Below are 124667 nucleotides of genomic sequence, written 5' to 3'. Positions count from 1 at the left end.
TTGCAGATGATGCAGAGGTCATGAATTGAAAAGCAAGCAGGATTGCATTAACTTACAAGGGGACCTAAACAGACTTCAAGGTTGGTCAGATGGTTGTTGATATTCAGCTGAGGCAAATTTAATGAAGATGGGACAGAGTTAAAGAAGGAATCACAATGATAATCATCCAGCACGAAATAAGCTCCTAGTTTCTGTGTGTAACAGGGACTTGGGTGTTGACATCGTCCCAAACCTGTCGCCAGAGTCCCACATTAAGACGATAAGAAAGGAAACAAATTGTCTATTGGGAAATATTAAAATAGCTTTTAAGTGCATAGATAGGGAAATATAGTATATAAGGCCAAAACTAGAGTATGCTTCTCAGGTTTGGTCGCTGCACCGAAAGAAGCACAAAGAGCTAATGGAGAAGGTCCACAGGAGGGCAACAAGTATGGTACCAGAATCAAGAAGGCTGAATTTTAGGGAAATGTTAGAAGCTTTAAGCTTGCCCACTATGGAAGAGAGATGAGTGTGGGCTGACCAGACCACTTTTTTTTTTTCCTTATACCCAGACTTGAAATGTAAACAGAGCAGTTCTTCGAAAGATGTAGGGATAAAGCAACCACAGCACATCACATGAAATAAAGCAAAACAAGTTAAAAAAGATGTAAAGAAATATTTTGATGAGTGACGGATGAGTGGAGTAAAACTAAAGGAGGATATGGTAAAATAAAGAAGAGCATATAAAAGTTTACGAGATTATACGATAGTAGAAAACGTTCAAGAGATGGGTCTACACGAGTGTAAAACCTCCCTCCCTCCCCGTACAGTACAAATAGGTAATTGCATAGACACGGGCCTGAGTTCACGTTGGCAGAAACCTTTCACAGACCAGATCCGTCACTGTCTCATCAACACATCGGCTGACGTGACCCTGAGTTGACGGGCCATGTCAAGTTGGACGAAACGTCACTCGATGTACTACGTGTCACCTTAGTGTGACTTTTGTGTCAATATTTTGATATATATATATATATATATATATATATATATATATATATATATATATATATATATATATATATGTGTGTGTGTGTGTGTGTGTGTGTGTGTGTGAAAGAAGTAAAATACAACTAAGATAATGATGAAAATTACTAAATTGGAAATTTTGATTTGTGGTTATGTAAACGAACACATAATGATAATGATAATAATGATAAAAGTATTTTTGAAGAGGGGGGAATAATGGACCCATAAAGGGCCACGTAAGATGCTGTCAGGAATATTTCAATGCAACTTAAAGTGTAAAGATATCAGTTGAATATTCAGATTCAAAATTGTCCCGTACGCACATCAGCTTGCTCAGCTGTATATCATTATTTCCGTGGGCTAAGCTTGGTGCCTTATGATGTAACAACCTCTTATGGGAACAAGGAACAGAGGGTACCGGTCCAAGGAAATTTTTCAAATCGAGCGAAGGTACCTGGCGTCCCGCAGGGCTCATTTAGGGTATATTGCCATTTCTTGTGTTTGTGAATGTCATGTCAGAATGATTCGTATAGCACCTAAATGTATTTGCAGATGACATTTAAACTTATGAGAGAAATGCGGAGTATCAATAATTGTGACAAACTACAAAAGACTTAAATGGACTCAAGCTTTAGTAAATGAAATGTAGCTTTGTCAAAAATGTTGCTGATGGGGTATGGCGAACAAGGCTAAGTTATAGGTATCATCTCTCATGGGATAAATATGGGAATACAGGTATGAGAAGACCACTGTGGTTGATTTCGGAGAGACACCAAAGCAAGAACGAATGAATGATTGGAGTAGGTTGAGAGAATTATTGAATGCATAGACTATTAGGCAAATAAGAAAAATGAATGATGGAAATGAGTAACAAAATTCAGATATGCCACTCATCGAATGTACAATTCCCACTGTGCACATATAAATAATCACATATACACACAGACAAACTTTGGGTAGGACTAAAGAGGAGATTAAATCATGACTCCAGTTTTCGAGCCAGTTTAAGAATGTGTGTGAACAGGTCTTGGAATGACGCAGAGAAGAACCGGAGATGAAGCAAAAGAAATTTGTTTTAAACTTTAAAGACGTCTTTTGATAGTGTTTAGTGGCCCAGCCTGCAGTATTAATCCATGATATCCACACTCGACGTCGGCGGTAGCAGATTAGAAACTGCCTCTGTAATCATTATAGATGACTTGACCCTTTCCATAAGAAGCGCCACTCTCACCGACTTAATTACCTCTAGTCTACCAGCATGGAGAAGGTCAGAAGCTTGCGACATTCGGCCCCGGCCTCTTTAATTCCCTTTGGGAACAGCTATCCCTCACAGGCCTGACCTCACTGTCTCTTACGTACCTGTTTATCACCGCAGCAAACCAGTCTGGCACTGGCGATGTGACTCCAGACTCAAGCCGCCTTTAGAACGTCTCCGTCAGTAGATGCCCCATCGTGACTCCTGACATTCTATCTTCCTGGTAGGTTTCGTTGTGGTGCCTCGTCCACCTTCGGCTGGAATCGCATGGGATATCGCCTCCGCCCGTCACAATAACGAAACTGTAACACCAAGGGACCTACGACCACGCCCACGGTACTCCTGCATCCCCAGCGCCTCTTCAGGAGCCTTCTGCAACCCAAGCACCATTCGGCAGTCGCTGCACACTCCAGGAGCCGCGTTACGGATCACATCCACCTCCTTCAGGAGCCACACGTTAATCAGCCAAGCATTTCCCCCAGGTGTTCCGCCCCCATCTGGCGCCTACGATCACCAGCATCATAGGACCCCTGCCAAGTCTGCCACGTATTACTCGACCTACGTTACTTTACCTCTTCTTCACCGTAATCCTGCACCTCCAGTAGTCCATTGCCCTTTGTTACTTTACACTGTATAGCCTATCCAGTAAAGTACTGTTGTTGTTTAACGTGTTTATGTGTCCTCTCTCTGCTTTACCACTCCAATAAACCCAAACCAGTACACTCGCTAAAAGCTTAATAATGAAACTGTGAATACAGAGAATATGCAAGAACATAAAAGATTATATGTCGAGAACCCAGGCGGTGGAAATAGGTTCTTTGAGAGGAGCGTAGGGTATGACGAGATGGAATGGAGAAAGAAATGAAGGGGTGTACGGCGAGGGATGGAATGGGAATGAAATGTGCATTGCTACAGCGGATGAAAGGTTGTACTATTAGGTGGTTTGGACATGTGGAAGGAATGCAGGACGGGTTTACAAGGATATATTAAAGGGGTAGGTGTGCGATGGAGACCACCTGTGACGTGGGGAAACGGAGCGGAAGAGCGCTGGAGGGAGAGGAATGGCGGAAGAATGCGTGGAATGGTGTATGCGAGGGAGGAATGTAAGGACAGGGATAAGTGGAGAATCTTTTGCCGTGGCCGTCCCCTTGATGAGAGTTCCCATAGGGAACGGAAAGTCAGAGATATAGATGGATGGAAGAACTCCTCTCGCATTCTGTGGAAAGATAAAACAAAAATAGATGTATGTTCATTATATGGAATGCGCTTCCTTCTACAGTTCGTCTGTTCCAAGTAAATCCAATAATCTAGATGAATGAACTAACTAGAATGGGGAGGAAGGGAGAGTTAAAAATAAAATGAAAGGGAACAATGAGCTTTCTAAAAACATTGCATGTTTGTGAAGAAGTCTGTACTTTCCTAATTCATAAATGATTATCCATGCCATGAAAGCTACATCCACGTTTATTCAGTAATTGCCATAACCTTAGTAACTAATTTTTTCCGTTAAACTTTTGAATCAAGCTGATAATAAGATATACTTGAATCCCCAAGTCATCATAGGTCATGTGTGTGTGTGTGTGCATGTGTTAAGGAAGCTCACTCATAATTAGATATAGTATGAATATACGAATTACATTTACGCATATTTCATATAATAATCTGGAATTTCTATTGAATGGAAGAATTAAATACGTCTACGTCGTAATATGGTAGGTGGAAAGAACCATTGCTCCAGTTCATTCTTGCCGAAATATTATCGCGAACTTTTGAAACTTTGAAGTATAAGTAGCAATTTCAGAGCTCTATGAATAAAAGTAAATGTTTGTAAATTTAAGAGAATTTAGGATATTTTTTTAGAGTTCCTATGATATAGCTATTCAGCTATGTTAGGTTTTATTTACTGTTTTCGCGAATTTTTTCCGAGACATGAATTTTCTCAGCTGAGCTGAATAAACATGGCGACTATGTTGTATCCTGATTTCGGATAGTAAGGTTTCAGAGTAGCTGCACGATTATTAACGAAGTATTTCTGAACCAGACTGTCTCTTTAAGGAAATCATAAAACAGCGGACGTTAATGAGTTCACCAGAAGAGACCACAGACACTAGTGGGGCCGAGGAAGGCACCAGGTAACTATTCAGATAGCAATGACAATCCTAGTTTGGTTCAGTAGACTTCACAAGTACGCTTGTATTTCTTCACGTGGTAGTGTGAGTATCCATAGTTCACTGGAAATCTGTTGAAGGTTACCTTTAAGTAGAACTAATTAATACGACAGTAGAACTGTTTGCCGGTAACATGACGGACGTTTTATCAGTGAAACGGTCAAGGTTAAGACATGAGCTTACCTTCTAACCCACTTACACATACATTTAAGGTTTAATGGGTTTGTGTAGATTTAACCCAAGCTACACCTGTGTATAGCAGGTGCTCATTAAGACTGGTGTAGATACTTCATGGACCGGATACCTGTGGGTGTATAGTGTATAGAAATTCTCGATGTTTTTAAGTGCTTACAAGTATTATATTCATGTTGTGTGGCACTTCCATGAATCTAATTAGAGTAGAGTTTGTTTTGCTGTGGAAATATGATTTTTATAACTGTAATTAATTGAACCTTGAAAAGCCATACCTTGCATCCTTTGGCAACTAAGATATCCCAAAATCATCATTGTTATTAAAGAAATGTACAAAAGGTAATATCATCTGGTTCCTGTTACATGGTGAAATAGTTCATTTGAATGGATTCTTTTATTCAAATGCATATTTAGTAATATATAATGCTCTGAGTCTTGCTTTACAATTTGTGTTCTTTTAGCACCAAATTCATCTCTCAGAACAGAATCATTTGAACTTCAAATTGATTGGCTGCTAACCTAGATCTAACCCTTCTTCCATGGTATATAGTTTATAGCACATGTTAAATGTCTTGTATTGGTGGGTTAGAATGATTTTTTTTTTATTCCATGGGAACACATGATGGTAGAGAGGGGTCTGATTGTTAGAGAAAATATGAGGCTAATTAATGTGAAATTAGTAAAGTACTTAAAGAAATTGTCAGAACCCGTAAAAACCTTGAACTTCACCAGAAGATTGGGAGTTACGGTGTTTTCAATATTAGATTCTTTATATACAAACTTTTTTGTTTACTGTTGTGTCCTGTCTCATGGTATATATATGCAGTGCAATACATTTGTGAGTGTGAGATCACAGAAGTGTAAGGTTGTTCAGCACCAGGATACAAATGTCACCATAATCAGCACATATTTTTCAAATGATATTGAAAATATGTTAAGTCTTGGTTGCTTTGGGACATAAGATTAGGTTTTCACTGGTTCTTTTGATTGCTATACGTGTTTATCAACTTTCATGGTATTTAGCTTGAAATTTTCCCAGAGCTTCAGAGGCCTTCCTACTTTTGATCTATGTAGTTTTATACTGTTTCTGTAAATTTCTCTTCTAGCATAGAGTAAGTTTTCCTTTTATGATATTCCTCTAAAAAGTGAATCAGTTGATGCAAGGAAAGTAAATATTTCCCTTTGCTGTAGACAAGAGACAGCAGGAATCTTTTTTAAATATTATTACAGTTAAGATTAAAGGAAGTTAAGCAAAGCTTTAATGGATTTTTGTTAGTATATATATGAGTGCTTCACGTACTGTTAAGTTAACCCAACATTTTTCCATATCTTCGTAACCCTCCCTCCCCACTTGACATATTTGAAGTTGTTATATGAAAAACAATGGTAATTATGTAGATTAAAGGCACCATCGGTCTATTTTTATGTTAGCCGAGACAGCATGGGCAGCTGAGGTCCTAATCAAGGCCATTTCATTAACTCTATATATTTGTTTATTGATTTATTATACTCTGTCGCTGTCTCCTGCGTTAGCGAGGTAGCGCAAGGAAACAGACAAAAGAATAGCTCAACCCACCCACATACACACGAATATACATACACGTCCACACACGCACATATACATACCTATACATCTCAACGTTTACATATCTATACACACTGACATATATACATACACGTACATATTTTATACTGTCTGCCCTTATTCATTATCGTCGCCACCCCACCACACATGAAATGAAAACCGCCTTTCCCTGCATGTGCGTGAGGTAGTGCTAGGAAAAGACAACAAAGGCCACATTCGTTCACTCTATATATACTTCCCACGTATTCCCTGCGTGTCGTAGAAGGCGACTAAAAGGGGAGGGAGCGGGAGGCTGGAAATCCTCCCCTCTCGTTTTTTTTTTAATTTTCCAAAAGACGGAACAGAGAATGAGGCCAGGTGAGGATATTCCCTCAGAGGCCCAGTCCTCTGTTCTTAACGCTACCTTGCTAACGCGGGAAATGGCGAATAGTATGAAAGAAAAAAGAAAGAATATATATATATATATATATATATATATATATATATATATATATATATATATATATATATATATATATATATATGAATAAATACCCTGGCCTGAGCCAGGTACCCATTTTATCGACCAACACCTAGGCGTGGATGAATAGCTAGGTTGACTGTGGACTGACTGCTGCAATCAGGATTCAAACCTATGTGCTCGACCCTGGGTGGCCCGTGAATTTGTCATGGTCAGGAACACTAACCGCTACATCACGAGAGTCTATCTTGGGATTGTCATTTATGAGGGAGGCAATACTGGGCATCACATGGCTTACATTTCAAGGGTCACTTTGTCATTTTTATCTCTTGTCATTTGTTGACCTACCCCAACTGGTCAGTTCAAAGCAAAGCTTATGCTTTTACTTGGTACAGTTATTTCCCTGTAGCATTAGAATTATATGAAATAAGACCCATAATCCTCGTTTGGATTTTGCCTGAGTTACAGACTTTATGAATAGGCACTTGTACCTGTAACTAAGTAACTCAGTGCAGGTGTTTTGAGGAATTTACGTATGAGATTTCCATCCTTTCTAATTTAACTCTTGATAGATATGTAATGCAGATGTTGAGGCGTTCCATAGAACACCTTTCTAGTTTTATGTTGATAGTGGGATGTTCTTTGAAGATCAGGGAAAGTGTGGGGTTAATTGACAAATTGTTAAGGTAGGCAGTAGTTGGCAGCAAGCCATTGACTAGGGAGGTATATTACCTGGGTATTAGGAGGGTTGTTAAAGGCTTCATAGTCTCCAGCACTTCTTTGGATGTTAAGTTGCACTCCTCTGACCCAGGTACCTGTATTTCCTTTTTGCCTCACCCACATGTGGTCTGTGGATTTCTGTTCACAGTCATACAGTCTCTTTGTGACACTCGAAACATTTAACAGTTGACTCATACAACTTATTTTCTGTAACTCTAGATTTTCATGCGGTGAATGCTGTGCACTATCTTTCTCTTTTGGCATAATGGTTGGTAGGTAGGAGCATTAGGTAGAAGTAGTATGTAGGAACATTAGATGGGAGCATTAGGTAGAAGTAGCAGGTGGGAATATTTGATGGATACAATAGGTAGAAGTAGATGGGGGGAAATTTATGTAGGAATCTCTGGAAATGCTGCTTTGGAGTTGCCCTCTGATGGTGGCATGTTAAAGGTGAGAACCTTAAGGCTGAGAAGGGGCATTGGGGTTCAACAGTTATGGAGACTCTTTGGAGGGAACAGACATCAGAGATATAGACAGATATAGTGATAGATAAGTAGATAGAAATAGATGAAATCAAATTGGAGGTGGAAGGATGGAGTGAAAAAGATTTTGAGTGATTAGGGTCTGAACATAGAGGAGGGTGAGAAGCGTGCAAGGAATAAAGTGAATCTGAATGATGTGGTATACCAGGGTCGACATGCTGTCAGTGGACTGAACCAGCGCGTGTGAAACATCTGGGGTAAACCATGGAAGGTTTTGTGGGGCCTGGATGTGGGAAGGAGCTGTGGTTTCGGTGCATTACGCATGACAGCTAGACTGAGTGTGCACAAATGTGGCCTTTGTTGTCTTTTCCTAGCGCTACCTTGCGCGCACGCAGGGGGAGGGGGTGCCATTTCCTGTGTGGCAGGGTGGCGGCGGGAATGGATGAAGGCAGCATGCATGAATATGTACACGTGTGTATATTTATATGTTTGTGTATGTATACGTTGAGATGCACAGGTATGTATATGTTTGTGTGTGGACGTTTATGTATATACATGTGTATGTGGGTGGGTTGGGCCATTCTTTCGTCTGTTTCCTTGCGCTACCTTGTTAACACAGGAGACAGCGACAAAGTATAATAAATAGATAAAATGAGTGGATGGGTCATTCTTTGTCTGTTTCCTGGTGCCACCTTGCTGATGCGGGAAAAGGCACTCAAGTTTGAAAAATAATAAATAGATGAAACACTCATTAGAATCAACAGATTCTTTGAAAAACTTATCAAAAATTTCAGCATTTATTGTCTACTATCCCAGCACTCAAAGTACATGTATCAGAACATGATGTGTTTGTGCACTCGAGTTTTTTTTAGGTAGATGAACACAAACTTTTCAGCAACTAGATGTACGCACATTACCTTAACAATCCCATTTATTTTTTAGATGACACCGAGAGTTCTGTTGATCTCTTGGTGTTTCATCTAGTGTTACTTAAATTAACCCCACAATTTCATAAATTTTCATAACCCTCCCTGCTATCACTTTTTTTTTTTTATGATAGGATTTATGAAATGCTCCAAGTGCACTCCACCAGCCTTACAATTTTCTCCATCTTGTATACTACCATTTCAAGAAGTCAAGTGATCTTCCTGTGTTAAATTTTTTGTACCCTTAATTTATATACGTACCAGATTAATGGATTTGTATGTAGCATTTATGGATCTGGAGAAGGCATATGATAAGAGTTGATAGAGATGCTCTGTGGAAGGTATTAAGAATATATGGTGTGGGAGGCAAGTTGTTAGAAGCAGTGAAAAGTTTTTATCGAGGATGTAAGGCATGTGTACGTGTAGGAAGAGAGGAAAGTGATTGGTTCTCAGTGAATGTAGGTTTGTGGCAGGGGTGTGTGATGTCTCCATGGTTGTTTAATTTGTTTATGGATGGGGTTGTTAGGGAGGTGAATGCAAGAGTTTTGGAAAGAGGGGCAAGTATGAAGTCTGTTGGGGATGAGAGAGCTTGGGAAGTGAGTCAGTTGTTGTTCGCTGATGATACAGCGCTGGTGGTTGATTCATGTTGGAAACTGCAGAAGCTGGTGACTGAGTTTGGTAAAGTGTGTGAAAGAAGAAAGTTAAGAGTAAATGTGAATAAGAGCAAGGTTATTAGGTACAGTAGGGTTGAGGGTCAAGTCAATTGGGAGGTGAGTTTGAATGGAGAAAAACTGGAGGAAGTGAAGTGTTTTAGATATCTGGGAGTGGATCTGGCAGCGGATGGAACCATGGAAGCGGAAGTGGATCATAGGGTGGGGGAGGGGGCGAAAATTCTGGGAGCCTTGAAGAATGTGTGGAAGTCGAGAACATTATCTCGGAAAGCAAAAATGGGTATGTTTGAAGGAATAGTGGTTCCAACGATGTTGTATGGTTGCGAGACGTGGGCTATGGATAGAGTTGTGCGCAGGAGGATGGATGTGCTGGAAATGAGATGTTTGAGGACAATATGTGGTGTGAGGTGGTTTGATCGAGTAAGTAACGTAAGGGTAAGAGAGATGTGTGGAAATAAAAAGAGCGTGGTTGAGAGAGCAGAAGAGGGTGTTTTGAAATGGTTCGGGCACATGGAGAGAATGAGTGAGGAAAGATTGACCAAGAGAATATATGTGTCGGAGGTGGAGGGAACGAGGAGAAGAGGGAGACCAAATTGGAGGTGGAAAGATGGAGTGAAAAAGATTTTGTGTGATCGGGGCCTGAACATGCAGGAGGGTGAAAGGAGGGCAAGGAATAGAGTGAATTGGAGCGATGTGGTATACCGGGGTTGACGTGCTGTCAGTGGATTGAATCAAGGCATGTGAAGCGTCTGGGGTAAACCATGGAAAGCTGTGTAGGTATGTATATTTGCGTGTGTGGACGTATGTATATACATGTGTATGGGGGTGGGTTGGGCCATTTCTTTCGTCTGTTTCCTTGCGCTACCTCGCAAACGCGGGAGACAGCGACAAAGCAAAAAAAAAAAAAAAAAAAAAAAAACCTGATTAATGATTACATTCATGTTCGCTTAGCATTTTCCAGTTTCCAAGCAAAATACTACCATTGCACAAGAAAGTATTTCAATTTAGAGTAAGATTTAAGGTAGTGCTAAATTATAACTTTACCTTTTCTTTTAAGAAAAGCTTCTGAAAGAAGTTTTTATGAAACAGATGGGTGAGGGAGCAAAGGTTCTGAGAGCATTGAAAAATGTGTGGAAAGAGAGGTGAAAATGGGTATGTTTGAAGGTATAGTAATCCCAAAAATGTTGCAGTTGACCATACCTATTTGTACTGTATGGGGAGGGAGTTTTATGCTCATGGGGCCCCTTCTCTTGAACATACTTTACTGTCATACAACCTCCTGAATTAATGTTTGCTGTCAACACTAACCATGACAGTGAATTTATTCCTGTCATCCATTACTCATATGATATAAAAATATTTCTTTACATCCTTATTTACAAGTTTCTTTCTTGGTTCATGTTGCATCCTCTGGTTCCTCAATTCCAACATCTCTCAAAATATTGTTTACTTCATTGATCTCTTCAAAATTTAAAGGTTGTATCAGGTCACCCCTCACTCTTCTAACTTCTGATATGGGTAACTTTAAAGCCCTCAGCCTTTTCTTGTAGTTTAGCTCTCTTAATTCTGGTTCCATCCTTGATATCCTCTTCTGTACCTTCTATGTGAATTTGTGCTTCTTAAGGAGTGGTGACCAAACCTGAGAAGCATATTCTAGTTTTGGCCTTATATAGGATATGAGTAGCTTGCTAAATATTTCTTTATATACTTGAAAGCTATTCTGATATTTGTCAGCAGACAGCTTGTCTCGTTAGCTGTTCTACTAATACGGGACACTGATGACAGGTTAGGGATGATGTCTACTTCCAAGTCCCTCTCCCACACACACAATCTTGAAGCTTACTTCCCATTGTAAGCTGAAGCAATCCTCTTCGCATTTCACTTGTGACTTTTGCATCATCTGTAAACATATTCAGGTGGGATTCTGTACCTTCAGGCAAGTCATGAATGTAGATCAAGAAAAGTAATGGTCCCAGAATTGAACCCTGGGCTGTATATGAGGATGTGCATGGGAAATTAAATATTGAGGACAATATGAGGTGTGAGGTGGTTTGATTAAGTAACAAAAGGGTAGGAGAGAGGTTTGGTAATAAAATGAATGTGGTTGAGAGAGCTGAAGAATGGTGTGCTGAAATGGTTTGGAAATATGCAGAGAATGAGTGAGCATAGGTTGACAAAGACAGTATATATATCAGAATTGGAGAGGACAATGAGTAGGGTTGGACCAAATTAGAGATGGAGGGTTGGAGTGAAAAAGGTTTTGAGTGATTGGGGATTAAACATGAAGGAGAATGAAAGGAATGTAAGGGTTAGAGCAAATTAGAACACAGATAGACAGGGGTAGACATGCTGGCATTGGACAGAACCATGATGTTTGAAGTGGCTAGGGGAGACCCTGAAAAGGCTATGGATAGGAGGCTGTAGTTTCAGTGCATTGCACATGGCAGCTAGAGAATGGATTTAGTAAGTGAAGCCTTTTTCATCTGTTTCTGGGGATTCCTTGATAATGCAGGAAATGTTGGTCAAGTACGAAAAAAGTGGAAGATATTAGTTGAGATTGGGTTATTGGTATGGCTATATTGATGTACATTGTTGTGTTCCATAATCAGAACACTTCAGATCATGACTACTTATTGTAATTTACTGTGATATTTGCTTTGTGCAAAGATATCCCTTTCCCTATCAGTGGATTTTTTATGGTAATGGTGATGTTAGCAGTTGTGCATTTTAATTAGATACCCAAATGAAGGTGTAAAGTATTTATCAAAATAAAGCAAGAGGTAACATTAATGAGTAAATATATGCTTTCCTACTCATGCTGTTAGGTCAATTTGTAGAAAAAGATTTGTAGCAATTATTTAGATTCCTAGAAATACCTCCTCTGATGTTTGAAAAGAATTTTTAATGTTAATTGGACAATTTAGCCAAGTCTTGGGAAAGGTTATTAGAAAACAAATGATACCTTTAAGTTTATCCTTGTTTTGTAATGGGAATGTCTGTGATGATAATTCAAATTAAGAGTTCACTTCCTTTGAAATGTGTCAGTGTCTCACTGTTAACATGGTTTTTTTTTATTATTTTCTTACGTATGTCTTTACACTTAATTAGCTCTTTTAATGATCATTATCACTGAAAATTCTATAGATGGATTTGTTATGGTTGTTATACCTGTATTCTACCTGCAGTAATCAATAAAGAATAAGTTAGTTTGGATTCCTTGGATTTTTGGAGTCTTTTTCATATGTATCTTTTTTTCAAAAAAGAATCTCAACCAAATCTGATTACAACATGACTTTCTTTAAATTGATCTCTGTAGATAACAAAGGTTGTTACTAATCATGATGAATCCATTGATATCATTCATGTCGTTAGTGATAAGTTAAAGTTACTGTACCCATAGATTATCTTTATTTTAATCTGTAAGGTTGTATTCTTTTCTTTCCATTACTTTTAGTAACAACCATTCTTATCTCATCTTCCATTTAAAGGTCTTTCTGGCCAGAAGTGTAATAACCTATTTTGTAATTTGCTGTGTAATTAACTATTTGTACTTTACAGGAGGGAGTTTTACGCTGTTGGGGTCCAATTTCTTGAACTTGTCTATTATCATGCAGCCCTTTAAAATCATGTATGCTGTCTGTTTAACCATGTCCTCAGTCATTCTGTTCCATTCATCCTTCTCATGTAATATAGAAATATTTCTTTAAATCCTTTTTAACAAGTTTCTTGCTTCATTTCAAGTCTTTAACAACTTATGTTGTATTATATTTCCTTTGTTTTTCTGTTCCACTGACACTATAGCTGTCACTTCAAATGACAAAGGAACCTTTCCAGCTTTATTTCCTCCTCTAATCTCACCTTGGATGATTCAATAACATTCCCACACCCCCAGTCACATTAGTCTTCTGTCCTCATTTTCCCCCATAATCTCTCTGCGCAGGCGAAAGAAGCATTTCCCTCATTGGTATAAGCAAGTCATGTGAACCAGATGGTACACCTTCTCATATTTTGAAGGAATGTAATTCTGAACCTGCTCCCACATTTACTTGTCTTTTCTACATGTGCCTAAAAGCCAAAACTTTTCCCTCATCCTGGAAGCATGCATTGGTACAATTCATTCCAAAGAAGTGTGACCATTGTAACCAAGAACTGTGCTTCAATAAGTAAACGCTCCCTTGCGGTGTGTATACTTTCCCAAAAGAGTTGAGAAATTGTTCTTTTAGTATGAAAATAAATAACATAGCCAAAACAATATTTAAATGAATTGTCAGACTACTTACCTTATATAATGGTATTTGAAAGTTAGGCTCTATGGGATAGGCAGGGAAACTTCCTCTTGTGTGCTGACTTGTATCCCTTTACCAAAGTCTTCATCTGATTCAGGCTTTCAAATAAGTCACGTCCTCTTTATGGAGCTTGCCAGACTTATTACAAGCTGTTGTGAATTTTTCACTGCATTCAGGCCATTTATCACGATGGGCATGTCCAGTTTTCTCCATGTCCGATGAGAGACCAGTATGGAGGGACATTTCAGCTACAGGCTTATCATCGGTGAGTTATGGTAACTAATAAAGGGGAAAAAGGATTAACCAGGGTCATGATGAACAGGATCTCTATTCCAGACATTTTGAAATGTCATATCATTATCAGTAGCAAAACGGAGACTGCAAAAATCATTAAGACATATTAATAATGAAAAGTTATTCACCAAAAGCCATCTCTTAAAAGAGTTTACTATTTTCTAAGGCAATGAAAATATGGTATGTTTAAGAAGGGTTTGAGTGTTTTCGTATAGAGTGATATGCTGTACAATGCATTCTCATATTATCACTTGAAACTGTCAGTTATTTCAAAATTATCCCATTTTGAGAGGTTATTGCACCACTCAGAAAGTTACATAGCTGACATGGTGTATTGGTCTACTATCTCACGTGCTTGTGTTATATTGTTCACCCTAGTTGCCGTTTGGGGTATTAGGGTGCACCATGTAAGCCTTCAGAATATGGAGGAACAGGTTAGTCACGCAAAACTGGTTGGTCGTATGCTGTGTACCTCATCTCATTCAGCGGTAAGAGAGCATTCCAAGTTGCACTTTATTATTACCAAGTTGGGGTAATTTTGAAGTAATTGAAAATTGCACCAGTGATAATTTGAGAATGTAAGAGCATGTAAGAGGACTGTAACCCCAGTTAAACAAAACCACGTTTTTGTTGCTTTAAATGTAGTGCAAGTGCGATTTTTCATAAATTTTTAGTGTCTAGTGTCTTACTGAATAACTTTTCATTATATTGTTTTTTAATGATTTTACTGTTTCCCTGCTTAGCCACTGATGATGAAATGATATGTTGAAAAATCTGAAATAAAGATGCTATTGATCACAACCTTGTTTATTCTCCTTCTTCCAGAGATATGGTTTTGTAGGAACATATTGGACCAGAAACTACATGGACCAAATTTGAGACAAGTCACACCAAGGTAAGACAGCTAGAGCCATGATGTTATGTAGACTTGAATATAAAAGCTTGAGTGATAGAAAGGTAATTAATTTTTTGTTAAGTCATTCTAGTTAAAGATTCTTAAGGATATGGGAGGATATTTCCAGTGTTATTTTATTTGCATTTTATCATGACATTTACGTTCAGTTTTAAAGTTTACTTGTGTCTACTGGTGGCATAGTGAAGAACTCTAATAAGATCATATTCAAAGGAGGGGCTTGCACTCATTAGATTTTGGAAATTTACTTCTTACTGTAGTTTCACACAATTTATTGTGTGGAACCTTCAAGTGTTAGTTAAACCTACTTTGTGCTGCAGAATGGCTTGGGATAACTGTTGTGTGAAGATCAGTGATCCATGTAAGACAAGATGTGTTATCTTGTAATATTTGTGTGGTACGGCAATGATGTAATTACAAAAGTGGTATTTCTCCATGATCAAGATGGACATCGTCAGATAATGACTTTTCAAGCTATGTAAAGAAATAACTTTCAGTATCCCAACAAGAGAAAAAAGGTAAAAAGTTCAAGCAAACACTTCATCATTCTCCTGATATAAAATCATGTTTGAGCAATCTTATATCTGGGTGGACTTGACTGAACTTATGGTTCCAGCTGTCTCTATCTGGTCTGAGTTTTCTCAGATTTTATTTGGGATGTCAGTCTGATTTGTCTTTGGTCTAAATTGCTATGTTCCACAGAAGAAGGATCATTTGTGTTTGCACTGGTATGGGAACATAAGAGAGGTAGATTTATGTCGCTCCCACTAAGGTGCTTCTTGCACTGGATATGGACCACTACCAGTTACAGTCAAGGGGGAAAGCCAGCAATCCAGCTGATTTTTTTATTTTATTTCTATTTCTTTTTTTTTTCTTTTTTTGCCTAAGAACTCTGGCATTGCAGATATATTCAAATGGTATTTTGTGTGTGATTTTGCTCTTCCTGCAAAATTATTCACCATTCACTACCATATGTCCTTGGGCTGGGTATCATGCTTTTCAACAATTGATGCTGCATTGGAAGTAAAAAGGTGACTTTGGTCTGTTATGCCATCTCTAAATCCCTATAGAATTTCTGCATTTCAGTATTCTTGAAATATATAATTGTAGAGTGCCAAGCAATCTTAGATCTGGTCCAACTTGACAGAACATTACAGTACCAACCATCTCAATTTAGTCCCAGTTGTCTCAAGTTATGTTCAGGGTGTATTTGTCTGATTTGTCTTTTGTGGAAGTTGTTCTGATCCTTGCTCAGAACAAAAAGAAAAAAAAAATCCCCTGCGTTGACGTAGAAACTTCAAGGAGGTTGTGTAAAATCACTCCCACATAGGTGCTTCCTGGATGTGGGTCATTGCCAATCACAATCAAGGGGTGAAAGCTTGCAATCCAGCTATGATTTTTTGCCTAGAACACTGGCATCCTGTCTGTTCTGTATATATCTCCAGTGAATTCAAACATGTATGAATTTTCCATTTTATGTGAGATTTTGCACTTTCTGCAGCATTTTTGCCTCAGTAGAGGATATTCTTTGGTGAGGCATCATACTTTTCATCATTTGAGAGATGAAAATAGACTCTGATTCCATCTTAATATTCCACTAAAACTAATCATGAAATGTCTTAATTTAGACTAATTAAGGATAGTGACAGGTGGAATTCTTTTGATTTCACATATTTACATTATTGTTTGATTTTATTTGGGAGAAAGCTTATCATTTCATGTAGTGAATATCTGTGAGTGTAAATATACATCTGGTCCATATTCAATATGTAAACTTGATTTTCTCATATATCAGCCATGTAAATATTGGTATTTTTGTTCGATAAACCAATATTATCATTTATTGCATTGATTTTTTCTTTGTATGTTATGTTTTAGATGTATGTATGTATTATTTATTGTATCTTCCTTTTACATGTATGCAACACCAAGAAGATGACATTCTCATGATTTTTTTTTTTTTATAACTGCTGTGCAAATATGTATGGGGAACAATCCAGTAACTCATGATACTCAGTAATGGAGGAGAATTGTCACCAGTTATGAGTGACTAGACTTGCACAGTAGCTTTGTTTTATAAGCTTTTCAAACTAAAAAAAGCTTGGTTTCCAGATTGATTTTGAGAAATTGCAAATAATGTAGCTGTTGTGAGATTATAGATTATTGTCAAACAAGTTTCTAAATTCAGTAGAATGGCAGTGAAGTAAAAATTTTGTGCAAGCTAGAGGAAATCTAGGAAGAAATGGTTACTGGAGTCTTTAACGTTGAGATAGATGTGAATGACTCAGATGATAATGTTGCAGTGAATGATAGTGATGAGAATGTAATGGAGAAGACTTCTGGAATTATGCTGTGAACTTGGTTGCAGGCATATGATAACAAAAACCAAGTATTATTCCAATGATTATGTTTATAAGGAGAGTAGATTTAGAGGGAGCCTAGATTTGTCTTCATTTCCTGGATGTTACACTGAAATTAATGGCCATCTAGTGCATAAGCTAAACTGAATTGAGTTCCTTAGGAGAGAGAAATTTATTGACATGTTTAGATGCATGATTTTATGGAGTTGGTGAATAAGAAAAAAACTGATGGAAATCTGTAAAGCATTAAAACATGATCAGAGTAAATCAGAAGTATGATTAAAAATTATTATTTATATTTATTTTGCTTTGTCGCTGTCTCCCGCGTTTGCGAGGTAGTGCAAGGAAACAGACGAAAGAAATGGCCCAACCCACCCCCATACACAATGTATATACATACACGTCCACACACGCAAATATACATACCTATACATCTCAATGTACATATATATATATACACACACAGACACATACATATATACCCATGCACACAGTTCACATTGTCTGCCTTTATTCATTCCCACCACCACCTCGCCACACATGGAATACCATCCCCCTCCCCCCTCATGTGTGCGAGGTAGCACTAGGAAAAGACAACAAAGGCCCCATTCGTTCACACTCAGTCTCTAGCTGTCATGTAATAATGCCCGAAACCACAGCTCCCTTTCCACATCCAGGCCCCACACAACTTTCCATGGTTTACCCCAGACGCTTCACATGCCCTGATTCAATCCACTGACAGCACGTCAACCCCGGTATACCACATCGATCCAATTCACTCTACTCCTTGCCCTCCTTTCACCCTCCTGCATGTTCAGGCCCCCTTCACACAAAATCTTTTTCACTCCATCTTTCCACCTCCAATTTGGTCTCCCACTTCTCCTCGTTCCCTCCACCTCCGACACATATATCCTCTTGGTCAATCTTTCCTCACTCATTCTCTCCATGTGCCCAAACCATTTCAAAACACCCTCTTCTGCTCTCTCAACCACGCTCTTTTTATTTCCACACATCTCTCTTACCCTTACATTACTTACTCGATCAAACCACCTCACACCACACATTGTCCTCAAACATCTCATTTCCAGCACATCCACCCTCCTGTGCACAACTCTATCCATAGCCCACGCCTCGCAACCATACAACATTGTTGGAACCACTATTCCTTCAAACATAGCCATTTTCGCTATCCGAGATAATGTTCTCAACTTCCACACATTCTTCAAGGCTCCCAGGATTTTCGCCCCCTCCCCCACCCTATGATTCACTTCCGCTTCCATGGTTCCATCCGCTGCCAGATCCACTCCCAGATATCTAAAACACTGCATACTGCATTTATTAAAAAAAAAGAGAGATAGTTATGCAGCATTATTTAGTAAGGTCACAGTTTAACTGCAGCACTGAAAGATTCTTGTGATTCATTGGATTATTATCTGGTTGGGAGTGTTAATTTTGTGCACACTTTGGAAAATGGTTTTATCCATAGGTATCATGACAGAAATGGGTAGGGATTTGAAATTGATTGCTTTACTAGGTTGCAAAGATGAACATGATTAGAATTTTAGGATTATTTATTTCGTAACATTAAACTAATTTAGGATCATATAAGGTAAAGGGTTTGAATAGGTTTGAATTTCTTTTTGAATACTAACCTAGTGAAGCCTTTGTACAATAGTAAGTAGAATTACCCTCATTCCTTATGATCAGAACTCAAACATTTTGATTCTTTTCGTAGTCTCGTTTTTCACCAATGCTGATAAGCTTGCAAAGATGAACCTTCACAGAATCTGAAAAATCGGATTAAGTGAAAAGCTGTGTCTCATGTAGGCTCTAGAATTAATGGTTAATGAAAGTTTTGAGAAGCCAAATACACAGTACCTTTCATTTCATTTAGTGTGTTAAATCTGATGCCTTGGAACAACTTAAAAAAAGAAATGAAAGTAGCAGATGTTAGAAATAGAATTAGATATGTTGTTGATTGGCGGAATGCGTGCATAGTGCCATTGTACAAAGGCAAAGGGGATAAGAGTGAGTGCTCAAATTACAGAGGTATAAGTTTGTTGAGTATTCCTGGTAAATTATATGGGAGGGTATTGATTGAGAGGGTGAAGGCATATACAGAGCATCAGATTGGGGAAGAGCAGTGCGGTTTCAGAAGTGGTAGAGGATGTGTGGATCAGGTGTTTGCTTTGAAGAATGTATGTGAGAAATACTTAGAAAAGCAAATGGATTTGTATGTAGCATTTATGGATCTGGAGAAGGCATATGATAGAGTTGATAGAGATGCTCTGTGGAAGGTATTAAGAATATATGGTGTTGGAGGCAAGTTGTTAGAAGCAGTGAAAAGTTTTTATCGAGGATGTAAGGCATGTGTACGTGTAGGAAGAGAGGAAAGTGATTGGTTCTCAGTGAATGTAGGTTTGCGGCAGGGGTGTGTGATGTCTCCATGGTTGTTTAATTTGTTTATGGATGGGGTTGTAAGGGAGGTAAATGCAAGAGTCCTGGAAAGAGGGGCAAGTATGAAGTCTGTTGGGGATGAGAGAGCTTGGGAAGTGAGTCAGTTGTTGTTCGCTGATGATACAGCGCTGGTGGCTGATTCATGTGAGAAACTGCAGAAGCTGGTGACTGAGTTTGGTAAAGTGTGTGGAAGAAGAAAGTTGAGAGTAAATGTGAATAAGAGCAAGGTTATTAGGTACAGTAGGGGTGAGGGTCAAGTCAATTGGGAGGTGAGTTTGAATGGAGAAAAACTGGAGGAAGTGAAGTGTTTTAGATATCTGGGAGTGGATCTGTCAGCGGATGGAACCATGGAAGCGGAAGTGGATCATAGGGTGGGGGAGGGGGCGAAAATTTTGGGAGCCTTGAAAAATGTGTGGAAGTCGAGAACATTATCTCGGAAAGCAAAAATGGGTATGTTTGAGGGAATAGTGGTTCCAACAATGTTGTATGGTTGCGAGGCGTGGGCTATGGATAGAGATGTGCGCAGGAGGATGGATGTGCTGGAAATGAGATGTTTGAGGACAATGTGTGGTGTGAGGTGGTTTGATCGAGTAAGTAACGTAAGGGTAAGAGAGATGTGTGGAAATAAAAAGAGCGTGGTTGAGAGAGCAGAAGAGGGTGTTTTGAAATGGTCTGGGCACATGGAGAGAATGAGTGAGGAGAGATTGACCAAGAGGATATATGTGTCGGAGGTGGAGGGAACGAGGAGAAGAGGGAGACCAAATTGGAGGTGGAAAGATGGAGTGAAAAAGATTTTGTGTGATCGGGGCCTGAACATGCAGGAGGGTGAAAGGAGGGCAAGGAATAGAGTGAATTGGAGTCATGTGGTATACAGGGGTTGACGTGCTGTCAGTGGATTGAATCAAGGCATGTGAAGCGTCTGGGGTAAACCATGGAAAGCTGTGTAGGTATGTATATTTGCGTGTGTGTACGTGTGTATGTACATGTGTATGGGGGGGGGGGTTGGGCCATTTCTTTCGTCTGTTTCCTTGCGCTACCTCGCAAACGCGGGAGACAGCGACAAAGTATAAAAAAAAAAAAAAAAAAAAAAATGTTGTTGATACATTAGGAGCTCCATAGTATAAAAAGTTAATAGAATTCTAGTCTTATAGCACATTTATCTTGCACTGTGTGTTTACTACTCTACCATAAACTTACTAATAGTGTTCACACTCCCACAGATCAAATATAAAGAAAGAAATATTCTTCACTGGAAGGTAAGTGATGTTTTATGTGAAAGTCTTTGAAAATTTTCAACAGGAGCCTGAAATATTAGAAAAATGATTGAATTATTTGCTATAAAAAAATTTAGGAAGTGATATACTGACATGGCAGCATCCTGCCATACTCTACTGTTTAGATGACAAGATACCTTGTGTGAGCTTATGTGATTCTGAGGACATTAGCATATAACTTGGGCAATGATAACTAGATAGACTGACTTGTCATAGGCAGTGATAACTAAATAGACTGACTTGTTATGGAGGAATAGTTTCTACTTATATTTCTGATGATATATCTGATGGTTTGAGAATCTTTAGATTATGTATTCTTTGTTTTATGGAGCTTAATGTCCTTAATGTTTTAAGGACTCCAGCTATACATGTTTGAATTACGGTAGCAGGACCCTAGACAAGCTTGTATGGATGTCTTCCTTCCGCCTTCATTTGATTTTGAAGGCATGCCTTGTTGGTATTTAGAGATGTCTTAGGTCACAAGCAGCAGTGATTACTCCTAGGAAAAAATCTTGGTGTGTCAGTTTTCCTACTTCATTGATGTTTGTACAGCTTAGGGTGTTAGGATTCCAGCTATGTCTGCATTGAGTTTTTCTGCTCTCAGTTAGATTAAAAGGCATACTTTATCAGTATTTTAGAGATGCCTTTGGTCTCAAGCTACTACAAGTAGCACTGGCAAAGAATCTTATTGTACCAGTTATTTGTATGACATGATTGGGGAAGGTACAGTTCTGGCGTGTTCACTCAGTATACCTCAAGCTAATTAACTGCTGAATAGTAATTGTTTTTGGTGCACTAATTATGGAGTTAATGATCAGGTGGATGATGTATTGTCAGCATTAGGAAATTTCTTTGCACATTAGTAATCCACTGGTGGTGGAAGAGGAGAGATGAAGATGGATGCGTTAGCAAAGTTCAGCACCAGTTTAAAAGTCTGAAAAGCAACAAATATGGTTAAGTTACCAGATTGTTTTTTTTATTTTGATATCCCCTTTAGACTAATAGGGCTTTTTTTTTATATAAGCCTATGATCTTGTGAAGTAACCAAATATTTGTGGCTTCATTCTCTAAGGGTAAAAATGTACTTTAGTCCTCTCTACTACCATTCCTCCAGCATTGCATTCAAATTTGTGGGGAAAAGGACAGACCTTGTGTCCCACAATAGGTTTTACAGAGGCATTTATGTCTAAATGACTGCTAACAGTACATGCATGATGTTTCCCATAAGGACGGCATTCATTTCATATGATGTTTGATTTATTTTTTGCGGTTCATGTGGGTTGTCTGCAGAATTAACCCTCTAAATCTTAAATGACTGCTGACATCATGTAACATCCCACAAGGATGGCAGCCATTTCATTTGTGCACATGAAGGTAATCTCCAGAATTAACCCTCTAAGTAAGGGTTAGACTAGTTGGGTAAACCTTTAACCCTCTAAGTAAGGGTTAGTCTAGTTGGTTAAACCTTTTGGTGCTTAATTGAATTTTAGACTAGTTCCCAAAAAGTATCAGTAATCCGCCAAGAAATCAGATTATTGATTTAACCTCCATTAATTTTTCAGTATGAGATAATATTTCATGATCATATGCTAAAATTCCTTGAAATCCAAACTGGATCTCGAAAAACAATGATTTGCATGAAGAATACAGAAAATATGGGCAGAGTTGTTCTATAATTGGCACAGAAACTGACTCGGATAAATCGGTAAACAGCTAAAATAATTTAATGTTTTTTATTTTTTTTTTTATTTTGCTTTGTCGCTGTCTCCCGCGTTTGTGAGGTAGCGCAAGGAAACAGATGAAAGAAATGGCCCAACCCACCCCCCTACACATGTATATACATACATGTCCACACACGCAAATATACATACCCATACATCTCAAATGTACACATATGTATACACACACAGACACATACATATATACACATGCACACAATTCACACTCTGCCTTTATTCATTCCCATCGCCATCTCGCCACACATGGAATAACATCCCCCTCCCCCTTCATGTGTGCGAGGTAGCGCTAGGAAAAGACAACAAAGGCCCCATTTGTTCACACTCAGTCTCTAGCTGTTATGCAATAGTGCCCGAAACCACAGCTCCCTTTCCACATCCAGGCCCCACAGAACTTTCCATGGTTTACCCCAGACGCTTCACATGCCCTGATTCAATCCATTGACAGCACGTCGACCCCGGTATACCACATTGATCCAATTCACTCTACTCCTTGCCCGCCTTTCACCCTCCTGCATGTTCAGGCCCCGATCACTCAAAATCTTTTTCACTCCATCTTTCCACCTCCAATTTGGTCTCCCACTTCTCGTACCCTCCACCTCTGACACATATATCCTCTTGGTCATTCTTTCCTCACTCATTCTCTCCATGTGCCCAAACCATTTCAAAACACCCTTTTCTGCTCTTTTTATTTCCACACATCTCTCTTACCCTTACATTACTTACTCGATCAAACCACCTCACACCACACATTGTCCTCAAAAATTTAATGTTTTAAAAGAAATAAAACTGTGTACCATTATGTGTTATAGAACTTTGTTTTCTATCTAACAAGTGGAGGACATTCTTGGAAAATGAAAATTTTCTGGAGAAAAGTAAAAGCTGCTGTTATACCATGGTTTTATATTGTAACTATTATTTCAGTGTAAACTATGTTAATGACATTACAAAATACTATATTATATACATTATGAATTATGTACATCTATAACTAATGAAAAGTTTGGCTATTGTCCTAAATCTAGGATGTGATACTCACAGTTATGTATCGTCCCATGCTTTTTATTTACAGAAACTGATGTAGCTGAACTGGTGAATGAAAATGGGTTAGGTATTTTCACCTCCTCCTCATCCAGTTGTACTTTTGCGGTATTAGAATCATATATCCATATATATCTCTAACTCCCATCCCCTCTGGGAACTCCCTTGAGGGGGATGGCCATGGCAAAAGAGGCTCCACTGATCCCTGTCCTTACATGCCTCCCTCACATACACCATTCTCAAAATTCTTCCCCCATTTTTCTCTGTAAGTTACTCTTTCACTTTATTTCTCCATATCAGAGGAGGTCTTCCTCTTACAACCCCCTAATCTTATTATCACACACTTTCCCTGTAAACTCCCTGTCTTGCATTTTTTCTACATGCCCAAACCACCTCAAATTATTACCTTTCTTCCACTCTACAGTTCATTCTCTTTGCATTTCCTGCCATACCAAATCTTACGTACTCTCCCTAATTACTTCATTCCATGTAGTCATGCCACATGCTCCCCTCAAATAACTTTTTTCCACAGCTGGATTATTATAATAAATGGTGTCCTCAAACTCACTTCCACTCTCAGATAGTGCCAAAATGGCTTCAATATCTGCATTTCATTGCAGCCCTCTTTTTCCCATCAACCCTTGTGGCTTGCTTATTCCTACCAGAGGATGTAAAACATAAATGTCATTGGATACGTATCTAGAGCATCTATAACTTGCCTATAAAGAATAGAAAATAAAGTTCAAACTACACATATATGAATGCTAAACAGAAAAAAAATGAATGAAAAATAATGGACACTGCCTTAATTCTCATTTTACTATGTCATCGCCAAACCTTTGTCTTATGTTAATGCATGAGATGATAGGTACTATAATATTAAATGCAAAATGTAAGGTAGAACAATAAAACAGTAATATATCAGTAAAATTAATCCCAAAACATAGAGCTGGGTAATGCATGATGAGACAGCTGAGCACATGTAAACACATCCATTATTGTGATGTTCACTGATGGTAGCAAGCACAGAGATGTGGTGCTTTCAAGAATGTGAGGGTATGTGTGTGTGTGTATTTGTTTAGGGGTAGATGTGTTATCAAATGGCTATGAATGCCAAAGTGGATATATCTCATTTTAGTACTAAGAAGTTTAAAGACTAGTTATTTAAATGAATATGTATTTTTTTTATACCTAGTTGTTTCTAGTCCCAAAGTAAGGTTGTATCAGAATAACATGAACATAAGCCTTATCCACTATCCAGCTGTTTTATATAATGTACAGAAACCTTGCCTAGCATCAGCAGCCAAGCCTTACTGACTATTCCATTGTTTACAACAGACTATCCATGTTTATTTTTTCATTCAGTTCTATGCATGCCTCTTGCCAACAAGTCATTCCACCAGCAACATTATCAAAGCATCTATATTTTTGTAGATGTGCAGTGGTGAGTCAGTAAAGTGCAAAGTCAGTAAAGTGTACTGGTCAGCATGGATTGCTTTTTAATGTGGGTCACAGTATGTGAACCATTAAGAGTCTATTGTGAATGGCAAATTTCTTTTGCAAAAAGTTGACCGTGAAGCATTAAAACTGCAAATAGCAAAGTTGTGAATGTTATGGGAGAGTTGTACTCATTCCTTGCTGTTTTAATGCTATCAGATGCTGGCTGGTTGCTGTGCCACTTACACTTTCTCCAAAGTACATCCTTGTGCTCTTTTGCTTTTTGATATCTTTATTGAACAATACCTTGCTCTTTTCTGAGGTTGTGGAGGAGAGCAACGATGGAAAGGAGAGAGAGGCGTAGGAGGAGAGAGAGGCTTGGGAGGAGAGAGGGGCTGGGGAAGAGAGCAAGGTAACCTAGTCCTAACCTCTTCTTTATAGATTACATTAATCCCTCCATTACAGATTTCACAGAAACATTCTTAACACTGTTCCAGATTCAGGTTATGGAACTTAATTTTCCAATGTATGATTTAAATTTTTTTTTTTAGCTCTCTGTAATTTCCTTGACTTTATATCTAGTTTGATTTTTATTTCCTATGTAATCTCCATTTTATGTCTTCACTAACAATTTGCTAAACCTCATGTACTGCATGATCACTATTTCTGGATGATATATCATATTAAGTATTTTCAGTTTCCATTTTACTGTATGTAAAGGTAAGAATAGTAATAATGATGAACCAGCCCCCTGCAATTCCAATGTGCATTGTCACATGCAAATACAAGACCTTTTCCTGTGCATTCTGTGAGAACTATGTCTCTGTGACTCTGGCTCCATTAGAAAACAAATTCTCCCCTTCTATTTATTTATAAATGAAATCTCTCAAAATCAGAATTATCATCCTTTAAAAGTGTTTGGCTCACTGCCTCCTCAACTATCCTGACTGTACCTTCATTGTTCTTGTTAAAGAGTATTCCTAGTTAGAGTCGGGTTGACAGTAACCTAGGCCTTCAGACCATATAGGAGTCTGATTTTAGTAGATTTGGTTGCAGGCCTGGTCCCTTGTCCCATGCCTGACTGCCCAACTGCTCCACCTGCCACTGTTTATGGTTCTTGATGATACTCTGGAAGATTGTAAATGATCAGCTGTATCATGCAAGTCGTTTCTGCAGTTCCCATTATTGTGTTGTTTAAGTGGACCATCTGCCAATATTTCTTGAGGCTTTAGGCTCCATTATTAACAGGGACAGTTCCCTCCTCCTTAGTCTTCTCTTTCCTTCTCTTTAATAGGTATTGTCTTCACAATTCTAGCAAAATATGGTTTAATTCTCGTAATTCAGTCCTTGATTTCCATTTATTTTTATTTACTGCCAGTTTACCCATGTTGATATACATTACTTCCATTCTAACTCAATTACTGGTCTCCCTTGTGTGCACCAGGGGTTCCATTTCTAGAAAAAGCCAATAAAAGCAAATTTGGTGAGTGAACATGGGTTTCCATAGTGAAAGGAGTTTGAGTAGAAGAGTACTTCCCATATATCTCCTGCATGGCATAAAGGGCAACTATTTGGGGTGGGAGTGGGATCTAGAAATCCTCCCTTCCTTTATCATTACTTGTCAGAGGAAGAAGCCATGTGAGGATTTTTTCTCCAAGGCTTAATCATCAACTCTTGGTGCTTTCTCAGAGGTGGGAAATGCAGAACAGTTATGAAAGAAAGAAACAAAGGGGTTTCTGTTCTCACCAAACAAACAAAGGGGTTTCTGTTCTCACCCTCCACAAGAGTCCCTTTTTCATGAAAACTCTACATCGTAGAATTATTATGTGTGTGATAATAACAGATTGATAACAAGTACAGTATTGAATGTAAGGTATAGATATCACCAACGTTTTTTTTAAAGGGAGGCTGAAGTGAGGTGAGTGTAGAAGAGGGTGATATAGGTTCTAGAGTAGATGTTTATATTTATGGTTAAGCACTGAGGTTACCTTATGTCTTTAGATTTTATTTTATATTTTTTCAAGGTTAAGGTCTGACGTGAAATCTTTATTCATAGAAGCGCTTGTGGGACACTAGAGGAATGGAACAACTTTTGAAATAATGTGCAGAAAGGAGTGGAAAATCCAGAACTTTTCCACAAATTGATTTGCGAGGAAATTGTCTCATTTTATTTCATGTTCATATAGACATCATACATGACCACAGAAGACATGAAGGACTTTACTGTACCTTTCTCTCCCAGGGGCTCAAATCGTGCATGATATTATTGGTCAAGAAATGTAGTAATGTTGTTGAGGTTATTGTATTGGAAGCATTTTTGTTTTGTTGTCTGAAGTTTGGATGTTTGTTTTTGCAAGGCAATGTGTGTTTCATCAGAATGCTCTTATTTGTATGGGTTTTAAGTTTTGTTAATGCTTACTTTTGAGAGGGTGGACAAGCAGGTATGTGAGATGTAGGTTCTGGTGTATCATAGTTGTTGTATATAGAGAATGCTTTGTATTTGTATATTTTATGTGTGTGTATGTCAGAGGCATTTAAGGTCATTGTGGCTGTTAGATAATGTAAAACCTTTCATGTTCTAAAAGTTTGTTTCCAGTACTTTCAGTTGAAACTCCACAGTTATGAAGGTCTTAAAAGTTCACTGGCGTATATAGTGTTGGGGATGTTGCTTCAAAAAACTGCTTTAATTGTGAGGTCACTTTTTTTTTTTTTTTTTTTTTTTTTTTGAGTCCATGCTTTTCTCATCTACCTCTTGTATTAACACTGGGAACCTCTGAATTTGGAAATAGATGCAGTATTGTGTGCTGATCATGATGTCAGTGAAAGGCTGTGCTATGGGTAATATGGACTGTGAATGACATTATATGATAAATGTAAACCCATTCTCGTTTATGCTAAAAATTCTTTCAGGATGAGTATATCCTTATCTTTGTCCTCCATAACTGATGCTAGCTGTTGAATACAGGTATACATAAAATCTTAACAGAAGTCTGGAAAGTGAAGAAATAGAAAAAAATTTTCAGGTGAAAATTTTTGATGGTATACATCCTTCTTAATATTTCCATTCAGTGTCCAATTATTGTAATGTTGTACATATACTGGGTATGATAAAAAATAACGAGAAAAGCTTACTTTCTATTTTTGTTATAGCCTAGACAAGAATTTATTGATGCCCAGCAAGTTTGATTTTTAGATTGGACAAAGAATGTGATTTTCCCAGTGTGTAAAGCAAAGGGAGCAAAATTGAGTCTAAGAATTGTAGAGGAACAAGTTTCCAAGCATAGATGGAAATGTATACAAGATAGTTGGTGAATGTGTGAATAGGGTTAGTAAACACCTTGTTGGAGAGAAACAGTATGGGTTTTGGAAGGCAAAAGGATGTATGGATCAGATTTTTGGACTTAAACAAATAATGCAGAACATTTTAGAGAAAAGAGGGTGTATGTAGCAATTATAGATTTAGCAGAGGCATATGCTAAGGAAGAAGAAGACATTTTGGTAAGGTTTGATCTTTTATGATGTACATGGAAAACTATTGAATGTTGTTGAGAGCTTTTATAATTAAAGTAGGGCATATGTGAATGTAAGTGGGGATAGAAGTGAGAGGATTGAATTGACTGTGGAAGTGCTTCGTTGTTATGGGATATCAGTGTAGTTGCTTATTGTTTCTCTGGAAGTGACATCAAGTGAGATATGAGTGAGGTGGGGTGATTGTGGTTAGTTCTCAGCCATGTAGAAACATTGAAAGTTGCTGCAAATGTATGTAGGTGATTAAACATTAACTACATCAGAGGAAGAGTTGTGTAGAATGGTGAGTTGGTTTGATGATTATGAGGAGGATGCTGAGAATGGATGTGAAGAAAAGTAAGGTTTGTGAATTTAGTAAGGAAGGGATGTCATAATGCAAAATCAGTTTGCATTGTAAAAAACTGTGGGTAATGAAAAAGTTATTGTATTACGTTTAATAAACATTGTAACAGGAAAGCTGAAGTTGAGAATGCAGGGGCTTCTTGATATACATCAAAATTGTGTCACCAAAACCACATCCAATAGTGAAATAACATGTGAAGAGGAATAATTTCCCTGCAGGATATTTTTTATTCTATGTTGGAGGCTCTAGTCACCGACAGAAGTCCACATCATGGCTGGGCCTTAATTGAAATATATAGAGATTAATGAAAGGGAAAAAGAAGAGACAAGGAAAAGTATTTACAAATTCTGAAGGTAGTGAAAAACCTATCTTTTAAAAAGTGCCAGGTCATAATTATTGGGAAAAACAAGAGACATTAGAGAGTTACAAAGCTTCAGCATATAGGAAATGAAATAGTTATCACAATGGCCCATCTTTGAGATGCCAACAGCCACATGGTAATCATGTGATGCTGCAGCTTGCCGAGTATTGCATGTAACTAGTGGTGAGGGCATACAAGTAGCCAGCTCTCGGTAACAAGAACCAAACTGTAATTACATTTGGATACATTTTTGACATGTGTCCAAAACTGTCCAATTTACTTTAATATATTTAAAACACATAAGAGATGTATACATATAACACACAAACATTATCTCCATAGCATGGCTTCTCTGCTAGATGATCTTTACCAAAGAATGCTTTGCTTATGTTTTGCTTTTGCTATAATCTCTGGTGTTCTCGATGATGTTACGCATGGTAGTTGGAGGTAAGTCTAGATGGTGTGCAATACTGACAGCCTGTTCTTCAGTTCTTGGAGTGCTTTATCACTTCACCTTTCATGTCAAGAATAACACTACTTTGTTGCCTCTTGTGAACACAAGATAGCCATTCAGCTTTCCACTGGCACTGGAATTTTTGCTCATGATTGTGAAGTTATGGGGGATAAGATACAATGCATTATATCAGAACACATAGCACTCATGATATACATCCACTTCACTGCTTACAGACTTAGAGGGGAAACGAAGCATCCAACAAGCTTAGAGATTTAGGTTATGTTGAGTCCCTTTCCTTCCATTGGAAAAAGACATTTGTACATAACTGTCTGAAGTGTAGTGAGTTAATTTCCCTAATTACTGTTGACATGTACGCAAAACAACATTTGACATTGTATCTTATAATTGGGACCATCTCTTGAGTTATGCAAAGAAGAAAAGTTTTAGGGGAAGGCATTGGAGCATCAGTGAACAGGAGAAAAGTTTTGGGGAAGGCATTGGAGTGTCACTGAACAGTAAAGATTAAATGGTGTGTTAAAAACTTGCTTACAGGAGTACTCTCCTATCAGTGATGCATGGGTGTGAAACACAGGTGCATTTTTTTTCATGTCGAAGTGTCCAGTCACAGACAAAAGTCGTTATTGTGGTTGGGCCTTAATTAAAGTACAGAGAGAATTATTAAAGGGAAAAAGAAGAGACAAGAGAAAGTGTATATACTTCAGGTTGTATAAAAGATAAGGGCAGTAGAGATGGATAATTTGGGAATTATAAGGTGGATGGATAGAATGAAGGTGTGAGAAGGTTATGTGAAGTAATTAGAAAGGTGCATGGATGCAAGTTTAGAAGGGTGGTATATTCATGTAAGACACATGACTGATGACAGGCATGCATGCATGCACAAATGCAACCCTGTAGTAGTACTATTATAAACTCTTCCTTTAAAATCCCCATCATTCACTATTTCCACATGCCCAAACCATGTAAAAGTATTAAGTTTCATCCACTATGCCACACCATAATTCATTCCCTTTACATTCCCAGCCATGCCAGGTCTCTAATATACCCCATCAGTTCTTTCCTCATTTCATATAGCTCATTTCCACAGCCTGGATTCTTGACCTGTGTGATTTATTTCATATTCATGTTTCAGCTGCTTAGATCATGTTAAGGAGGACTTTGTTGCTCCTTATTCCTTTCCTTACTTCCATACTTTCACCTCTAACCTTCATTTTTCTGTGAGGGACCCAATCAATATCTCTTCTGCCCTGTGCTTCTCTCTCCCTTATCTCTCCTTTCATAACACCATACTTACCTAAGATAGCTCCTAGATACTTAGATTCTCTTACCTCTTCTAGTCATTTTCAATCCTTATCTGTAACACTGTTTAGTACATAGTAAACTTTCTTCTTTCACTCTTAGAGTTTTGCAAAATCTGTACTTTCAATGTATTTCCTGTCAGACACGATTAACTACTTTTACTTGCATTTACCTTCAATAGCCTATGCTTACACACATCTTAAACACATTTACAACCCCCTGCAACTCCTCTTCACTCTCACCAAACAAGACAATATCATCTGTAAACAGGCTTGTCAGTATGGGGTTTAGGTACAAAAGGATCTGTAATAGTAGGGTCTTCTGAAATTTGGTTATGCATGATATCTTTATTGTTCTTTATACATATTTCAGGGGTGAGAATCTTAGGAATGAAGAAAAGCAAGGTAACAGACCTCAGCAGGAAGGGGGCCCTTGGCCTTCACAGCACCAGGACGGAAATATGAAACGTGCTGCTGCCCAGCTCATAGAAAAATATTATTTCCAGCTCACTGATGGCTGTGGCAACTCCCAGTGTGACAATCCCAACTGTGCTTCTTCAGGCAAGGTATGTTAGTAGAGAAAATTTGATATAGGAACATATACAGTTCTGTAGTTCCACCTCTTTGACAAATTGCACATACTTGCTATAAGAGTAACATCCACTCTTATCTTGGAAACTCCACATTATGGAAATAACTATGTCTGCCTGTAAGAAACTAGGAGTCCTGTTTTGATTTTGAAATTTCTTTTCTACTAAACAGTTGCTCCATTTATACAAAGGATTGATCCATCCTTGTATGGAGTACTGCTCTTGCATCTTGGATAGCTTTAGCTCTGCATCCTGGCTAACTTCAAAACTTAACCAGCTTGCACTATGCTGCATTTTTGGCTTATTTTCCCTCTTCTGTAGGTATTACTTTGGTTTCTGTTAGAGGGAGCTGACGCTCATGTTCCCTTACCACTAACAAGCCATGCAGTACTCAGCAAGCTGCTGTCTGATTACGGTGTGGTCATCGGCAGTGTGGCCATTGGCAACTCAAGGGTGTGCCATTTTCTTTCCTGCTCCTCAAAGCTTTGGAACTCAACCCTCTCGTTTCTTTTCCAATAAAATCTCGTGTCTTTTCCAATAACTATGACTTGGCACATTCTAAAAGACAGGTTTTTTTTTATTTACTCCAGTATTCATAATTGTCTAAATTCTTCCCTTTCATTAACCTCAAAATTGCAGCTAAGGCCTGACCTTGATGTGGACTTTTGTCTGTGACTGGAGCCTCCAACATAAAAAGAAATATGTATATTAAGAAAACTTTGTAGTTACAGAATATGATGTCATTGTTATTATAAAGTAAGAAAAGTGTTTTGGATAAGATTACACTGACAGCAAGTTTAAGATTTTAGGAAGAAATAGAAATGTTATGCATATTATCATATTGCTGGTAATGGATAATTGGTAGTATTTGCAAAGGAAGGTGGGATCAGTAATAGAACATATTAAGCTGCTTGTTTTAGATGATATGGAATGTAATGTTGATGAACTATAGGATGTAATGATATACAAGCTGACAAAGAATATAAGGGGAAGAACTGTATCCTCTCTAACCAGTTTCCACAATGCACACTGACATGTTTCAAGATTTGGATTTAGAAAAAATCAAAATACAGCATTTTTTGTGAACCTTGATATATTTTTTGAAACAGAAAGATGTTAAATCTCATCTCAGGACTTGCAGAATAAATATCTTTTTCCAGGGAAATGTTCCTTGGGATTTGTTTAGAACTGTGTCACATTCATAACATTTTTCTATAAAAGTTGACCACCCCCATCTGTAACTTTCTGTAAAGAACACTAGAGGTTTAGAAACAATTTAGCTCAGAGAACGCTAGAGGTTTAGAAACAATTTAGCTCATATCTTTCTTATGGTAAAGATGGTTTAAGTTATAATCAAAATGATTATGTGGAGAGGAGCATTGGAAAAATATTACGTTTGTGTCGCAGTGGCGCAAGGGTGACATGGAAAAGATTTTGAAAATTTATTGTATATTTGATTTTTATATTGAAAATTTTTTGGCACAATGCCTCAGTTTAGTTATATAGTATTTGATTGTAGGAACACTTAATTTATTAGTGGAATGAAAGGAGAAAACACTTACAGGATCATGGTTATGTACTGAAGGAGAGTAAAGAAACCTGTGCCTGACATTTGATGGAACATAGTGAGAATTGGTGGAAGTGTAGTAATGTGTCATAAGTATGTAGATCAAATATACTGGAGTAATGTTTTGTTTGGGATGGAACTAAATGTGAAGAGATTCTTATAAAGAATATATTACAACAATGTTTCACATGATAAACGTATTTTAAATGTTTTCATGTATATCCTTTTCTGTGTACCTGTGGAAGTCCTCCACAACCCTAAACCCTGATAGACCTGAAGCTAGTCTGCATTCTCCTATAACACTGAACAGGGAATGAACCACCCCAACTCAAGCAACATTAGGTATCATATACAATATGTGTCATCCATTCCTCATAGTTCAAATATTTGTGCAAAGGCCATGAAGAATCTAAATATCCTTAGAACACTTACCAGCGCTCAGCCTGCTCGATCATCCCCTTTTTCATGTCAACTATAATCTCCACTAACGATACTAATGCAAAGGTGGTGTCTGAGGTTATTCTAACAACAACACAACTGTTGCATGGCTAAAGGACCATGAATCCTCAAACTTTGAGGTTAAAGCTGACTGGAATGATGAATGAAAATTCATTTCTTACTTTGATAAAATACTGCCTCTTATGTGGTGATGATACTTTCTGCTCCAGATGCATAACAATGGTTATTGTTGTGGGAATTGAAGCATTTATCCCCTCTTTCCACTTGAGCCTTTTCCAGTCTGTGGTTCAGTTGTCCCTGTTCTGAGACCATTCCAGCAAGGGATCGGGCATATTGGCCTTGGTAAAAATGATCTCCTTCCTTTGACTCCCATTCAGCATTTATCACAGCCCGTAATCATTACAAGTATGCTATCTGTGAAGCAAAGCATCTCTTTCTTCAAAGGAAGTATGAAAACCTCTCCTTGTCTTCCACTGACAGGTCTCTGTTGTCTTTAGCTAAGGGCATCTCTAAAAACTTCCATTGCTACACCTTTCCTTTGCTTTTCTGTTCTGATGGCACTATAGCTGGCTCTCCCAGAGACAAAGCAACTCTCATTGGTTCCTGTCTTTCTTCTAATTCTAACTTGGATGACTCTAATATTCCTTCTCCCCTGATATTTCTTTTACTAATCCTATGCCCTTTCCTGTAATCTCTTTTTGCAATGTCCAAAAAGAGCCTCCTTCTCTGGACATAAGCAGGGCTTATGGTTGTGATGGCTTCCATCCCCATGCACTGAAGGATTATGCCTTGGAACTTGCACCTGTGCTTGCTTGTCAGTTCCTTTTCTGTATAAGAAACAGAACTTTTTCTACTTCTTGAAAGCCTGTGTTGGTACTTTTCATCCCAAGGAAGGGTTATTGTTCCATCCCTTCAAACTTTTATGCTATTACTGTACAGCTACCATTTCTAAGATGTTTCAAGCCCTTTTCAACTCCCATATCCTTAGACATCATGAATCTCACAGTCTTCTCTCTGAGCACCAGCATGGCTTCAGTGAGGCGAGATCCACTGGTGATATTCTTTCCTATTTCACTAATGTCATACCATCATCCTTGAAAGATTTTGGAGAATCCCTTGTAGTTGCCCTTGACATATCCAAAGCTTTTGACAGGGTGTGGCATTGGTGTCTCATTTCTAAGCTGCCCTCTTTTGGCTCCCCTCCTTCAATTTGCTCCCTTGTATCTAGCTTCCTCTGTGGCTGATCTATCTCTGTGGTGTATGATGGATTAGCTTCTTCCTCTTTCTCCATCAACAGCAGTGTGCCTCAAGATTCTGTCGTGGTACATACTTTTTTTTCATTTTTTATAAACAATTTTCTTTCTTTCACAAATAACCAAATGGGCTTGTGTGCTGATGACTCAATGCTGCATTTCTCCATATCCTTCAGTTCTGCTTCTTTTTCCTCTCACTCAATCAGAATTTTCTCTCTACACAGCTTCCTCAATAAATTCAGACCTGGGTGAGAAATCTCAGTGTGATGGATGAAATCTGGTTAAGTTTAATGCCTGCAGGACCCAACTTCTACTGATCTCTCTATTGAGAACTCCTCACAACATTTGTCTCTCCTTTGACATTTCTGGAATTCCACTTCTTGATTTAATGAACATTATCACTGTAACACCCACTCTGTCTTGGAGACCCCATATTATGGAAATTACTGAGTCTGCCTTTAAGGAACTGGGAGTCCTGTGTAAATTTTGAAATTTCTTTTCTTCCGAACAGTTGCTCTGTTTATATTATACAAAGGATTGATTTGTCCTTGTATGGAGTACTGCTCTCATATATGGGATGGTTCTAACGCTGCATCCCGACTTGATGCACATGCCCTACTCGGCAATTTTGGTTCACTTTCCTTCTTCAGTAGGTATTGCTTTGGTTTTTGCTCTTAGGAGCTGGCTGCTTGTGTGGCCACACCATTAGCTAGACCAGGCAATACTTGGCAAGCTGCTGTATAACATAATTGCTATGGCCGTTGGTAACTTAAGGGTAGGCCATTTTGAGAACCGTTTCTTTTCCTACACCTTGAAGCTTTAGAACCCTCTACACAAAATTACCATAAAAGATTGAGCTCTGTTTTAATAAGAGAGATTGACAGGTGGATTGTGTTACCCTGGACTATCAGAAGGTGTTTGACATCATACTAAATTAAAAGATGGTAAAGAAGCAGAATTTTCTGGCAGGAAAGTAGGAAGTAGGAAGACTTATTCAATGGATAGAGAACTCAATAGTGGAGGAGCCTTCTTGAAATAGGTTTGGGGTTACCAGTGGGATGCTCAAAGGATCAGTCTTGGGACTAATGCGCTTCATGATCTTTGTTAATGACTTTCCACAAAGGACTGGATTCATACCTAGATGTGTTTGCTTGCATGTGATGCATCGAGAGAAGCATAGAATGATGAAGATTGCATGAACTTACTAAATGACTAAGGTGAATTCTAAGATTGGTCTGATACATGGCTAATGAAACTCAACTGCAGTAAATGCAAAGTGCTGAAAAAGGTACTAAGTGAGAAAAGGTTTAAATGTGAATACAGCAAAAGCTAGCAGGAAATGAACTATGGAACTCTTGAGTGTGAGAGGGACATCAGGATTGACAGTGTGCCTAACCTGTTATCAGAGCGTCACGTCAGGAGAATTGTAAAGGAGACAAATTGTTTGCTGGTATTTATTAAGTGCATGGATGAGATGTTAATTAAGGTATTCATAGTATATATTAGGCAAAAAATAAATATGTATTTCTCTAGTTTGGCAGCAGTGCTTAATGAAGCACAAAGAAGTAAAAGAAAAGGTCTAGAGGCAGGCAACAAATATGGTTCTAGAAATAAAAAAGTGCCCATCATGGGAGAGAGAAGAGTAAGGGGTGACTTGGTCACAATCTCCAAGATGCTTTAGTAGTTTGATTATGTCGACAGTGAATAGTTCCTTGACATATGCAAAGATAGAACAGTCAGAAGCCATTGTAGGAAACTGAACAAGAAATTTGATAGAAAAATGTAAAGAAGTAGTTTTATAGTATCAGATCCTGTAGTAAATGAATGAAGCAGACTAAGTGATGAAACTGTGAATGCTGACAGTATACAGAATTTCAAAGAATTGTGTTATGAGAAAGATTAAGAGATGGGGTTCCATGAGTGTAGATCTCTCATCTCATACTGTGCAGATAGGTAAATTCAAACACACACCCCATAGTGGAGCCTATGATGAAATGTTTCTTAAAAGAATATCCTGTTGTGGCATAATGAAATGTTAAAGGGTTAAACTTAAAGAGGGTTTCTGAAGAGAGGTTTTTGTTTATACTGCCATAAGAGGCAGCTGCTGGTCAGGAAATACAAAGTTAGATTACTTCCGATCATCAGCAAGAAGATACAGGTAGAAAAAAACAGAACTATGTGCCATAAACTGGCAGCAAGGGAAAGTTTGTTTGGCTAGGAGATTATTTCTTAGTGGAGCCAAATGGAAGCAGAAGTATTAGGTAGAAACTTTAGTTAGGAGCATGAGGTAGAGGTAGTCAGCAGGAACATTAGATTGGAGCCTCTGCAAACACTGCACTTGAGTTGCCCTCAGCCAATTGCCTGTTAATTGTGAGGCACTAAACGCTAATAAGTGGAACTGAAGTTCACTAGTTATGGAGACTCTATAACCCTGGCCATCCCCCTGAGGGACTTCCAGGTGGGAACAGGGATCAGAAATATAGATAGATAGATAGATAGATAGTGGAGCCCAGTGATACATGCACCATTGTGCTTTGATGTTTGGGGTGCAATATAAAGTTAGTACACCTGCCTGAACAAGGCAAGTTGGGTTTTAAAAGTCAGAGCAGAGAAAATGGACTGTCCACTGAGCCCAGGGGAGGCAAATCCTTTTAACAAATCTTTAGGCAGCTACTCCTCTCCAAAAGTAGGATAGATAACCGACTTGGTAGTTAACAGAAGGATGAAAATGGAAGTAGGTCATGGAATGATGGTGTCTGAAGGATTTTTAGAGAGCAAAGGTTGTACTGGTGAGTTGGGGTGAAATGAACAGTATGCCAAATATAGGTAAGTTTATCTGGATAATATACCATCTGGAGCTAAAGGGAAAGATATTAGAAGATATATCAGAGGAGCACGAAAAATTCCAGGAAATGCTGGAAGTAGATTTACTATATATAACTGTCAGGGGACTTGACCAAGGAAAGTCTCTCTCTCTCTCTCTCTCTCTCTCTCTCTCTCTCTCTCTCTCTCTCTCTCTCTCTCTCTCTCTCTCTCTCTCTCTCTCTCTCTCTCTCTCTCTCTCTCTCTCTCTCTCTCTCTCTCTCTCTCTCTCTCTCTCTCTCTCTCTCTCTCTCTCTCTCTCTCTCTCTCTCTCTCTCTCTCTCTCTCTCTCTCTCTCTCTCTCTCTCTCTCTCTCTCTCTCTCTCTCTCTCTCTCTCTCTCTCTCTCTCTCTCTCTCTCTCTCTCTCTCTCTCTCTCTCTCTCTCTCTCTCTCTCTCTCTCTCTCTCTCTCTCTCTCTCTCTCTCTCTCTCTCTCTCTCTCTCTCTCTCTCTCTCTCTCTCTCTCTCTCTCTCTCTCTCTCTCTCTCTCTCTCTCTCTCTCTCTCTCTCTCTCTCTCTCTCTCTCTCTCTCTCTCTCTCTCTCTCTCTCTCTCTCTCTCTCTCTCTCTCTCTCTCTCTCTCTCTCTCTCTCTCTCTCTCTCTCTCTCTCTCTCTCTCTCTCTCTCTCTCTCTCTCTCTCTCTCTCTCTCTCTCTCTCTCTCAAAAATAGTTATTCCTACCATAATAATGTTTGTTTCTTTGTTGCAGGTTGGTCCACTGTCAAGTAATGAAGCAGCGGGTAAGGCACTTCAACTATTTGCAGCACGTGCCAGACTGTGTGAGGTGGTCGGTGCCAAAGTTCCCAGGCCCAGTCAGTCTCTGACATTAAGTAGTGGTGTTAGTACTGCCTCTGTTCAGGGGCATAGTTCTTGTACAGGAAGCACAGCCACCTGTTCTGTAGTGCGGGATGTTAATATGGCATGTGCATCTACTCCAACAACACCTCTACCCCCTTTATCACCCCAAGGGGATGGGGTGAGTACCCCAGGACTCACTGAGGAGACTCTTTCTCTCACTATTACTGAGTGTCGTAGTTCAAATAATTATGCTAAACTTAGGCGACTACTGTGGGCAGTATTTTCTAATGAGGTTGCTCTCAGACACAGCTTTTTGCAGAGCCCAGAATCAGGAGATAGATCAAGTGAGACTTTAGTAGGTTGCAGAAGTTTAGATAGTCCTGGTGTTCAAAGTAAGGAAGAGTTACGTGCTCTGGAAAGAGATTTAGACAAAGATCTTGATTGTGCTGAGGTTTCATGTGTTGGTGAAGATGCAGCTAAGAGTTTTGACAATGCTGAGAAAGAGCAAGATAAAAATCAGTGTGCAGAGGATACCGGTGTTCCACCAACGCTTGATATTGATGCTGTACGGAGGGCTTATGCATCTTTGTTTGAATGTCCTGAAGCAGAATTTGGCAGTACCTTAATGAATGCCATTGAACAACTGTTATCAGATTCTCTTAGCATACAACTCCGAGCTCATCGAGATGCATTCACTGCCATACCAAATAATATCAACATCTTCATTATCCTTTTAGAAAGTCCAGCATTAAACACAACTGAATTCATTGAAGTTGTCATGCCAAAGATGTGCCGAACAGTGAGTCAGTTACCTGAAAAGGACCAGGCCCTCCTGACTCGACATCTGGCAGCATGGGAGGGACCACGGTTACATCGGTTGTTGGAAAGTCTTCATCAGCTCATTACTATTAAACTCCTTACCACTGAATTTACACGAGACTTTACTATTAATGATGAAGACAGCATAACTTCTGCAACACAAGTAATGAAGCTTGTGTTTTATGCCAGTATATTAGGAGGGGAATTAGATACTCCTTTATTGAAAGATTTACCCTCCGAAGAATCTTCCATAGAAACTATGCCTCTGCATGATGACCCGTTCCTTGGTGTCAGTGGTGCAGGCAAAGACTGGTCTTCAAGGGCACCACCTAAGGATTCATTAGGCACAGAGCTTGGAGTACATGTCTTAGATGCTCGAACACCACTTGTACCCTTTATTGAGTTCTATGATGATTTTCTTAGTGATCAACTAGAAATGGACAGAGATTTTGCTTATTACAAAGCGGGAAGTGGTGACAAGTTTAGTTTTCTTAATTACCCTTTCATCCTTACTGCAGCAACCAAGGCTTTGGGTCTATACTATGATAATCGCATTAGGATGTACTCTGAACGAAGGATAAGCATCTATCAGCAAGTAATGGAGGGTATGCCTGCAAACCCATACTTGAAACTTCGAGTACGAAGAGACCACATAATAGAAGATGCACTTGTTGAGGTATGTGATAGCACATTTTTGTTTGAAATTGATGTTTAGATATTGTCTGACCAGTACAAAACTTTCTCCAACCATTTTGATTTATGCCTGTCGAAAGGAGTACAAAATTTGTAAATACTTTCCCTTGTCTTCTTGTTCAACTTTAGAGAAAATTAAAAATATTTATACTTACATGGCTGTGTTTGAAGGAATAGTGGTTCCAACAATGTTATATGGTTGCGAGGGGTGGGCTATAGATAGAGTTGTGCGGAGGAGGGTGGATGTGCTGAAAATGAGATGTTTGGGGACAATATGTGGTGTGAGGTGTTTTGATCAAGTAAGTAATAATAGGGTAAGAGAGATGGGTGGTAATAAAAAGAGTGTGGTTGAGAGAGCAGAAGAGGGTGTTTTGAAATGGAGAGAATGAGTGAGGAAAGATTGACCAAGAGGATATATGTGTCAGAGGTGGAGGGAACAAGGAGAAGTGGGAGATGGAAGGACGGAGTGAAAAAGATTTTGAGTGATCGGGGCCTGAACATGCAGGAGGGTGAAAGGCATGCAAGGAATAGAGTGAATTTGAACGATATGGTATACCGGGGTGGATGTGCTGTCAATGGATTGAACCAGGGCATGTGAAGCGTCTGGGGTAAACCATTGAAAGTTCTGTTAGGCCTGGATGTGGGAAGGGAGCTGTGGTTTCGGTGCATTATTACATGACAGCTAGAGAGTGGGTGTGAATGAATGTGGCCTTTGTTGTCTTTTCCTAGCGCTACCTTGCACACATGAGGGGGAGGGTGTTGTCATTTCATGTGTGGCGGTGTGGCGATGGGAGTGAATAAAGGCAGACAGTATGAATTATGTACATGTGTATATATGTATATGTCTGTGTATATATGTATGTATATGTTGAGATGTATAGGTATGTATATTTGCGTGTGTGGACGTGTATGTATATACATGTGTATGGGGGTGGGTTGGGCCATTTCTTTCGTCTGTTTTCTTGCGCTACCTCGCAAACGCGGGAGACAAAAAGAAAAAAAAAATTGTATGAGGGTGTACGTATGTATGGGTGGATGGGTCTTTGTCTGTTTTCTGGCACTACCTTGTTGGTGCTGGATGCAGCAGTCAAGTGTAATAAATAAGTGAATTTATAAATAGATGAATAGATATATATTATTTATTCATTTATCATACTTAATCACTGTTTCCCGCATCAGTGAGGGAGATGTGTGGAAATAAAAAGAGTGTGGTTGAGAGAGCAGAAGAGGGTGTGTTGAGATGGTTTGGACAGATGGAGAGAATGAGTGAGGAAAGATTGACAAAGAGGATATATATGTTAGAGGTGGAGGTAAGAAGGAGAAGCGGAGACCAGATCGGAGGTGGAAGGGTGGGGTGAAAAAGATTTTGAGTGATCAGGGCCTGAACATACAGGAGGGTGAAAGGCATGCAAGGAATAGAGTGAATTGGAATGATTTGGTATACCGAGGTTGACGTGCTGTCAGTGGACTGAACCAGGGAATGTGAAATGTCTTGGGTAAGCCATGGAAAGGTCTGTGGGGCCTGGATGTGGATAGGGAGCTGTGGTTTTGGTGCATCACACATGACAGCTAGAGATTGAGTGTGAATGAATTTGGCCTTTTTTGTCTGTTTTCCTGGTGCTACCTTGCTGAAGCTGGGGTAGCATTTCTGCATTTCCTGTGTGGCAGGGTAATGCCAGGAATGGATGAAGGCAGGCAAGTTTGAATATGTACATGTGTATGTATATGTTATCCCTGGGGATAGGGGAGAAAGAATACTTCCCACGTATTCCCTGCGTGTCGTAGAAGGCGACTAAAAGGGAAGGGAGCGGGGGGCTGGAAATCCTCCCCTCTCATATTTTTTTTTATTTTTTTTTTCCAAAAGAAGGAACAGAGAAGGGGGCCAGGTGAGGATATTCCCTCAAAGGCCCAGTCCTCTGTTCTTAGCGCTACCTCGCTAATGCGGGAAATGGCGAATAGTATGAAAAAAAAAAAAGTATATATATGTATGTGTATGTATTTATATGTATATGCTGATTTGTATATGTATATATTATATGTTGATTTGTATATGTATATGTTGATTTGTATATCATATACATGTATATGTGCGTGTATGGGCATTTATGCATATGTATACATATGGATGGGCCATTCTTCGTGGAAGGGGCCAGAAATCCTCCCCTCCAGTTTTACCTTTTCAAAAGAAGGAACAGAGAAGGGAGCCAATTGAGGAGTTTTCCCTCAATGGATCTGTTAAATTTTTTTTGCTAATGTGGGACATGGCAAATATGTATATGTATGTATATATATCACATTAAATGTTCCATTGCTTACTTTGAATTTAGGATAATTAACATATACAGTTCTTCGCATGCATATGTTGAAACAGAAAGTGCATTGTAAGTTTTTTCTTATGAGCAGCTAGAAATGGTGGCATTAGATAACCCTGGTGACCTGAAAAAGCAAATGGTGGTAGAATTTGAGGGCGAGCAAGGAATTGATGAAGGAGGTGTGAGTAAGGAGTTCTTTCAGCTTATAGTGGAGCAGATCTTCAATCCAGATTATGGTTAGTGTGGAGGCCTTTCTCATAGTATATATGGATATGTTTAAGATGAATAAATTATTTTACAAATATATTTTAGCTAGAGGTAATTTGATTCATCAATATTTTAACCTTTTAGTAATGAAAAGAGATGTTTACATATTTTTTTTTTTTGTATTATTGCAGCTATGTTTTGTCACAATGCTGAAACTGAGACATTTTGGTTCAATCCAAACTGCTTTGAGAGTGATGCTCAGTTCACTCTGGTAGGCATAGTGCTGGGACTGGCAATCTACAATAATGTGATTCTTGATGTACACTTCCCACCAGTTATGTACAAGAAACTGTGCAGTAAACCTGGTACATTTCATGATCTTCATGATTGGAATCCGGTAAGTTTTATTTTTGTTTTCTTCATGAAATATTCTTTTTGTATGTGTACATGATCATGCCTGAACTGGAGGTTGTGCATGCATGAACATTGGGTGCATGGTATCTATGTAAGAGTGCATGTATGTGTGTGTATTTACCAATTTGTATTGCATGGGGAGGGAGTTTTATACATATGTGGCCCATCTCTTGAACAGTCTTTGATATCAAGCAACTTTTTCAAATTTCTGTATGCCTTCTGCATTTACCAAATCCATCATTCATTGTCATACGTTCATACACCACTCTTATGCCATAAAAGTACCTCTTGACATGTGTTTTGATAGGTTTCTTGCTTAATTTCTTGCTATATCCTCTGGTTATGCTCTTCCTATATCTCTTGAAGAACTGCTTAGTTTGCATCATTAGAGTGTTTTAAAATCTTTATGGTTGTAATAAGGTCACTGCTCGCACTCATCTCTTCCAAGATTGACAAATTAATGCCTTCAGCTTTCCTTGTAACTTTGCTGTCCTATTTTTGGTACCATACCTTTACCGTAGGCTCTTTGTTCTTTAGGATTGGTGACCAAACTTAAAAAGCATATTCTACTTTTGGCCTTATATAAGTAAGATATGAACAGCCTACAGAATATTTATTTATCCATGAATTTGAGTGCAGTTTTAATAAGCTGGTCTCCTTAACTGTTTTCATCTATCTATATATCTGTCTGTCTATATATCTATCTATATCTCTTGACACCCATCCCCTATGGGAACTCCCTCACTGGGGTGGCCACAGTAAAAGTCTCCTTAACTGTTGAAACTCCTGTGTTGCTTCTTAGCTTTCTTTGCCTCACCTTTACAGGCCAAAGGCTGATGGCAACTCTCGCGCAGTATTTTCAGAATCTCCTACGTATTTGTTCATACCAACTATTGCCACCTAGTGTGTCTTTGTAATGTTCTTGCTTAATGTTCCAACCTACTACTTTTACCTAATGCTCTTATATATGGTGGGACATTGGTGATAGGTTAGGTTAGGGACAGTTTCGACTCCTGAGTCTCTCTTTCACACAGAGTTCTAAAACTTTTTTCAGTTCATATTCATTTCAAGGCCTTTCTCTGTGGTGCATCCTTATCACTTTACATTTACTGAGGTTGAACTATATCACCCATGTATCAGACCAATTCTGTAGTCTCTCAAGTTTCCCTTGTAAGTCAGTGCACATCTCCATGCTTTTCACTTCCTTCCTGACCTTTGCATTATTTGCAGACATATTTAGGTGGAGGCCATACCTTCCAGCAAGTTATTCATGTAGATTGATTAGATTAATGATCTTGAACAGAACCCTGCAGCATTCTGCTGGTGACCTCAGTCCATTTAAGAAATCTACTCTGACTCTTGTCCTGTGTTCCCTTCTGCTAAGATTGTTTTCTGTTCGTCAAAAGGGTTTTCCATTTATGCCTTTTTGATTAGATATTTGTACAGTATGGTTTAATAGTTCTCCACTCATGGGGCTGTCCCTTGAACCTTCTTTACCATCAAGTAGCTTTTTAGACATTTTGTATAATCCTGGCATTTCCAGTATTAACAGTTATGAAAGATTGAGAAAGACCATGCTAGATGCTAGAGTTGTGAAGGGATTATTTGGAGACTGACTGTTTCGCAGTTCTTGTGGGTATGGGGATCAGGGAGAAGTTGAGGTATGGTGTAGGAAGAATGGAGAGGTAAAAGTTTTGGCAAGCAAGAAGATGAATCACAAAAAATGCATGGAGGAGTATCAAAGGAAGGTAACTGAAAGCTTTGATGGAAGTGCATTGAATGTAGGAATGCAGTTATGTGTGAATGAGGTGTTTTAAATGTTTAGAGAAATACTAATAAAGTTTGTAGAATCACTAGTTGGATACAAGGTAGTGAGATGTAGGAATAAAAAGGGCAATGCTTGGTGGAAAGAAGAGATTAGAAATGCTGTGGAAGAAGAAAAAGGCATATGGTTGATTGCTTGATAGGAATGTACCAGTAGAAGTTCAGCAAAGGAGGGGGAAGAATACAAAACGTATAAGTGGAATGTTAAGAAGCTGATTGAGGAAAGGAAAGGAAGAGTAGATGAAAAGTTTGGAAGAGTTTTGGGATAATAAGAAACTATATTGGAAGGAGGTAAAAAGAAAAGAGGTGGATGTAAGAGTGTAAATGTTGACATGAGAAGTAAGGAAGGAGTTGCTGAATCAAAATGAGGAAGTGAGAAGAAGATGGAAAGAGTATTTTGAAGAACTTATGAATGTAGGAGAAGGGGAGGCAGCAGTTGTTACATGCATGGGTATGGAGGATGGAAGGAAGAGGATGCAATTGCAATGGCCTATAGCAAAAAGGTAGGTAAGAAGTGCAATAATGAAGCTGAAAGTAGGAAAGGCACCTGGGGTGGATGGGATTATGGATGAAATGCTGAAGTGTGGAGGAGAAAGTGTGATAGAGAGGATGCATTTTGTATGTTATTTAGCATGGAAACAGAAGTTTGTGCCTAAGGATTGGGTGAAAGCAATTAACATTCCTTTGTTCAAAGGAAAAGATGCTAAGGATGTATGTAGCAGTTATAGTGGAATAAGTCTAAGTATACCAGGAAAAGTGTATGCAAGAATATTAATTGATAGAGTGATGGAAATAACTGAGTGCAGAATAAGTGAATCAGATTTTTGTTGTAAAGATGACTGTGGAAAAGTATTTAGCGAAAGGTAAGCAGTTGTATGCAGCTTTTATGAATCTGGAGGAAGCATATGACAGAGTCAAGTGGAATGCTTTATGGGATTTGTTAAGGATATATGTTTTAGGGGGTTAACTGTTGGATGGTGTGAAAGCCTTATAGAGGAGCAAATGTGTGTGTAAGAGTGGATAGAAAGCTGAGCAAAAGTTTTGGGATTCTTGTAGGTGTGAGGCAGGGCTGTGTGATGTCACCATGGCTTTTTGAAATGTAATACTGTGAGGTGGTTTGGGCATGTGGAAAGAATGCAAGACTGGGGGTTTACAAGGAGAGTGTATGTTAGTACAATTAAAGGAGTTGGTGTGAGTGGAAGACCACCTATGACATGGGCAGATAGGATGGAGAATTACTGGAGGGAGAAAAATAGAAGCATGCGTGGAATGGTGTATGTGAGGGAGGCATATAAGGACAGGGATATATGGAGTCTCTTTTGCCATGGTCACCCCTTGATGGGAGTTCTTGGAGGGAATGGACGTGAGAGACATGGATAGAAGCTTATTCCAACTGATCATCATGCTTATACTAAAACATTATATCTTCAGATCCTGTCCGTCAAGTTTCTTGTGTACCTACTTATTATGACCTCTGGTTACTTTGTTATTACATCATATGAAGAATTGATCATTGCTCTTGGTTGATGTCCAACTGATTTAGAAAGTTCAAAGTTGTAATCAGGGTGCAACTAACTCTACTTTCCCCGGCTGTGTACAATTTTGTAGCCCTCAGTGTACCTCAGGGCTCATGATTTAGACTCAAGTCTTAGTTATCCTTCCCTGAACTCTTTAATTAAATCTTTGTTCCTTTTTAGGTACATTGACCAGAACTAAGAAGCTTATACCATTTTTGATTTAATTCATGTTGTGGTTTACTGAACATTTCCTTTCCCATTTGCTTAAAGGAAATTCCGTAACAAATCTGATGTGGAACTCCCATGACACATCTGGCAAATATCTACCCCAAGGTCTCTTGGTGTTTCCTGAAATGGCCTAACGAAAGTTAAGATGTATCCTCAAATTTAGTTCTGATGTTTATTGTAAATATTAACTGAATATTATGTTCTCCACAAGGTTTTCATCTTAATCCATTCACAGTGGCTGCTGTATAGTTCATATTCTTTGTTCACTGTGGCAGGGGAATATCCACTCATAATTTGTGAATCTCCTTCCTCTGGCCATCAAGTATTGTGTAGTTATCCAACATATTGTTCCCAGGCACTAGAGCGTAAATTTTTACCTTGAACTGGTCAGTCTTTGTGAAAATGCTAAGGATCTCTGTACAAGAAATATGCTCTTTCATCATGTAGTAATTTTTGAAGCTCCAAAGTCCTCACAAAATAATAGAGTTAGTAATGAAAACTATCCGTGATTATCTAATAAAAACTTCAAAAAATAGAAATGAGTCTGTACTTTTAACTTGATGCACTAATGGTAAATGGGTTAAGTTTTGAAATCCAATGACTTTTCACACATAATTTAATGTTGCTTGTTGCTTGAAAGATTATTTTCATACGGAGGCCTTCTTTCACTGTAACCATGTTCATTGCTTTGCATCATGTTTGTTAGATTTGATTTTATCAACTTTGTATCTGACAAGTGATACATTTCTTTTTGTAGGCTGATAAGTCTTTGGCATCTCCTAACGTTTTACATGATTAACTTTACTGTATCTGTAGACTTGTTCATATATTATTCACGCTCTTATGGTAAATAACAGATCATGTATAACAGGTGCCTCAGGGCTGAGCCCTGTGCTTTGTTGATGATTACTCAGCACATTGAGAAGGTACACTTGTGACATTCCCTGTGGTAAATTTTGCTCTGCTGATGGATGTTGTCCTATTTTAAGATTGTTGGATCTGTACTTGGTCCAACACAGGCCTTTGCCTGTCGGCAGCCCGTGTTATGATGGAGTCTCCCCATTATATCTGTCTGAAAATCCAGCTTCTTTATCAATGTCATGTGTGGGGCAGTGTCAAGTGCCTTCTGGTTCTCCAGGAACACACAGTCTACCCACCTTTCTCTTTATCTTGATCAGGGTTCAGTTAATCTTAGAAATCTAGAAGATTTGTTGTACAAGATCTCCTCCATAAAATCTCATGTTTCCTTTGATCAGGTAGTTTTCTGCTTTGGGCTAGTGTATTTTCTCTAAGTTATTCACAACATTGCTCTCTTCCATTCCCAAAATAATAATTCCTCTTCCTTCACTCATTTGAACAGCATTTCGAATGTCCTGCTGAGTGTTTGTCTTCACTCTTTGAGTATGTGATGAGATGTTATTTCTTCAGGTTCATATTTCATATATGGATCGTGACTCTTAGGTAGCTTATTTGTCTCCATTGTTTCTTTCCCAACCTATCTCATTGTGTTAGAGGTATAGTGTCCTCCAACCTTCATCATTTAAGTTTATTGCTCAGCAAACCTTCTACTGAATCCTTTCGATATTTATGTGCATACAGTTGCTTTCATAAATAAATGAAAATCTTACTGTTATTATTTTTGCATTTACTTCTTTTTTATAAATGTATTATTTTCTTTTTTGTACCAAATGTTGTTGTTCTTCACATGTCTTTTGCATAATACTTCCTGTTAGTTTTTTGTATCATTCAATGTTCTTGTTCTGTCAGAATGTCTTTTCAAATCTTCTTTAATTTTGAATGTTTCTTTACATCTTATCTTTTCAAATCTCATTCAGTTTTTTCTAAATTAGATTTTTTGCTATGTTTCTTAAACCACTTTTTTTTCTCTCTACATTGTTCCATTTCAGTTTGATTTTCCTGAATAGACTTTAGTGTTTTGTTATGTGTATTCTACATTTTATATAGTTTGTGAGATCAGCTTGTGATCATTTAGTTAACCACAGTTGTCCAGTATAAAGGGAGTTTCCTGAACACCTTTCCCAGGTTTTGGTGTTATGTCTGATACTATTTGATTTCTAGAAAAAGTCTTGCTATCTGCTGTTGTTTATTTATAATGTTTTCCCCTCAACTTCTATATTTTTGGGAAATTTTTTTTCTTTTTTCTGGAACTTATTTGCTGCATCATTCATCAACCTAACTGCCCTCAGTATTCTAAGTTAGCATTTATTCTGGCTTATCAAGACTTTTTGGGAATTCTAAACTCTTAAGACAATTATGCAGGTTTGTTGCTAACGTTACATTTCCAGTGTGTACTATTAGAAGTGACCATCTTCCTGTAGTTCCAGGAACTTTAGGTTGTTTGCAGCTTGAAGTTCTGAGCTCCACTTTCCTCTGTGTTCTCATCTATATTTTAAGCAAAAGTAGATTTATTTCATTTCCATGGAAAGTATTGTAAGAATTTCATTATTAAGAGTTTAATTTTTCTGTGTGGTCTGATAATTCTGGTTCCTGTCATTTACCACAACTTTATCTGCATTCATGTATTGTATTTTTAGCTTTTCTCTATCTGTATAATACATACTTGGCTTTTCTGTGCTTATGATTTTTTTGGCTTTGTTTTTTAGACATAGCCCTATGAGCATCCAAGAGAGCACTTCCTTGGTAGGTAATTAAAACAGTTTTCTTCCTCAGATTGGGTTTATCCATGAGGATTCACCCCCTTTGACCATTATAAAGCATACGAATGTATGGATTCATGTTAACAGGAATTAACAGTCATGCAGTAACCTGCTTGGGCTTGTGATGTCAGTGCTGGTGAGGTGGTAGGATGCAACAAGCCACCACCATTTATGAATGCCTGCTCACTTGTTCTGTGTAGATGGCATATGGTCTTTCCACTTTTGTTAGACTGAAGGCCAGATGGGTATCAATTTTTATTTTCATTTTTTTAGACAAAGTTTTTGTGCTTCAGCTGTATTATGATTGTATGTACCTCAGTTGTAGCTTTAGGGACAGCAGTGATACTGCCGTGTATAGTATGGTGGCGATAGACTTTGTTATGGTTGACCCGATCATTACGTTCTGTTTGTGCTTTTGTTTTTCTCTTTTATTTTTCTATGGTTTTAAGCACTTTGGCTTTTTATGGGTAAATGTATCAGTGAAAGTTCAGAATGATGACTGTGGAAGTATTGTAGATATTTCATAGTGAAGTTTATGGACCAATAGTTTGGACTTGAGTGACACTTGCTAGACAAAAAGGATTCCGTGATCACAATTGTGGCTAACCCGAGGAAAGGCATATCATATCAATGCACTCGTGCTGCTCTGATCCTTGTGATTAACACTGGCATGATCAACTTATGTGCTTATTGTTTGTTAGTGAGGGACTGTATTCACTGTGTCCCCTTGTATAACATAAAACCTATGGTGATTAGTTCAGTAATTTATCTATCACACTAAATGCTGTGGCAAATTGCAAGACATGACAGGAACTTATGGAATGGAATGTATGTAGGTAATGTAAGTAAATGTATTGTTAGCAAATTAAACTACGTTATATAGTGAAAAACTGTAGAGATAGATAATTTGCTTAATGTAACTGGTGATTAATTTTCTTAATTTATCCAGAGTTAGGAGAATAGATAGAGGGAAGATAGAAATGTGTTTGAAAAAGTCTGCAGAAATGCATGGTTGAGAGCCTTTTGATGTGGTATGGCCATGTAGGATGCATGCCACAAGTTAGTGAAGGAGATATATCTTAGTACAGTTGGGGGTATAAGAAGAAGAGGTAGATTATAAAAGAGATGGACAGTTACAATGCCAAGGGTCGGAGGTATTTCAGATGAGGATGCCAGAGATATTATGTTTGTACAGAGGTGCTTTGTGCTCTAGAATGAAGAGATGAAAGGGGATGCTTGACTGTCACCTAGGTGGACGAAGTGAAAATTTCAGAAGCATTATATTTCTGAAGCCTCTATTCTCTTTAGCATACAGAACATAATTTGAAGATCATTGTGATTGAACTGAATGGCTTGCAGTTATTGATTCTCCCATAAGTGAATAGGGATGGACTCAAAAATAGTAGATTTACATACAAAATTTGTATTCTTTTTCATCTTCAATTTATGGGGGCTTATGGAGAAAGCTGGAGTTTATGCAAGAGTAATAAATCATATCTCCATGGAGGTTATTTCTGAAAATTTTTGTACTACAATAATTACCATGTTCCTTTCATGCTTGCATATCATTTTTTTTAATTAACAGTGATATAAGATTGCTGTTGTTTGACTAACTTTTTCATTCATTGTTTTGGACTAAAATTTGCATTTAAGGACAAATAAGTATGATGATCTGCAAAACCATCACAGAGAATATTAGTCAGTCACCTCTTTAATGTATAAACAGACTTCTGTCTTTTTGTCAAAGCCTACCAAAGTATGGCTGCACTTTTAGAGTCTCTTCCTCATAGGCATTAGACTGTTCTTGTTTAGTTTCACTTATATTGATTCAAGTATCTTCAAGCTGTGAAAGGAGGCAAATATATTGTTGTTCTGCATATACTTGTAGAATACAGCTGATGATGGACACAAGATTAGTCCACATCATTGGTCCAGTGTAGCTAAGAACCTTAATTGTTTGTTCTAGTGATGGATCTTCAGAGAGTGCGAAGCATTCTTCTTGTGAATGCTAAGGTGAAGCTTCAGTGAAGAATCATTTGCCATTTGAGATGGATTTGACTGCAGGTCAGTGATTTGACAAGAGAGATAGCTTGCAACAGCAAGTAAACCAGTCTCCAACAGAGCTATTAATGGAGGGGTGCAGTTGGACTTCCATCACTTTTTCTAGCAAGCAGCAGTAATAGTACAATTATATAGACTTGCTCTGGCAGAAATTGATGAGCTTCTTGGTGGCTTCCGATCATGGTTTTTGTACATGTAGTTAGTATGAAGCTTCCTGAGATAGTGGTTAGAAAAAATAGTTTTATAGATTTTTTCTGCACTTTTTATGCGGAGGCAGTAAGTTGGTTACAGCCAACCTATGCTTGCATGATTGAAAGCATGAAGGATGATAGGTCAAGCCTTTTGGGGTATACCAGCTTTGGCCATTCTGTGTGGGCAGTTGATAGTTTATTTATAACTCAGCATATGGTAAGTAGTTTGGTAGTTAAGGATCTGTTAGTGGGAGAGCAGGTTCTGGAAATGAAACTTTTGAATTGTTTGACTCTCGTTGGTTACGTACATATGGGTCTCAAGCCTTTGGCTAATGTTTTCTGTGGCTGCCCACTTTCTTTGCATGGGTTTAGGCTGTTACCTACCACAAACCTCCATGCTTACCCCACCAATCAAATGTAAATGAAGAGACCTCTTCCTATTGACATCAGTATTAATAGTCTGTAGATGTTTTGATGATTTATCTGATGTGTATTAACTACCTGATGTAGAGTATTGTATAATTTTCTGGAACAAGAACTTATCAGTGCTACCAGATTTTTAGTTCTAGGTATATCTGTGACCATTACCATCAAGGCCACACTGATTCATTTTATGCATAAAATAACTATCTGATGTTGAGTTTTCTATGATTTTCTGGAACAAGAACTTATCAGTGTTGCCTGATTTCTCAGCTCTAAGTATGTTTGTGATCATTACCATGAAAGCCACTAGTTTCAAGAATTTTGCTTTGTATTCCAGGTTCTACTGATGGTTATTCTTCACTTCATAGCTTTCATGCTTTAAGGGTTACTTGTGGTATGTTACTTTGGATAATTTATATGGGATCAGACTTGATATATGACTTTGTGTTTTATTTCAGTGTATACCAATTTGGTACTTAGCACAGTTTTTGAGGTGATATGTAAAGTCCCAATACTGGTCCTGTGAGCTTGGTTTGCGCCTAATGGATGATTATGATTTGGAGTCCTGAAGGTATTCTACATATTCCATATCACCTGATACCTACAAGGAATTAGTGGCTGATTTTCCTTTGCTGCCATTTAACGAATAAATGATGGAGTTTGTTTTAGTTTTCCTGCGTTCCTTGGCTCCTCTGTTGACTTTATGTACATTCTTGAGTATCTGTTATGGATGTATGCCAGTTGATTTAAATGGAAGGTATGGTATTAGGAAATGAGAGGAATAGAGCAAAGTAAGACGTTACAGTGTGTATGTGTGTGTATATGTGTGTGATGGGTAAATGGAATCACTTGTCTGGAAAAATGCAGTTAATGAGTGGAAAATTTGCTAGTTATACTTCAGCTTATGAGATCTAACTAAAGGATTTCAAAGTTACTTTTTCTTCGCAGTACAAGTTTTTTCATAGCAAACTATGCAGTTATCATTTGGCCCAGTTGTATGATGTAAGTGATGTTTGGTGCAGATAATTCTTAAAATAATGTATTTTGTATGGTGGTTGATGAACAGAACACCACTGAGGGTAGTCCTTACATATAATGTTAATTATTGTCTTTGCTGAAATAATTTGATGTAACAACATTCTGACAAGGAAAACTCAAAAGTCCTCTCCAGTTTTTCATCACAAGATGACACAGATGTCCATGGATGAACAATGGTTGAAGAGAACAAAAATGTTTGATTGCTTTTGTGGCAGTGGATGAAAAGTAAGAAAGTTTGTTGCTGGATGTGAGAGGATTCTTTAGAGATTTTGACCACTTTGCATTTCTTGTGCAGGTGAGGATTAGGAAGGAGTGGAGATATGTCCTAAGAAAGAATGGAGAGGTAAAAGTGTTTGCAAGGGAGAAGATGAATCAGGGAGAATGCAGGGAGGGCGGGCATTGGATGAATCACAGAGGTTAAGAATCTAGGCTGTAGAAATGTTTTTAGAGGGGCATGTGGTATGATGAGATTGAATGAAGAAAGAAATGAGGGAGTGTATAAAAGATTTGGTATGGCAAGAAATGCAAAGGGAATGAATTATGGAGTGAAACATAATACTTTGAGGTGGTTTGATATTTATGGGTTTTGGTACTACAGTGTACCCCAGCACCAGTAGGAAATATTTCAGTTACAGAACACCTTTTAGGCATGAGTTTTAACCCTGTCATCACTGTTCATTCTTATCCATTGAAAAACTTGCTTCCTATATAGTTGTTAGTAGTCATTCACTTTCTTGGAATACCATCAGACTCATTTTCTGATTGCTAGAGGATGTTCCCTTGGCATGTGACCTTGTCTGGCATAGCTGGATCTGTTTTTCTCTGGGATATCATTACCCCATTGGACTTGTTTAGTTGCATCTTGAGTTCTGGCTTATTCTGGTTTCATTGAAAAAAAAAGAAAAAATAAACAGCTGTCAAGTAAGAAAATTGAAGCAAGAAATAAGTCTGTTGTCTTTGAAGAATATATGTCTACATCTGAATTTTTGTGAACCAGTTTGTTGACCAGCTTTAATATCATCAGACTTGAATATTTCCCTCTCCCATGTTTTGCTCTTACATGGATTTAAAAAGCTCAGATGCTGATTGGTAAAAGAAAATGCTAAAGTTGATGAAATATGATTATGATATTGATATTAAAACCTTACAAATCTCTTATTTACCTTAAATTGGTTATGATTTTTATACCTAAAGCTCTGTTATTGAAAAATATGTTTTTTTCACTTATTTGGTTATATTTTGTTTATTTTTTTTATATTTTTATTATACTTTGTCGCTGTCTCCCGCGTTTGCGAGGTAGCGCAATTTTGTTTATATGTGAAGATATTGGATATATCAGTTGTTTACCTTTGATTATAAGTTTTTATACCTAAAGATATGTCATTGGACAATTCAATACATGAATCTAGTTTTGTATTGTGATAGATGTATTGATCTTGTTGAGACTTTTATATTATAAGGATCATTGATTTTTCGTCATTCTTCATATTCTTTTTACAGAATTGGTGAGATAGTATTCATTATATTTTATGATATAACATTCACCTTTTACATGTGTGGAAGAAAATGAGTTTGGTTAGTGGTAGTACCACATTTATGCTTGTATTTAGAGGCCTCATTCTTAGAATTAAACTTGCATGTACTAGTTGGCAGCAAGCACCTGACTAAAATCGATTTATCATGCATGCTCTTTATAGCTCAGGTGGCAGTAACTATATTTATGAAACTGAATTAAGTTGATTTAAGTTGGAACTCAACTTGAATAACTGCAATTCCCATATTTGCTGTAGTTATTATTCTCCATAGGATTCTTATTTAATTAAGACTAACATGTGCTGAATGCTGAGAAAAAAATTATGGTTTTGATTTTTAATGTAAGTCTACCTTTATTTCAGACAATGTACAGAAGTCTTCTTGAACTTCTAGATTATGAGGGAGATGATATGGAAGATGTTTTTATGCAGACCTTCCGTGTTGGTTATCAAGATGTATTTGGTACTAGCCTTACACATGATCTCAAGACAGATGGAGACAACATCCTTGTCAGCCAAACGAGCAAGCATGTATGCTGGTTTGTTTTTCTGTTGTGGAGCATACGTTAAAGTACACCTGTTTAAGCTTATGATCTCATTTTTTTTTTTTTATACTTTATCACTATTTCCTGCATTAGTGAGGTTAGCACTAGGAACAGATGAAGAAAGGCTGCATTTGTTCACACCCATTCTCAAGCTGTCATGTGTAATGCAACAAAACCACAGCTTCCTATTCACAACCAGACTCCATGGACCTTTCCATGGTTTCCCTTGGCCACTTCACATGCCTTGTTTCAGTCCATTGATAGCACAATGACCCTTATATACCTCATCATTCCAGTTCACTCTCTCCCATGCTCACTGCTGACAGCACATTGACCCTCATGCACCACATCATTCCAGTTCTTTCTGTCCCATGTGCATCTTTCACTCTCCTGCTTGTTCAGCCCATGAACACTCAAAATCTTTTTTACTCAATCCTTTTATATCCAGTTTGTTTCACCATTCCCTTTATTACTGCCACTTCTGACTCTTGTATCCTCTTTGTCAACCTGTCCTCACTTCACTCATTCTCTTTCTATGTCCAAACCTCATATTGTCCTTAAACATTTCATTTCTCACATATCCTACCTCTTCCACATGTCCTTATATAAAGCCCACCTCGCATCCATATAACATTGTTGGAACCCTCAAACATACCCATTTTTGCCCTCCTGGATAACAGTATCTCTTTCCACCCCTCTGTCAGTGCTCTCAGAACCATCACTCCCTCATGCTAGATATATATTGTATTTTCTCTATTTTATTGTCTCAGAATTTAACTCTAGGCAATATTTTAGTCTGTGATTGCCAGTACAAGTTGAATAATGTAAAAACTACTGACTGTTTCAATCAGTTACTACTTGTAATGACAACAGGGAATCTACTCTAGTTAAAAAGGGTTTAGTTTATGCATGTTGTTAAAGAAGAATAAACATAACAGATAAGTGAAGTGTAAAGCCTTGCATGTTAAATGAAAATGAAGCAAGAGTTATAGAGGTCATAAAGGGTTTGTGAGAAGAGGGAGCAAGTCTAGCTTGCCATTAGTTCATAAGCCTGGTCTAGCAAATGTAAGGGGCTATCCACAGTCATTCCAGATCCCAGGTTCTTGACTATCAATGTGCATGGCTTCCTTAACTTGGAACCAAAATATTGTGCACTAGACACCATGAACAAACAAGCTTGAATTAGTTGTGAAAGATGGGGAACTGGTTGGCCTTGGCTAACAGGAGAATGTTGCTTTGGGAGAAAGCTTCATTTCACATGTTTTTTCTTTAGCCATGTTCCCGCTGAAGCACTTGATAGAGAAGTAGCACACATATTGAAATTTCATTGCCTTTTATAGATTGCAGTATACTTTTTGCAATGCTCATAATGTTTTATCTGCCTAGATGTCATGGATCACATCATGTGGGTGTAGGGTAAAGGAAGGTGAATTGGAATAGAAGATGCACACTAGATGCATTTATGGAGTATATTTCATATATAAGTAGCATGTAGCATCTTCTTAGAGCATACCCTAGTTCTTTTTTATAAGTGTTATTATTTATTTTATTTTTTATTATACTTTGACGCTGTCTCCCACGATAAGTATTATTGTTTCATAGTAAACAATTAGGAGTGAGAGGTCTGCAATTGAGAAAGCAATAAAGGTATATCAAGAGATAGTAAATGTAAGGGATGGTTTTGCAGTTTTAACAGTGCTTTGTGGTTGCAAGACTTTATCTTTGATTGCAAAGGAAAGTAAGAGGGTGGTTATGGTGGAAATGAAATGCCAGAGAATGATATGATGCATGAAGTGGTTTGCTTGTGTAAGAAATGACTGTCAAATAGTTATGATAATGAGCAGTGTTTGATTGGAAGAGCCAATCAGGCTTTGCTGAATTGGTTTTGGCCTGTTTGGAGGATGAGTGAAGAGGACTGAGAAAGAAGACTTATGTTTTAGAAGCAGACAGAATGAGGGATATGGGGAGACTAAGGAGGAGATGGAAGGATGGAGTAAAGGAGACTTTGGAGAATCAGAGCTTGAACTTTCAGGGGATAAGAAATGTACAATAGACAAAAAAAAGAATGGGATTGAAGTGGGATGTGGACAGTGGCACTGTGGTAATGGGCAGAACCGGATTGTATGAAGTGGTAAGGGAAAACCATATAGTACTGTTAGTCTTGGGGCTTATACTCGACAGCTAGAGATTCGATGTGTGTAAATGTTTGTTTATTGCTGATGCTGCCTTGCTGTGGTAAGGAGGGAAGTTAGGTAGTAATAGAAAACCTGGGAATAGGTATGAAAAAAAAGTATAAATTCATTGTTGCCTGGTAACCTTTCTTGCTTTAGCATTGGGAGATGACGTGGCCTTTGAGGAAAGGTCCCCTCCTGGTTCTTTCTTTGAGAAATTAATACTACTGCTGTGGCAAATGAATATATCAAGTAGAACATTAGCTGTTCTCATTTTATACATGAATATTTGAAGTTTTCAGGTAAAGTAAAAACTATTAGATATAGAGAATTTTTTGATACATTGAAATGACACATAGTTCTTTGAAATTTGTTTCATAGGTGGAATTATATTTTTCTTTTGATACATACCTTTTCTCTCATGAGCTAGGAAATGTTTGGAACAGATAACTGAATCAGCCTTTGAGGGAAAATTTGTACTGGATTCTTTCTTCTGTTCCAGCATTTAGATAGTGATAGTTTAGGAGGGAAAGATGTATCATATCCCACACATGTCCATCTTTGTCCCCTTTTATGTCATGGAGGAGGTATGTGGGTAGTATTCTTTTTCTTTTTCCCTTTCCCAAGGGATTACAGGTGAAAGTTAAGTTTTGTAAAATGAATGCACACCTATAAGTTGCATTATAATCTCATGCATTGAAAATATGGTTATTGTCATTTGATAATGTACATTTATATATTTGATTCTTTGATAGCAATAATTGATGAAATATTAGTGTTGTAAGAAATGTGGTACTTAGGAATATGGAATTTTTCAATGGCAATTTTATACTAACATCCAAGGACATATTCCTAACGCTGATGATAGAAAATTGGGAAAATTTTATATGATATCTTTATAAGTTATCCCTGGAGAAAGGGGAGAAAGGATACTTCCTATGTATTCCCTGCGTGTTGTAGAAGGTTACTAAAAGGAGTAGGAGCAGGGGCTGGAAATCCTATCAGTCTATCTATATCTCGATTCCTGTTCCAGTTGGAACTTCTCCTGTTTTATTTTAACTAAAGAAGGAACATAGATGGGGGCCAAGTGAGAAGTTTCCCCTCTAAGGCTCAACCATCTGTTCTTGAATGCTACCTCGCTTATGTGGAAAATAGTGGGTATGTATGAAAATAAAATCTTTATATGTATCTTTTGGAAAGAGGGGCAAGTATGAAGTCTGTTATGGATGAGAGAGCTTGGGAAGTGAGTCAGTTGTTGTTCGCTGATGACACAGCGCTGGTGGCTGATTCATGTGAGAAACTGCAGAAGCTGGTGACTGAGTTTGGTAAAGTGTGTGAAAGAAGAAAGTTAAGAGTAAGTGTGAATAAGAGCAAGGTTATTAGGTACAGTAGGGTTGAGGGTCAAGTCAACTGGAAGGTAAGTTTGAATGGAGAAAAACTAGAGGAAGTAAAGTGTTTTAGATATCTGGGAGTGGATCTGGCAGCGGATGGAACCATGGAAGTGGAAGTGGATCATAGGGTAGGGGAGGGGGCGAAAATCCTGGGAGCCTTGAAGAATGTGTGGAAGTCGAGAACATTTATCTCGGAAAGCAAAAATGGGTATGTTTGAAGGAATAGTGGTTCCAACAATGTTGTATGGTTGCGAGGCATGGGCTATGGATAGAGTTGTGTGCAGGAGGGTGGATGTGCTGGAAATGAGATGTTTGAGGACAATGTGTGGTGTGAGGTGGTTTGATCGAGTAAGTAATGTAAGGGTAAGAGAGATGTGTGGAAATAAAAGAGCGTGGTTGAGAGAGCAGAAGAGGGTGTTTTGAAATGGTTTGGGCACATGGAGAGAATGATTGAGGAAAGATTGACCAAGAGGATATATGTGTCGGTGGTGGAGGGAAAGAGGAGAAGTGGGAGACCAAATTGGAGGTGGAAAGATGGAGTGAAAAAGATTTTGAGTGATTGGGGCCTGAACATGCAGGAGGGTGAAAGGAGGGCAAGGAATAGAGTAAATTGGATCGATGTGGTATACCGGGGTTGACGTGCTGTCAGTGGATTGAATCAGGGCATGTGAAGCATCTGGGGTAAACCATGGAAAGTTGTGTGGGGCCTGGATGTGGAAAGGGAGCTGTGGTTTCGGGCATTATTGCATGACAGCTAGAGACTGAGTGTGAACGAATGGGGCCTTTGTTGTCTTTTCCTAGTGCTACCTCGCACACATGAGGGGGGAGGGGGATGGTATTCCATGTGTGGTGAGGTGGCGATGGGAATGAATAAAGGCAGACAGTGTGAATTGTGTGCATGGGTATATATGTACGTGTCTGTTTGTGTATATATATGTGTACATTGAGATGTATAGGTATGTATATTTGCGTGTGTGGACGTGTATGTATATACATTGTGTATGGGGGTGGGTTGGGCCATTTCTTTCGTCTGTTTCCTTGCGCTACCTCGCAAACGTGGGAGACAGCAACAAAGCAAAATAAATAAATAAATAAATGTATCTATATTCATGTTTGTCATGTGCATAATTTTTTCAGGAATTTGTTGAATTGTATGCAGACTTTTTGTTAAACAAAATGGTAGAACGACAGTTTCGTGCATTTCGAAGTGGGTTCAACATGGTAACTGATGACTCTCCATTGGCTAATCTCTTCAGACCTGAAGAATTGGAACTCCTTGTCTGTGGTTCTCAGGTATTCTTTCATGTCTCTCAAACATGTTAAATATTGATAATGTTATCAGATTTATTATGCTTTTGATTTATAAAGGTCTTAGATTTAACAGTAACCACTCATGATTCTGCATCATTGGAGAAGTCAGTGCTTATTCAAACACCAGCACACCCAGTAGATGCCTCATAGATCTAGACCTTGTCTCTTCAAATTTTAAACATGTCTGGCTTAAGATTACCATAGTTTTCCTGTTTTGTCTCCTGCTCTTCTGACTCTGTAGACTTTGCAACTTTCTTTAACCACAAAATTTCTACCATAATCCCTTGAAAACCTCTTAACCTCAAGCTTAGGCCCTATACTTCAGAGATTTCAAAGTACACCATCGGGAATTGTTGAAACCCTCCCACTTAGTTGGTTTAGGATTGGGGGTGGGGGAACTGAAGCTTTTACACCCTCCTTTGTAATGGTATGGAGCAAATTATCACCTAATCCACCCATATTCCAGACTGTCACAACCATTCTTCCATCACTTTAGATGTGTTTTCACATCTAATCGTACATGCTGTAGCCACACAGTATCACCCCAGATTGGTTCATCTGATCACACTCAAATAAATGTCTCTTTACAAACCATCTTCCTCAAGCTGCCAGCTCAGAAAGTCAGAATTAGCTTTTATTGGCTTTATAAGCTTTAGAAAGCATTAGACCTCCTTTGATGTACTCCTAAACTGGGCAGTTAACTTAATTTTGAGGTCCTCAAAACTGGGTGCAGTTGACTTCATGTAAGGACCATTTCTTGAATGGCCACCACTGCTCTCGAGGCAAAATATGTTTCCAAACACTGCAGTCTAAACTTTTTCCATATGCTGGAAATTAGATGTAGATATATCAAGGATGCCAGTATGAGACCTGTGCCCTTTTGTAATTATTTTTTTTGTTGCTGTTGCATTCCTAAAAGATAGGAAGTATTTCTAATGTAAATCCATTAGTTGCCATATGTCTTTCTGTTCTTTAGTCAAAAGTATCTAAAATAGCTTCTTGTATACACCTTTCCTTTGCTTTTCCATTTTAGTGTTGCTGTAGCTGTCTTTCTTTATGACAGTGTGACTCTTTTTAGTTCTGTTTACTTCTCAAACACCATCCTAAATGACTAACACTGCTTCATCTCTAATTGCATCTCTTGTTATGCACCTTCATATAATTCCTTTTTTTCATGGTTCAAAAGCCACTTCTCTCTGTAATTGGGCAAGGTGATTTGACTAGTAAGCATCCCTTCATGTGTTTTGAAAAAGTGTGCCTTTAAACTTGCATCTGTACTTGCTTGTTTGATCTGTTTTTACTGAAGAAACAAAACTTCTCTTCTTAGTGGAAACATGCAATAGGAAAGCTTATTTCAAAGAAGGGGATGGTCTGAACCATCCATCTATTATCTTGCTGTGAGAATTGTTTGCAGTCTGAGAATTGTTTGGAAAGTCTTTCAGTACCCAACAGCTCCATCCCCTGTAAACTTCACATTTTCGAATTGCTTGAAATATATAATTAACATATTAAAGATATCCATAAAAGACTGAAAAGAATTGGTTCAGAAGTGTATTTTACCCCTTACTTTAACAAATAGTGTGTAGAAGTTTTGTAGATGTTCTAGTACAACATGCTAAAAAGTGCAGAGTAAGGCCTGAGTGTCAAGTGATATCCCATTTTGCATGTTTTATCATTTATTTTAGCACCACTGAAAAACTGATTACTAATGATCATTATGTTTTATCTTGTATATAGATCTTTTGTTATTATCAGTGTGATTCATTGATAATTTTTCATGACAGGAATTTTATAAAAGTTCATGAGATTACCAGCTACAACAGTTAGGTTGATGCTGACAGCACTGCCATTTCTTAGTAAATAAATGCATTACCAAAACATTTTGATATATGAATCACTGAAAAACAGTTGGAATTATAGTAATGCACACAGAGTTTGTTTTGATTCATAGTTTGTCTGTCCGTGCATCTGGATTTGTAAACAAGAATGGCATATCCTCACAGGTCTTTCCTCCTCCTTAAGATATTTTTGCTAAATTTTGAAGATTTTTGGTTTGAAATGTTATTTTGACCCTCCCAAAAGTAATGAAGTCCCCAGCACTTATTTAGTTGTGTCAGTGACATGGAAAAACTACCTTTATTAATGTAAAACTGAACATGTTAATGTGATATGGAAATACATGAACTCTTATGATAATTTCAACTGTTTATAAGTGATTCATGTATCAAAAGTATAATTGTAATCTTGAAAACATCTGGAATTATAGTAATATGCACTCTCATAGTTTTTTAATTCATAGTTCAATCCCTGTGTCCTGATTTGATATAAAAAAAAAAATTGCATTCCATCTCTTGATTTTCCCCAAGCTGGTTGAGTTTTCAATTAAGTTTTGAGGATTTTTTATTCAAAGTGGTATTTTGACCCTCTCAGAATGGGCGGGGGAGAATATAGAATGCCTATCATTTCAGCATTATGATTTCTTGGAGCTAATGAAGTCTGCTGAATATGATGGCGGTTATACCAGTGAGACAGCAATTGTACAAGCATTTTGGGAGCTAGTACATGACATGAGTACTGAGGACAAGAAACGGCTGCTTCAGTTCACCACAGGATCGGCACGAGTTCCTGTTGGAGGGCTAGCGAGACTCAAACTCATAATAGCAAGACATGGTCCAGATTGTGACAGGTAACATGATTTTATGTGAGATGATGTAGGATTAACATTATTTTTATCATTAGCATAAGATCCTATCATGTTCATATGGCTTCAATGTTAATGTTTGAGGTTTAGATATACATATACTCATTCTATTAGGGAGATGCCTTTTTCTGGAGTGTGGCTTCCATTCAGGACATGGCTTTTGTCATTTTAAACTTCATTGCTTTTGAAAATGTGTTAGTGGGGTTCCCATTATGGCCATAAATTGCTTAGGGCCCTAATATGTCCACCAATGTAAAGAAAAAGAAATTAATCAGAATTTCCATCTTGTACACCATCTCTCACATTTTATGGTTTATTTACTGCTCATTACATGAACGTTAATTTACAGTTGTGATTGATCAAGAGATTATATATAATGTGTTAGGGAGACTTAATATATGCCATTCAGTAGGTAGTTGATTTGAGTTTGTTTTCTTATTGTTTTGTTTCTTGCCAAAGGTAAGAAGCTGTATGCAGCTTTTATGGATCTGGAGAAAGCATATGACAAGAGTCGAATGGAATGCTTTATAGGATGTATTAAGGATATATGGGATAGGGGGACAACTGTTGGATGGTGTGAAAACCTTCTATAGAGTAGCAAATGTTTGTGTAAGAGTGGATGGAGGTTGAGCAAAAGTTTTGGTATACATGTGGAGGTGAGATGATGTCACCATGGCTCTTTAACATGTATGTGGGTGGAGTGATGTGAAAGGCGAATGCAAAACTAGGGAAAAGGGGTGCAGAGATGGAGTTTGGTGGTAAAGTATTGTAACTAGTTTGCAGATGATACTATGTTGTTTGCTGAAAGTGAAGAGGAGTTGCAGAAGGTTGAAAATGTGTTTTATGATGTATTTAAGTGTAGGTAATTGAAGGTAAATGTGAGTAGAAGTAAAACAATGGTGCATGAAGGGAAACAGTGTGACAGTATAGATTTTGCAAAATCCAGTTTAGTGAAAGAAGAAAGTGTACTAAACTGTGTTGTAGATATGGGTGGAGAGAGACAGGAAAAGGTGAGAGAAGTGAAGTATTTAGGAGCAATCTTGGTTTATTGATATGGAAAGGAGGGTGGATGTGCTGGAAATGAGATGTTTGAGGACAATGTGTGGTGTGAGGTAGTTTGATCGAGCAAGTAATGTAAGGGTAAGAGAGATGTGTGGAAATAAAAAGAGCGTGGTTGAGAGAGCAGAAGAGGGTGTTTTGAAATGGTTTGAGCACATGGAAAGATTGACCAAGAGGATATATGTGTCGGAGGTGGAGGGAACGAGGAGAAGTGGGAGACCAAATTGGAGGTGGAAAGATGGAGTGAAAAAGATTTTGTGTGATCGGGGCCTGAACATGTAGGAGGGTGAAAGGTGGGCAAGGAATAGAGTGAATTGGATCGATGTGGTATACCAGGGTTGACGTGCTGTCAGTGGATTGAATCAGGGCATGTGAAGCGTCTGGGGTAAACCATGGAAAGTTGTGTGGGGCCTGGATGTGGAAAGGGAGCTGTGGTTTCGGGCATTATTGCATGACAGCTAGAGACTGAGTGTGAACAAATGGGGCCTTTGTTGTCTTTTCCTAGTGCTACCTCGCACACATGAGGGGGGAGGGGGATGGTATTCCATGTGTGGCGAGGTGGCGATGGGAATGAATAAAGGCAGGCAGTGTGAATTGTGTGCATGGGTATATATGTATGTGTCTGTGTGTGTATATATATGTGTACATTGAGATGTATAAGTATGTATATTTGCGTGTGTGGACGTGTATGTATATACATTGTGTATGGGGGTGGGTTGGGCCATTTCTTTTGTCTGTTTCCTTGCGCTACCTTGCAAATGCGGGAGACAGCGACAAAGCAAAATAGTAATAATAATAATATATATATATATATATATATGTATGTGAATGGATGCATCTTTCTTTGTCTGTTTTCCTGGTGCTTTCTCGCTAATGCCGGAAATGGCAATCAAGTTTAAAAACAGAAACTAGATTAAAAGAATGGGCAACAGGTCTGTTAAATAATTATGTTTTTCCAAACAGATTACCAACCGCACATACCTGCTTCAATGTTCTACTCCTGCCTGAATATTCTAGTAAGGAGAAGCTCAAGGATCGTCTTTATAAAGCTATCAAATATTCACAGGGCTTTGGGATGCTCTGAGCAAATAAGCTTGGTAAGACATCTGGTTTATGATTCTCTTCATATATTGTGTGTAACGTTATTGAGAATTTCTCTCTGCTACTGTGTTAGTCTTTTTTAACTATTTAGATATTTATTAGTCTTTTTTTTTTAAGGCATGTATGAATGCAGACATTTTTCCTAAGTAAAAGTTTGGAAATAGCAAACAGATCTGAAAAAAATATTTATAGACCACTGTCACTCTTTGTACTGTTTCAGACCTTATAACAGTGTTTGATATATATGCTGAAGGATTCTTGCAAATTGGTGTCCTTATCTTGAAAATGAAGCAGTTAGCACATGATACTTTGAAAGACGAGATAAGATTTGATTCAATCACTTCATTCAAGGGGGATCTTAAATGCAAAGAAACTAGCAAAAATATGAAATTAGTAAAGGCAGAATTATGAGTACACAGTAAAATCAAGAGAATTAGGAGATTGAATATAAAGTTAAGATTATGAGTAAACAGTAAAAACAAGAGAAGTATGATATTGCATTTATATGAACAGGATGACATCAATCATCTGTATGATTGATGTCATCCTGTTCATTCCTCTGTGATGCTTTGTTTTCACTTGGATGCAAAAGGGTTGGATCCAGGAGCTTCATCAATTTTTGAATACCTTCATGTTATGTTTCAGTGTTCTAGGCCTTTGAAAACCCCCAAAACTTTGTGATTCCTGTCCCCATTGACATGGAAGATGAAATGTGGTAAGTAGTGGTAGTGGATGGGATTGCAGTTGAGTTTCTCAAGAAAGGGGGTTATTGTGCAGTTGATTAGATTGTCATGGCACAAGATTAGGAGCTTCAGGACTGGTAGAATGCATGTGTTACCTTTATATTAAGACAAAGGGGGGACAAAAGAGAATTGCTCAGATTAGAAAGAGAAAATTGTGTTTAGTATACTGAGTAATGTGTGGTAAGGTGGCATGCACAGAACATCTGATTAGGGAGCATTGTGGTTTCAGGAGTGATAGAGAGTGTATTCGAAGAATATTTGTGTGGAATTCTATGCGAAAGAGAGTGAATTGTATGTGATTTATATGGATCTGGTGAAAGCTTCTGATAGGGCTGACAAAGAGGTGTAGTGGAAGATGCTATAATTATGTTGGGTTATTGGCATATATTAAATGCAATGAGGGGTCTCTTCTGTGTGAGCAAGGCATATATGCAAGTTGGAAGGGAGGAAGATTTCTGGTTATAAGTTAAGGGAGACTGTGTACAGAATGGAAAAAGGTGAGAACAATGGAAGTAAGGGGAGTCGGGGAGGAATGGGATGTATTTAGGGAATCAGTGATGGATTGCGCAAAAGATGCTTGTGGCATGAGAAGAGTGGGAGGTGGGCTGTTTAGAAAGGGTAGTGTGTGGTGGGATGAAGAAGTAAGAGTATTAGTGAAAGAGAAGAGATAGGCATTTGGACGATTTTTGCAGGGAAAAAATGCAATTGAGTGGGAGAAGTATAAAAGAAAGAGACAGGAGGTCAAGAGAAAGGTGCAAGAGGTGAAAAAAAGGGCAAATGAGAGTTGGGGTGAGAGACTATCAGTAAATTTTAGGGAGAATAAAAAGATGTTCTGGAAGGAGGTAAATAGGGTGCGTAAGACAAGGGAGCAAATGGGAACTTCAGTGAAGGGCGTAAATGGGGAGGTGATAACAAGTAGCGGTGATGTGAGAAGGAGATGGAATGAGTATTTTGAAGGTTTGTTGAATGTGTCTGATGACAGAGTGGCAGATATAGGGTGTTTTGGTCGAGGTGGTGTGCAAAGTGAGAGGGTTAGGGAAAATGATTTGGTAAACAGAGAAGAGGTAGTAAAAGCTTTGCGGAAGATGAAAGCCGGCAAGGCAGCAGGTTTGGATGGTATTGCAGTGGAATTTATTAAGAAAGGGGGTGACTGTATTGTTGACTGGTTGGTAAGGTTATTTAATGTATGTATGACTCATGGTGAGGTGCCTGAGGATTGGCGGAATGCGTGCATAGTGCCATTGTACAAAGGCAAAGGGGATAAGAGTGAGTGCTCAAATTACAGAGGTATAAGTTTGTTGAGTATTCCTGGTAAATTATATGGGAGGGTATTGATTGAGAGGGTGAAGGCATGTACAGAGCATCAGATTGGGGAAGAGCAGTGCGGTTTCAGAAGTGGTAGAGGATGTGTGGATCAGGTGTTTGCTTTGAAGAATGTATGTGAGAAATACTTAGAAAAGCAAATGGATTTGTATGTAGCATTTATGGATCTGGAGAAGGCATATGATAGAGTTGATAGAGATGCTCTGTGGAAGGTATTAAGAATATATGGTGTGGGAGGCAAGTTGTTAGAAGCAGTGAAAAGTTTTTATCGAGGATGTAAGGCATGTGTACGTGTAGGAAGAGAGGAAAGTGATTGGTTCTCAGTGAATGTAGGTTTGCGGCAGGGGTGTGTGATGTCTCCATGGTTGTTTAATTTGTTTATGGATGGGGTTGTAAAGGAGGTAAATGCAAGAGTCCTGGAAAGAGGGGCAAGTATGAAGTCTGTTGGGGATGAGAGAGCTTGGGAAGTGAGTCAGTTGTTGTTCGCTGATGATACAGCACTGGTGGCTGATTCATGTGAGAAACTGCAGAAGCTGGTGACTGAGTTTGGTAAAGTGTGTGGAAGAAGAAAGTTGAGAGTAAATGTGAATAAGAGCAAGGTTATTAGGTACAGTAGGGGTGAGGGTCAAGTCAATTGGGAGGTGAGTTTGAATGGAGAAAAACTGGAGGAAGTGAAGTGTTTTAGATATCTGGGAGTGGATCTGTCAGCGGATGGAACCATGGTAGCGGAAGTGGATCATAGGGTGGGGGAGGGGGCGAAAATTTTGGGAGCCTTGAAAAATGTGTGGAAGTCGAGAACATTATCTCGGAAAGCAAAAATGGGTATGTTTGAGGGAATAGTGGTTCCAACAATGCTGTATGGTTGCGAGGCGTGGGCTATGGATAGAGATGTGCGCAGGAGGATGGATGTGCTGGAAATGAGATGTTTGAGGACAATGTGTGGTGTGAGGTGGTTTGATCGAGTAAGTAACGTAAGGGTAAGAGAGATGTGTGGAAATAAAAAGAGCGTGGTTGAGAGAGCAGAAGAGGGTGTTTTGAAATGGTTTGGGCACATGGAGAGAATGAGTGAGGAGAGATTGACCAAGAGGATATATGTGTCGGAGGTGGAGGGAACGAGGAGAAGAGGGAGACCAAATTGGAGGTGGAAAGATGGAGTGAAAAAGGTTTTGTGTGATCGGGGCCTGAACATGCAGGAGGGTGAAAGGAGGGCAAGAAATAGAGTGAATTGGAGTCATGTGGTATACAGGGGTTGACGTGCTGTCAGTGGATTGAAGCAAGGCATGTGAAGCGTCTGGGGTAAACCATGGAAAGCTGTGTAGGTATGTATATTTGCGTGTGGGGACGTGTGTATGTACATGTGTATGGGGGGGGGGGGGGGTTGGGCCATTTCTTTCGTCTGTTTCCTTGCGCTACCTCGCAAACGCGGGAGACAGCGACAAAGTATAAAAAAAAAAAAAAAAAAAAAAAAGTTAAGGTGGGTCTATCTCAAGGATGTATAATGTTACTGTGGTTGTTCAGTCTGTTTATGGATAAGGATGTAGTAGAGGTAAATAAATACAAGGGTACTAGATTGAGGGATTGGTTTTTGGTATGCTGGGGTTGGGGTTCATGGGAGGTAAATCAGTTGTTGCATGCAGCTGACATGGCTCAGATAGCAGACTCCAGAGGCTGCATCATGTGCCCTGATTCAGCTCAGTGACAGCACATTATCCCTTGTATATTGATCCAGTTCATTCTCTCCCATGCATGCCTTTTAGCCTCCTAATTGTAACAGAGGCCAGGCTTTAGATGAAATATGAAAAAGGGCCAGAGGTTGTGAAGTTATTTCATCTCCTCTGCTTTCTTTTACAAGGCAAAAGGGAAGCAAGCTGGGAGAAGTAGAGGGAAAGAATTACAGTTAAGGCAATGTAAATTATTCACCCCTTCCTAACACTTTTCCTTCCACCAAAAATGATTTTGAATATTTTGCTATTTGCAGTGAAGAGACATGCCCATGTACCATTCATACAGCTCGTTTAAAGACTGATGACCAATTTACCAATGGATTAGATGAATATGATAACTGTATGGATGTATAAAGGTAAAGATGTTAAGGATAATTGTAAAAGTTAGAGGGTGATTGAAGTCAGGTATGTGAGACAAAAGTTTGTTAATGGTAGAATGATGACAAGAATTATCTGTCACATCAGCAACTAAGATCATGAGCATGATAGTATGATATTTGGCCTAAAAAGGAGTATTTGTGGCACAGAGAGTATTCCTTTTTTCAGATGATATGGGTGGGTAACCTGTATGTCTGTCAAAAGAATAATGCTTATGATAATGTTGACTCGTTGGTGGTGTGTGGTGAGAGTTATGAGTTGTCGGAGAGTTAATTGAAGCATTGAAGGAACTTTACAGACATAGAGGCAGGGAAATGAATTAGTAAGACTGAGCTGAAGCTGCGATATGAGAATATCATGTTTTGACCCCATGATTGCTTTTGTTGTATATGGAAGTAATGAACTGCTAGGAATGAAGATAGAAGATTAAACCTTACAAAAAGTTTGGAAAGGAGGATCAAGATTGCATGTGCAGATGATATATTGGGTAGCATAACAGAAGTAGTTAAGGATACTGGAAGAGAACCTGCAAGGGTGTTTGGGAAGAGGAAACTGTAAGTGAACGCTTATGAAATTAACTGGTTGCACCATTGAAAAAATTAATGTTGGAAATAGGTCAGAGCGCATTAGTGATTTCAGGGATGTGGAAAATACATTTAGTGATTGATTTTTTTTTTCAATTTCTCCCACCTTAGTAAGGTATTATCAGGAATAGATTGATGATAGTCCCATATGCTTACATGTATAATGCACCAAAATCAGAGCCTCCGCAAACAAGCCCCTCAGATACTCCATGGTTTAACATGCATCATGTACCCTGATTCAGCTCAGTGACAGTGCATTATCCCCTGTATGTTGATCTAATTCATTCTCTCCCATGCATGCCTTTTAGCCTCCTAGATATTCAGTCCCTAATACCTCAAAACATCCATTTCTCTGGCCTTGTACCTCTTAGTTACCCAATCCCCTTTTTTCCACCAATTCTATGTTCATCCTTCTTATTTGTCCGAACTATTTTAGCACACCTTGGTCTGTCTTTGTTCATCCTTCCTATTTGTTTGAATCATTTCAGTGCACCTTGGTCTGTCCTTTCATTGAAACAGCACTTACTACTACATCTCAAGTATATTGTCATTCTTGCAAGATCAACTTGCATCACACCATAAATTGTCCTCAACCATATCATTTTTACATGGTCACCTTCATGTGATCTTTTGAATTCAGGGTCCAAGACTTTCATCTGTACAACAATGTAGGAACTACTATACATTCAGATGTAACCATCTTTGCCCTAACAGACTCTGACCTGTTATGCCACACACTCCTCAAGGCACCTGGGACCACAGCCCCATCTCCCACCCTTTGACTTCGTTCAGCTTCATGGTTCCAGCTATTGCCATTCCCACTCTCAGGTACCAAAAGCACTTCACTTTATCCAGATTTTCTTCCCTTAAAGTTGCACTCAAACATTCCTTTGTCATTTGCCTGCTGTACCTCATTAATATATTTTTCTCCTAATGTATTCTTAAAATTTTGTCACACACTCTACCAGACTTTGTCAACAGATTCTGAAGTTTCTCTTATAATTTGCTACCAGTCAGGTCACCTGCAAACAGGAAATGATTACCTCCCATACATCCTATCCTCCATGTACCATAGACCTACCTTTAACTTTATAACATTTATAATTAGCTCCCTTAACACATGTTATAATCAGAATAAAGAACAACATTGACATCATACTTCCTTGATGTTGACCGAGCTTCACCAAGAACTATTTGCCCTCCACTTCTACTCGCACACATATTTTACTCTTTTGGTAAAAACTTCTCTGCATTTAATAACTTTACATTTACCCCATGTATTCAAAGCACCATTGATGATGCTTCTATGTTAGCTTTATCGTACTCTTCCTTCAGGTCCATTTCCTTCAGGTCCAGTTTCCTTTCTTTCTCCAAATATTTCTTTTACAAACACTGGGTCCTCATATCCTCTGTCAGATGTTCTCGGCATGTTACTACCCATTATCACCACTCTTACCAGGTAGACTCAGCATATCTTTATAATTCAAGTGGTCATGTTTGTACCCCTTGCTTCCAAGGGTGCTATACATGCAATCTGCCAGGCCCCAGGCACCTAATCATTGGCCATACAAATGTAGCATATCCTGACTAACTGATTTAACAAAACTATTACCTCCCCCTCTTTAGAAGCTCAGATACAGTTCCCATCAGCTGCTACCATTTTGTCACACTTCATCTTATGCAAGGCTTTCACTACCTCCTCTTTTTTTTTCATGATACCTTTCTTTGCAGCTCACCTTGCATGCCACTTTGTCCCAGACACACCGAATTCACCACCGTATTATCTAATACAGTCAGTAGTCTCTCAGAACATTCATGCAGTCTTTTTTCCACCTCTGCTTTGTTTTTTACCACTTATCCTCACGCTCACCTCATTGTTGCTCATATGTGTTCTTGATCTCATAGTATTCACCTTCTTTCAGAATGTTTCCTCATTCTTCTTGGAAGTTCCATCAACTCTTATCCCATACCTTTTTTACCCTATTTTTCAGGTCTTTTACATTTCCCTTGATTGCCTGTCACTTTCTCTTATACACCTCTCAGTAACTTGTATTTCCTCCCTCCAGGTACCTTCCATACACCTCTCTTTTCTCATTCACTATCATTGTAACTTTCTCATCTTACCTTTTTCTCATATGACCACATCCCACCCTCCACATAGTACTAATTTCCATCACATCAGTAAGAACTTTTTTCCTAAGTACCTGTTGCTCTCGCACTCACCATCTTTTATTTATGCTCACCCCATACTCCTTTTCACTCAGTCTGTCTTGGTATCACTGCATACAGAACTCCTTTTGAAGCCAGTTCACTACTTCAGTTCACACTTCCTCATTTTCCTAAAACCACTAGAAAATTTTTGCACTATTCTACACCAAGAAATGGTCAGATATTCTTTTCTCTTGCTCACACTCAGCAGGTTTCCTTTTTACTTCTGTCAAGATAACACTTAACCCAATAATTCTTGTTGACTCCAATCCCACTTACCTAGGAATATTGCTGAGAGACAGGTAAGTAATTGGATCTTTGAAGGAAGATTTTGCAATTTGAATATGTTTGTAGGCTTAACAGAGCTTGTAAAGGGAAGAGTTAAACCTACTTCCATGTATTGGAGAGAACTTTTTGTACACGGTGATATAATAACAGGAAGAAGATGAATTAGTTAGATGAAATTTTTGAGACTCAGTTACTGAGAAAGTGGACTGGTGGAGATATGGAAGGGATGAGATTTTGGTTTGGGGAAAAAATATTACATTTAGGCTCTTGAGATATGGGCATGTTGAAAAAATAGGTATTCACAGATTGACATTGTTTATGAGTGAGACTTAGGGAAAGAGGGAGACCAATGGCAAGGTAGAAGGAGAAAGGTAGAAATATTGTGTTTGATTAGGTTGTTGCTTGAATGTGTAAAGTAATGAGAAAGAGGGAATGATTGAAGGAGGTACTGCATGAGACTTATTGGTTGTAGTTCATAAATGATATGGTTAATTGGAGAAAGTGGACAAGGAAAGAAGTGATATTTTTTTTTGTTTTTGTTAGGATGGTGAGTAAGAATATGTATAAAAGAAATATTTGTTAATTTTTGTTAGTGGTCAAAATTCTAACATAAGCATGAGTGTTATCACAATGAACACAGTTACTTGTAGAGACATGACTGAAGAGGTTGTAAGTGTTATTGCTTGCAATGAAATGAGAAAAAGTATTTCTAAATGCTGTTCATGTTTGTAATGCTCTAAAGATTAGAGGGAACTGGGATAGTGTTGGATATCAGACGTATGATTACTAAAAAGATGCGTAAGGTAATGATTGTGTTTAGTTAGGAATGACAAATGGTGATTTTGGTTCAACTGAGACTTGGATGTTTGTGGCACTATAAGTGAATTAACTTGGTATATATTGTTTTAGCATTATTGGATTTTAATTATTTTGTGTAGCACTACATGCTTCTATTTATTAAAAGTTTTGGCAGGTATTTCTTTGATAGAAGTATATGTTTATTTTGTGTATGATAAACTGTAGACGAATTTGTTTATACTTTTGTGATTATAATCTTCATATTTTTTTTTACAGCTTGGGAGAACAGGATATATGAAACTCAAGGTATCTTTTGCCATCTGTAAAAAGGTCAACATTATTCAAGTTAGAAATTGCCTCAGTAAATAGCAGTGTACAAAAACAGTATGAATGATATTTTAGTTAACTAAATTTGCTTGGCAGCATGATGAATTGTATGATTTTTGATTTCATGTAATTTTATAAAACAGATCCAGTTGTGCTTGTGGCCTTGAGAGAACATTATTTTAAATAATTGTCAGGTCTGTAATGATGAAATTATGCTGGATCATCAATAATTAAAATTTTTTAGCTTCAAGTTTTGCTACAGTTCAAAATATTTTCCTTGTTAAGTGCAGCTGACAATAGCACTCATTTTTTTTCAGCCAAAGTGGATGCTTATGTTGTATTCATATGCTAAAAGTTTAAAGTGGCTTATGTATTGCAAGTCACATATTGTGTACAGATGTAGAATCTTAAAGAAATTATTGAACTTTGAAAGGTGAATTATTAAAGCTTCTGTGCAAATAACTGTTCAAAAAGAAAAATGCTCATAACTATACACTGGTCCTCTACTTACTGGAATATCTTGTTCTGTGAAATAGAGACATCATGTAGCTCACTGTTGATACTGGGATAATGAGCCAGTTTTCTTCTTCCTTTTGATAAAAAATGTATATAGCCCAAGAAATCAAGATTGAGTTGGCTCATGGTCTGTCAAATACATTTTTTTAATTATAGAAGTCTGTGCTGTGCAGATGTCAAAACCCTTGTTCTTATGTATTTAAACACTCATTGTAATTTAGTATTTTTGTATAATTGGTTTATGAATTATGAGCCATCATATGTGTATGGAAAATGAAATTGCCAGTGATGACAGATTCAGAGAGGCTAACATACCATGCAGCATTTTGTTTTTGCTGTCCGAGGTTTATACATTTTGTATGTGATATTTCATTCATAAGTGTAAATAAAAGAAAATTAAGATAATGTCCTATGTTACTGAGCAACCTTTATATAAATATTTCCTTTTTTATTACTAGACCAAGCTTTTACTGCATCCTATTATAATCTTCTCAGGGCTTTCTCAGATGCATTCCTTGTCATCTGTTACATATTGGCACCTGACATGTAATTAAGTACTCTAGCATGATCATCACCATTTTGGTACATTTGACATTCGGAGACATTTCATTATTGTTCTCAGTCGGGAGATACGAAGGACTACCTATAACGAAAATGTGCATTTAGTTCGTTTTAATGATTTAGGTTTATGTAGACTTTGTTATATATTTTGACGATATAAGCTCTTGTCATGGACATAAATATGAACAAGGGTTAAAAAGATAGAACATTAGAAAAAAGGAAAAATACCATACAAGTTTTGGGAAAAGTGGGGGACACTTTCTTTTGAGTAGGGGTATGCTGTAGCTGTTTTACAGCTATGAGGGAAGACGAGAAGGTAAAGAGTGTGTATGGAAAGAAACAGATTTTACATGGCTCACCTACGTTGCCAACAGTCAGACAATAATCAAGGATGCTCAGGCTAGCCAGAGAGCACACAGCCAGCCAGTTTTAGGGAGCAGAAACCAAATTAATGTCTATAAGAGAAGGAACAAAAACCAATATCTGCATAGGACAGATGAGTAAAGTCTTAAGGACGGACTGGGAGACTTGATAAGGGACTTGGGCAGAGTTAGAACCTCCCTATATGAGAAAATGGTATTCCATACAAGGATGAAGCAGTTCTTTGTTTAAAAAGAGCAACTCTTCAAAAAATGGATTTTAAATGCACTAAAACTCACAACTTTGTAACTGCCCCATAAGGAGATTCTGTTCAAAAATGTTCGAGTAAGTTGTGTTGAGACAAGATTTAGACAGAGCAAAAAGGTATATATCTAATAGAGGCAGAAGAGTTGTAGAGTGCACTTGGTTATCTGTTGAAGAAAAAGTTGATAAAAAGGAGGGAGAGTAGGATATAGGACACCACTTTTGATAAGAAATTGACCCATCAATACTCATAGAGATAGATGGATCAGAGAGAAAGTTAGTTGAGAAAGAGTTAGAGAGGAAAGCCAAAAGAGGAAGCATGATCAGGTCCTGATATCTATATTACTGTGTAACCTTGATATGAAATACCTTTTTCATGACTGTTTTCCCCTGAGCTATATCCTCCTTGTCAATTTCCTCTTGGATAATGTTTTCTTGGACTTAGAATATTAACCACCCTTTGAATATTTTTTTTTCTATTATTATACTTTGTCGCTGTCTCCCGCATCAGAGGTAGCGCAAGGAAACAGACAAACGAATGGCCCAACCCACCCACATACACATGTATATAATACATACATGTCCACACACGCACATATACATACCTGTACATTTCAACGTATACATATATATACATCCACAGACATATACATATATACACATGTACATAATTCATACTTGCTGCCTTTATTCATTCCCGTCGCCACCCTGCCACACATGAAATGACAACCTTCTCACCGCATGCGCTTGAGGTAGCACCAGGAAAAGACAACAAAGGCCACATTTGATTACACTCAGTCTCTAGCTGTCATGTATAATGCACCGAAACCACAGCTACCTTTCCACATCCATGGTCCACAAAATTTTCCATGGTTTACCCCATACGCTTCACATGCCCTGGATCAATCCACTGAGAACATGTCGACTCCGGTATACCACATCGTTCCAATTCACTCTATATTCCTTGCACGCCTTTCACCCTCCTGTATGTTCAGGCCCCGATTACTCAAAATCTTTTTCACTCCATCTTTCCACCTCCAATTTGGTCACCCACTTCTCCTCGTTCCCTCCACCTCTGACATATATCGTCTTTGTCAATCTTTCCTTACTCAATTCTCTCCATGTAACCAAACCATTTCAAAACACCCTCTTCTGCTCTCTCAACCACACTCTTTTTATTTCCACACATCTCTCTTACCCTTTCATTACTTACTCGATCAAACCACTTCACACCATATATTGTCGTCAAACATCTCATTTCCAACAAATCCACCCTCCTCCACACAACTCTATCTATAGCCCATGCCTCGCAACCATATAACATTGTTGGAACCACTATTCCTTCACACATACTCATTTTTGCTTTCCCAGATAATGTTCTCACCTTCCACACATTTTTCAACACTCCCAGAACTTTCACCCCCTCCCCCACCCTGTAACTCACTTCTGCTTCCATGGTTCCATCCGCTGCCAAATCCACTCCCAGATATTTAAAACTTTTCACTTCCTCCAGTTTTTCTTCATTCAAACTTACCTCCCAACTGACTTGTCCCTCAACCCTACTGTACCTAATAACCTTGCTCTTATTCATATTACTCTCAGCTTTCTTCTTTCACACATTTTACCAGTCACCAGCTTCTGGAGGATACCTTTCTCAGAGGCTCCTGCAGCTTCAAGGCTGCATTACAATCATCAGCTGGGAAAGGGTGGACTCCTTTGGACTGAGAAATTTCTTGAGGTTATATTGTGATGAAGCAAACTGAAGGTGACTTCACTTGCAGTATTACCACAAGCAGGTGGAATCTGGTAACTTCTCCCAAGAATCTATCTCTATAGCTATCTATATCTCTGATGCCCATTCCATTTAGGAAGTCCCTGAAGGAGGTGGCCATGGCAAAGGAATTTCCATAACTAATGAACGCCAGTGCCACTTCATAGCCTGTGATGCCTCACCCTTAGCAAGCCAATGGCAAAGGGCAACTCTAGCACAGTCTTTTCAGAGGCTCCAACCTAATGATCCTACCAATTACTTCTACCTAGCATGTTTACCTAATATTCCTGCTTAATGTTACAGCCTACTACTTCTACCTAATATTCCTACCCTCTACTTCTACCTAACGTTTCTCCTAAAGCTCCTGTCTAACATTCCTACCTACTTCTACTGCTCTTACCATTCTGCCAAAGGGCAAGGTTAGCACAAAGCGCAGGAAAAATAAGTTACAAAGAATAAGTTGTGCAAGTTAAGTGTTGTCAAGTGTTATTTGTCATGAGTATGTGGTGAGAATATCCATGAATGCCACATACAAACCCATCTGTTTCTCTTAAATATTTCTCACACACTCTTCAAAGCAAACACCTGATCCACACATCCTCTACCACTTATGAAACCACACTGCTCCTCCCCAATCTGATGCTCTGTACATGCCTTCACCCTCTCGATCAATACCCTCCCATACAATTTTCCAGGAATGCTCAACAAACTTATACCTCTGTAGTTTGAACACTCACCTTTATCCCCTTTGCCATTTTACAATAGCACTTTATATTCGTTTCATCAACCCTCAGGCACTTCACCATGATCCATACATATACTGAATAACCTCACCAACTAATCAACAACACAATCACAATATGAGTAACATATGAACAAAGGCAACAGATGAACAAAAACATTAGATCTCTGGTTGCCACGCCTTACCTTGTGTGTAATGAGAAAACATCAGTTTTTAAGGGAGGTGGATGAGTTAATGACAACAGCAAAAGTATAGCATTATGGGAGCCACCTATCATCATTAACAACTGACTCACGACTAACAGGAACAATGTGACAGAGGAGTAGGAAGAGGAGGAGGAGTTCGTTTCACCAAGTCATCGTTGACCATCCAGATTACCTTTGTCATATACCAATCGCTGAAGGACGAATGAATGTGTGGGTAAAAATGTATGGTTGATTGAATGTGACCTTCATATATTTTCCTCTTAACAATTTATGTTTGTTATCTGTGCTGAATTATTTGTTACTGACAAATACATAGATCAGGCAACTGATTTAACATTATGAGAAACATGTCTTTCTCATATTCCATGTTAGCACATGGATATTCTTTCTTGTATCACAGATTCAAAATAAGTTCGTGTTTCTTTGTGAAAAACTTCATATACTATGTATGGTTAGTCCATCAGCTTTCTCTGAGGAATGAACAGTTAGACCAATTAGAGAGTTAGCTGTAGAACCTGAGGAGATCTAAATCAGTGAACCCATCCTAGGTAAATGCCACAAATTTAAAAAAATCAATGAACAGAATGGGAAAGGAATGAACATGCACATTTACAACCCATCTCCAACCTAGAATAGAAAATAACTTTTCTTCTCTCCACCAACATACAATAAACCTGACAAAAAGTAATATCATAACACTCAATGGTCAGCATACAGCCCAGCCAAATATAACCTTAAAGGATTTCTTTAACATAGTAAGGCAGTATTAACTAAGGACTGTAACGTCCAATAGTAAACTGATGGTACATAATTTGATTACTTGCCTTAAAAAAGTAGAGTTTAAGATGTTTTTGTTTACAACTGTCTTCTTTTATATCTTTCATGCTATACCATTATAATAACCCTCCCATACGTGATTGCTTTTTCCACATTAGTGAGGTAGCGACAGGAAGACAAAGAAAGGCCACATATGCTCTCATGCATTCTCCTGCTGTCATGTGTAATGCATCGAAACCATAACCAGGCTCCACAGACCTTTCCATGGTTGATCTTGGATGCTTCACATACCCTGGTACAGTCCATCGACAGGATGACCTCAGCATACCACATCGCTCCAATTCACTGTATCCCATGAGTGAGGATAGATTGACAGAGACAGGGGTGAAAGGAGCAAGGAGAAATGGGAAACCAAACTGGGGATGGGAGGATGGAGTGAAAAAGATTTTGAGTGATTGCGTCCTGAACATATGGGACGGTGAGGGGCGTGCAAGGAGTAGAGTGAGTTGGAATGATGTGGTATACTGGGTTGATATGCTGTCAATGGACTGAACCAGGGCACGTGAAGCATCCTGGGTAAACCATGGAAAGGTCTATGGGGCCTGGATGTGGATAGGGAACTGTGGTTTTGGTGCATTAGACATGACAGCTAGAGACTGAGTGTGAACAAATTGGGCTTTTTCCTGGCACTACCTCGCTGAAGCAGGGGATAGTGATGCTGTTTTCCTGTGGGGCAGGGTAGCAATAGGAATAGATAAAGGCAAGCAAATATGAATATGTACATGTGATGTCTGCGTATGTTTATGTATATGTGCGTATGTGGGCATTAATGTACATATATGTGTAAATGAGTGGATGGGCCATTCTTCGTCTGTTTCCTGGCACTACCTCACTGACACAGGAAACATCAATTATGGATAATGATAATAATAAGGGGAAGAGCAGTGTGGTTTCAGAAGTGGTAGAGGATGTGTGGATCAGGTGTTTGCTTTGAAGAATGTATGTGAGAAATACTTAGAAAAGCAAATGGATTTGTATGTAGCATTTATGGATCTGGAGAAGGCATATGATAGAGTTGATAGAGATGCTCTGTGGAAGGTATTAAGAATATATGGTGTGGGAGGCAAGTTGTTAGAAGCAGTGAAAAGTTTTTATCGAGGATGTAAGGCATGTGTACGTGTAGGAAGAGAGGAAAGTGATTGGTTCTCAGTGAATGTAGGTTTGCGGCAGGGGTGTGTGATGTCTCCATGGTTGTTTAATTTGTTAGGGAGGTGAATGCAAGAGTTTTGGAAAGAGGGGCAAGTATGAAGTCTGTTGTGGATGAGAGAGCTTGGGAAGTGAGTCAGTTGTTGTTCGCTGATGATACAGCGCTGGTGGCTGATTCATGTGAGAAACTGCAGAAGCTGGTGACTGAGTTTGGTAAAGTGTGTGAAAGAAGAAAGTTAAGAGTAAATGTGAATAAGAGAAAGGTTATTAGGTACAGTAGGGTTGAGGGTCAAGTCAATTGGGAGGTAAGTTTGAATGGAGAAAAACTGGAGGAAGTGAAGTGTTTTAGATATCTGGGAGTGGATCTGTCAGCGGATGGAACCATGGAAGCGGAAGTGGATCATAGGGTGGGGGAGGGGGCGAAAATTTTGGGAGCCTTGAAAAATGTGTGGAAGTCGAGAACATTATCCCGGAAAGCAAAAATGGGTATGTTTGAAGGAATAGTGGTTCCAACAATGTTGTATGGTTGCGAGGCGTGGGCTATGGATAGAGTTGTGCGCAGGAGGATGGATGTGCTGGAAATGAGATGTTTGAGGACAATGTGTGGTGTGAGGTGGTTTGATCGAGTAAGTAACGTAAGGGTAAGAGAGATGTGTGGAAATAAAAAGAGCGTGGTTGAGAGAGCAGAAGAGGGTGTTTTGAAGTGGTTTGGGCACATGGAGAGAATGAGTGAGGAAAGATTGACCAAGAGGATATATGTGTCGGAGGTGGAGGGAACGAGGAGAAGAGGGAGACCAAATTGGAGGTGGAAAGATGGAGTGAAAAGGATTTTGTGTGATCGGGGCCTGAACATGCAGGAGGGTGAAAGGAGGGCAAGAAATAGAGTGAATTGGAGCGATGTGGTATACAGGGGTTGATGTGCTGTCAGTGGATTGAATCAAGGCATGTGAAGCGTCCGGGGTAAACATGGAAAGCTGTGTAGGTATGTATATTTGCGTGTGTGGACGTGTGTATGTACATGTGTATGGGGGGGGGGTTGGGCCATTTCTTTCGTCTGTTTCCTTGCGCTACCTCGCAAACGCGGGAGACAGCGACAAAGTATATAAAAAAAAAAAAAAAAAAAAAAAAAAAAATTATTATTATGATAAATCTTGCTTGCAGTTTCCCCCATAGCAAGGTAGCTCCTTGAACAAACAAATATGGCCTTTTTCCATATGATTTCTATTGTTGTCATGTATAATGCAATGAAATTAAATCCACCCATCTACTGCCAAGCCTCACAGACCTTTTCATGGTCTACCCTGGCTGCTTCATAAGTCCTGGTTCAGCTTGGCTACAGTAGCCTCCTGTGTACCACATTGCTCCATTTTGCTCTATCCTGCATGTCTCAGCCCTGACTACTTAGAGCATCCATCCTTCCAACTCATCCTTGGTCTCTTTCTCCTGTCATTCCCATCACTACTGACATGTATCAGATATCAAAATGGCCTACCATTGAGCTGCCAATGGCCACACAGTGATTATGTGATGCAGTAGCTTGCTGAACAATATGAACTCTATCTCTGGTGGAGTGCACATAAGTAACCAGTTCCTGAAAGGAAAAAATTACAAGGTTTGACCTATACAGAGAAAGTGACTTAAGTTCCATTTACCCCACTGAAATATTCTGTGCAAGGCTAAGTTCATAGTGGAAGTTGTGTCAAGATGAGATGCAGATCAAGCAAGAAGTTGGGTAATGTGGTGCTGAAATGTCAGCATATAAATGCTTTTGGGTATTTGTTGAAAAAAGGAAACCATTAATAGAAAATAAAGGAAGAGTGTAGGAGATGATAGATTTTGATGGACACTGACATTAATAGCATAAGGATCTACCTACAATTACAGAGATAGATCGACTAATTAAGGAGGCAAGAGGCAAGGGACAGTACATAGGATTCCTTAAAATCTCTCAGAGATGATATCCTGACATCAGCAAGACAGGAATGAATATCACCAGTGGATCTTGCCTTGTGGAAACCATACTGATAATAAAAGAGAGACAAGACTACGAGATTTAAGTTCATTGGATGATATGGAGAGCTTAGCAGCATCTTTGGACATTGCAGAAGTCAAAGCATCAGGACGATACCTTACAATGACAGAATGGTCCTCCATGGCTGAAGAGTGTCTTTGGACATTGCAGAAATCAAAGCATCAAGATGAAACCATGCAGATAGAATGGTCCTCCTTCTTTGGGATTAGATGCATAGATGCAAGATCAAAGAACACTCTTTCAATTTACGAGGATGAAGTCCATCAGGTCCATGAACATTGCTTGTTGCCCTGAGAGAAAAGTACTTTCCAGAAAGTAAGAAAAGAAAGTATTGGAGGGAATAGTAAGTTGAGTAAGGGCAGCATTAAGGACTGAGGGAACGTTGGATTTGTTGAAGATGGAGTTAGAGAAGAAAAGAGAACTGAAGAGCTTTGTAACTGGGAGAGAGAACAATAATGTCAGGAGCTGCAACACCTTTGACATTATTGCATTAATGGCAAATTTATTGAGAAAGCCAGTTTTCAACATGTGCCAACCCTTTCTTTTGTTTCACAGAATTTACATCATTATTAAATCCATTTGATCTATCCTAGGTTGAAAAACCTTATAATGAAAGAAGGATATTCTTAGATGATTTATCCTATGTTCAGTGAATTATTTCTGGAAAATTGTGGTTGCTGTCTTGAAATACTGTACGCAAACAATAGCCAAATGAAATCTGCTAAACTGACTCCAGTGAAGAGGAATGACATCAATCCTCCTCTTGTTGATCCTGAGAAAATTAAACTGCTTTCTTTGCACATTAAGCTCAAGTTGATGAACTTTGTCAAAGGTATGAATAAAACTGGCGATGGATTCATATATTATAGGAATAAATTTCCCAGAATCAGTGATGCAAAAATCAAAGAGGGTATTTTTGCAGGACAGATCAGGGAATTTCTTTGAGATGAAAAGTTCAATGAAGAGCTAAATGAAGTTGAAAAGATATTGCATGGTTGTCATTTAAGAGTGTTTGCAAATTTTATTTTGGAATCACAGACAAGAAAACTACTGTGATGTTATAAAAGATCCATTGACTTCATATGAAGCTCTGGGATGCAGTATGAGTCTAGAAGTTTGTAAAGCCATAATTGCTGTATAGGACTTTCTTTTTTATCAGAAACTTCTCCAACCATTTCTCTAAGTGGAAAAAAACGTGGTCTTACACTGCACAATCCTCTCCAGAACATACCTAGCTCTTCACGAAACAATGGGTTGATTAATTCTTTTTAACACGATCTGCCAGTTACTTTAGGACTCGGAGTCTAGAATGACTGAGCATTGCTAGCTTGCACTCACTATTCTACCCATGCCATGGGTTGCTGGTGCCATGACTTGGGGTCCTAGTGCCAGTCCATGGGTCCCTGGTACCACACCACAGATTTCTGGTGCCTTGCCATGGGTTCCTAGTGCCACACAATGGGTTCCTGGTGCCACACCATAGATATCTGGTGGCATGTCATAGTTTCCTGGTGCCATGCTATGGGTTCCTGGTGCCAAGCCATAGATTCCTCGTGCCATGTCATGGTTTCCTGGTGCCATGCTATGGGTTCCTGGTTACATGTCATGGTTTCCTGGTGCCATGCTATGGGTTCCTGGTGCCATGCCATGGGTTCCTGGTTCTACGAGATAACTAGAACTTTGGACATTTCTCTTTATTCTTTGCAGGCGAATCTTAATGCGTGTGTGGTCACTATTTATATGTTGCGGGAGGGAGTTTTAACTCTTGGTGCCCCATCTCTTAAACTATAATCACCTATTTGCACCGTACTGGGAGAGAGTTTTACACTCATAGTGCCCTGTCTCTTGAACATTCCCTAATATCATAAAACTTTTCTCAATTTACTGTGTATGCTGTCTGCATTAGCCATGTCCTCAGTCATTCTCCTCCAGTCACCCACCACTCTTATACTAGAAACCTACATTTTTTTTCTTTACCTTGTATTAACCATTTTCTTGCTTAATTTACATGTGATGTGTCTTCCGAGTGCTCTATACCTAAATCTCTCGAAGAACTGCTGTCTGTCCAATGTCATCCATCTGTTTTGAAAAACTCAGTGGTTGTGATCTGGTCACCCCTCCCTTCTCTCTTTCAAGGTGGGCACTCTTATACTAGAAACCTACATTTTTTTTTCTTTACCTTGTATTAACCATTTTCTTGCTTAATTTACATGTGATGTGTCTTCCGAGTGCTCTATACCTAAATCTCTCGAAGAACTGCTGTCTGTCCAATGTCATCCATCTGTTTTGAAAAACTCAATGGTTGTGATCTGGTCACCCCTCCCTTCTCTCTTTCAAGGTGGGCAACTTTAAAGGCTTTGGCTTTTCCCTGTAAGTCAGCCCTGTGTTGTGTGTAGAGCTGGAAGAGGAGGCAGGGTAGTGCAGGGGGCAGGGGAATCGTAGGGGGCAGGGTAATCGGGGGGGGGGAGGGTAATAGGGGAAGGGAAGGTAACAGGGGAGGGAAGGGTAGTAGGGGAGGCAGGACAGTAGGGGAAGGCACGGTAGTAGGGGAGGGCAGGGTAGTTGGTGAAGTAGGATAGTAGGGGAGGCAGGATAGTAAGGAAGGGCAGGATGGTAAGGGAGGGCAGGATAGTAAGGGAGGGTAGGGTAGTAGGGGAGGCAGGGTAATAGGGGATGGCAGGATAGTAGGGAAGGCAGGATAGTAGGAGAAGTACGGTAGTAGGAGGAGGCAGAGCAGTAGGGAGAGAGGATCGTGAAAGGGGTCAGGGCAGTAGGAGGCAGGGCAGCAGCAGCAGGAGGCAGGGTAGTAGGAGGAGGATGTAGGGCAGTGGGAGTAGATCAGAGCAGTAGGAGGAATGACGACAGTAGGAGGAGGCAAGGAAGCACAAGGAAGCAGAGTGGTAAGAGGAATAGGCAGGGGAGGATGGGAATGCAGCAGAGGATTGCAGGGCAGGAGGAGGAGGGGGAGAAGGCAGGGAAGTGGGAGGAGGAGGAGGAGGAGGCAGGGCAGCGGGGGTTTATGGCCGTGCCGTCTAATGTTCCGGGCAGGTCGTAACAAAAGGCCGCACGATACTATCTGGCGAGCGACCTTTGCATTTACACCGTAGGAGTAGCGTTAGCGCGCGCAGGAGGTGTCAATTAGCACTCGTCTATTGTGACGGTGGTTATCGCTGCTGGGATCAGGAGGCCACGAGCCCTTCTCCCGAGTAACCTCCATCGCAGACGGGCCCTCCTCCCTGGCCTTGATGGGCCCTATGCCAGGGGTACCGAAGTGGGCCCTTCATCCAAGTCCTGGCGGGTGCCCCCTGGGAGGGGGGTCCCCTCAAACCGGGTTCTGTCGGGGAGCCTCCACCCGTGTCCCGGAGGCTGGTCCTGGTGGGCGCCCTTGGGGAGAACCTTCCACTTAGGTCCTGGAGAGAGAGAGAGAGAGAGACGGTCCCTCGACATCGGGGCGACCCAGCTTCTCCTGACAGACCTTTGGTTTTAGCAGGTAGCAATGTGCCAATTGTTCCCTGAATATCTTACACATTTTATCACCCGCCTGTGGCTGGCTTATTTTTTCTTTCCTTCTCCCTTGAGCTTCAGCCAAATACTTTCATTTTTCTAACAACATATGACTACATGTATGGCGTGCTTCTGCTTCAAGAGTCTGAATCTGTGTCGGATTCTCGCTTTTGATACGTTCAGGTGTCGAACCCCTCGGTCCCTGCCTCTGTGATCGAGCTGTTTCGAAGCGTGTGTCGGAAGCCCTCCCTCCCACTCCCCTGCTCGGAAGCGTCAATACACCTGGACACGTTGATACAAGGGGCTGCTGGAGTGGATTACCTTGTTCAAGAGATGGCATCCACTTCTCTAAGGTAGTTCTCCCTCCTCGTCCCGTACAAATGGGTAATTACATATGAATAATTACTTAGGCTGTACAGTTCTACTGGGACATAGTCTTAAGAGATAAGGGACACTCGTAGTATTGACAGATGGAGATCTTATAGGTCCTTTCTTCTCTTTCTATCTGCGGGCTACACGCTCGAGCCTTACATGGAAGTCTCTCTCTCTCTCTCTCTCTCTCTCTCTCTCTCTCTCTCTCTCTCTCTCTCTCTCTCTCTCTTCCTTTGGCGCTGGGACACATCACTGATGCTTGGACATAATCCTAATGCTGGGACATGTCCATGATGGTTGGATACATCCCTGATGCTGGGACATATCCCCGATGCTGGGACATGTCCTTGGTGCTGGGACGCGTCCCTGATGCTGGAACATCCCTGATGTTGGGATATATATCCCTGACGCTGGAACACACTCCTGATGCTGGGACACGACCCTGATGTTGGGACACATCCCTGAAGCTGACACATGTCCCTGATGCTGGGACACATCCCTGATGCTAGAATAAATCCCTGGTGCTGGGACACATCCCTGATGCTGGGATACATCCCTGATGCTGGGACACATCCCTGATGCTAGGATACATCCCTGATGCTGGGAAACATCCCTGATGCTAGAATAAATCCCTGGTGCTGGGACACATCCCTGATGCTGGGATACATCCCTGATGCTGGGACACATCCCTGGCGCTGGGACACATCCCTGATGCTGGGATACATCCCTGAAGCTGCGACACATCCCTGATGCTAGAATAAATCCCTGGTGCTGGGACACATCCCTGATGCTGGGACACATCCCTGATGCTAGGATACATCCCTGAAGCTGCGACACATCCCTGATGCTAGAATAAATCCCTGGTGCTGGGACACATCCCTGATGCTAGGATACATCCCTGATGCTGAGAAAGATCCCTGATGCTAGGATATATCCCAGAAGCTGGGACACATCCTTGATGCTAGGATACATCCCTGATGCTGGGACACATCCCTGATGCTTGGATACATCCCTGATGCTGGGACACATCCCTGATGCTGGAATACATCCCTGATGCTAGGACACATCTTGATGCTAAGATAAATTCCTGGTGCTGGGACACAATTTGATGCTAGGATACATCCCTCATGCTGGGACACATCCCTGATGCTAGGATACAACCCTGATGCTGGAACACATCCCTGATGCTGGAATACATCTTTGATGCCAGGACACATCCTGATGCTAGGATAAATTCCTGGTGCTGGGATACATTTTGATGCTAGGATACATCCCTCATGCTGGGACACATCCCTGATGCTGGGAAATATCCCTGATGCTAGGAAACATCCCTGATGCTGGGCCACATCCCTGAAGCTGGGCCACATCCTTGATTCTGGGGCACGTCCGTGATACTGGGGTACGTTCGTGATTCTGGGGGACACACGTCTTCGGCTTTAATTCTTTGAGATCCTTCCTCCCTCCAAAGGAGTGAAACACCATTTCGCCTCTTCATATGTTTCCCTCTTCTCAATCTTTCCAGCGATCAAAAGACTTATTATCCCCCGATACACTCTGAAGATGATGACGCGCTGCTTGACCTGACCCCCTTTGAGGTATTTAGGTCAAATTCACCTTCGCTGGTGAAAGGCCAGTGACGCCGAGAGGGTATAGGTGAAGATGAGGATGCGTATTGATGGCATACGACCTCACTTACGGGGTCGGGTCCAAAGGCAGAGCTGGGTGTCGTAGACAACGACGTGACAATAGTGAGGGTGTCGCTACCGTTGGCGGTAAGCTGAAGGAGGGCGTGATGAAGATGGTCGGTCTTCTCGAAGTGGCTCTGAGTTTATCGAGGGGTGTATTGAAGACCAGTTTGCTGTGCCGGCGGCATATGTGTGTGTGTGTGTGTGTGTGTGTGTGTGTGTGTGTGTGTGTGTGTGTAGTGAAGTGAAGAACGTAATGGGGTGTTGATGACGAGGAAGGGAACACTTTGCAGTCGAAGGGGGGAGGGCGCGGCTTCCTTCTAAAGACAAATAACTCTGGTATTTCGAGAAATATCAACTTTTTTCTAAAGATTCACCGGAGACGTTTGAAAAAAAAAAAGGCATGAAAATCCAGCCTACACAAGACTATATAGACTCGTACAGCTTCTAGCAGGAAACTTGGACAATAGACAACAGTCAGGCTCACGTACTAGATGGCTCGAGTGAGATTTTTCAAGTAATTCACAAACGGGAAGACTTCACACACTCACAACTTACGATTAAAAGTCTGTGAACGGGACACAGTTTGTGCAGTACAGACCTACAAAATGCAGGTAGATAAAGATATCTCGACGGATTTAACGAGTGAATCACCGGAAGACAAACTGGAACACGTACATAAGAGAACGAAGATGATGATGTACCTGTTAAAAGCGTGACGTCAAAGTGGTGAAGGTATATATGGTAGTGCATGGGAAGGACAGGTAACGGGGAGACCCGATGGTCTATGATGAGGTCATCTGTTGTCGCAGTCTTCGCGAAAATTAAACTTATCTATTTTTTTTCAACCTAAACCAGGCCTATTTACTGTGATATCTTTGAAGAATACGTCTACCTTTGATTTGTAATCTTTTCCAACTCGACAACCCCCCCCCCCCCAAAAAAAAAGTCTTGCTTCACTTTTATAAAGTCCTTCCTTTCTTACGTTCATACCATTATATTTGGTCGCAAAATCACCGTCCAACACGAGAGAATTTTCGCTGACTATTTTGTCGAAACTGTTTAGAAATTCGAAAGATGTTACATCTAAGAGTCTGTGCATTCAAAGACGGAAAAAAATCTTAGGTTTTTGAATCTTTCCTGAATGACGGAATTTCCTTCGCTACGCTTATCTGAATTTGTTATAGTTTTAATCTACCTTGGTCTTTAATCTTTAGCTTCTCTACCCTTCTCTGAATGTGTTCTAGTTTTACTCTTCCTTAGTCTCTGATCAAGTGTTGGTCACCAGACTCGAAGATCTTTCTCCAAATGAGGTGTGGGTCACAACAGCCAGGTAGTGTGGAGAGCTGAGGGCACACAACACCCGGGTAGTGTGGGTCACAACACCCGGGTATTGTCCTGGCTGGTATCTGTCGGGTTATCTTTATGTGGTGAGGACGTGGGTCATCACCTGTGTCTGTGTGTATCAGCCTCCCACCCTACTTGCCTTGCCTGGCCCAGATGAACCTCACCCTGGATCACTATCTCAACCGACGTCTGTAAACAAGACGGACCCATCTCCTGGACAGCTCCTCGACCCTCCAGTCCATTAATATTGACCCCGACATGTGTTCGTCCTCCCTCCGTTCGTATATTGCCTTAACTGTTAGTTAGATATGGGGAGTATGGGTTCCTTTGCCTTCTATGTTCGAGCGTGGAAGATGAGGGCCTTGTGAAAAGATCCAGAATTCTCAATCGGATTAGGGGTACCTGTCGCCCGCCAAGATCCTAAGCTTCTCGGATTACTATGGATCTCTTACAGGTAAACAATGGCAAATATAATCCCCACTACAGATTCGTAAAGTCTCTTACCACTGAAGCCGTATCGGTGTATATATATATATATATATATATATATATATATATATATATATTTTTTTTTTTTTTTTTTTTTTTTTTTTTTTTCATACTATCCGCCATTTCCCGCGACAGCGAGGTAGCGTTAAGAACAGAGGACTGGGCCTTTGAGGAAATATCCTCACCTGGCCCTCTTCTCTGTTCCTTCTTTTGGAAAATTAAAAAAAATTAAAAAAAAAGAGAAAAAAAAACGAGAGGGGAGGATTTCCAGCCCCCCGCTCCCTTCCCTTTTAGTCGCCTTCTACGACACGCAGGGAATACGTGGGAAGTATTCTTTCTCCCCTATCCCCAGGGATAATATATATATATATATATATATATATATATATAGAAGGTGAATCATATAGCGAAGGTGGGATATGAAAGACGAACGTGTATTTGGTGGAGACTTGTGTCTGATGAAGTGTTTATGGCTGGGCCAGGGAAGGCAGGAGTGAGTGAGGGAGGAGGCGGAGCGGGGACGGCAGATGGCAGGAGCGGAGAACCATCGTCCTGTCCTTGTGAGGGAGGCGCTCTCGGGGCGCCCTGGGCAAGCCCTAACCCTGACACCTACACCACAAAGGTGACCATGTACCACTGAAGAGAAATACCATCAACTGTACGCATTAAACTTGCTAATTACTTTTTAATAGCCCTGGTATACGATGTGTTTACGTTTCAGCCATATTGCCAGTGTCCGAAGCCTAACATCTGAAACAGAGTTACGACGGTCGTATGACGGCTGTGCACAGGTTGCGTCTCTGTTTACGGGCGTACCGTTAACAGATCCTTGTCTTATATGTGACGGGCGTAATAGCCTGATGGGGTGGGGGACTGAAAACCCAGGTTTGAGGAAAATCATTTAACGGTATAGAGAGAAAAAGATTAGGAAATTATCATAAGACAATTGATAAGAGATGATATTAAGAAAGACGAATACAAGGCTATATGAAAACTGACACATCTACTTTGCACAGGTTCTTTTAATTCATTTTTTGTGTGTAAATATCTATATAATGATATATACGTATATACAGGTCCTCTTGTAATGTTTTAAGACCAGTTACGTGGTATATGATAGCGACAATACTCACTGAGCCTTCTCCTAACAAAAAACACGGTAGTAAATCAGTCATCATATGAAAGCAATTTATCAAATATTTTAACCTCGACCTCAGTCTAGCTATGACCAGCTATATTCTGCTCCCTGGACCCCTGTGTTTCTTCCCTTTCCATCGGAATCCCTTGAAGTTTTCGCGGTCTATCTATCCCTTCCATCCTCAACCCCGCAAAGTCTTTGCTAAATGCATACCACATCTAGGAATAGCGATCAATGTTTTCCACCAGAGATAAGACCTATTCATGGCCCACAACTCTGTCATTCTTAACTTTACGGACTCCGCGAAGTACGTAGTCTAATATCATGTACGACACACTGTGGTTTTCTTATCCTAGCACCCATTATTACGACACACAGTAGTTTTTCTTATCCTAGCACCCATATATACGACACACAGTGGTTTTCTTAGCATCCATTATATACGACACACTATGGTTTTCTTCTAGCACCCATATATACGACATAGTGGTTTTCTTAGCAACCTTTATATACGACATACTGTGGTTTTCTTATCCTAGCACCAATTATTTACGACACTGGTTTTCTTAGCAACCATTATATACGACACACTAGTTTTCGTATCCTAGCACCCATTATATACGACACAGTGGTTTTCTTAGCAACCATTATACACGACACACTGTGGTTTTCTTGTCCTAGCCCCCATTGTATACGACATACTGTGGTTTTCTTATCCTAGTCCCCAATTATGACACACGGTGGTTTTCTTATCCTAGCCCCCTTCGTAGGTCTTCCCTCTTCTCGTTTCGCTCTTACGTTGCCCCAGGTATCTCAAAAGCCTTTGGTTGGCATCAGGTTCTTTTCCCCAAACTATAACTAAATAACCCTTTTGTTTATTTGCTATCCCATGACTGTCCAATCGCATACTATGGTGGACAGATCTGTCTGATTAGTCATTCATTAGACTGCGGTTCGGTACAGCGTGACCTAAGGCAATGTTCTTGACCCAACCTTGTTTTTCTTGTGTATAATGGTGAACTGACACCTCGAAGCCACTGACCCTACAGATCTACAGTAGCGACGCTATCTCTCTGCTCATCAGGATTTTCCACCCGCCACCTCCCAACACACCATTCTTAACATTTTCCTTTTGGCCTCTCTTCTTGAGATTCGAACCTACTCGGGTTCGAACCCTGTGGCCAGTTGAATGCGTGGCGGTCGGCTACACCACGGAGGTCCTTTGTACGTAATTGCACAAAGTTAAAGAAAATCAATTTAACCATCTTTAGGATAATCGTTCATCTCGAGTGACAGCGGGTTTTGCATATCACCAGTTCACAAAATGCCGCCGTAATTAAACGGGTCAGTGCATTGCGTCGCTAGCACAAAAAAGAAAAAAGCTGCCCTAACTCTGGTCGGACAAGTTACCCAAATGATCCCTAATCTATCCAAAGGAGAGACAGATTTATCCTAATGACCCCGTCCATGTACCCAGCCGGGTTCGAGGACATGGAAGAGTGATAACGTAACAAAACGGAAAATAATGCAATATAAAGCTGGTAGAACTTGTACCACTATAATCTTAGGTAATGATATGTTTTTGGAATAATATAGAGAGTCCTGACGTTACTCAGGAACTCTTACAGCCCAAGAATGCGCTGTTTCCAGTAGCATGGAAATGATGGACTCCTTTGAAGCGAGTTCTTTGACGAGATTTTGTCGTGGTACAGCCTAGCTAAATATAATCTCATTCGATGGATAACACCCCCATGCAGGTGGAAGTCCGGCAAAACCTCGGGAAAATACTATCAAATATTCTAAAAGGCAAGAGTTGTTAGAAGCACGATATCTAACTCCCTTGTACAATCAAGAATAATCATTCATTTATCTATCTAAAAAGATAGAAACTGCTGGGAATTCATGGGGAGGTCAGATAACAGATGTGATTGTCTATCTGATTGGTCTGAGATTTGCTGCAGGACGGTACATGGGGAAGACAGATGACAGATGACCTGATGGTCTATGACGAGGTCATCTGCTGGAGGACAGCACATGAAAAGGACAGATGACAGAAGACCTGATGTTCTATGACATTATCTGCTGGAGGACAGCACATGAAAAGGACAGATGACAGAAGAGCTGATGGTCTATGACGAGGTTATGTGTTGGAGGACGACACATGGGAAGGCCAGATGACAGAAGACCTGATGGTCCACATCGAAGTCAAAATCTACCGGAAGGGGGAGGAGCAACAACACCACAAGATCCCTCATCAACCGTAGACAGTGTCGTAGAGCACAACAGGTCCGAAATGAATCCACGCCATGTCAATATATTCTCTGGAAAATCTCATATTTCCGACGAGTAACGTGAATCACACAGCACGGCATATGTAATGGCGAACACTGACATTGGATTATGAACGTTGATGAGGCCACAGAGCGGGTTCAGAACGCTTGATGAGGCCTCAGAGCGGGTTCAGACACGGAGAAATTATTGGTCTCTTACATGTAAATCACTCCTGATATTTCCTCCCTTGAAGTCCAGCTCGTTAAGACCCTCGAAATGAAATTAGATCTCCTTAATTAGCGTGAGTCGCGCCACATGCAAATGTATAAATATGAATAAGGGCTAATTTAGCAACGGGGTATGTCCTCTGATTTAAGTAATAACTTTGGACAGAGTTTCGAAGACAGATTTTGCAAATGACAGCAACGAGGGTGATATCTTACAAGATACAGTAGGATAACAGTCTTACAAGATACAGTAGGATAACAGAGTCATACAAGATACAGTAGGATAACAGAGTCTTACAAGATACAGTAGGATAACAGTCTTACAAGATACAGTAGGATAACAGAGTCATACAAGATACAGTAAGATAACAGTTTTACAAGATACAGTAGGATAAGTCATAAAAGATACAGTAAGATAACAGTCTTACAAGATACAGTAGGATAACAGTCTTACAAGATACAGTAGGATAACAGAGTCATACAAGATACAGTAGGATAACAGAGTCTTACAAGGTACAGTAGGATAACAGTCTTACAAGATACAGTAAGGTAACAGGGTCATACAAGATACAATAGGATAACAGAGTCTTGCAAGATACAGTAGGATAATGAGTCTTACAAGGTACAGTAGGATAACACTCTTACAAGATACAGCAGGATAACAGAGTCATACAAGATACAGTAGAATAACAGAGTCTTACAAGATACAGTAGGATAACAGTCTTACAAGATACAGTAGGATAACAAACAGTCTTACAAGATACAGTAGGATAACAGTCTTACAAGATACAGTAGGATAACAAACAGTCTTACAAGATACAGTAGGATGACAGTCTTACAAGATACAGTAGGATAACAAACAGTCTTACAAGATACAGTAGGATAACAAACAGTCTTACAAGATACAGTAGGATAACAGTCTTACAAGATACAGTAGGATAACAAACAGTCTTACAAGATACAGTAGGATAACAGTCTTACAAGATACAGTAGGATAACAAACAGTCTTACAAGATACAGTAGAATAACAGTCTTACAAGATACAGTAGGATAACAAACAGTCTTACAAGATACAGTAGGATAACAGTCTTACAAGATACAGTAGGATAACAGTCTTACAAGATACAGTAGGATAACACAATGGCGTTTGAATCCCTGTGTAAGTGGGATTTCTTTCAGAACCTGAGTTAGTTGTGTGAGGGTATTGTTAATACTGTCAGAATCACGAGGATCATGCTGGTCTATATATGAAGGGGCTAGCTATCATGTGTGTGTGTGTGTGTGTGTGTGTGTGTGTGTGTGTGTGTGTGTGTGTGTGTGTGTGTGTGAGGGGGTGGTTGACGTGTGTACATATGTAAGGGGGTAGCTGCCGTGTGTGTGTGTGTGTGTGTGTGTGTGTGTGTGTGTGTGTGTGTGTGTGTGTGTGTGTATGAGGGGGTGGTTGACGTGTGTACATATGTAAGGGGGTAGCTGCCGTGTGTGTGTGTGTGTGTGTGTGAGTGTTAGGGAGGGAGATAATCTGTCGTATGGGTGTGTGTGTGTGTTTGTGTGTGTGTGTGTGTGTGTGTGTGTGTGTGTGTGTGTGTGTGTGTGTGTGTGTGTGCGTGAGGGAGATAGGTAAGATTTCGTGTGTGTGTGTGTGTGTGTGAGGGAGGAAGGGAAGCTGTCGTGTGTGTGTGTGTGTGTGTGTGTGAGGGAGGAAGGGAAGCTGTCGTGTGTGTGTGTGTGTGTGTGTGTGAGGGAGGGAGGCAGCTGTCGTGTGTGCATGTGAGTCTGGGGAAGGGGAGGGGAGGGGGTGTGGAGGCAGCAGCAGCAGCTGACAGTATACAGTGGGTGGTCTTCATAATTTACCCCGGCAGGAGAAGCGAAGTATTGATATATCTGCCCAGGCACGTGGGGACGCTCAACATGTCCCAGGTATATCTTGGGACATGTCATTATCCCCAAAACAATCCCCTTTTTTTTGGACGTGAGACTTTTGTCTTGCTGGGAGGGGGGGGGGGGAGGTTGGGTTATCCAGAACAGCAATTCAAGCAGATTGCTGAAGGAAGCAAATCACCATGCAAGCAGAAGTCAATGGATTGAACCAGGGCATGTGAAGCGTCTGGGGTAAACCAAGGAAAGTTCTGTGGGGCCTGGATGTGGGAAGGGAGCTGTGGTTTCGATGCATAAGTATTTCGTGTCAAAATACTGTAATTCATAATATTAACCATTTAATTAGCACCTGCACTAATTATGATAAAATCTAAATGCTAATTACTCGAGTAATTATACGAATTTTTAGATTTTGATCAAAGATTCGTATTCAACATACATAAAAGTATCTGTGATGAAAATTTCAAGAAAATATATCTAGCAAAAGAATAAAGAAATATCCCAGGCTATAGCCTTGTATTTTTTTGTTCAGATTTTCAACTTCCTCAGATTTTAATGAAAATCTGTGCATTGATGTTATTTTCTAAGGTATTTAAGTATTTGGAGTCAAAAGACTGTAATTCATAATGTTAACCGTTTAATTAGCACCTGCACTAATTATCATAAAATTTAAATGCTAATTACTCGACTAATTATAAGAATTTTTAGATTCTGACCAAAGAATTGTATTCAGCATTCATATAAGTATCTATGCTGAAAATTTCATGAAAATCTATTGTTCAGCTTCCTCAGATTTTAATGAAAATCTGTGTATAGAAGTTATTTTATATGGTATTTAGGTATCTGGAATCAAAAGACTGTAATTCATAATATTAACCGTTTAATTAGCACTTGCACTAATCATAATAAAACTTAAATGCCCATTATTCGACTAATTATACGAATTTTGCGATTTTGATCACAGATTCGTATTCAGCATGCAAAAAAGTATCTATGCTGAAAATTTCAAGAAAATCTAGTTTTTCTAAAAAAAATCAAGAAAAATCCAAGGCTATAGCCTGGCATTTTTTTTTTTTTTTGCTAAGATTTTCAACTTCCTCAGATTTTAATGAAAATCTGTGTATAGATGTTATTTTATACAGTATTTAAGCATTTGGTGTCAAATGACTAATTCATAATAAAAAATTTCAAGAAAATCTATTTTTTTCAAAGAAATCAAGAAAAATGTAAGGCTATAGCCTTGTATTTATTTTGCTCAGATTTTCAACCTCCACAGATTTTAATGAAAATCTGTGCACTGATGTTATTTCATATGGTATTTAAGCATTTGGAGTCAAAAGACTGTAATTCATAATATTAACTGTTTAATTAGCACCTGCAGTAATTATCATAAAATCTAAATGCTAATTACTCGACTAATTATAAGAATTTTTAGATTTTGACCAAAGAATCGTATTCAGCATTCATAAAAGTATCTATGCTGAAAATATCATGAAAATCTAAATTTTCAAAAAAAATCAAGAAATATGAGTATCTATGCTGAAAATTTAATGAAAATCTATTATTTCAAAAAAAATCAAGAAAAATCCAAGGCTATAGCCTTGCATTTTTTTTCTCAGATTTTCAACTTCCTCAGATTTTAATGAAAATCTGTGTATATATGTTATTTTATATGGTATTTAAGTATTTGGAACCAAAAGACTGTAATTCATAATATTAGCCGTTTAATTAGCACCTGCACTAATTATCATAAAATCTAATTGCTATTTACTCGACTAATTATAAGAATTTTTAGATTTTGACAAAGGAATCGTATTCAGCATACATAAAAGTATCTATGCTGAAAATTTCAAGAAAATCTAGATTTTCAAAACAATCAAGAAAAATCCAAGGCTATAGCCTTGCATTTTTTTTGCTCAGATTTTCGACTTCCTCAGATTTTAATGAAAATCTGTGTATAGATGTTATTTTATATGGTGTTTAAGTGTTTGGTGTCAAATGACTGCAATTCATAATATTAACCGTTTAATTAGCAGCTGGAGTAATTATGAGAATATTTAAATGCTAATTACTCGAGTAATTATACGAATTTTTAGATTTTGACCACAGATTTGTATTCAGCATACATAAAATTATCTGTGATGAAAATTTCAAGAAAATCTATCTTCTCAAAAAATCAAGAAAAATTCCAGGCGATAGCCTTGCATTTTTTTTCTCAATTTTAAACTTCCTCAGATTTTAATGAAAATCTGTGTATAGATGTTATTTTATATGGTATTTAAGTATTTGGAGTCAAAACACTGTAATTCATAATATTAACCATTTAATTAGCACCTGCATTAATTATGATAAAATTCAAATCCTAATTACTCGACTAGTTATAAGAAATTTTAGATTTTGACCAAAGATTTTATTCAGCATACATAAAAATATCCATGCTGAAAATTTCAAGAAAACCTATTTTTTCAAAAAAAATTAAGAAAAATCCAAGGTTAAAGCCTTGCATTTTTTTTTCGGGGGGGAGGGGGGGGGGGCTCAGATTTTCAACATCCTCAGATTTTAATGAAAATCTGTGTATAGATGTTATTTTATATGGTATTTAAGTATTTCGTGTCAAAACACTGTAATTCATAATATTAACCATTTAATTAGCACCTGCGCTAATTATGATAAATCTTAAATACTAATTACTCGAGTAATTATACGAATATTTAGATTTTGACCAAAGATTCTTATTCAGCATACATAAAAGTATCTGTGATGAAAATTTCAAGAAAATCTATTTTCTAAAAAAAATGAAAAAATATCCTTGTATAGGCCTTGTATTTTTTTTGCTCAGATTTTCAACTTCCTCAGATTTTAATGAAAATCTGTGCATTGATGTTATATTATATGGTATTTAAGTATTTGGAGTCAAAACACTGTAATTCATAATATTAACCGTTTAATTAGCACCTGCACTAATTATCATGAAATTTAAATGCTATTTACTCGACTAATTATAAGAATTTTTAGATTTTGACCAAAGAATCGTATTCAGCATTCCTAAAAGTATCTATGCTGAAAATTTCATGAAAATCTATTTTTTCAAAAAAATCAAGAAAAATCCCATTTGCATTTTTTTTTGCTCAGATTTTCGACTTCCTCAGATTTTAATGAAAATCTGTGTATAGATGTTATTTTAGATGGTATTTAAGAATTCGGATTCAAATGACTGTAATTCATAATATTGACCGTTTAATTAGCACCTGCACAAATTATGATAAAAATTAAACGCCCATTATTTGACTAATTATACGAATTCTGCGATTTTGATCACAGATTCGTATTCAGCATACATAAAAGTATCTATGCTGAAAATTTCAAGAAAATCTAGTTTTTCAAAAAATCAAGAAAAATCTAAGGCTATAGCCTGGCATTTTTTTTTTTTTTGCTCAGATTTTGAACTTCCTGAGATTTTAATGAATATCTGTGTATAGATGTTATTTTATATAGTATTTAAGTATTTGGTGTCAAATGACTGTAATTCATAATATTAACCGTTTAATTAGCAGCTGGAATAATTATGAGAATACTTAAATGCTAATTACTCGGGTAATTATACGAATTTTTAGATTTTGACCAAAGATTTGTATTCAGCATACATAAAAGTATCTGTGATGAAAATTTCAAGAAAATCTATTTTTTCAAAAAAATCAAGAAAAATCCAAGGCTTGTATTTTTTTTGCTCAGATTTTCAGCTTCCTCAGATTTTAAAGAAAATATGTGTATAGATATTATTTTATATGGTATTTAAGTATTTGGAGTCAAAAGACTGTAATTCATAATATTAACCGTTTAATTAGCACCTCCACTAATTATACAATGTAAATGCTAATTACTCGAATAATTATAAGAATTTTTAGATTTTGACCAAAGAATCGTATTCAGCATACATAAACATATACATGCTGAAAATTTCAAGAAAATCTATTTTTTCAAAAAAATCAAGAAAAATCCAAGGCTATAGCCTTGCATTTTTTTTGCTCAGATTTTCGACTTCCTCAGATTTTAATGAAAATCTGTGTATAGATGTTATTTAATATAGTATTTAAATATTTCGTGTCAAAACACTGTAATTCATAATATTAACCATTTAATTAGCACCTGCACTAATTATGATAAAATTTAAATGCTAATTACTCGAGTAATTATACGAATATTTAGATTTTGACCAAAGATTCGTATTCAACAAACATAAAAGTATCTCTGATGAAAATTTCAAGAAAATCTATTTTCCAAAAAAATCAAGAAATATCCACGCTATAGCCTTGTATTTTTTTTTGCTCAGATTTTCAACTTCCTCAGATTTTAATGAAAATCTGTGCATTGATGTTATTTTATATGGTATTTAAGTATTTGGAGTCAATAGACTGTAATTCATAATATTAACCGTTTAATTAGCACCTGCACTAATTATCATAAAATTGAAACGCTAATTACTCGACTAATTATAAGAATTTTTAGATTTTGACCAAAGAATCGTATTCAGCATTCATAAAAGTATCTATGGTGAAAATGTCATGAAATTCTATTATTTTCAACTTCCTCAGATTTTAACGAAAATCTGTGTATAGATGTTATTTTATATGGTATTTAAGTATTTGGAATAAAAAGACTGTAATTCATAATATTGACCGTTTAATTAGCACCTGCACAAATTATGATAAAAATTAAATGCCCATTATTTGACTAATTATACGAATTCTGCGATTTTGGTCACAGATTCGTATTCAGCATACATAAAAGTATCTATGCTGAAAATTTCAAGAAAATCTAGTTTTTCAAAAAAATCAAGAAAAATCTAAGGCTATAGCCTGGCATTTTTTTTTTTTTTGCTCAGATTTTGAACTTCCTGAGATTTTAATGAATATCTGTGTATAGATGTTACTTTATATAGTATTTGATTATTTGGTGTCAAATGACTGTAATTCATAATATTAACCGTTTAATTAGCAGCTGGAATAATTATGAGAATACTTAAATGCTAATTACTCGACTAATTATAAGAATTTTTAGATTTTGACCAAAGATTTTATTCAGCATACATAAACATATCATGCTGAAAATTTCAAGAAAACCTATTTTTTCAAAAAAATTAAGAAAAATCCAAGGCTATAGCCTTGCATTATTTTTGCTCATATTTTCGACTTCCTCGGATTTTAATGGAAATCTGTGTATAGATGTTATTTTATATGGGATTTAAATATTTCATGTCAATACACTGTAATTCATAATATCAACCATTTAATTAGCACCTGCACTAATTATGATAAAATTCAAATGCTAATTACTCGAGTAATTATACGAATATTTAGATTTTGACCAAAGATTCGTATTCAGCAAACATAAAAGTATCTCTGATAAAAATTTCAAGTAAATCTATTTTCCAAATAAATCAAGAAATAATCCAGGCTATAGCCTTGTATTTTTTTTTGCTCAGATTTTCAACTTCCTCAGATTTTAATGAAAATCTGTGCATTGATGTTATTTTATATGGTATTTAAGTATTTGGAGTCAAAAGACTGTAATTCATAATATTAACCGTTTAATTAGCACCTGCACTAATTATCTTAAAATCTAAACGCTAATTACTCGACAAATTATAAGAATCTTTAGATTTTGACCAAAGAATCGTATTCAGCATTCATAAAAGTATGTAAGCTGAAAATTTCATGAAAATCTATTATTTCCAAAAAATCAAGAAAAATCCCAGGCTATAGCCTTGCATTTTTTTTGCTCAGATTTTCAACTTCCTCAGATTTTAACGAAAATCTGTGTATAGATGTTATTTTATATGGTATTTAAGTATTTGGAATAAAAAGACTGTAATTCATAATATTGACCGTTTAATTAGCACCTGCACAAATTATGATAAAAATTAAACGCCCATTATTTGACTAATTATACGAATTCTGCGATTTTGCTCACAGATTCGTATTCAGCACACATAAAAGTATCTATGCTGAAAATTTCAAGAAAATCTAGTTTTTCAAAAAAATCAAGAAAAATCTAAGGCTATAGCCTGGCATTTTTTTTTTTTGCTCAGATTTTGAACTTCCTGAGATTTTAATGAATATCTGTGTATAGATGTTATTTTATATAGTATTTAAGTATTTGGTGTCAAATGACTGTAATTCATAATATTAACCGTTTAATTAGCAGCTGGAATAATTATGAGAATACTTAAATGCTAATTACTCGAGTAATTATACGAATTTTTAGATTTTGACCAAAGATTCGTATTCAGCATACATAAAAGTATCTGTGATGAAAATTTCAAGAAAATCTATCTTTTCAAAAAAATCAAGAAAAACCAAGGCTATAGCCTAGTATTTTTTTTGCTCAGATTTTCAACTTCCTCAGATTTTAAAGAAAATCTGTGTATAGATGTTATTTTATATGGTATTTAAGTATTTGGAGTCAAAAGACTGTAATTCATAATATTAACCGTTTAATTAGCACCTCCACTAATTATACAATTTAATGCTAATTACTCGAATAATTATAAGAATTTTTAGATTTTGACCAAAGAATCGTATTCAGCATACATAAACATATACATGCTGAAAATTTCAAGAAAATCTATTTTTTCAAAAAAATCAAGAAAAATCCAAGCCTGGCATTTTTTTTTGCTCAGATTTTCGACTTCCTCAGATTTTAATGGAAATCTGTGTATAGATGTTATTTTATATGGTATTTAAATATTTCGTGTCAAAACACTGTAATTCATAATATCAACCATTTAATTAGCACCTGCACTAATTATGATAAAATTTAAATGCTAATTACTCGAGTAATTATACGAATATTTAGATTTTGACCAAAGATTCGTATTCAGCAAACATAAAAGTATCTCTGATGAAAATTTCAAGAAAATCTATTTTCCAAAAAAATCAAGAAATATCCAAGGCTTGTATTTTTTTTGCTCAGATTTTCAACTTCCTCAGATTTTAATGAAAATCTGTGCATTGATGTTATTTTATATGGTATTTAAGTATTTGGAGTCAAAAGACTGTAATTCATAATATTAACCGTTTAATTAGCACCTGCACTAATTATCATAAAATCTAAACGCTAATTACTCGACAAATTATAAGAATTTTTAGATTTTGACCAAAGAATCGTATTCAGCATTCATAAAAGTATCTATGCTGAAAATTTCATGAAAATCTATTATTTCCAAAAAATCAAGAAAAATCCAAGGCCTTGCATTTTTTTTTGCTCAGATTTTCAACTTCCTCAGATTTTAACGAAAATCTGTGTATAGATGTTATTTTATATGGTATTTAAGTATTTGGAATAAAAAGACTGTAATTCATAATATTGACCGTTTAATTAGCACCTGCACAAATTATGATAAAAATTAAATGCCCATTATTTGACTAATTATACGAATTCTGCGATTTTGCTCACAGATTCGTATTCAGCATACATAAAAGTATCTATGCTGAAAATTTCAAGAAAATCTAGTTTTTCAAAAAAATCAAGAAAAATCTAAGGCTATAGCCTGGCTTTTTTTTTTTTTTGCTCAGATTTTGAACTTCCTGAGATTTTAATGAATATCTGTGTATAGATGTTATTTTATATAGTATTTAAGTATTTGGTGTCAAATGACTGTAATTCATAATATTAACCGTTTAATTAGCAGCTGGAATAATTATGAGAATACTTAAATGCTAATTACTCGGGTAATTATACGAATTTTTAGATTTTGACCAAAGATTTGTATTCAGCATACATAAAAGTATCTGTGATGAAAATTTCAAGAAATCAGATTTTCAAGTTCTTCAGATTTTAAAGAAAATCTGTGTATAGATGTTATTTTATATGGTATTTAAGTATTTGGAGTCAAAAGACTGTAATTAATAATATTAACCGTTTAATTAGCACCTGCACTAATTATACAATTTGAATGCTAATTACTCGAATAATTATAAGAATTTTTAGATTTTGACCAAAGAATCGTATTCAGCATACATAAACATATACATGCTGAAAATTTCAAGAAAATCTATTTTTTCAAAAAAATCAAGAAAAATCCAAGGCTATAGCCTTGCATTTTTTTTGCTCATATTTTCGACTTCCTCGGATTTTAATGGAAATCTGTGTATAGATGTTATTTTATATGGTATTTAAATATTTCGTGTCAAAACACTGTAATTCATAATATCAACCATTTAATTAGCACCTGCACTAATTATGATAAAATTTTAGTTACTCGAATAATTATAAGAATTTTTAGATTTTGACCAAAGAATCGTATTCAGCATACATAAACATATACATGCTGAAAATTTCAAGAAAATCTATTTTTTCAAAAAAATCAAGAAAAATCCAAGGCTATAGCCTTGCATTTTTTTTGCTCATATTTTCGACTTCCTCGGATTTTAATGGAAATCTGTGTATAGATGTTATTTCATATTGTATTTAAATATTTCGTGTCAAAACACTGTAATTCATAATATCAACCATTTAATTAGAACCTGCACTAATTATGATAAAATTTTCAAGAAAATCTATTTTCCAAAAAAATCAAGAAATATCCAAGTAATTTAAGTATTTGGAGTCAAAAACTGTAATTCATAATATTAACCGTTTAATTAGCACATGCACTAATTATCATAAAATTCAAACGCTAATTACTCGACATATTATAATAATTTTTAGATTTTGACCAAAGAATCGTATTCAGCATTCATAAAAGTATCTAAGCTGAAAATTTGATGAAAATCTATTATTTTCAACTTCCTCGGATTTTAATGAAAATCTGTGTATAGATGTTATCTTATATGGTATTTAAGTATTTGGAAGCAAAAGACTGTAATTCATAATATTAACCGTTTAATTAGCACCTGCACAATTTATAAATCTTAAATGCCCATTATTCGACTAATTATATGAATTCTGCGATTTTGGTCACAGATTCGTATTCAGCATACATAAAAGTATCTATGCTGAAAATTTCAAGAAAATCTAGTTTTTCAAAAAAGATCAAGAAAAATCTGAGGTTATAGCCTGGCATTTTCTTTTTTTTTTTTTTTTTGCTTAGATTTTCAACTTCCTGAGATTTTAATGAAAATCTGTGTATAGATGTTATTTTATATAGTATTTAAGTATTTGGTGTCAAATGATTGTAATTCATAATAGTAACCGTTTAATTAGCAGCTGGAATAATTATGAGAATACTTAAATGCTAATTACTCGAGTAATTATACGAATTTTTAGATTTTGACCAAAGATTTGTATTCAGCATATATAAAAGTATCTGTGATGAAAATTTCAAGAAAATCCATTTTTTCAAAAAAATCCAGAAAAATCCAAGGCTATAGCCTTGTATTTTTTTTTGCTCAGATTTTCAACTTCCTCAGATTTTAAAGAAAATCTGTGTATAGATGTTATCTTATATGGTATCTAAGTATTTGGAGTCAAAAGACTGTAATTCATAATATTAACCGTTAATTAGCACCTGCACTAATTATGAAATTTAAATGCTAATCACTCGACTAATTATAAGAATTTGTAGATTTTGACCAAAGAATTGTATTCAGCATACATAAGAATATCCATGCTGAAAATTTCAAGAAAATCTATTTTTTCAAAAAAATCAAGAACAATCCAAGATTTTCAACTTCCTTAGATTTTAATGAAATTCTGTGTATAGATGTTATTTTATGTGTTATTTAAGTGTTTAGAGTCAAAACACTGTAATTCATAATATTAACCGTTTAATTAGAACCTGCACTAATTAAGATAAAATTTAAATGCCTATTACTCGACTAATTATAAGAATTTGCAGATTTTGACCTAAGATTCGTATTCAGCATACATAAACATATACATGCTGAAAATTTCAAGAAAATCTATGCAGAGCTAGAGACTGAGTGTGAACGAATGTGGAGTTTGTTATCTTTTCCTAGCGCTACTTCGCGCGCATGCGTGGGGTGGAGGGAGTTGTTATTTCATGTGTGGCGGGTTGGCGACGACAATGGATAAGGGCAGACAGTATGAATTATGTACATGTGTATATATGCATGTCTGTGTATGTAAACATATGTATACGTTGAGATGTATAGGTAGGTATATGTGCATTTGTAGACGAGTATGTATATACATGTGTATGTGGGTGGGTTGGGCCATTCTTTCGTTTGTTTCCTTGCGCTACCTCGCTAACGCGGGAGACAGCGACAAAGTATAATGATATAAATTAATAAATATATTTTCTTGAAAACCACATAAAAAGGAACATATTTCACGCTGAATACAAAGTTGGGGTTAAAATATCGCTTTGTCGGCTTTTTGACCTTTTAATTCAGCTCTTAAATGAACAGATTTTGAAAACATGATCTGATAATTTGCATTGTATTTACTGGGTGTCTATCGGTAACTGAGAGTATTATCTTATATTTTCCATGATTACGTTGATTACAGAAGTTTTTGAATAAGGTAAGTTTCAATTTTGAAGTAAAAAGTTTTTTGAGGTATAATATACCCTGAACTATTACCTGTAACTTTTCGTATTTTTCTGAGAAAATTAGATTTCCTTTAAAAAGTCATTATATGGTTTAAGTTTCATGCTGGATACAAAATCGGTCTGGAAATATCATCTGGGCGTCTTTTTGACCTTTAATTGAGCTGTTAAATGAAGATATTGTTAAAGAATTATCTGATCAATTACATGTTCAGGATACTTTTCTACTCAAAAACTTTTTATTTCAAAATTGAAACTTAGTATATTCAGACATTTCTACAGTTAAAATAATCAAGGAAAATATACCATAATATTTTTTAAGTACCGATAGACTCAGTAATTTTATTGCAAATCATCTGATAATTCTTTGAAGATATCCTCAATTAACAGGTTAATTAAAGGTCAAAAAGACGACCAAACGATATTTTAACCCCAGATTTGTATTCATCATGAAATATATTCCTTATGAGAAGGTTTTACAGGAAATCGATTTTTCCGAGAAAAATACGAAAAAATTGCAGGTAATAGTTCAGGGTATTTTTCAGCTCAAAAAATTGTTTATTTCAAAATTCAAGATAAGCGTATTCAAACAATTCTATTCTCTAAATAATCATGGAAAATATATCAAAATGCTCTTAGTTACCGATAGATACAAAGTAAATACAATGTAAGTGATCAGATAATACTTTAAGAATATCTTCATTTGACTGCTCAATTAAAGTTCAAAAAGACGCCCAGATGATATTTCAAGACCGGTTTTGTATCCAGCATGAAACTTAAACCATATAATGACTTTTTAAAGGAAATCTAATTTTCTCAGAAAAATGCGAAAAATTACAGGTAATAGTTCAGGGTATATTTTACCTCAAAAAACTTTTTACTTCAAAATTGAAACTTACCTTATTCAAAAACTTCTGTAACCAACGTAATCATGGAAAATATAAGATAATACTCTCAGTTACCGACAGACACCCAGTAAATACAAAGCAAATTATCAGATAATGTTTTCAAAATATTTTCATTTAAGAGCTTAATCAAAAGGTCAAAAAGCCGACAAAACGATATGTTAACCCCAGATTTGTATTCAGCGTGAAATATATTCCTTTTAATGTGGTTTTAAAGGAAATTCATTATTCTGAAAAAACAGGAAAAATTACATGTAATAGTCCAGGGTATTCTTCAGCTCAAAAATTTTTATTTCAAAATCAGAGCATAATACATTCAAACACATATTCACTTAAGATAATTATGAAGAAATATACCACAATGTTCTCAATTACTGATAGATACCAAGTAAATGTGATGCAAATTATCAGATATTACTTGAAAAATATCTTCATTTAACAGCTTAATTAAAGTTCATGAAGACGACCAAACGATATTTTAATCCCAGATTTGTATTCAGCATGAAAAATACTCCTTATAATGAGGTTTTAAAGGAAATCTATTTTTCTGAGAAAATACGACAAAATTACTGGTAATAGTTCAGGATATTTTTCTGCTCAAAAAACGTTTTATTTCAAAATTGAAAGTTAGCATATTCAAATAATTCTGCAGTTAGAATAATCAAGGAAAATATACCATAATGCTTTCAAATACCGATAGACAAAGTAATTTTATTGCAAATTATCTGATAATTCTTTTAAGATATCCTCAATTAACAGGTTAATTAAAGGTCAAAAAGACGACCAAACGATATTTTAACCCCAGATTTGTATTCATCATGAAATATATTCCTTATGAGAAGGTTTTACAGGAAATCGATTTTTCCGAGAAAAATACGAAAAATTGCAGGTAATAGTTCAGGGTATTTTTCAGCTCAAAAAATTTTTTGTTTCAAAATTCAAGATTAGCGTATTCAAAAAATTCTATTCTCTAAATAATCATGGAAAATATATCAAAATGCTCTTAGTTACCGATAGATACAAAGTAAATACAATGTAAGTGATCAGATAATACTTTAAGAATATCTTCATTTGACTGCTCAATTAAAGGTCAAAAAGACTCCCAGATGATATTTCAAGACCGGTTTTGTATCCAGCATGAAACTTAAACCATATAATGACTTTTTAAAGGAAATCTAATTTTCTCAGAAAAATGCGAAAAATTACAGGTAATAGTTCAGGGTATATTTTACCTCAAAAAACTTTTTACTTCAAAATTGAAACTTACCTTATTCAAAAACTTCTGTAACCAATGTAATCATGGAAAATATAAGATAATACTCTCAGTTACCGACAGACACCCAGTAAATACAAAGCAAATTATCAGATAATGTTTTCAAAATATTTTCATTTAAGAGCTTAATCAAAAGGTCAAAAAGCCGACAAAACGATATGTTAACCCCAGATTTGTATTCAGCGTGAAATATATTCCTTTTAATGTGGTTTTAAAGGAAATTCATTATTCTGAAAAAACAGGAAAAATTACATGTAATAGTCCAGGGTATTCTTCAGCTCAAAAATTTTTATTTCAAAATCAGAGCATAATACATTCAAACACATCTTCACTTAAGATAATTATGAAGAAATATACCACAATGTTCTCAATTACTGATAGATACCAAGTAAATGTGATGCAAATTATCAGATATTACTTGAAAAATATCTTCATTTAACAGCTTAATTAAAGTTCATGAAGACGACCAAACGATATTTTAATCCCAGATTTGTATTCAGCATGAAAAATACTCCTTATAATGAGGTTTTAAAGGAAATCTATTTTTCAGAGAAAATACGACAGAATTACTGGTAATAGTTCAGGATATTTTTCTGCTCAAAAAACGTTTTATTTCAAAATTGAAAGTTAGCATATTCAAACAATTCTGCAGTTAGAATAATCAAGGAAAATATACCATAATGCTTTCAAATACCGATAGACACAGTAATTTTATTGCAAATTATCTGATAATTCTTTGAAGATATCCTCAATTAACAGGTTAATTAAAGGTCAAAAAGACGACCAAACGATATTTTAACCCCAGATTTGTATTCATCATGAAATATATTCCTTATGAGAAGGTTTTACAGGAAATCGATTTTTCCGAGAAAAATTTTTCAGCTCAAAAAATTTTTTGTTTCAAAATTCAAGATTAGCGTATTCAAAAAATTCTATTCTCTAAATAATCATGGAAAATATATCAAAATGCTCTTAGTTACCGATAGATACAGAGTAAATACAATGTAAGTGATCAGATAATACTTTAAGAATATCTTCATTTAACTGCTCAATTAAAGGTCAAAAAGACGCCCAGATGATATTTCAAGACCGGTTTTGTATCCAGCATGAAACTTAAACCATATAATGACTTTTTAAAGGAAATCTAATTTTCTCAGAAAATGCGAAAAATTACAGGTAATAGTTCAGGGTATATTTTACCTCAAAAAACTTTTTACTTCAAAATTGAAACTTACCTTATTCAAAAACCTCTATAATCAAAGTAATCATGGAAAATATAAGATAATCCTCTCAGTTACCGAGAGACACCCAGTAAATACAAATTATGAGATAATGTTTTCAAAATATTTTCATTTAAGAGCTTAATAAAAGGTCTTAATTGAAAATTTTTTGAGCCGAAAAATACCCTGAACTATTACCTGCAATTTTTCGTATTTTTCTCGGAAAAATCGATTTCCTGTAAAACCTTCTCATCAGGAATATATTTCATGAATACAAATCTGGGGTTAAAATATCGTTTGGTCGTCTTTTTTTTACCTTTAATTAATCTGTTAATTGATGATATTTTTAAAGTATTATCCGATAATATGCAATCCATCTACTATGTACCTAATAGGTATTCAAATTCCTAAGCCAATATTGTTATCTTCTTCAGAAGACGTTCCTAAAGGCGACCTTCCATTCACTATGCATGCGCTTCCAGCCATTTGGCTGTCACAGGGACAATCTATATAGATACTCAACAACATATATATATATATATATATATATATATATATATATATATATATATATATATATATATATATATATATATATATAAGTAGATTTTCTATTATGTAAGTGGCTACCTCCCCCAGCCCAAAAAGAAAATATGAGTGAAAAGAAAACGAGGATATCAAAAAAATCTTTTGTCTTTCTCAGCTGTGCAAAAATCGTTAAAAAAAGAAAATCCAATAAAAATGAAGTGACTGAGATTCTTTTACAGTTTGTGAGCAATTTACATCATCGATTTACAGACAAAAAAGAAAGAAAAATGTACTGAAATCCCGAAAGCGTTCATGAACCTGACGGGGATGGACATACGGACGGACGGACGGACGGACGAAGAACCGGACATACAGACGGACAGAATGGAGAGAGACACGGGTAAAGCATGAATGTCCGGACGTACGGATGGCTGCTGACGAAGATGCCTTTAAGATACCACCCGACGGAGGAATGAGTGAGGCAGGGTGAGTGCACAGACCCGCAGTACCTCGACCCTAAGCGACTGGATGGGGCGGTGTTGACTTAAGGTCACCTCACACCCTCTCCAGCACCAGCGCCAACCTGCCGTGCGCCTCTGTGTGTCCTAACTCCCCACAGTTCACTGGAGCAGTACTGGAGGGTCGTCACATTCTAGTGATCACGGCACGAGGAGGTTCTTGAAGGTGCACGGAGGTAACTACAGTGGACAGAGGGCCACCATTAGCCTTCCAATGATACGCTAAAACACTTGGAAACATTTCACAAAATCGCCCAAAAAAATAAAGAAAACAAAATCCTTTGATCTTTGATCTGGAGGTGAGGGCTGCTGCTGTGGGTGCAGCTCTTACTACTGCTGGGGAGGTCCTGCGTGAGTGGGCCATCGCATCTACTGACGACGACTGATGTCTCTCTCTCTCTCTCTCTCTCTCTCTCTCTCTCTCTCTCTCTCTCTCTCTCTCTCTCTCTCTCTACTGACGAAGGACGATGAGGGCAGAGCCGATGAAACACACACACATACACACACACACACACACACACACGAGACATACATGACAAGACTTCATCCCTCAACTCTTCGTCAGGTCGACTGGCAACCCTATGGAACTGGCGACCTTAAGTCCCTGGTACAAGTGCAGGGAAGGACTGGGCGTTCGTAAGACTCGTAGCATAACTGTGTGTGTGTGTGTGTGTGTGTGTGTGTGTGTGTGTGTGTGTGTGTGGCTTGGACTGCTGGGGATGTCTGTTCTTGCTACTGCCCTAGCTGGTGACAGAGCCTCCGGTGATGCACCAGTGTGATTTTCCAGAGTGAGACAGAGAGAGAAACATGAAAAAGGGAAGTCGTACATTGCTGATGTGCATGGAGTATATTTTCTGGCTTGGCTACTGATTAGCTATTGATAGTCCTTATATTGATAATAAATTACTGATAGCCCTTGAGTCACTGATTTGTCCATGATAGCTATTAATGCTAAGAACTAACGTAAGTTCAATAATAAGTAGAGAAAATCTAAGACAGAACATACGCCTCCCTCCATTGATCACTAAACATATAATCAAGACCTTAAGGACCACATGACAGTCACTTCGTGAAAATCACTCCAACAATCTACACTTAGATACGTAAAGCTCTTTGCCTGTCTCATCGTCAGACATACAGACAGAGCACATGGCTCTTCTCAACCCAGAGGTACTACAGTTTAGCAGCGCACAAAGTTGCTGGCGCTCTTGGAAGAGTGACTCAGCTACTGGATCAGATGATGTGGGGTCGAGTTCTCTCGCGGCTGTGGTTCGCCTCCTCCGTGACTCCCTGGTGTGCCACAGATTAGGAAGCTGGTGTGGTCTGGCTTTTCAAGACGACTCACATACTCACAGAACGGAGATTATGATGAGCAAATCAAAATGTTCTATTCTCTATCATAATTTTTCTTGGGTAGAAATGCTTCGTAATCAGTATGTGAGCTTAGCGCCTTCGAGATCATAAATTCTGGCCGTTTTTGACACCGTTAATATACAGCCATTGCCTCGTGTGTTCTTGAACTGGAAAAATCGAAGTGTGAGATAACTAGGCGGTCTCTGTAGCCTGGCAGGAGGTTTAAAGCCTTTCAAAATGATACTGATGAAAGCCTTTGTTTACGGGAGAAATCATGACAGAATTCTGTGGTCGAAGGGTAGAGAAGAAATGCTGGTCGTCTCTTGTTTTGGCACCACACCAGGTAATGATGGTGTAGCGTCCTGATGTTGGGAGGCTGAGACTGGAGAACTGACTGACCAGTGAAGGCAGGAAGGTGCAACAACGGAGGACTGACTGACCAGTGAAGGCAGGAAGGTGCAAGAACGGGGTAGCTGACTGACCAGTGAAGGTAGGGAGGTGCAAGAACGGAGGACTGACTGACCAGTGGTGGCAGGGAGGTGCAAGAACGGAGGACGACTTATTGTGGAAGCAGCGAGCTTTCCTTCCCTTGGGGTCCGTCCGCAGTGCAATCACTGCCCTGGAGAACGAGAGAGTCAGTCAGTAGTGGGTGGTGGGTGTCGGCTCGCCAGCCAGCAGGACTAGCCTTCGCCCACCCACCCACCTACCCACCACCGCCCGCGTTGTATTCACTTTATGCCAGTTTTTCTGGGCGGCCGTGGGGGGAACAGACAGACACCCTCCCCAGCAGCCACTAACCCCAGCGCACGACCGGTAGTCGTGTCATGCCAGGGACCATTTACCGCACCCCAGTAATCTTAAGCTCATTGCCGAGATATTCTCCGAGACTGGCTCAGCCATCAGAAGAATATATTGCACTTTATAACCCAATTCTGCCAATCATATTTACGCAGTTTCCTGCAGTCTGATCTCAAAATTACAAATGGGGGAAAAAAAAGAAGCAAGGACAGGTCAGATGAGATTTCCTGTTCACGATGCAGTAGCTGCGGTTGTACAGTTAAGATTTGGACAGATCTTTTGAGAACTTTGGGAGGTTATCTGGGATGTACAAGTATAGAAAGAAAATGAATTAATTTGGACTTCAACTCACTTTTTTTTTTTCAAATACGTAAGCCATTACAACTGCAAGTTTAAAATGCGACTATCAATCATATCTATTTCAACGAGCAAAATCGTCAACCAGTAAACTGAGGCGTCAGGAGAGACGAACAAAAGTGATAGATAGGAAGCCTGTATGTGCAACGTGGAATGACGACCCTCTACCCCTTCTTGGCCACTGAACACAGACGATGGTGTAACTACACATAATCAACTGGTAGATATACCCAAGACCACAGGCATTAGGTGGGCGTCTCTGGTGAGCTAGACGATTTAATTTGAACTATGGTAGTCCCCCTCTGACTGCTGAGGACTCCTCTGCGCTAGATGACACCTTTCCTATAGTTTTTGACACCAGTTTCCTCTCCATAGCTCCCGCTGCTTCCTACAGGTCAGATCACCCCCAGTGGGGAACTCGTTGTAGGCAAGAGTCGGCAACAGGTTTGGAGTCTCCTGTGCTGGCTTACCTGGCTAATGTCCACCCAGAACCCAGTCTAATGTGCATCCTCCATATCACGTCCCTAGGGAGCTCCTACTGAGACATGTTACTGGAACTAGAGTCCTGAGCACTTTTTCGGCTATCCAGGTCTCCTTACGATATCAGTAGCCCAGTTTCCTCCCGCCAGCGAACTGTTACATCTAATGTAGGATGAAGAGCCTCCAGTAAGGACTAGTACTCCTCCCACTGACAGACAGTCCTGGAGTTCCCCTGGGCTGTGCCCTGTAGTTTGAAAGGACACTGAAAACCTGGCGGTCGTTAGATTTCACGGCGGAGTCATGCCGCACATCTCGCCTTCGCCACTCGCTTAAATGCACCTAAGCAAACCTTTTTTCGCCTCCTCTTTTGGACGAGGGTGGGAACATGGTGACCGTACTGACTCTATATTATTCGTCTTCAGGAATTGGTGAAGTTCTTAGGTAAATTGCCTTCTATTAATGGCCACAAACTTCCTCGGAGATCTCCGAGAGCGCGTCGAGTTGTTGGATTTCGTCACTACCTCCCACTGCTGGGAGTGGGTCATCTGCGTGCGTGCCTCTAGTCTCCTCCTTAGATGTGGTGGCCGTTTCTCAGGCTCTCCCTTTCGAATTGATCCCTGATCATCGCCTCGCCTGCTGCACTTCCTTTCACTTGAAGTACCTCTGGTCGCCTGCAGTCTGCCTCCAACGATACAGCAGAAAAAAAGAGAGGAAAAAAAAGTTCCTCCAGGAACATGTATTCATTCTCCGCCAATGTCTTTTTTGGTCATTTTACAAAGATCTGCTTCAGTTGCTTTGGCTTTGAGGTTGTGTATATCCTCATCACCTCACCAATTCCCGAATTTATCTCTTCACTGTACGCCTCCACACGTATTGCCTGGGTCGGGGCTAAGTTATATTCATGCTACTTTAGATTTAAGACATTCAATACTCTATTTCTCACCTTCTCAGACATAATCAAATGTCTTAATGCCCCATATCAAACATCCCTGCGTCTCGGACACCTCCAACAGCCAGCTGCAGTATGAAGGAATCCCTATCAGGTCCCCAGTCACAGGCCATCTATATCAACCACAAAATCTGTCATCTTGGCCAGACCCGCATCATGGTAAGTTACCCGTAGACTTACGACCCAGAATGTTACAGTCCAGGTGTCTTATCTCAGCGACTTCCTTACTTATGTTGCTTCCGCGGTCCAGTTCACTCGTTCCCTCATGTGGGGAACTGCTCGGTGGTGTAGACCTCCGAGCCAAAGCATTAGCATAGCTGGTGGTGTGGCAATAGGCTGCTCAGTGTATTACCCAACTCTTGAATTTTTTTATAGCAGCCATCACTGGTAATTCCCTCTTCGGACCGAAGCTGAACTTAAGGATTTATTATCTGTGATCAAGCGTGAAATTTCCCTCCTTATATATAAATAAATCTACTGCCAGATAACAGTGACGGCTCGTCCTTCCTTATCGATTAAACACTAGTTTCTTTTAGCTGAAGTTTGATGCATTGAGGCATAAGACACGAAGAGAGTCAGCCTAGAAAGTATACCTCAAATCTTAAGCACTCGAGACTTGAGTGTACCCAGTTCTTCGACTCTCGAAGACCATATGAGACGAGTTGAGGAGAAAAGGATCTGGTCGTAACTCCAGGTTCGATCTTGAGCTCAGTATGAATTCCTTCTACGGTACTTAAGATCACACTGGCACACAAAACTTCTTCCTTCGGCTCCTTCTCATCATGAATACCCCCTTGCCAGTCACTCACAGCCATGCAGGGTCGACCCATCTGCCTCTGCTATATACATAGGGATACACGTCCTTCCCTTCTTGTCCTTGATGGGGTACATATATATACGACATTCACTAGTAACTAATACACGTCCATCTGTCATGGTTGTCAGTGGCGCATCAGGTGGCAAGAACTCTCAACAAAAGTTCCTTCTGTTGCCTCTAAGATCAAGGACATCGAGCCACCAGCGTCCAGAAGTGTAGAGTTCCTTTTCACTGACAATGATCATCAAATGTCACTGTAGGACGTCGATTCCTCCCCTGACGCACTCCTGATGTGCTCTGGTGTTTCTCCCTCCCTCTTTTTGTGTAGTGATGGCATTAACAGTTCCTCACAGACTCATGAATGAGGGGGAACGGTATGACATGCCACAGCAGAAACATGCATCCTCAGTCTCCATCCATCACCTGCACCAGGTCGTCAGTCATCTTATGACCCGGTGCCATTTGAATATCAATCTGGATTGGCAAATATCTTCCTGGAAGCAACTTCCTTCGGGTAGAAATGTCGTTTAAAGTGATCACAGTCAAGTCCCGTACGCTTATTCTAAGTTCCTAATGTTGAAACTTTGTGATGATTTGCGCATCTCTTGGAAAACATTCAAGTAACTTTTTTTTTCTCCTAGTTTTTCCTTTCCTTTGTAAAGTTTGTAGAGTTCAGCTTTGACACTCAGACTACAAGATCATTCTAAGCAATTCATACTTATCTCCGAGAGGAATGTCAACTGGCTTGTTAGGGGTTGGGAATTCTAACTACTCATTTCCTTCTCTTTTGGATCTCGTTAGTATCTACTACTCGCATATCAATGGCTAGGAATTACTGGTCTAATTGCTCAACTTATTCCTCCCAGCCATCTACTGCGTTAACTAAAGCTAAGAGGACCGCCATCTTTATTTACCTATGTGGCTTGCCCCTTTAAACACTGTATCATTTTCTATTATATTATCTCTAATTCTGTTAGTCTGTCTCGAGTCTTTGTCTATTCTTACTGCTCCCCTTTGATTACCACGGCTCATCTCGCGTCTAGGACGAGGGATAGCTTTGAGAAGTATCCTTAGGTGTACAGTGTTTACTCTGGGGAGCCAGTGCCGATAGCTGCAGGGATCCGGCATGTAAGGAAGCTTCATAAAACGAATAAACATGTATTGTAGAAGGCATTGCCACCGCAGAGACCTCTCAGGTCAGTATGATGGCGCAGTACAAAGTGATTTTCATTTTTATATGAGTGTTTCCGGCCAGCGCCTGAGATACGCCTGAGGCAGTATACGGGTGGTGTATAACGGCCAACGTGAGGCGCCAGAGGAAGGCAAATTTGAGGGGCAAGCCAGCAGGAACATGAACGACTGAATAGGGAAAATGATATCACTTTCTCCTCTCCAAGCCTCCCAGGTTCCAATCCTCGTCAATACAGAGGTAAATGATGACGATTGATAATATCCGGCGATAGTTAGGGTTAAGCATTCATCGCCATGAGCGCGAATGGGTCAGACTGGGCGACGTACGGCGTCCGTGTATCACTCCGCGCGCCGGGTTTCGTACACTGTAATTCGGAATCGAATAATTTCATCAGATTCAAACCAGGTACAACGACTGATCTTAAATAAAAAAAAAAAGACACTAAAGTGAACTGTTCTTATAGGTCAAAATGCCAAAGATCGTGGTCACGGGATCAGGTGGTACACTGATACATTTGATCAAATACCACCGCTTCGATTCCCTCAAAGCGCAGAGACAGAAAAGGTGACCTGCCTCTAGGACATGTAATCATTCAATTTACCCATTTTTATCTTCCCCTGGCCACCAGCACCTGCCCATCACCCCAGAGGCAAAAGTTAACCTTTTAATGACGCAGATCCAGACTTACGACAATACACCAACACTTGTTGATATTCTTAAGACATTTCTCCATAATTCATTTACCACTACTTCAATATCCTGAAGAAAACCGCAACATCTGAGATTTTTCATTACTTTTTTTTCTTTAAGAAGCATTTTAAGATTTAAGTCTCTCTTAACAATATGCTCTTGTTTCTTAAGCACTTCTCTTCAGTTACCAACACTTGTACAACAAAATGTTAAAACACTTTTAACACTTCAACATTTCTCCAACAGTCCTCCAACACAGTGGCGCTCCTCCCACAGTTTTACAACACAACTCCAACACTGTCTCTGGATTTCCACAGGATTTCAACGGACTTTCCAGGCTTTTTCAGGAATCAAAAAGTTTCAACACATATTTGCACATCTACAGTCCCCCGTCAATACACTTCCAGTAATCCAGCTCGTCTTCATCACCTCTTCCAGTAACCCGTCGGCAATACTTCCAGTGATCCACCTCGTCTTCAACATATCTTCCAGTCCCCCAACAGCACACTTCCGGAAATCCAGCTCGTCTTCAACACATCTTCCAGTCCCCCAACAGCACAACTTCCAGTAATCCAGTTCGTCTTCAACACATCGTCCAGTCCCTCGTCAGCACAACCTCCAGCTCGTCTTCAACACCTCTTCCAGTGGTCTCCCATCCCTCTACAAGCCTAAGATCTTAGCTCTCCGGGCTCTTCAAAAGGTGTTGACAGATCCAGCGTGGCGAGGACTGATGTGTACCAAAACGTACACAGGCTGTGTTATTTTTACGCCCCCTGAAGTGATATCAAAGATCAAGGTCATGGGTCAGTTCAGTTAGGTCAGCATGGCCATGACCTCGAGGTCAATTGCAGTGTTACCGATATCACTGAACACCTATGACTTTGGCTTAAGTGGAATGAACCAGCTTGGGCTTAGACTGACGACTCACATCTTTCTCTGCTGTAGAGTTTTATTCAGGAGTGACCTCGGCGACGAAGGGGGAATGTCAACAAGCACATACATCAACTGGAGTCACACTAGTTGCTGAGGCTTATCTGAGTCAAGGAAACCAATGAGAAGTGTACGTCCGTTGTGAGAACGCATTGTAGATATTATGAACAACGGGACTTCAAAGTTTGCTCTCACTCTCTACGTACACTTATGCACTCGTGCGTTATACATCTACGCTATACGACTATGTATTATCGTACGTGGCTGTGACGAGGAGCGGCACATTTCCAGCGTCGTCTGGCCAGCGTGGTCCAGGAAGGGGTGAGGAGAGTGGAGGGAGAACACACCAAGGCCCCTCTCCTCTCTCACTGCTCTCCTGTCGTCATATTACATCGCGTCTCGTGTTCTTCTTAACCTGATATGCGTTTGCGGAAGCCTCGAGGAGAATCACGGAGAATAAATTCGTGTAAGAATGACAGATGAAGAAGAAAAATCCAGACGCCTCGCGTGAGGCGTGTGGCCTTAAACGTGTGAGAACTGAGGTGAGGTTGGTACTGGCGAGTGGGGAGTCCTTAGTCCACACGGATTCGACGCCACCACAGCCCTCCTGGGAGGAACCCGTAGCATCTTTCGCCCCTGAGAGACACCGCCAGACACACTCATGTCATTTCCACGTCTTATCAATACGAGAACAGGTCCCTTTGGCCAGTTGTCCCTGTGGGAACACCTTCATCCCATTCACCACCAGTTTTTCTTTTCAGCTTGCCTGGTGGGGTTCACATTGCCCTAAAGGTTTCACATTTGACCTTCCTTCAGTACACGGATCTGCCGATACTCAGACGTCTGAAAACGAGAGGAACTTATTCCTTAAATCAACCATGTAATCACGCGCTTCCTCTCGTAAACTCGACGAATGTATAAAGAATGACACAAAATTTGATAAAAAGAAAAAGTGGGAGAATTAGGGAATCACTCCCATTCATTTTCTTGATAATGTTTCATATCCTACCAGGGCGCATGAAGGAAATAACACAAAGGCCTGTGGGGCACGGGTGTGGGTGGAAGGTCTATGGTTTCGGTGCCTTATACATGACAGCCAGAGAGCTGATGTGTATAAAATGGGGCCGTTCTTCGTCTGTTCCTGGATCGACCTCTCTCTAACTCGGTATACGGCGAACGATAACGAAAAAAAGAAATATAAATATTCATACATATGTCAAATATACAGAGGCTATTACAATACGGGACAGGCCTTGTCCTCAACAGGAGCTTATTTAGAGGCTATTACAATACGGGACGGGGCGTGTCCTCAACGGGAGCAGCGGCGCAGCCATGTGTGTGGCGTATAATACACCCTGGATCTCACTACATGAGAGATGGACATTATCTCTCTGGAGGATGGAGAAGGGAGGATATAGTCTCTCTCTCTCTCTCTCTCTCTCTCTCTCTCTCTCTCTCTCTCTCTCTCTCTCTCTCTCTCCCTCTCCCCCCGGAGGACGTTCGTGCAGATCACCGTGTTCGAGATCGTGTATCAACCAAGGTTCGAGACGCAGAAGCCCAGGCGACAAGGCTTCGGGTACGGCTGGAACACTTTTGAACGGCCCGGTAGCGGGTCGGGTCGGGTTCATGCGGAGGAGAACACAGGCATGGATTTCTGCGGGTGTGTGTGTGTGTGTGTCTTGTGTGTGTGTGTGTGTGTGTGTGTGTGTGTGTGTGTGCGCTGTAGTCCATAGGTCTGGGGCGGAGAGAATTTTGTGTTCGTTCTTTGTTGGTGTTGATGATGGCAGGTGACCCCCTGATGTGCTCTCTCTCTCTCTCTCTCCGGCGATGGCACGACGGGCGGCGTTTGACACCCCCCCCCACCCCCCTACTCTGGAGTCTGGAGTGTGACTGATGTGGTTCATCATGTTACATAAGCACCACAGTATAATCTCTCCTCTCCGGAGCACCACAGTATATCCCTCCTCTCCGGAGCACCACAGTATTTCTCTCCTCTCCGGAGCATCACAGTATAATCTCTCCTCACAGTCATAACCTCCTCCTTACGAGAGACTCACTCACACATCCCTCACGACACACACGCGCGCGCGCTGGGTGATCGCCACCTCTGATCTATTCTCCTTAGACGCATTACACTCACCTTCCTCCCTCAAGCTGAACATTAAACCTTTACTTAAGTAAGATGACAGTAATAAGTGAGCTTGTCATTTACGGAGTCACTTAACAAAGCTTTTGAGCACTGTTTGCATGTTGAATCTGATATACGTTAAGTGTAAGTTAAAACAAAAATACTTTTAAGGTTTCTCAAAGGAAACCACAGTTTATCTCTTTCTAGTCCACGGAAAAGACATTATTCTTATTCTTAATGTACAATAACTACTACCCCACAGGAAGGAAAGTCTTGATCCTCAAGATTCCTTTTCACATTTCCGTAAAACAGAAATAATAAGAAAACTAAGATATACTATACCAGAAGTTTATGACAAGATTCTTTTTCATACCGGAATTTTGACAAAATTTTCTTTATACCGGAATTTTATGACAGTCTTTTTATACCGAAATTTTATGACAAGATTTTTTTTTTTATACAAGAATTTTATGACTTTCTCTATACCATAAATTTATGACAAGATTCTTAATCCTATGGCTTGACATGACAACCAGGGTCATTAGGTAGTAGAGACCACCACAAGAACGAGTAACACCAAATAGCATAGACCACCACTAGAACTAGGGCCATCCAGCACCACAGACCACCATCAGAACCAGTGTTATCCAGTACCACAGACCACCATCAGAACCAGCGTCATCCACACCACAGAACCAGTGTTATCCAGCACCACGGACCATCATCAGAACCAGTGTCATTCAGTACCACAGACCACCACCCGAGCCAGCATCATCTAGTATCACAGACCACCACCAGAACCAGTGTCATCAGTACCACGGACCACCACCAGAGCCAGCATCATCTTGAACCACAGACCACCACCAGAACCAGTGTCACCAGTACCACAGACCACCACCAGAGCCAGCATCATCTAGTACTACAGACCACCACCAGAACCAGTGTCATCAGTACCACGGACCACCACCAGAGCCAGCATCATCTAGTATCACAGACCACCACCAGAACCAGTGTCATCAGTACCACAGACCACCACCAGAGCCAGCATCATCTAGAACCACAGACCACCACCAGAACCAGTGTCATCAGTACCACAGACCACCACCAGAGCCAGCATCATCTAGTACCACGGACCACCACCAGAGCCAGCATCATCTAGTACCACGGACCACCACCAGAGCCAGCATCATCTAGTACCACAGACCACCACCAGAGCCAGCATCGTCTAGTACCACAGACCACCACCAGAGCCAGCATCGTCTAGTATCACAGACCACCACCAGAGCCAGCATCGTCTAGTACCACAGTTCTGAGCACCATGATAAGATTCACATAATTCCGAGTAAATAGTACCTCGGCTAAGGATCTAATCCTGTTAAGTCTAAGTGGAGTTGAAGCTCATGAATATCCACAAAGCATTAGCTTTATACTTAAGTGATTGCTTAGTTAAGATACACTCAAATTACCCAAAGATAATGGCCACCGCTGGTTATTGGCAAGATTTAGGCGGCAGCCGCTGGGGTGCAACTGAGTCCCCTCCGCTGGGAGGAGGAGGAGGAGGAGGAGGCGAATTCTGGCCGAGATGTGTGGCAACATTAGCATAATAGACACGTTTATTAGGGGCAAAAATCCTGTCATTACAGGAGCGGGTTGAGTGTGGGCCACACCCGACTTAACTACGGACAGCTTTCATCAAGCTTTGAGTGTACCGGCTCCACAGCCCCTGGAGATCATCAAAATCTCTTCTTATTTTGACGTTAAGACACGGGACTTGATACTCCTTCATCGCATGTAAGTATGTATCATTTTTTCCTCCCCCCTGTAGTTGCGTGGATGTCTGCGTATATATATATACAAACATGAATATATAGTTATTCATTCTCTCTATACTCTCCCTCCCACATCAGCAACGTCTGGGGCGTCAATAGACACTAAAGCACACTGCAGTAGCTTACACTGTAAGCATTTATTGTTCATTAGGTACACGACTGTCATTCGGAAAGATTCGACGAATTGCCATTCATTTTCCAAACCCGTTGGCCCTTCTTCGCGTGCCAGTCACACTCTCGAGCAGATAGGCTGCAAGACTGAGGTTGGGGACACTAATGTAACTGCGGATTGCATTCCACAATAGTTATAAGTGGGTTCGAGGGAAAGAGCCGTGCAAACTACCGCTTGCGACCGGTAAATGTGGATTGTTATGGTAGCGTGGTGGAGTTTCTCCCTGGAGTTTGCCACCAGAGCCGCGCTATTTGCAAAGAGCAACCGATTCACATTCCCACGCTCCCTCACGATGTGAGAGGAAGATTTAATGAACGCAAGATAAAAAGAAGTTGTTGGCATGTTGATATATGGCGACTTAGATGTGTTAGGCAAGAGGAACATCTGATCTGGGTAAAGCGAAATATGTCTGTCCAAGGCTGTTAGACTGTACAAATAACCATGCGAACAAAATATTCTTAATTTTGATGAGAAACGTGAGGCTTTAAAGGACACGTAATCCGATACGTTTACGTAACCTTAAGGCAATTAGTCAAAAAAATTCAAAGTTAATGTTATGATCGCATATACGCCTCGCGGTGGTGAGGGGAAGGGAAAGCAAGGTAGGTCAAGGATTCTTACTTGAGGTAAAAGGCAAAAAAGAAAGATTAAGGATGCGTTTCCAGGGAAGCTACGATGTGTGATAGGCGTCTTGAATGGATGAGTGAGGGAAGTCAGGTACGAGTACTGGGATGGGTATGGCGTCCCGGGTGTATGGGTGTCAGCATGCACGAGTGTTGCAGATGGACATATCCTCACATGGATGATCATAAATGTACGTGACGTACGATGAGAGAAGACAGGGTAGAGGAGATTGTGATGGATGTGTTTCTGGTGGATGGCACGATGTGCTGCCGTCCAGGATAGGGGTTGTGTTGGGTTAGGTGCAGGGCTGGAGTGTGTCAGACAATAGGGTAGAGGTATGTAAGCTAACTCTTCGCTTTAGGCTTATGTAGAACATGTATATATGCACTTACGGAATATAAGGGAAGAGTGAATACAAATAAGATAATATAATGCAAACTTTGGTGTACAAGGGAAGTTATCCGGAAAGCTTGAGATATATCAATGAAAGTGCGAGGTGAAGCTGTTTTAGTGAAGGCAGTTATAGAGTATATTCATAAGGGGATGACGCAGAACTGTCTAGGAATATGAGAATAACTTGTGATAAAGAAAGGTACAGGGTAGCGAATGAAGATTTAAGAAAGATGGGCGAGGAGTAATAAAGAATTTGTACATAGAAATCTCACGTGTACCCATATTCTTGCTTTTAGGAAATACAGCGCCCAGAAACAGAATTCCCAAAATGAAGTGGCAGCCTGGGAGAGATAGACTACGGCTCACTGAGGCGGGTTGCTGGTGCTCACACCGTTCTCAACACTAGTCACAGCGACCAGATGTACGATGATTTCACCCTGAGAGCGTCATTTGCTTGTAACAGCAATAAACTTTAACCCTGTATCGCTTTTGAAAATATAGGGGAAGGGAACTTTTTTTTTTGCACTTCTATAAAAAGGGGAATGAAAATGAAAATTCAAGAGAAAATATACAGCTTGGAAGGTGAAACAGGTGCTGAGGTGAGGTCTGTGTGGACAGTGAAAGTGCACTAAAACAAATCAGGGAGACTGGTCGTGACAAAGGATAATGCGGGCATGACGTAAAGACATTGAGGCGGTGTGTTACAACCTAGCTACGCTAAACAGGCTTTCATATTAACTCATATGTGATGAAGTAAAGCATGGAATGCATACATTCCTTTCGGCCACACGTAATGTAAACATACATTATTCTGAGACATGTATTGTTTAAAAGGCATATACTTTGTCATGGATCATCTGTATACAAAAAGTCGTTTGATTACAGCAATTTAGCAACAAACTTCAGTGAATCTACTGTCAAATCTCATGAGTACGTACATGAATGGCTAGGAAACTTACTGTGTTAGAAGACGCTGATTGGCTGATGTCATTTAGGACGTCAACGTCAAGTTATAACCACAAATCGGAATATCCATGAAGACCAACAGATGCTCTAGATAATCCTTATGAGAATACACGTTTTCACTGCACATATGAGCCGCCGTGAGAGTCTCTGAAGCGGAGACAAGGCAGAGATGTATACACCACACAATCACTTTGTTTGGATGACTACCCTGCCATCTATCGGGCTTTTTCATTTCCCTCATATTCAAGTTTGACTTTCTACATTTACAATTCATTTCAAGAGCGAAGGTATTTTCTAAACCATACCTAACCAGAACGTGTTTATATATATACAAAGTTCGTCTCTATATGTCGAAAAATACTGTATGTGATTTTATATCGAGTTTTACGTCAACTTTATTTTGAAGCTTAATTGCTTATCATTCTCTTATGTTGTCTAGAAGGTAATATAAATGGATACCTGATGTAGCGAGTCGATTTCATAAAAAAAAAAAATAGTTGATGATGGGGTCAGGTTTTTGGCCAAGATAAGTTGTAAGGACAGAATCAGGAAAGCTGTGGTTTAGGTTGTGGTCAGGCAAAGAAGAGGTATTGGAGACAGTTTGAAAGCTCTAGTGATTGAGGAGAATTTAAGAGAAGATTGTACGAGAAGCAGCTTGTCCCACCTCTGATATGTGGATGTGAAACCCTAATTTCTTTGAGCAATTTTGAGGACAAAGTAAAAAATTGGGAAGCGTTCATATCACCGTGAAAGTTTTACAATATCAAACAAGTTGAAGATATTGTTTAAGTGAACTAAGAGGCTGTGTGCGTCCGCACGAGACCCACTCCATGCAAACAGGGAGTGAAATGTGTATTATTGATCATGATCCCAGAACATTGAATGTCATCAGGGAAGAACACGTCATGCGAAAAGCAACTGGTACCTTATCTATTACAGTTTTACAGAGAAAATTCGTATCATAATTCACCTATCGATGTTGCAAGGGCTTCCCCCTGAGGGGCACAACAACGAAATACCTTTCTTTAATAGAGAAGGTCCGTAAGACAAATGCCCAATCAGTGGTCTAAATCCGGAAGGGTCAACACATGGTGTGGGTAAGAACCACTGTATTGAGTCTCTGTTCTACTAATGCACTCGTTGATGATTCTCGTCCACCTCCGACACCAACTAATGACTCATCCTCTCTGTCTAAATTTGCATAAACATGTTTAAAAAGAAAGTAGTCATTATAGATAATGAAGTTAGCCGTGCGTCTGTGCACGAGACAACGACGAGGAGCAAATTAGGTTGTGTGGGAGAGGA

At 38.7% G+C, this 124667-nt stretch overlaps 1 protein-coding gene across 8 annotated transcripts; it reads left to right on the top strand.

Annotated features, from left to right (window-relative positions):
* The first annotated feature begins 4197 nt into the window (after nucleotides 1-4197).
* Ube3a (ubiquitin protein ligase E3A) lies at nucleotides 4198-74308 on the top strand. Of its 8 annotated transcripts, XR_011712780.1 has the most exons (13): nucleotides 4214-4395; nucleotides 14873-14942; nucleotides 20998-21033; nucleotides 31644-31836; nucleotides 38710-40293; nucleotides 42714-42858; nucleotides 43021-43226; nucleotides 55099-55266; nucleotides 59980-60135; nucleotides 62622-62839; nucleotides 64877-65010; nucleotides 70481-70594; nucleotides 73337-74308. XR_011712780.1 is itself a non-coding variant. In XM_071661696.1 (12 exons), the coding sequence occupies exons 4-11, from the start codon at nucleotides 31732-31734 to the stop codon at nucleotides 64995-64997; spliced, it is 2703 nt and encodes a 900-aa protein (XP_071517797.1). In that variant the 5' UTR covers nucleotides 4209-4395; nucleotides 14873-14942; nucleotides 20998-21033; nucleotides 31644-31731; the 3' UTR covers nucleotides 64998-65010; nucleotides 73337-74308. The 8 variants fall into 8 exon arrangements, 6 of the variants coding, with proteins under 6 accessions (XP_071517789.1, XP_071517768.1, XP_071517797.1 ...); XM_071661696.1 differs by lacking the exon at nucleotides 70481-70594 and having other exon boundaries at nucleotides 4209-4395; XR_011712775.1 differs by lacking the exons at nucleotides 14873-14942; nucleotides 20998-21033 and adding an exon at nucleotides 25588-25677 and having other exon boundaries at nucleotides 4211-4395; nucleotides 73337-73473.
* The last annotated feature ends 50359 nt before the right edge of the window (nucleotides 74309-124667 follow it).

Source organism: Panulirus ornatus, chromosome 1 (assembly GCF_036320965.1).
Source record: "Panulirus ornatus isolate Po-2019 chromosome 1, ASM3632096v1, whole genome shotgun sequence".
In the NCBI taxonomy this organism is placed as follows: Eukaryota; Metazoa; Arthropoda; class Malacostraca; order Decapoda; family Palinuridae; genus Panulirus; species Panulirus ornatus.
The sequence above is the reverse complement of the archived record's forward strand: the minus strand, read 5'-3'. Positions and strand labels throughout refer to the sequence as shown.

Coding starts and splice junctions, on each gene's coding strand:
- Ube3a (XM_071661641.1), top strand. CDS start 4,343: ATGAGTTCACCAGAAGAGACCACAGACACTAGTGGGGCCGAGGAAGGC. Junction 25,678..31,643: donor GGGCTGGGGAAGAGAGCAAG/GTAACCTAGTCC, acceptor TACATATTTCAG/GGGTGAGAATCTTAGGAATG. Junction 40,294..42,713: donor TAGAAGATGCACTTGTTGAG/GTATGTGATAGC, acceptor TCTTATGAGCAG/CTAGAAATGGTGGCATTAGA.